The sequence below is a fragment of the Tetrao urogallus genome, assembly GCF_951394365.1.
Source record: "Tetrao urogallus genome assembly, chromosome: 12".
Lineage (NCBI taxonomy): Eukaryota > Metazoa > Chordata > Aves > Galliformes > Phasianidae > Tetrao > Tetrao urogallus.
The window spans coordinates 17,166,818-17,270,256 of record NC_136825.1 but is presented as its reverse complement, the minus strand read 5'-3'; the positions used below and the strand labels follow the sequence as shown (position 1 = coordinate 17,270,256).

The following is a 103,439-nucleotide window of genomic DNA, read 5'->3' as shown; positions in this document are numbered from 1 at the left end:
GTTTCATGATGGAAAGAAAACTTTTCCAGAGCCCCAGCCTTTGATCTGAAAGCTGAGCAGCACACTGCCTGCTTGCCAGTGGAGCTGCATACAGCGTTAGTTCTAAACAAGCCACCATTCAGAGACTGCTTCCCTATTTGGAAAAGGGGGGGGGGGGGGGGGGGGGGGGGGGCAGGTATTTTTCCCTTCCAGAGGGCTTTGCAAAGCAAACATTTCCCCGAGCTGGCCCCACCTTCCAGGGTTGAGGCTGGCATAGGCCTTGCACTGTGCCCATGCGCTCCAGGCATGGTATAGGTGGAGTGGTGAGGAGCACTGGGCTGCCCCAAGCACCCAGCCCTCACACAGTGCTCCCAGCCAGGACCAGACAGCAGCCCCTTGTTTTAAATGTCCGAGTTTCTTTATTAACCTGAGTATAACAAATATAACATGTACACAGTATAAAAATGAACACAGAGCATGACAGCGGTACGGATACGGCACAGATACATGACCAGTTCAACAAATGGTAATAACAATAATATATTAAGCATTTCATTGCTTGGAAAAAGCAAGTTTTGTTTGTAAAAATTGTATCCTGTTCCACTAAAATTATACAAAGTACATTCAATACTGAAAAGTGACTCAACAGAGTGGGACTGGGGCTCAGCCTGGCCTTTGGGTGTTACCTCAGGCGGCGGCTGTATAAAGTGGATCCAGGCGCTTCTCCAGGATGAGCTTTAAGAACTTAACAATTAAATTAAGAAGTACAAACCTGGGTGTTTCAGGGAGGGTATTCTTCATTGAACAGCATGTGGAACACGCGCTTTCAGTGGGACCAACAGACTTCGGGAACATGCAGCTGGGGCCGGGCACGGCGCTACGCGGGCTCCGAGTTGATGGGGGGCAGGTTTTGGTGCTTGAAGTACTGCACGACTTGCTGGGGCAGCTCTGCCAGCACAGCTTTGGCCAGTGTCTCCTTGGGGGCCTGCAGGCAAAAAGAAAAAGCAGCAGTGGCACAGGACCAGATTCACCTATGGTTATACTGTATGTCACTGCCTTGGGGACAGGTCCCTCTCAGGGCAGAGCGAAGCAGGTTGTCTGGGAGAGGGTAGAGCTGATGGGAGCATGATGAGTGCTCTCTCTTTTAAGCGGCTCCCAAACGTTTTGGCATTTGCTGGGGTTGCCCCTCTTTTAAGATGAGAACCACAAATAGAACGATGCGGGTCGGATCACAGAAACACAGAATCAGAATGGTTCGAGACCTCAGAGATCACCTCCTTCCAATGAGATGTCGTGTCCAGGCCGCGGGCAGGGACACCTCCCATTCTCCAGGTTTCCCCAAAATCCCACCCGTGGGCTGGGGCACATCCAGCAACGGGGCACCCACAGCTCTGGGCAGCTGTGCCAGGGCCTCACAGCCCTCACAGCAAATTATTTCTTCCTAACATCTAACCTAAACCTCCCGTTAGTTTAAAGCCATTCCCCCTTGTCCTATCTCTACATCCCCTGACAAAGAATCCCTCCCCATCCATCCTGGGATCCCTTTAGATACTGGAAGGCCACAGCGAGGTCTCCCTGGCGCCACCTCTTCTCCTGGGGATGGCACCACAGCCCCCAGGCCCCACTGCTGGGGGTCACGGACTCACGTTGCGGAACTCCCGGAAGGGCACAAACTGGACGATGTCACGCACGGCCTCCTCGCCAGTGTGGGAGCGCAGCACCCGGCTGTCCCCATCCAGGAACTCCATGGCAGCAAAGTCAGCGTTGCCCACCCCCACGATGATGATGGACATGGGCAGCTTGGACGCCTGCACCACGGCATGGCGCGTCTCATCCATGTCACTGATGACTCCATCCGTGATGATGAGGAGGATGAAGTATTGCTGCAGGGAGGGGAAGAGAGGGTCAGAGCTGCCGCAAGGGACACGTCAACTCTAGGCTCGCTGCTAGCAGACGTCAGCACACAGAGCTGAAGGACAGGGCATGGGGACAGATGGATGGACACAACACAGCACCCCAACCAGCGCCTTCATCTCCTCTCCCTCAGGGGAAAGTAATGGTTCCATTTTGGTGCATTACACATCTTGAGCGTGGTGGAGAAATGATGAAAAACAAGCACTTAGGAGCATTAAAGCCTTTTGTTCCTCTCCTCATTCTTTCCATTTCCTCTGAAAACCACCAGTGCTGACGTCCTAGAAAAGCAGGAGGAGACGCGCAGCCTGAAGCCCATTTTCTTGTTTTTCCTCCAGCCCACATCTCGTCTCTTGAAATTCTCCCCTAAGTGCTCTCTTCCCTCAAATAAATTCCGAGTGCAAACGAGGGTGGGTTTCTGGCACCGCTGTGCTGCAGCAGCAGGACCTGCTGCTGCCCTGAGCACTGCAGGACCTGGAGCACATCCCAGGAAGCATGGCACTGAAACGGGGCAAACACATGGAGCTGGGGGGAAAAAGGTGTTCCGGGGGAAGATTTATACAAGAAGGCAGTATCTGGACTCCAGAACTGGCACCAACAATCTGTTTTTGGTGTTTAAGAGAGGAGCTGTGTGCTCACACGCTGCTGGCCAGGACTGACCGTGCACCTGTAAGGGAGAAGGAGCAGAGTCTCAAAGCGGCTGAGAACAGGCAAAAATCCAGCTCATTCCACCCTTCCTGCCAAGCTTCTTCATCTGTGAGTAAACTGGTGCAGAACTGGCCTCTGAGCACGGTCAAAAAGAATGAAACAAGAAAGGCCTCTCTACTTTTGTTCCCGTTCTCTGAAATCAGTGACAGAAAAGCACTAAAAGCACGCGGGAGACAAGGAGGGAGCAGAGCTCATCCACTGCTTCTCACTGCATCTTTCAGAAGCGAAGTGAAATGGGAGGTGATGCTGGGGATCATCTGAAAAGCCCGAGGGCTCTGCAGCAGAGCAGCTGCGAGCATCCTTACCTGGCAGCATCGGCTGGATGCGCTCCAGACAAGTGATGACAATTTTAGAGCCACCTCCTTGGGAACTGAACATCAGCCTGCCTGGGAAGGATGAGCCTGGACTCCGCAGGCATCCATTGCCACCACGGGTATGTGCACCCCATCCCAGGATGGGGACAGGGACCTGGGACGGGGCTGCCTGCTCTCGTCATGCTGATCCAAGCCTCAGCCCCTGATCCATCACATTCTGTGCTCTCAAAAAAGGCAGAGCCGTCTCCAGCCTGTTCCTTTGGTGCGTATTATTTAAATCTCCCTTGATTAAACTATTAGTGCCAACAGAGGGGTGCAATTTGCATATGATTAGTGCCTCTGCTTGGCGCGCAGCATGGGGGATTCTCCCTCCCCCTCCAATACAAGGAGAGAAAATGAAGGCTGAGGAGGCACCTGGGTTTGTGACAAATCAAACCCGATTCAGGCTTTCCCCCAACAAGCAGTGTGCGTTGGACGTGAGGGCTGACAGTCCACAGCCTTCTTGGGGGAGCCAAGAAGGGGAGGGAAGGATGGACAGGAAGCAGTGGGATCCCCTTGAAATGGCAGTTGCTGGAAGTGGCTTATTTTAATAAAGAAAGCAAAGAAAAAAGGCAAATATGGGACAGTATCCTTTCATGCCTGGAGCTGGGGAGAGCAGCAGTGCACAAGCATCCCCCTCCTACCACCGTGCTGGCACCATCTCCTGCATATGAGGATGGGCAGGCCGGTGCAATGGGCTTCCATGCTAACGAGCAGCTTTCTGACATATGGATGTAAGCAGAGTGCTGGACTAATTATCTGCAACTTGAAGGACTGATGAGCGGCTGGAGCGGCCATGTGGGAACGCCGGTCCTGGCTCTGAGCCCACTGTTTGTCCAACCAGTGTGAAAAGGAGCGATAAAAACAAGATACTCAACATCATCCAAGGGGGAGAAGCAGAAAGGTCTTCTTCCAGGAGAAAGTTCACATTTGGCCACATGAGCAACATGTTGCTTTAACCAAGAGGATCTTCCTTCAGGTATCTGCTTTGTATTGAAGTGACATAAACCAAAGGTCTGAAGCCACCCTCTGAACCTCAGCGCAGCTGCTCACGTTTCCCATTCACACAATGGTGCCATTGTCACCAGCCTAGTTCCCTTATGGCCCCCACGACAGTCAGGGACGGTCAGTCCCTCACCACTCAGGAGCCCAAAGCTATTTGGAAAGCAACAGGGCTGCGCTTCTCAGGACTGTCATTCCCTTCCTGGCCAGAATCCACACGAACAGAAGTTGCCCTGGCAGACCAAAGCCCCATGGAACCCAGCAGAAGCCAATGATGGATGCTTCAGAAGAAAATGTAGAAGAGATCAAAGTTTTCCTGTATCCTGCCATGCATGTTGTGGACTCCTGATGACCTTGATGTTTTCCAGGCCAGAAGGTTGTAGCCTTATCACTTCTTGCCTGGGAGCTGCTCCACACCTGGTCAACTCTTGCTATCATCTAGGGCTGCTGGATCCTCTTTGAGATAAGGGGGGCAATGTTTCACACTCCGCTCACTCGTATAAATCCAAGGCTCACTCAAATCATGGCATTTCCCACCCCATCTCATTTCTCTCCCCAGTAATTTCTGATTTTCCACAGCTGCCGTTCTGTTGGCTGTTGAGTTTCTGCATTGTTTTTTTGACGTTCTCTCTGTGAAGCGACGACAGCCAGATGAGAGCCCACGGCTGGGCTTCACAGGCAGGGTTAGTTCTAACTCTCCTCCAAGCCCTTTCCACTCACCAGCATGGGGCAATGGAACAGCAGATGCAAGTCAGCCACAAGGGATGGGGAGATCTTCCCACAATTGTTTGCAGGCAGCTTTCATCCCCAGCTCCCCTAAATAGTCTGGTCTCGCCAGCCAGCTTTGTCTACTGAGCATGCCATGTCCCTGGGGAAGGAAGGAAGCCCAGCAGTGATGCCATAGCAGCCACGAGATGCTCAGCATCCATCGGTGATGCAACCCACCACCTGCCTGGCAGAGTGGCAAACTGCTGGAGTAGTTGCCAAACCCAAACAAGAAACTTTCTCCTATATATAGCCCAGATGGAGCCTGGCTCCGCACCGCCTCTCCCACAGCCTCATCTCTCCTGACATGAAAGCAAGGCCCCAGGTCACAGCGGCCACACCACACGGTAGTCAGAGGAAAGCAGGACTTACAGATGCAGTCTCCTGCTGGGTTGCCTGAGCCGCAAAGCGGGCCACGTGGTTGACAATGGGGGAGAAGTTGGTGGGTCCGTAGAAGCGGATGTGAGGCAGGCAGGCTGAGTATGCTTGGACAATGCCCTCCACACCTGTGGGGAAACCAGAGAAGCCCAAAATCACAACGTGCAACAGCACAAGCCAGCCACCAAATACTCCAAGCATGATCGCAGGATCATAGGTTGACTGAGGTTGGGAGGGACATTAAAAATCATCTCGTTCCAACAAGATGTCACACCCTGCCATGGGCAGGGACACCTCCTGCTAGATCCGGTTTCCTCAATGCCCCATTCAGCCTGGCCTTGAACGCCTCGTGGGATGGGGTTCCACACCTTCTCTGGGCGGCCAGCTCCAGTGCCTCACTGCCCTCTGAGTGAAACAATTCCCCATCTCATCTAAATCTCCCCACTTTTAATTTAAAACTGTTCCCCCCTCTCCAGTCCTATCACTGTCTGATCAAGTAGAGGATGATGAGCTAGTAATGCCAAGGGAGCTCAAGTTCAAAATATCTTTTTCCTCCAAACTCATCCAGATCATGAAGTTTCATCCACTTCTATGCAAATGTTCTAAAATCAGGGCTTTGCTCCTCAGCCACTTTGCAGCAGATCCTCACACCTTCTCTGGTGAGAGGCTTCACAGCACCCACAACCAAAGGCTTTCCTCTTGTTTCTGCAAAAATCTCAAAATCTGGCAAAGAGGAGGAGCAAAAAAGAAAAGCAGCTGGTCTCTGAGCTTAACAAAACACCAGACAGACATGGGGCAGTGCAGAAGCTGAAACATCCCAGAAACACCTTGAATGCTCCCAGGCTGTTTGGAAGCAATACTTTGTCCTGCAGGTCACCAGAGACTCTTCTGCTTCTGCCGTCCAACAGAGCTGCCCAGGAAGATCTTTCTGTCCTTTCCCCCCCCTCTCGTAAACCAGGAGAACAAAGAAACCCAAAAAGGCTTTCTTTATCACCGAGCTCCTGTTCTGCTAGGGTGAAGCAGAGGTCAACACAGATGGCCTTGGCAGCTCAAGGTTGCCCTCACTGTCCATGGTTAGAATAGCTCTTCAGCAATGACTGCTATTGGCTCTCGGTTGCTAAATGAACTACAGAAGTATTAAGCCTGAATTCCCCATCTGCTAAGCAGCCCTTGTGTTTCTCACTAGCAGACGGCTGGTAGGACACCCAGAACGAAGGCGTTATTTTTATGCTGTCTCAATCCAGTTGCATTTTGCCCTGGGACCTCCTACACACCCCCAGATCTTCTCTGCTTTCCACTGAGTGAACCCGTAGTAGCTGCTCTGCTTCCATGCTAAAGGCTGTCTCTGAACTGAACTTGGAAAACTCCTGCGATAAGTTACTGGAGAAGCCCAGGAGGAAAGACAGAAGACACTGAAGGCATATGAAAGCCTGGCAGGCACTCACCTGAACAGAAAGGGTTTGTGGGGTTGAAGTTAATGGCAAACTCATGAGATACCTGTGGAGAAGAGATATGAATTAGCACAGAGGCAGAGCACAGTGCTCTCCATCAGTTCAGCTGATGCAGTATCACACGAGTTCGCCCCATTGGGCCAGCAGTGCTTCCCCACCCTCTGCTGTTCTACAGCGAGGAGCAAAGATAAATGTGGTCAAGGCTGGGGATGGACTGGACTGGTTCCTCCGGCTTCCCACTCCCATCATGACATTATCACACCATCAGTGGTGACAGCAGGTTGTCCCCATGGCTTCCTGCTGGCTGCCCAGAGGGAGAACACACATCACACCAGAAGAAATGACTTCATCCTATTGCACACAATTAGCCTCATGATCTGGGTCGTGATGAAAAGCAGTACAGGAGAGGTGACGACCACAGAACCATCCCTGCAAAGCAGGTGCAAAGCCCACGAGTTTCCCTGCCGCCTCCTCCCAAGCTGAGGGAGATGCCCTCAAAAGGAGGTCCCCTGTGACACGGGTAGAGAGCCCAGCGCTCCCCTGCTTGTAGCACCAGCCACGCCAGAGAAACCAACAGCAGAAACCCTCCAAATGTACTCCTCTAGGAAGTGCCTGCAGACAGAAACCGTAAAAAAATTAAAATAAAAACTGGAGAACGGTTGCTTTGAAAGTGTAATTCAATGGCTTGGGTGCAAGAGAGGTTCAGGGCTCCCGTGCTCCAGTGTGAACCTTGCCGATGTTGGCATGGGGTGACCGCTTGCTCGGGGAAGAACCACCAGATCTGGGTGCTGAGGCATTCCTCACTCTCTGATTCAGACACAGCGAGGAGCAAACGGGCTCTGAGCAGCACCGAGGACACACAGCTCCCTCTTTCAGACTTCTGGGAGCCAAAGGCACGATATGGGATCTCAGCCCACTGGTTGCAAGGGCTCCCAAACAAAAAACTCCATGCCGTAGTTACAAAACAAGGCTGTTTTCTTCCTCTCACGAGGGTGGTGGTTCGCTGTGGTTCTCGGCCCAGGGATGGCTTCAGGACATGCGTACTCACAGCGCTGGCAGAATGAATGTCCTCTACATTGCCGTGTGAAGCCCAAGTCCTCCCGAGACTGCGAAAGCAGCACGCATCTGGTTCAGACTTTCCAATTAGAATGGGCATTGTGTCGAAAGCAGCAGAAACTATTTTTGCAAGGCACCGTGGGGTGAGAAACGACACAAACAAACAAAAGTAGGTCAGGCTAAAACTCTGGCGTGCTGCAAAGCTGATGAGCTGCCGTACAGGAGGATGGCACCGACCCGCTCAGGTGCCTCCATGCCCATAAGCACAGCCAGCAACGATCCCATTCACACCATAGGCAACTTGAGGCACACTCTGAAACGCACGACTTGTTTTTCACACACCATTTCTGGTGGAAGCCTTAATTTTGGGCAACGTGTCCTACTTCAGATTTCTGGATTTTCAGTCGTTAAAGGGCTCACTGTTTTGGGGCTGGTTTTTTTTTTTTTTAGAAGACACTCCAAATTTTGCCATGCAAGTATTTATAGAGAAGGTAAACAGAAATGCTTCCATGTTTTGCAATCGAGAAAGAGGGGGTTCTCTTTCTTTTAAGCAGCAGAGAAGCAGTTTGGAGCTGTTTTCCTCACTTTTTGCAGCACTACATGGAGCACTCCCCCTGCGTGGCTGAAATGTTTCAAAACCTCCTCTTGAGTTTGTACAGATTTTATATATATATATATATACACACACACACACACACACACACACACACATATACACACACACATATATATATATCTGCTAGAAAATCCAACAGGAATTCAACAAGGCTTCAAAATAACAAAGTTAAAAAAAAAAGGGGGGGGGAGGCAGGGAACTCATTCCCTGTTGGGTGCACCCAGAGGTACACAGAATCACTGAGGTTGGACAAGACCTCTAAGATCATCCAGTCCAACCCCAACCCATCACCACCATGCCCACTAAGCCACGTCCAAGTGCAGGACCTTTCCCAACTGGGAGCAACCCCTTCCAGCAGTCCCAGAGGGTGGGGTGTCCACACGTGCAGCCTGGCTGTGCCCTCTGGATGGGGTGGTTGTGGGTGGAAGCTCCATCTTCTCCCACCAGGAACTGCAGACGTGCCCAAGCCCCAGCCCAGGAGATGGGGTAGTTGGTGGGGCTTCAGTTTCAAGCATCACCCTCTGCAGGGCCACCTCATCCCCCAGCAACCAAAACCCATCTGCTTCCTACCGGGAAACCGCTCGAGGCTCTTTACAGAGCTGTTACATTGCAAGATGTTCTTTGACATTTCCAACGAGACTTTTGTGTGCAAAATATCTCACTCCGACTGGTTCTTTGAAAGCGTTTGGCGATGCCATGGCAACAGGAGAGCGACGAGAACAAAGCACAACATCCACGACTGAGATCTCTAACCACCTTTCCCATTTTCAGCCTCATCTGCAATGCACAACGGCCATCGGTTCACCCGCTGCCAGGACACAGGGCACCGGGCACGCAGCTCCCCACCGGCCTGCCCCAACACCGGCCTTGGGTTTCAGCACGTGGGTTCTGAAGCCACTCATCCCTGCACGCCGTGCTCCTTCCAGCCCCGCTGCTTTTTCCATTCCCATTTCTCTCCACAAACAATAAATCCCCTGGTGGTAGCTGGCAGCCGTTATTCCTCGGAAGCTGCTCACCAAGATTTTCCCACAGAATCTAGGGAAGCGACAGACCTGAAACATTTGGTGGCCAATTGGGATGAATCAGCTCCAGTGTGCGCAGGGAGAGATGGACTCCAGACAGTGGCAACAGCAGCAACTCCCACGTGAATCACAGGGATTCTGGCTGCCACAGAGAGCAGTCTGCCTCAGCATGGTGGAACCATGAGAGCCCTTGGGCTCTGCCCTGTGGTTGTGGGCAGCTGAGGGATGCGAGGCCATGTAAAAGGGGAAGCTGGATGAGCAGTGTCACCTGCTGCTGGTGGTGGCTTCTATGGCTGTGACAAGCAGTGCTGGACTGGTCCTGTGGGACTTCTGTACGTGGTTAAAATGCCCCCAGTTGTCCTCAATCTCTGGGAAGAAGTGGGGTGCAGAAGCAGGGGATGCCAAGGCACAGGCTGTAAGCAATCCCAAGGAATCCTGGAGTGTGTTGAGGAGAATTTCCTGGTCCAGACACCAGACAAACTGACCAGAGAAGTATTTCTGCATCTGACCAGATGCTTGCCAACACAGAGGAGTTTGTTAAAGAGGTAAAGACTGGAGGCACTCTGGGGCTGTAGTGACCATCAGGGGCTAAATAAGTTATGTTGTGAAAACTGGAGGAAGGGAGGTCCAGCAATGGCTCCAGGTGCAGGGAGCAATTCCTCAGCCCCACTTCTTGAAGCCTCCAGCCAGGAGCAGTGCTCATGGTGAGAACACTGGCTCCAGCAGGCTCCTCGTGCTGCTGTGTGCCGCTGATACTCCAGCACAGCCTGACACAGACTGTGGTGGCTTCAACCCCCTGAACACTCAATTCCCTGCCCTAACGTGCTGCCACAACCTGTAGGCACTGCCCACACAGCATCATCTGGAGGCTGCCCAGCTCCCATCCTCTGGCCAGATCTCACTGCAACCTAATAACTCATCCACGGCCCCATGATTGCTCCTGCCTCCCACCAGCAAGATTAATCAGCAACAATGGTATCAGTGCCAGGGAGCCTTGAGTGCCAGCCTGGCTGCCTGCACTCCATCCTCACCTCACATCTCCCTACAAACCTAGCATGCCCCATGCCCCAGCTCTGCTCCTGCACAGAAGCTCTCAGGACAGAAGTGTTTCAAGCACACAGATCGCTGCCACACGTTACCTTCCAGTCTGGTGGGAGCTGGGCACCGAATCCCAGAGCAGGAAACATTTTGTCTCTGCAAGGGAAGAAAACATGAGTGGATTTCCACGCACACAAGGGATGCCAGCATGCACTTCAGCACACCAAACTGTCGCCATCCCACCAGCTCCAGGAACGCAGCTCCCTGTCTGCTTGAGCGCCATCACACTCCACAGTGCTGATGGGGAAAGAGGAGAAACTCTGTCCCTTATGTCTCTTGTCATTGCAGTGCCCCCATCACAATGTACACCACAATTTTCTTCCACGGAGTTTCCCAAAAGCAGGGCATCATTTCCCCCTGCTCCATGGGCGGAAAATCAAGCCACAGAAAGGGGTGACATGCATCCCAGCAGCTCGTCAGGAAGCCAGGGGAATGCCTGCAAAGCAATGGGAGAGGCAGAAAGGCACAGCACTTACGAGTCATAGTCCTGGATGATCTGCCCGACAGCCCAGATTGCCGACAGGTATTCATTTGTTCCAATGGGGTTGATGTAGTGCAAAGAGGACGGGTCCCGTGGGTTCCCATTGGAGGCAGTGAAGTCGATCCCAACCTGAGGGAAGCACAGACTGCCTTCTGTTAGCAGTCACCACTACAAACCCATCCTCCCATTCTCCACTGCAGATGGACAACGGTGAGGCCCAGGCACAGCCCCATCACAACCCAAACCTCCAATTTTGGGAAGTTTGACAAATTTACCCTCCCTAAAAAAAAAAACAAACCTAAAAAAGCAAAGTAATTCACTATGATGCCCAAATTTTTTACCATCAAGAATCACAGACATGGCGTCCCAAAGAAGCAAGTCACCAGCACCAGGGTTCATGCTGAAGTCTGCTGCCCATCTGCCAAGCAAGGAGCTCCATGGACACCAAACCAGGCAGGGTTGCCTGGGCTTTTGTTGGGTTCAAGGCCTCTTCTGTCCCAAGAGACACAACCCTGAGCTGAGCTTTCCCTACAGCTACCCTACACAGTGCTTCTCCTGAGTCCAATGCAGGCCAAGTTCCTGCTTTGTCAGCAAGGCACTCGTGCTTCTCCCTCCTCCACGCTATTTAAAGACATTTGTAGGAATGCATATCCGAGATCTCGGATCCAGTTAAATGTGGTCAGATGCAGCGAGGCGATGAACCACCAGATTTGAAATGACTGGGAGGGAAGAGCGAGGAAGAGACGAGCAGACGGCGTGCCTGCATTCGCCTTGTTTGCAGAGCAAATAGGAAAAACCCAAAATAACTTTGGTGGTTAAATTGAGCTCAGGGGATTTGCAGGGGATTTTGCTCTGTATCTGTAATGAGAGAGGAAAAACTCGGCTCCTGGGCCGGGTCAAAGCCAGGGGTGGGGATGACAAGACAGCCCCTGCAGCATGGAGCAGCTGGGGATGGGAAGAGTCCCAGGGGCCACTGCCCTCCCTGGGCTCATCCCTTCAGGATGGCAGCAGAGGATCATGCGAGAAGCCCAGTAAAACCTGACCTCTTCAGCATGAGATTGATGGTCTTATAGCTCACTGCTCCAATGAAACAGAAGCAGCCAAGCCACACTTGGTCAGAGCACAATAAAGAAACTGAGGCGCCATGCAAAACATGCTGAGAGCCACGTAGGAGAGCAGAAACTGAACCAGGTGCCTTGGGAGGGGAAAATTCCAGCATTTCCCATTACCAGCAGACCTCAACGAGCGAGATTTCAGCATTCCAACTAATTTGCACAACAGCTCTGTGCTACCAATAAACTGGATGATTTTCCCTTCCTATTCACTCCCCAGCACCAAGACCTTCACGCACAGCAGCAGAATGGCACATAAAGAGCTCTTGCACTTGTTCCTGTTTCTATGGTAACTCTTCCTCCTCCTCCCCCCCCCATGTTTTCAGACAAGACAACAAAATAAAAGCTGAAATGACTGCGTGTGCCCAGCGCTCGCTGGGTGCCGCAGCAGAAAAGTTTTCAGAAATTAGAAAGCTAATGGGGGGAAAAAAAACAACACTTCTGTTCTGTGGTGGGTTCACTCAGGGCTGTAACGTCTCCTTGTAATTCCTCTTGACAAACCACTGGTGCTCCAGCTCGAGTGAGGGTGGAAATGCAAATAAAAATGCAGAAATACTGCATCGTTAACAGCCCAGAGCCTCTGAGCTGGGTTCAAAACACCCAGGCCTCTCTCAGCAATCTGGATGCCAGTTAACACAGCGACGGGCAGAGATGCTGGTAGAAATTTGTGAAGGACTCCATGAGACCCTCATCCTCAGCAGCAGCAGGTTGTACGTCTGAGCACTGCAGTACTGATGCCAGTACCAGTACCACATGGTTTAACAGCAAGATGGAGCAAGCTCCTCATTGCTGTGAAATCCCACCCTGCTAAGCCAGCAGGATGCAGCTGGCCCAAGGGCAGCCTCCTACAGCACCTCCCTTCAGCAACTTTGATCATGACATATTTATTACCACTATTGGACAAACAGCAAGCCAAAGTCCTTACAGTGAACATCAGCTGGCAGCCTCCCAGGATGTAGTCCAGGAATGAGAAATCTCTGATGATCTGAAATAAAATAGAAAGCAAAGTGTATCAGCAATCTTCGCTACTGCAGGAAAAGAAAACACCACTGAAATCACCCAGGCCTCCTATCACTGTGTTTTGGGACCTTCAGGGAGCTCCATCCATGTGGCAAAGCAAGTAGGAAGGATCAGGGGAGGTGGGGGAGTCACTGTCCCTGGGGGTGTTCAAGAACTGTGGAGAAGTGGCACTGAGGGACGTGGTCAGTGAGCATGGTGAGGGGTGGGGGTGGAGTTGGACTTGGTGACCTTAGTTGTCTCATCCAACATCAATGATTCTGTGACCACTGGGGTCTTTCAAAGCAGCATTCCAGCACTTCCTAAGCTAAACTACATGTGATGTGGCCATCCACAGCGATCCATGCACACAGCACCAGGGACACAGCCATGGCACGACAGAGAGCAAAGAGCTGCAAATCCTATTCCAAGGGGAGGAGAACCCAAAAAAAGGAAAATTGCCTTCACTTGTGCCCCATTGTATGTGCACTTGGAAACCCAAGAGCACTGGAGACAGAAGGGGTGGGAAGCTGAGTGCAATATAAAGTCCCAAAACCTACCAAAGAAACATCCCAGCATAGTGCTCACCTTGCAGGACTTGACGATGATGATCCCAGAGTTCTTGTAATTCTTTTTCTTCTTTTGCTTTTTGGGGTTAATGCACTCTAGTTCTAGCTGTAAGAGAGAAGCTGTTACCCAAAGCTAACTGCAAAACAGAACTGCTGCTGTGCCCTCCCCGCTGCTGGAATAGCAAGGACAAGCTCACTGATAGCTAGGGCAGGCCACAGCTGTTCCTCTGAAGCTCTTGGGAAATAAATGCTTTTTCTATATTCAGAAAATAATGGCTGCATTTATTTATTTATTTATTTTTAATCTAAAACCATTTGAATAAAACCTCTTATCAAAGAACAAAGTCTAAATGTGGGCTGTGGACTCATCATTCCTGCAGTCTCTGGACACCGAACAACGCTCTCCAGCTCAGACCCCCAGATCAGGTGCACCTGGGATCAGTCTGAGATCAGCTGGGCACACCTGGGCTGGAAGAGTCAGCTCTGACAAACGGGTTCCCAGATCCTACAGTGCCCCTATTTTGCCTCCAAGCAGCTCTGACGGGACCACCGTGGCCAGGGAATGCACAGCACTGCTGAGCTGCTTTCAGCCAGCCAGCAAAAGCAGACAGAGCTGCTTGCAAACAGGCTCAAAATGCAGCTCTGGAAGCATGTACCAAAAAAAAAAAAAAAAAAAGGCATATTTGGCTGAGTATTTCAGCCATCTCATGTCCCAGCATAGGTCAAATACCAGCATGTCCAAGAAGAAAGCAAAAACAAAAATAAAAATCCTCTAGGGCAGAAATCAAGCAGCTGGATTACGCTGAAGGACCCACGGTGGGAGCAGCTCCAGCTAATAGGGAATGTGGCCAGGCCCTGGGCGATTCAGCAGAGCAGGAGACCATAGCCTGGAGAGCATTTATGGCAGAAACCAACAACACGAGGATTGCAAGCAGTGCTTTTTTCCTTTGGATCTCAGAGGTGAGAATTCACGGCTAACTCCTTGCTGTAAGCACAGGAAATTTTGCTGCTGTTTTAACCCCAAAATCACATTGGTGCCAGTGGTCCTCACCAACCCTCCTGTCCAATGGGCTGGAGGCCATGAAAACAGCGAAGCCTTGAGGCAAGAGAAGCGATGCTACAGCAGCAGAGGGGACTCAAGTTCTCATCTTCTCATTCCCATCTGCAAACGTGCGGTGCCTGCTCTGCGGCAAGAGCATCCCTGCTCCTGTTTCTGTATTTACCCACATCAGCGTGGCCAGATGAAAGGAAGAGACAGGTCACGAGGAGCTGCCTCGGGGAGAAGGGATGCTGGCATGTGGTACCCAGCACTGAGACTGCTTGCTTCAGAGCCAGAGCCCCCAGCAGCTGGAGCACAGATGTGAGGGGCACGGAGTGCCTGACCTTTCTGGGTGCAGCCCTGGTCTCTGCCCAAATGCTGCTCCCCGAGGCACTAGGACTTACACAAGCAAGGCAGCAACCAAGCCACACGAGGGGAGGAAGCAAAGGGATGTCCCCAGTTGCACCCAAGTCATGTGCTCTGGCATGTCATGCACAGCAGCACGGGCATGCAGGGAACACCCCCTCCATTGCCCCCCTCCCCAGGCAACAAGGCATCTTCAAGTGTTGCTTCAGACAAATCTTAGATTTTCAGATAAGACTGCCTTCATACTTTCTAACTCAGACATCTATTTCAGCTAAAGCAATGACCTGAATCATTCGCTGTGTAGATGGGAGGAAAAAGCAGTTCTTCCTCATCTCAAAGCCTCCTCAGCACAGGCTGAAGGTCTCAGTGCAAGCACCAAAACCCACCTCCAGCCCCAAGGAGCAACGTGGCCACCACTGCCCTTGCCCCATCCTGCACAGAAAACACGTCGGCACTTACTGGAAAGGCATCTTGGGCTTCACACATCCTGGCCACTGAGGTCTGAAACTCCCCAATGAAGTCGTGCCCCCCGTCACTGTCATAGTCGTAACACATGACCTAGAATCACAGAACATCCCAAGTTGGAAGGGACCCACGAGGATCACCGAGCCCAACCCCTGGCTCCACACAGCACCACCCAAATCCTACAGCTGAGAGCAGTGTCCCAACGCTCCCTGAGCTCCAGCAGCTCAGGCCCATGCCCGCTGCCCTAGGGAGCTGTTCTGAGCCCACCATTCTCTGGTGCAGAACCTTTCCCTATAACCCTCACCTGACCCTCCCCAGACACAGCTCCTCAGACCCTGCTGCTGTCACCAGAGAGCAGAGATCCACTTCTCTGCAAGAAAGCTGTAGGCTGCCACAAGGTCTCCCCTCATCCCAAGAGGAAGCCAAAGGGCCGTCGTTACCTTGATCAGCTTCTCCACATCTCCATCACACAGTGACACTAAAGGCACAGTGAACGGCTTCCAGACGGGGTCCAACGTGTACTTGATCACCTGTGAGGTGGAAATGGAAGGATGGAGTTACAACAGGTGAAACAGGACACAGGCACAAAGGAGGGGATGTTCCCCCCTATATAAAGGTGTCCTCTGCATCCCTCACCCCAGCCATAGCTTACTGCCCCACTACTTCCATCTAAGTGGAGTGGTGGAACACCACAACCATCACAGACAGCTGAGCAGCCCTGGGTATACACAGATCTTGCCTTATCTGTGTAACAGCTGCTGCACGAGCTGGAGAAATGTAATTGATGCTTTTTAACATGCACGGAGAGAAGGCAAGCTGTATGTGCTGCAGACCTTGGACGTGCTTGCAGGGCACGTGAAGATGCTTACACAAAAGTGCCCTGCTCAAAGAGAGAGACTGATGTGAATCTCAGTCCAGGACACAAAGCTCAGAGGCGTCAAGCAGCTCAGGCAGAGTCTTTGTAGGACAGCATTCTCTAAGGAAGCACCAGCAGCAAGCCTGACAAAGCAGCCACCTGAAGAGGTGCAAAGGCCAGTGCTATGATGGGATGCTCCCTACAGCCCCTTCCTTTGCACAGACTGCACCCTTCAACATCACCTCCCTGCCCCAAGGGGCTGCACCTGCTGCAGGTATCCCAGAAGCAGACTGGCTCAAAGGTTTAAAGGAAAAGGGAAAGGAAAACATATGGAAAGTCAGCAAGGGGTGACCACTGAGCAACGTCACTCTGTGTCAAGGCAAACACAGGGATCCCTGGAGCAGAAGACCCATTGCAAAGGACCCTAGAGCTTAGCAGCCAGAGCTACAGGAGGTGCAGGGAACACATAGGGCAGAGCCAACCCTATGCCAGTCTTCTCACTGGTGTTTGTTTGCATTGCAGAACAAACCCACAGCCCCAGAACACAAGACACACAGGAAGTTTTGCCTCTCCTCTCTCCAAAGCCATCACTCCTTCTGCTGAGACCAGGAACAGCCCTACCAGGCGAGGAGCACGTCTGTCCCCATCATCGCAGGACAGAGCTGTCAAATAACCACGTGGGGCTTGCAATGGGCTTTTATATTACAGACTGACAGACTGGGAAAAACCCTGACACCGTGAGCACAGTTTAGCAGAGAATTTGTAAACACCTCCTCCAAGAGGCTGGGAGAGCAGGGAGCCCACGCAGGGAGGCACGTGTGTGGAGTGGAGCCCATATGCTGCCAGCCACCGGGCCCCACGGGTGGGCGGTGTGAGGATCCTGCTCCTGCACTGCACACAGCCAGCTGGGCTCAGCTCCTCCTAAATAACAGGCTGGAAGGAGAGCACTAACCCTGCCCTGTAGCCACCTCCCTCCTGACATGACAAACGCCAGCCTCAGGCTAACACCAGATTATATTCATGTACCCAAAGCGACAGGAATGGAGAATTTACTTTCTTTGTATCCGATCTCAAAACATGAAGCTGCTTGTCTGGCACGAGGGCAGTACTTAGGGAGGCTGCTGCAACATTTCCTCCCTCGCCCCACTACTTAAAAGAAAACCCAGTAAGATCCTCAGCCACCTCCCGGGATCCCACCCCCCTTTACCAGGGATTTATGAGATAACATCATTATGTTTAAAAGGAGCTAAGGACCGTGGTGTTGCAGTAGCTCTCACCTCTGTTCTATGGACCAGCATCCATTTTCCATCATCACCGGGTTTATAGAATTCCAAGAAGGGGTCTGACTTTCCAAACAGGTCCTGGGGAAGAACAACAGCACACAGCTTATACAAGGGTTTACAAGCTGCTCAAGATACCTCCTTCCTCCTGCTTTTCCAGTATATCAGTGCATGAGTGGTCCATGGGGAAGCTGATTCCCATGGTGCCTGTGTGGGTCCTGCAGGTCCTGTCAGTGCTCACACGGTGTCACGGCCTTCCCACACCCAGGCACGTGTCTGTGAGACTTTGCTCGTGGATCCCACCCCCCTGCACAATCTCTGGACACCAATGCTACGACAAACAGCCCCAGCTGGGAGGCAGCTGTGTTTGGGTTAGAAAAACAACCAGAGCTTCAAAGCACAAACAGAACTATGAAATGTATGAGAGTCTGGGGGGAAAAAAAAAGCCCTCCTACACACAGCAGGAAAGCATGAGGAGAGCAAATCTTGAAGGAGCAAGCTGCACGGGTGTTGACAGAGATCATACAACACCCTCCGAGACACACAGACTTCAGCCAGCATGTGTTTGCTTTCCTTAGATATCCTCCTGATAAAAGGACACAGCCGTATGGCAAACACAGCACACATCCCTGCTGGGCATCTGCACGGGGTGACTGAGGTCTTGGAGCAGCATGGGAAGGCTGATGAGAGGATCCCCAGCGCTTGCAAGAGATCTTTGCTCCCATTCAGAAAAACTGTGATAAAAACCAACCTAACTCAAAACGCTCCAAATGATTTCCTGTTTCCTGAGAACTCCAGAGGCAGGTGGCTGCCTGAACTCTGTTGGCTGGAGGATCCAGAGGACATAGTGGGGATGCTCAGGGCTGGGGGATGCTGGGAGTCCCAGTCCACGAGGCAGCAGCTGGTGTGGTGGCAGGCTCCAGCAGAAAACCCTTTACTGCTTCTATCCAAACCCTGTTTCCAAAGCCAGCTGGAAACATAAATCACTGCAAGTATTTTGGCTTGGAGAAACTGGAACCTGTTCTATTCAAAACTCACAGTCACCTCTGATGACTGCTTTCATTTTATTTTATATAATTGGCCACAAGTTAATGGCCACAATGAAGTATAGTCCACTACAGCTTGCAGGGAGCCTCTCTGATACTGTTTTCCCCCAATGTTTTTGCTATGTTTGCAGAGGAGCAGGATAAGCCATTCTTTCTGCAAGAGACTTGGTTGCAGTGCAGCGCTGTGCCTGCTTACACAGAGCCTGGGCTCAGTGCTCCAAAGCTTCGCTGCTGAATTCAAGAACCAGTAGTGCACTCCCAGCCCTGTGGATCCCAGCCCTGCCTACTCCAGCTTAACCTGCAACCTGAAGAGGTTTCATTGCCCTGATTCCACAGAAAGTGACAGAGGTGTGGGCTCAGGTGGCAGCAGGGAGCAGGGCAGGATCCCAAGCAAAGCACATAGAGCAGCTGCTCTGTGAGTCCAGCCAGCCCTGCTCCATTCAAAGCAGGGTGGGAGATGCTTCCAAGCCACAAGATTGTGCACCGTTATTTTAACATGTCAAAGCCACCACCATCTCACCCATGCAAGCCTGGCAAAAGGTAGAAACTGAGCTGCTGGGACTGGGATCACTGGGCTGAGCCTTCTCTTCTGCAAGATTCTTCTTTTTCTAACAACTCTACCAGGAGCTGATCTGACATAAGGTAAAAAGCTTCAGGCTGGTTCTGCTGCTGACATTCCCCCACTGTGAAGCCTTGCTGTTTGAAGCCATGCAGTGAGCAGTGCACAGACAAGCACGGGTTCATGATGGAGAGGAAAACCTGCCCTTGGTCTGAGAGAGGTCCCAGCGTTGGGTTGGACACTGTGGAGAGGGCTGGTCAGCAGCATGGATGCCTGTAAGAGATTCTCAGCTTGGGTGCAGTGTATCAGAGAATGGCTGGGTTGGAAGTGACTTTAAAGCCCATCCAGTTCCCACTCACAGACAGGGATGCCACCCACTAGATCTTGCTGCCCAGGGCCCCAGCCAACCTGCCTTGAATGTCTGCAGTTTCCTTTCACGTGTGCAGGGACCACTTTCATTTGTGTTCTGCTCTGAAGTGACATGACCATTCCCTGAGCACCAGCAGGACTCTGAGCACTGCTGTGGTGTTCTGTCTACAGGAATCAGCAAGGAAACCCCACCAGCTCCTGGTAACTGCAGAAGCACAGCAAGGAGCTTTCTGCTGACATCTACTGATAAACTGGAAGGAAACCCAGACAGATTATTCACAGTCCTCAGGCCAGCATAACTATGTCTACCTCACAAACTGCCTGCCTATAGCACTGCAGGCAGATGCTAAATTTCTGTATTTTGACTGTGGGTCTGAAGAACAGGAGACCAACCTATGATGACTTGTGGGAAAAATATCACCAGACTTCAGCTCTGCATAACTTAGGAGAAGGACCTGATTGAAAATCAAGTTAGAAAGGAAACTGCCTATGGAGCAAGTGATGACAACAATTAAGTTGCCAATATAACCACTGCATACATGCCTGAGGTACCAGCATCACAGTGAGGCTTGGTGAGGAACCAGATCCTTGGCTCTGGTCTTCACAACAGCCATGGCTACAAAGCCATGTAGGAACCACGAAGCATGAAGCTTGAAGGAACCACATCTATAATGAAATCTCATCCCTTGCCTTGCAAGAGGGCAGAGGCTTTTTCATGGGAAGAAAGCTGCTGCATCAGAGATTTCTTCACTGACATGCATGGGGCTGACTCAGCCACATCTCAGAAGTTGTCATCATCTCAAAGATGTTTTCCAGCTCATTTAGGAAATGCAATTACTTGGGGATTCCTCAGTAGGAGCATCCAGCTCTTTGCACCATGGAGTAGTAGACAGGATAAAAGGAAGAGCAAGGTAACAGTCATTCCCAACAGCTGGGGAAAACACTTGGATAAACCGTCTGGTTTGGACAGTGGGACTGAACAAAGCAAGGGTGCCTGGCTGCATGCTTTACCATGGTTTGAAAACCAAGGGCCATCCTACCAACAACACAAGCTCTGGAGACACTAGGAAGGAAGAAAAAAAAAATTGAAAAAAAACATTGATTGCTTAGCAACAGAACTGGTTTAAGAGGAATCGTTCTGGTTGCCTAGTAAATAAGGTCAGATTGCTCTGTTCAGAATGGCTTACGGTTACCCTGCATGTCACACCCAAAGCAAAAATCAGCATTATCTATCTCCATGAGGTTGGTGCTTCTTCCTCTGGAAAGATGGGCCCTGCTGTTTGATCTATAAACAAACACTCACTCAATTTGAAGGAGGGCTAGAGGCAACAAGCCAGGAGCACTCAGCACTTCTGAAATGCTGAATTGAGGGGTATCAAAACTGTCAGCCCAGTCAGGAGACATTTCCAGACAGCAACCGCTGAAATAATAAACCTGGCTCAGATGTTTTTAAGACATGATGGTACACAGGTCCTGCGTCAAACAGAACCCTTCCTTCTCAAAGTGCATTATGAAGAATTCCACATCCTGACAGCAGGGAGTGACACAGCCAGGACCTGACTCTGGACCTCCAGCCCCAGCCTCCTGCTTTCTACATAGAGACAACTTTATGACACTACTGTACTCACAAGCAGAGATCTCCTTAGATCCCCTAGCCTATGAAACAGAAGTTTAACATTTACATCCTCCTGACGTATCACCACTCACCTTTTTATCCAGTTTCCTGCCAGCCATACTCAGAGTAATCACCCTGTTGTCTGACAGCTCTTGGGCAGCTATCTGAAAGACAAGGGGAAGCTGTGTTCATTTCAACATGAAAAGTCAGTGAACAGAGAACCAAAACCCAGAGGGCAATCCTACAATGTGAGGATGCGCATCCTGGAGATGTGCAGCTCCTACAAAAGTCATTCTCAAGTTCCTGAAGATCTAATGTACACAGTATCCCACTATTGAAGAGTTAAACTAATTTTGCCTTTGCTAATCAACAAATGCTGTGCTGCTTCATTCTCTGGGCTCCTGGCACTCTGGTAGCTGGCATTTCCTTTCTTTTCCCCAACTCCTTTCTCACTGAGTGGTAGGAAAAGCCTGATAAGGGAAAGGAATTTGGATACCTTATTGCTCTTGACAACTCCCCAAAAGGAGGCTGTGGTGAGCTGGAGGCTGGTGGCCTCTTCTCCCAGCTGACAATTTTAGGATGAGAGATAAAGGCCTCAAACTGTGCCAAGGCAAGCTCAGGTTGGATATGAGGAAGCGATGAGCAGTGATGCAGTGGCACAGCTGCCCAGGGATGGGGGGAGTCACCGTGGACTAGATGATCTCAGAGGTCTTTTCCAACCATAATGCTTCTACGAATTCCCTGAGAAGGTCAGCAGTAAGATGGAAGCTATGAAAACAGAGCCAAAATCAGATCCAACACCACAGCCTTTCCCCCAGCCTTGGAACAACCCATGCCTATCAGGCCTGGCTACCCAGGGTCACACAGCTGCCAGCAAAGCATCCACCAGAGCTGGCCTCGTGCAGCCATTTCTGTGCATGGGCACGTCCAGGTGTCCCTGCTGTGGTTTGAGATGCAGTGACACAACCAAGGACCAAGTCAAGGGCAAGCAGCAGCTACAGAAAACATTGTTACCACAGTGTGCCACCTCATCATCCACGTCACAGACCGTAGGGCAATCCCAGCAGCACTGCTGCCTGGAGTGGGGCCACGTTCACCCACCGTCACCCATCAAGATGGCCCAAGGACGAAGAGCACTGCAGTTCCTGATGGCTGCAGCAGGCACAAGTGCAGCCCATATTACTTCAGTTTCCAAGATTTTTCTCACACGCCCTCCGAAATGGCTTTGACTGCCAAAGACCAGTGGGCTGGTTGTGTCTGGAACACCGTCTAATGAGTCTCCTGGTATTCTAAGAGAATGTTTATAACAAAAAAAAACACAAAAAACCACCACCCCACATTTATTCACTTATGTTAGCAGTCGCTTTCTGAATCACTTGCATTTCTTCTCCAGGCTCTGTCCTACCCAAGCATCTGCTCTCCACCTCCCATCTCCTGCTCTTCCCTTTCCCCTCACCGACAAACTGCCTTTCACTGGACAGCAGGGGCTTGGGTTGTTCTTCACTGGACAGGCAGCCTAATTACTGGGCCTTTCTACAGCTCAGTGAAATCAAGGGGACAATATCCTGCAGAATGAGCAATGAGGGGGGTTATTCACCCTGATGGACACGGGGGAGCATGCAGAGATGGTGAGGCAGTCACAGCCTTTGAATCTGCTCAGGCACAGCCTCTCCCACAAGGACAGCTCTCCTCACAGGGCTCTCTTCCCTGCCTACCCCAGAAGTTCAGATTTATCTAAGGACATCGCCTTCAAATAAGTGGATTGCTTCCTATGTACTTTAACAAAACCACAGCATCGCTCTTCTCCACACAGCCCTTGGTGGACACGCACGGTGGTCAAAGGGCAAGAGGAACAGGAGCTGCAGGGAAACAAATTACCTTTGCAGGCCACAGCAGACCCCACACGGAGTCCCTGCAATTTTGGGCTCTTCAGAGGCCAAGGTAGAGCTGGGCCACGCATACAAACCATGGTGACATCTCCCCATGGAAACTAACATCCCCACTGCTTTGTAAAGACCTCAAGATTCACTCCTACAGTGACGTGCTTTGGGATTTTCCACATCTTTCAAACCTCAGGACTCTCACTCAATCCCAGTACTCCAGCCAAGGCACTTCTGTTGCATTCAGCCCTTTGACATTTGCGTGCTGCAGTTAAGAAAACGGAGACCTGGATAAAGCTGAAGGGACTGTGGGTGAGGAAGGCAGGGTTTGGCTCCCAACCCCACGTTCTGGGAGCACAAAGAAGACTGTCTCGGTTGGTGCTGGCACCACAAACCCTGGGGCACAAGCTCCAGCAATGTGTCAGGCTGCCAGGACCCAACGCTGCCAGCACACAAAGCAAAGCAGCAGACATCTCCCAGCACCCTTGGTTCTGATGATGCATCAGTGACAGATCAGAAGCTTCCTCCTTTAAAGCTGGAAACCTTTGAACTCGACTGGAAACTTTACAACTCCTTCGGTTCTTCCTACTCCAGTGGCAGGTATGGGGCAGCAAGAGCCCACTTCTGGGAAAGGCACATGGCCTCAGGTGCCATGCAGGCTTCAATGCAGCTTCTCCTTTTGCCTTTAAAGATTAACTGCAGCAATTAAGAGAGAAAAGCTAACAGCATCTTCCCAGTCTCTAGAGCAAACAGCGATGGGAGATGCCCTTGCAGCAGGCAGATCTTGGTCTTTTAAAATGTTTTTAGACTCATCTGGTGCTTTTAGACCTGCCTGCAGTTTAACTCCTTGTTGGCTTTTTCTTCCATACCTTTGCTTCTCTGCTGCAAATTCAACATAAACTGGAACGCAGAAGTGAACGAAAAGGATGGGGGATGCGGCATGGGGGAAACGAGCCTAAATTTAGTCTCTTCTTTAAAAAAAAAATAAATAAAAATCACTAAATAGATCCCCAGCAGGAACACCACTGCCCGAAGGGGTCTGAAGCAGGAGCAGAGGCTGTTGCTATGAGACCTGTTGCTACGGCAGAACTCTCATCCTCTTCGTACAAACAAAACCACTGACTGTCAGCAAAGGAATCGGCCCTTTTCCCTTCGGCTGCTCCGGGGAGGTCTGAGCAGGCATCATGTACAAGATAACAAACAGCAGCACGTATTGACTTTGTTCTTCTCCAGATTTAGCATTTCTTATTTTAGTACTCAGAGACAAAAGCGCTGGCTGAAGTCACCAGACAGGGACTGGGCGGTACAACATCCTCCAAAGAGACCAAAGGTGGGCAGGAAAATGGGAGGCAAGGGAAAAAAGAGGCATCAACCCCAGCCCTGCTGGTGTTCTGCATCACCTGCAGTTTACTGTCTGCATTCACACACTCCATGGGTAAGGTAAATGAGTTACTGTACCGTTATCATCCCCTTCCCAGCTGGCTTGCCATTCCCCAGAAGGAGAGTTCTCGTTATTTTCTTGCTGGAGACAATCTGGGAAAAAAAACAACAACAAAGAAAATAAAGTCATGTGTTCAAATGCAGACTCATAAGCAACTGATCACTGCTCACGTTAGTCAAATCATATTCAGTATTCACAGTGCTAAAAGAAAGATGCCACACTGAGAGCTGGCCACGATGCTGTCAGTGCCACCAGTGCCAGCCAACAACCCTGTGAGCTTTCCCCACAGATTGCAGAGCCCCACACAGCGACCTGCTGGTACCAGCTGTGCTCTTCTCCCATTCCTACCAGCAAGCCCTTCCAAATCTACAGGCTACAGTTCCAAAGCGCAGCCCCATCCATCCTTCTGCCTCCTCCCTCGGTCCTATGTCACACAGCCAGAAAATAATAATTAGAAGAAAACCATAATGAAATGGCTTAGCTTCTAGCTCTTGCTATCCAGCTGCACCTGAATTCCTCCTATTGCTCTCCAGAAATGCTTTTCTCTCTCTCTTTGCAGTTTAAGGCAAAACCCCTTCCCACTGAGACTCCCACAGTAGTGCTGGGATCTTCAATCCAGCCATGCCCTGCAGCTCTGCCTCCAAAACACCCCGGAATCCCCAAATAACAGGGCTAGATGTCTGTGCCTTGCTGTGGCATGAGATTTCTTCATAACCTGACAAGCAACAACCACGGACACCCTGCAGTCTGCAATTTGATCCCTTTTAAGGTTTCACTTGGCCACAGGGGTCATTGCAGGCTTCCGAGTGATCCAACCATGCTTTTAAATCTCACCACAGACCTAATTAGCTGCAATAAAACAATCCAGCTAATCTGACAGGGCTCTGACGGCAACATAGAACTGGAAAGTCAGGTGCTGGGTGTGCAGTTCAGCAAAGGCAGGTTCCTGCTGCCCCAGCCTGCTCTCCTTCCCTTCCAACAGCTGCTCGTGCCTCAAAACAACCAGATGGGCTTATGGAAACATCTCACCAAACAAAAAACAGACTTCAGAAAGTCTATGGCTGAGTCCACAAGTCCTCCCCGTCCCACCCCTCTCCTCCACAGGTCCAGCAATAGCTGGGCTCCTCCAGGACCTTACACAGGATCATTAAGGTCAGAAAAGATCTCTCAGACCCCCAAGCCCAACTCCAACCCATCCCACCATGCCCACATCCCTCTGCCACATCCCCACGGCTCTGGGACACCTCCAGGGACAGTGAGTGCCCCACCTCCTCGGGCAGCTGTGCCACAGCATCACTGTTCTAAGAACGTTTTCCCTATATCCAACCATTCGTGAGGTGACTCTTCCACCCTCCTCCCTAGTGCATATTAAGGATGCCTCCCTCCAGTATGAGGCTGCAGAGCCCAATGCTCCTGCAGAGCCATGCTGAAGCTTCAGCCCTGTTTCCTCATGTCCACAAACTCTCTTTTCACAGCGTTCGTCAGGACTGTGCCCTCCATAATGAGCACAGCTGAACTGTGCCAGAGGTGGCTGCAGCCAACAACAGAACAAATACTGAATGGCTTGGCCTAAACCACTGAGCAACAGCTTGGGCTGTTTCCTGGGCTGTCTCTTAATTTCTTCAGGATCAAAATTAGGTCATTACAGAGCTCTTCTGAAAACACAGACATTAAACCTCAGTCAGTAAATGTCAGTGCTCTTCTGACAAGTTCTCAAGTTGGCAACAGCGAAGTTACTCAGCTGCCTTTGGCATATGCAGTACCAGATAGTCTGTAATAAAGTGACCACATTCATCAGCCTCCTTGGACGCCTTGGGCCAACTGTCCACACCAACCCACCTACTACAGTGCCTGCTTTCCCCAGCCCATTTGCTCGTGCCAGGTACCACAGCAGTCCTGGGCAGCTGGAGGCTGAAAAAGAATGGAAAAATCTCCCTCATTTCTTGCCTCTGAGTCAGAGCATGCTCAGAAGACAAAGAAGTTTGGAGAATTTAGCTGCCAAATCCTAACAGGGTCTGGGCTCATGAACGCAAAGACCTTCCAAAGGTTTATAAATCACATCTGTCTCAAAAGCTTTTCCATAGGAAGAGCAGAAGACACATTCCTGCACCAACATGCTACAGTAAGAGGCATGATTTACCACCCAACAGCAAGGTTATTGTGCATGTGTTTTTCAAACGCTTCGTTCTCAAACAGAAGAAAGACATCATTCTTACTACAAAAGTTTCAACAAAAAATTAAAAAAAGAGAGAGAGAGAGAGAAGTAGATCTGCAGTGCATCTTAATTGTAAACACCTGGAAGTTTCTCAAGTCCAAATCCCAACTGGTCATCATGGCTATTACTAGAACCCTTACTGACAACAGGTACCTCCAACACTTCCAGTGCAAGTGTCCAAGACAAATGGGTGCGATGCCCTCTTGCACTTCCCCAGGCTTTGGTCTCTCTGCAAGCAGCAGCAGGTGCCCACCCTACATCCAAGCTCAGATTTGGGCAAGTAACCAACAGCCCTAGCATGAAACACTTCAACCCGAAGAGATGAAGTGTGACAAGCACTCAAAGCACCAGGAATGACCCAGCAAACTTTACAGTGGGTAAGAAAAGTAGCTGGTGTGATCTGGGGTCTCTTAGCTGGAGGACGAGCTGCAGGAATCAGCATCAGAGCATCAGAGACTCACCGTGCCCAGCGTGCAGGAGAACTCGCCAAGGAAGTCATGCTCATACAGCTGAGTGCTCGACTTGTCCTGGTCAAACAGGGCAAACCTGAGCTTCTGCACTTCTTCGAAGTGGTAGTCAACAACAAACTTCTTGGAGAAGGCCGGGTTGAGGTTGTTCACAGCTGTTTCTGTCCTGTCGAGCTGCAAAGACAAAAAAGATGGGTAATCAGGCATCAATGCTTTACATCTTTGTCACTGCAACGTCTCTCCTCTGACCGCAGCTGGAGCCCTGACATCTAGAAGCCCTGTGCTGGCCAGCAGAGAGCAACAGGCACACAGCAAACACAACCCTAAATGCATGCAAGGTGGGTTGCATCTAACAGAGAGCTGTGTCTCTGAGGACAGGGATTGGAGTGGGCTCAAAGCTTACTGAAGCCACAGCCTTTGCATTGTTTCTGACACTTGCTCTCCAGGACACAGAATGCCCCTCGAGCTCATGCTTTCACACCTCCCACCTGCTGCTCTGGTCCTCTGCCAATCACACTCACACCTCTAATGCTTTCAAAGTCAACCAAAACTATTTCTTTCGGGCCACACAGCTTACAGCAGATACAAGTGAAAAAACAAAGTGTCACAACTCAGAAGAGTAATCCCCTAGCGTTTCCTTCTAGATCTCATAACAAAACATTCATGTGGTTTCTTCTTTTTTGGCCTTCCATGGAAGAAAAACTGAAATCACCAAATCACCATGGTCCATTTTTCATGGCTTTCACCCAGCACTAGCAGAAGCAAGAGGCTGGAAGGATGTACAAGGCAGGACTTCAGTGGACTCCGATATCCAAAATAGCTCTGGAATTCCCTCAGCCAGATAGAGCATCTTTATAACTTGGTACAGAGGGGGGATTACATTGAGCCCAGCGCAGGAGAGATGCGAGGTGGGGCAAAATGGGAATCTCACACCTTTGAAGTGGGTCTTCCTGCAGCCTAGAGCTTGGCCAGCTGGAGACAAGACTCATCCCAGCTCTGGCTGTTGCCTAAAAACAATGTGCTGAGCACATCCAGCTTTGCCCCAGTGTCATTTTGTTGATGAGATGCCTTTGACACGCACAGACTCGAGGCTCCAAACTGCAAAGACAGCACAAAAAACCCTCACCCTTCCATTGCTGCTGCTATACAACCTGAAGTTTGGATACACCCATATGAAGGAAAGAGAACTCCCCTCAGCTGATGTTTTTTTGGAGAGCTGGAGCTGGCAGGATCTTTTACTGCTATGTTCTGCTCTTCTCTGATGTTTCAGCAGTGGCAGAGGTTGCAGTAGCAGCCCTGGCTTGGACACACTGCAAGGCTGAGATATGTAGTTAACTATCAGACACATGGGCTTCATGTCCACATGCACCTGCTGCCATGGGAAACACTTGGCACTGCTCTCCAAGAGGACTTTCCAGAGGGAGGTAACCAGGACTCAGCACCCTGCAGAGAAGGCAGCGGGTGAAGGCTGACGGATGGTCACAGTGAGCTCCTTCAAAGCCTCCAAAACCCTCCTGCACCAGTATGGGGGAGGACACGACCATCCCATGACCAGCCTGCTGGCTCCCTAAGCCCTGGGAGCAGCAAAGGGCCACCAGCCTGCCCTGAAATGAATAAGGGGAGCCAGCACTCAGATCTTTGCAAGACACAACCCAGACCCCACAGCAGCTCGTCTGCAGCAAGCAGCTCCTGTGCTGGCACCACGGACTGCAGGACAGATGGATGCCTGCCAGAGCAGCAGAGCCAGAAATAAACACATCACAGCAGGAAGGAAAAAAAAAAAGAAGAAAAAAAAGACAGAAAAAAGCACACGGCCTCATCATCCCAGTGAAACTCATTCAGCATACGAGAGAGAATCCGGAGGGACTAAGTGGAAACGTGGTAAGTTTGTTACGTAGACACCACTGTGGTGTTTTTAAAGTTGGTCACTTAGTCTGTTTTAATTGCCAGCAGAAGACTGAAGTAAATGCTGTACTCTTAAAACAGCCACCTGCAGCGCCCTCTGGGGAGATGGGAATCAACCAAACCAACTGGAGTGGGCTGTGCACCAACGGCGGCAAGGCAGCTTCTCACAGGTCCTTCCCACTCGGCCACCACCTGCACTTCAGCACCCAAATGCCTGCTCAGAGAGATGCTCCTGGCAGACCAGGAGCAGCAGCCATCAATGAGCTCTACCTTATCTGAACAGCACAACACGCACAAATCTCCTTTCAAGCCTAGCTGATGAGACTATGCAGGCAACAGGAATGGATTTGAGCTCCTTTCATGTACCCTGAGCTAATGGGAAGCCTGGGAACGAGTCAAAGCAGGATGAAAAGTGAGCTGACATCAGGCAGCCACCTGCCCTCTGGGGTAGCAGCTGGCTGAGAAGGGGCAGCAGGCCACCTATGCTTCCTCCTGTCCCACTGTTATCCAGAATGCCTCTGCAGCAAGGCTGCAAACAAGTCTGGGATGCGATGGGGTGAAAAGCATTGCAGGTGGGGCCTCACAACAGCAGAGCAGAAGAGGACAATCCCCTCCCTCAACCTGCTGCTCATGCTTCTTCTGATGAAGCCCAAAGTATCCACTTTCTGGGCTGCAAGCACACGCTGACGGCTCATATCCCGATTTTCACCCACCAGCATCCCCAAGGCGTTCTCTGCAGGGCTATTCTTGACCTTTCCAGCATTCAGTCTGCACTGATACTGGGGATGGCCCTGACCCAGGTGCAGGACCTTGCACTTGGCCTTGTCAAATGTCCCGGGTTCAGCCCCACAGAGCGAGGGGGCTTCCTTCAACACCCTGATGGCCCAGTGTTCCATCACCTGTACACTGTGAAGCACAAGTAAATCACAAGCCTCAGCTGCTTGCTACACATGTATTTCAATCTTCATCTTGGTGCAGCTCTTTACCTTCCACCTTGCTGGTGACCGTTCTGTACGAGGGCTTTTCACACCAGGAAATAAATATGCCATTGGCTCCTGCCTCCCCTGAGCACTCAGCACAACCACGTGCCCTGCAAAATGCAAAGCTGGCTCTGCGTCCCAGCAGCAGAAAAGCACGAGGGTTTTGAAAAGGCAACCAGGGTCACTAAAGACTTGTCTTCAGAGCCTCGATCCTACACAGCAAGCACAAACCCAGGGAATTTTCTCCATTGGCAACCCCTCGTGGTAAGCAAATGCAGCTAGGGTCGTCCAGTTTCTGCCAGGAGGATTGCTGGAGATATTCAGTATTGTCTGTCACCTGGGAGATGCTCTTCCAAGGGGCAGGGAACACGTGATGGACACCACTTGGGGGCATCTAGGAGCCCCAGGTCAACAGCTGGTGGCCTCCATATCCTTCTGAGATGAGCAGTGTAGGAGATGAGGATTGTCCAGGCTCAGGAGGGGTGACTCAGAGTGGCACAAAAGCGAGGGCACAGCTGAGTCACAGCCCAGGTCCATCCTGGCTCCTACAGCATGATGTCATCAGGCAGAACACTGACATATTACCCATCTTTATGTCACTTCTGGGCCTGAGCTTTTTGTCTCTCCTTCTACCACCCCCTCCAAGGCTGATTCATGACCATTTTGGTTGTTGCTTATTATTTTTTTTTTTTTAATTCCTCTTAAGCTCAGTGAGACACAATAATTGTATTTGGGAACAAATATGACAGCTGGAAGAAGCAGCCCCACCACGCAGGCACAGATGCTGCCACCACCGTGCTACCACAACACAGGGACACAGGAAGGCTTGGGTGCTGGCTGTGCCCACAGCATGCTCCACACGTCTGCAGCTGAAAGAAGAGCAGAGCACGGAGCAATCTGCTGCTGGAGCACCTATTTTGCCAATTAGACAGCTATAAAAATAGCACAAGGGGAAAAAAGCAAAACTTGCATTGTATTAAAAGAAAAAAAAAAAAGCTTTGGAATCAAAACTACTGGACTGAGACGTTACTGACAGCAAAAGAGGAATCCCTGAAAAGCACAGTCAGGTCAAAGAGATGACACCTATCAAGACTGGGAAGCTCATCAGTTTCATCCAGGCTGCTATTAAGCAGAGTTAATTGCAGAATGTGGCAAAAGCGAGGTCTGCCCCTACACCCTGCCCGTGACACAGAGATCAGCTGCAGGAAGCCTGAGCTGATGCCCACGGATTCACCATTTCCTGGCCAGGTGCTCAAGCTGCCCCCTAAATCCAAGTATCAGGAAAAAGACACCACGTAACTCCCTGGGAACTGGGGGGATTTAATGCCTCTCAGCTGCTCGTTTTGTGCTGAGCTGATCAGCGCTGCGTCCGTCTGTCACATCCCAAGGCTGTACATATCTGTTCCCTCCGCAACGAACCAAAGAGCCCTTATGCTACCTAACTCCAACTGCACTTACAAGATGAAATCCACATGTTTTTCCACAGGCATTTTAGCTCAGTCTTTCCTTCTGCAGCCAAAAGGTATTTTCTAGGCACAGAGCAAAATGTTCTCGCACAGATAAGTCTGAATTCAAGACGCTCATTCAATCACAGACAACACTCTGCCCTACAAGGACTGCTGCAGATGGGAATGACAACTACAGTTTCTGCATGTGATGTGCTGAACACTCAATAAAGCACCACAAAAACCACCCTTGGGAGTTCCTGCTCTGCTTCACATACACCTCATTCCAAAACCAGTCTAAGAGTAGAGGAGGACTCAGGCACTCCTAACAAGCAGCCCTGGACTGACTTCCCAGACCTTCACCCAATACAGTCCTGTCCCTTAGAAAGCAACTTTTCAAGTGAAATCCAAGGAACAGCTCTACGAGAGACATGGGATCCAAGGAACAGCTTCTCTTCTCACCCCAAAACACATCTTGTTCCAAGCAGGACATCCCGATGGCTAACTGTTCCATGGGATCAGTGTTGCAGACACCCAGACCTAAAGCACTCACAGATAACTGCACACTGAGAAGCAACTTTTGGACCAGTTCACACATGGCAAGATGATTTCAGGCCCACCACACGCCTTGCCAGGATTATTTTGAGCCTAGCCTGCTGTCATTAAACCAGCATGGAATGATTGAAGAACCAGGTGCTTGTGCACAGCCTTGGGATGGTGGAGAGGTTTCCACCTCATCCAAGGGAGGTCAGCTCAACGGAGGAGCAAGGATGAGCCTTGCAGAGGAGACTCCTCCAGAAGTACACCTTCATTACTGCCTCCTCCTGGAGCATGTCTCTGCAAGCTTCACGTGGAGGTGATGAAGTACCTTTTGCAGAATCGTAAAGGTTGGGAAAGACTTGTAAGATCATCTATGGAACCCCAGCCCAGCCCCACTGTGCCCACTGACCGCATCTCTCAGTGCCACATTTCCATGGTTCTTGACCACTTCCAGGCACAGTGACTCCCCCACCTCCCTGGGCAGCTGTGCCAGTGCCTCACCACTCTTTCCAAGAAGGTTTTCCTGATATCCAACCCAAACCTCCCCTGGTACAACGTGAGGCCATCACTCTCATCCTATTGCCATTACCTGGGAGCAAAGGCCAACCCCCACCTCACCACAACCTCCCCTTCAGGGGTTGCAGAGAGCGATGAGGTCTCCCCTGAGCTGCTTTTCCTCTGAAACATCCCAGTTCCCCCATAAAACAGTGTTCCAGCCCTAAGGCTGCCAAGAAGCTCCTGTTTCAGTGTAGAAAAACCCAAACCCAGCACTTTGCTCTGCTGTACCTTCAAGAGGCTGCTGTGATGCTGCAGGGAGAAGCACACCCTGATCAAGAGACAGAGCAGTGATAACAAGACCTGCAGAACTTCAGGGGGCCTGAAAGCTCCCACAGATCCCAGTGTAAGCTCATTTGGGAATTTACAGCTTGCTGTTAAAAGCACCTTATGAAAGCCCTTATCACAGGACTCCTGTGCCAGAGTCTGGCTAAGAACTGAGCACAGAGGGAAGGAAAAGATAAAGGCACTGGAAGAAACATTAATCCAGCTTGATCCAACCATGAGTAACACAGAGGCTCTTCTCTGGTTAGGAATTAGGGTCTGTCCTCTCTTTTTATCTACCTTGAGGACCCGTTCACAAAGCAAGGCACAGAATCGCTCCTTTTTAAGGAATTCTGATCACACAACACTTCTTGCAACATCCATGGGTAGGGATGTGACACCTCCTGCCTTGACTTGGTTGGCTCCTGGGCTCTCAGGCCCACACAGAGCCCAGCCATGCCAGGACGAGCCAAGGCCACAAGCTACTCTGTCCCCAGCCTGTCTGCACTGGTGAGGTGCCCAGCCAGGAGGCCAGGTGGTTTCCAAGTGCTCTGAAAAATGAAGGAATCCACTCAAGCTTCCTTCACAAGGTGTACAAGCCATGTTCAACACCGTGATCAAAACGCAAATGTCATTCAGGACATCCGCAGAACCAAACCACGGGAGGCAGAAACCATGCAGCTTCAAGACTTACCTCCACCCATTTTCCATTGATTTCCATGAAGAGGACGCAGAAGGGGTCAGACTTGGAAGTGACATCCCTGTCCAGCAGGTTTTGGCCACAGATGGACAGCTCGACTTTGCAGACGCAGTACTGGGAGCCAATGGGCCCCGCTGGCGGTGGGGTCCTGGTGTACGCCATGGACTCCAGCAGCAGCAGCTCCAGGCAGTCTGCAGGACAGAGAGAGAGCAGAAAACCCTCAGGAGAAGCAGAAAGGTACAAGGACACACAGCCAAAAGCTCTCAAGGCAGCCACATGGGGTTCCCAAGGAGGAGCTCAGCACTGCAACCCCGGCGTGCCCTGGCTCTGCTCCACAAACAGCAGGTTTGAAAGGAAAGGTGATGTCCTCTGTACGTCCCCTAAGAGAGCAGCAGGTCCAGCTATCACAGCCATCGCCTCTGCCTATGGACAAGTTTGTTCACGGCACGTCTCACTGCTGCTCGTCTCCCTCCTCACCCTCACTGTCTTGCCTTGCTTCTGCTGCGACACGGCGAGGCAAGGCAGAATGCAAGGGATCCTGAATGAACAGCAGAGCAGAGGGAATATGGAAAGAGAAGGGAAGCAGAGAACCAGCCAATATTAGGGTGAGAGGAGGCTGAGCTCGTCTAACGAGCGTGTGCTGGAGCAAGTTCACCACACCGCAGCAGGGAAGGAGTCCCCTCCTGGATGCCCTACCTCTGTGTCATCTGACACAGAGCAGCCTTGGGTGCATCCCCACGCCTTGGGTACACAAACCCTGCAGCTGTGGGCTGGTGAGAAAGGCCTCCCAGCTGAGCAGTGAGCTGGATTCACAGGGAAAGGGATCCCTGAGAGAAGCGTGAGGCCGATGTGAGAACCGCCCTATGACCGGGTGCACAGGGCGACTTACCTGATAGGACCTGATAAGATCTCATCTGGTCTGAGAGCTTACTAGAAGCCTGCAATCAAAGCTTACCTCCACCCATTACAGAGTGTTACAGAGATAAACGTGAACTTTATACCATTATCATGCGAGAACCCCATCCATCTCCCACAGTCCCACATCCATCTCCAAGCAGTTTTGCTTTCTGATGTGCAGCCCGCTTGCAACAAACATAAAATGTCTCTAACAGAGAAGAGGGGAGAGAGGAAAGGGATGAGGGAAAGAGAGGAAGAGGCATTTTCAGACTGAGTTAAACCAATAAACTTTTATGGCTGGGGTTGCTATTGGAGAGACAGCTCTGCCCATCAGCTGGTTCAGTACCTTTCTTCAATAGCCCTCCTCGGCTCCTGGCTCATCCACATTATCTCTGAACCTCAAACATCATCTTCCAGCCCCTGATAAACCATCTGTTTGGCATGGAAATCCCAATTAATTAGCATCGGTTGTTTGTTCTGCCTGGGCACAAGTGTCAGCAGGAGCCCATGCTCTGCTGCTGGGGATGGAGCAGGGATGGAGCAGGGATGGAGCAGGGATGGAGCAGGGATGGAGCAGGGATGGAGCAGGGATGGAGCAGGGATGCCACTGCTGCAGGCTGGAGGGAAGGAGGGGAACAGGCTCAGCTGCCCCTATGTGCCCAGGGCTCTGACTTTAACCCCTCTGTATCACAACTCAATCCTCATCCAACCGAACGCCGTCGCTCCCAATTTCCAGCAAGGAGAAATGAAGCACAGGTGAGGAACCCTGCTGCTGTGTCCTCGAGGAGAAATACCTGCTGGTTCTTCAAACAGCATCAAAAAAGGCAAAAAACCCCCTCCCAGCCCAGCTGCCCACAGGCACTACCTACCTGCTCCTCTCCAAGCCCGTGCTGCCAGCTGCAGCTAAAATAAAGATTTTTCTTTATTTCAACACCCAGATCATGCAATCTGTGTCTTAAAATAGGCAGGCCTGTTCTATTTATGCTGCTGTCTGATGCTGGTGCTGCCTTCAACAAGCACACGCAGGGCAGCTGCGCTGGCACGGACGGGGTCCTGCTGGAGCAGGGAGATCCGGGCTTCGTTTTTCCATCTCTCCCCTTCCCCCAAATCTCGTCAGTGCCTCACACAAAGCAGAGGCAGCAAATGACTCACTGGAAAAAGCTTTTTCCCAGGGCTGGCTGGCACCAGAACATCTGAGTGTGTTGCACATTGCCTGCGCTCCAGCCCTGCCATTCCTCCAGGAGCTCGTAGCCTAAGCACCTGCGAGGAAGGGAAGCAGTGCCTGAAATCAGGGACTGGGACACTGATCTCTCCATCCTGCCCGTTGTGTCGAAGGGATGCCCAGTAAAAAACTCCCCAGGAAGGCAAAAAGCAGCAGAGAGATGCCACCAGCCCTTTGCCTACGATGCCAAAGATGTTTATTCCATCAAGGAGTTGCCGATGCAGGCCAGCACTGCACTGAGGATGGAGATGCCCGAAAGAGGTCTTGGCCACCTGTGTCACCCCCTCCTGCAGCACGTGTCCCTCGGTCAGGTTATGGCACACGTGCGCTGCCTTCCCCCAGGGCGTTGGGATACCCAGAGCTCAGAGCTGGCTCTCCATATCTATATTCCAGTCTCTCCTCTTTTTTTTTGTTCTCGTCTCTCTGCATTCACCGCCCTAAATGAAGTCCTCCGACTCACTTGGCACCCGCAGCCAAATATTCTCCCAACATATAATCACAGCTGCCAGCTTCGTGCTCATTGTGCTGCCATGTGGTTCCCTAACGCACGCCCAGCTCCCCGCAGAGCAGCTCTGGGCAGCATGGTGTATGTCTGTCCGGTCCCCTCATCCCCACGTCACACCTAGGAACACACCAGGCCGTCTTTCTGACATCCAATGCTGCCCACAGCAGATGCCTGATGACCAGTCCTAAGCATAGGGTAGAGAGATGTGTTCCCCAGACCCTCTGTGGGTTCATACAGTCCAGCAATCCAGCAATTCCTTCTCCTCCTCCCCCTCCTCCTCTCTTCTTTCCTTCCCCCCGCTCCCCCTCCCTTCCTCTCCTCCTCCTTTTTCCTTCATCCTCTCTTTCCTTCCCCTCTCCATCCTCCTCCCTCCCTCCTCCTATTCCTTCCTTCCTATCTCCTTCTTCCTCTTTCTTCTCCCCCTCTCTTCTCTTCTTCCTCCCTCCTCCTCCTTTTTCTCCCTCCTTCAGAGAAGCCCAGCGAGCACCACATCTCACCGGTCACATTTTCAGCACTAACAGGAAAAAAGAAAAGCGAAAGAGAAAACAAACCACCCAAACTTGGACACGGGGTCAGAGTTTACGTTACGAAAGGAAACAGATGCACAGTGTTTAGGGAAGCAGAACAATAACAGCTCCTCATTGGGATGGAGGGTGAGCACAGAGCCTGGAGTGGTACAGCGGGTTCTGATGTGACACAAACAAAAGATGGGAGCTCTCTTACTACGAGCAGCACCCTCAAATTTCAGTGATTTCCTCTCCGTGGGAAAGAAAAAATGAACATTCTTCTTTTCACAGAGAACAGAAGCCTTCTCTTTTCCCGGGGAAGAGCACGGATTCCTGCAGGACGGCACAGAAGCCATGACTCAATTTACCCAGTACAGCCTCCTACAAGGGGAGAAGCAGAGAACAGGAGAGATGGCAGCCAAGCAGGTAGTTCTGGGTTCACACAGAGGACATCTCTGAGCTCCCTTCTGTAAACAAACGTGATCATGGCCAGGATTGTTTTGCAAAGCAAAGCGTTTGCCTCGCCCAGGCATCACGGAGGACTCACCAGCCTGCACCTGGTGTCTGTAACAGCTCAATACGCGAATGTGTCATCTCCCAAATGAACCCATCCTGATGGAAATTGTCCCTACAACCCCTTGGCAGGGTCGTAGTCTGACTATTTCCATCACTTTTTTCCCCCCAAAATCCCTACAGAGAAAGGATCTTCTCTCGCTTGTTCCCTGATCCTGGAACAGCCCAGGTAGGTCTGCATGCACCACAGAGCAGAGAGGGCTGAGCTGACCCTTCAGGATATATATGTAAGGAAACAATTTCTGCTCAGAAAGAGTGGTGAGGCACTGGGATGGGTTGCCCAGGGTGCTGGGAGAGCTTAACCCAGCAGCAGCTGCCTCCAGAGGGATAACAGGGAGTAACTCACTAACCTGCACCCAAGCTTTGACAAAGCAGCCAAAGGGTTTGAGCTCGGGGCCCTGAGGAGCTTCTCCAGCCCTGAGGACAAGTGCTGCTGAGCTGCACTTCCCTGCTGAGGATGGGTGATGGCGATGGGACGGCAGCAGCTGGAGCCAGGAGAGCTGCTTTGAAGGCAGGCAGATGGGAGCAGCCAACCCCACGCGGTGCCCTCGAGCACGGCCAGACTCAGCTTCATCCACAGTCACCCCAGAACTGACCCAGGAGCCCAGCCAGGAGCTGTGGCAGACGGCATGCACAGAGCCAACACCTCCAGCTGCCTCTCTGCCACCACCACACACGGACAGCAGGAAAGGAACCGGCTCACGACGAAGGATCACATCACAACCCAAGTGCACCCTCCAACCAGCCCCACTGCCACTCACAAGCACGTTTGGCTGATACACGCCGCAACAACCATACGTTTTCACTTAAATACATTCTTCCTCTCAGGCTCAATTTAGGGAAATCTGTGATTTAGGGCAGAAAATACTGTGATGTCACTGTGAATGCTGGCGATGGCACTGAACCCTCAGCAGGCTGCATTTATTGAGAAGTGAATGCTGAAGACAAATCCCAGAGCCGGGGCTCTCGGGTGCGAGGAGACAGGAGATGCCAGCAGGAAGGACAGCAGCTGCACTGATGCCTTCCCACCCTGATAGATGTCTGAGGTAGAAACTATTTGTCCCTTCCATCCCCAGCACACTTAATGTACACCAGCTTATTGAGAGGCTTATCTAACATATTAAACCCCAAATTCTCTTTTTCTGAATTGTAACTGAATTCCTATTTCCGGCCAACACAAGGCAGAAGGGAAAAAAAAACATCACTTCAGCAATGAGAAATATCCTTAAGCATTTTCCAACGTTGCTACACACCTGCAGCCCCCGGGCCCCTCCACCCCATGCAGGGGCAGGACTTGGCAGAGAGGGGTTTCCCAGTAAGCCTCCAGCAGCAGCAGAAGGCAGGGCTGGTTCTCGGGCAGGAACCAGGGCTTCCACCACCTTATAACCAATGCGTCCCATCACGATCCCCAGCCCAAATCCATTAGGGTCACCATAAGCCAGCCGGGGCATGCACTGGGCTTGCTGAGCAGCCAGAACTTCAAAGCCTGGTGCTATAAATAAGCACTAATTAAGTTTTGTGCAATGCTTGTTCACACCGGCACGCTGACACCAAGCCACAATGATGCTGGGGACAGAAACCCAGCAGGAGGGCAGCGATGGAGGAGGCACTGCTGACACCCCTGCAGTTGGTGCTCAGCCTCATGCTGCAGAACATCTCTCAGTGCCCACCTTCTCCTAAATGATTTCCTCTCCACACGCAGCTGGCACAAAGCTTCACCCTGATGGGGTTTCGTGCAGCAGGGACGCAAAACCCCAAACACTGCTTATAATGGGAATTGAGCCTGGTGGATTCACAGCTCCTTTCCAACAGCTTTAGAAGCCACCGGAGGGAATGTAAAACTTGCTTTAAATGGTTGTGCAGAGCTGGACATGTTGTTTAGCAGCAAAACTTGCGTTCCCAGCCCTGATTTGTTCCCATTTATAACACAAGCCCCACAATGCCTGATGCTTCCTCATAAACCATCAGCTTCTGGAATCATGTCCTGGAAAACCCAGGAAATCTGCCCGGTCCCAAAGGCCCAGGAAAAGCAGCAGGCAAGCAAGCAGCTCAGCACGGAGCAGCAGAAGGAGCCCAAAACTCACCTGAGCTCCTGGGCGCCGCTCTGCACAGCACAGCGAGCAGCCGAGCCGTGGCGAAGGATGAGTCAGGAACCTCCACGGAGGTTTAAGACAAACCACAAGGACTTCTTTGCAGAGCAGGGGGAGGCATTCCGTTCCTGCTTTCAGCTGTTTGGTCGCTCGGCTCCTTTCCAACTGCCAAATTCACCTCTCCTGCTCCTCACCTCCCCAGGACCGAAAGCCAAGGCTCCCAAACAACGAGCAGCAGGGCACAGCGGCACAACCCAGGCGCTGCGCTCCCAACACGGAACCGCCGACGTTGACAAACACCCCGACATCACCCGGCCGGCCGCACCACCGCCGCTAAGCCCCGCTAAGCCCCATCCCTCATCTCAGCGCTCCCCGAGTTCCCCAGGCGCTACGCTCTCAGTGTGAGACTCCCCAAAAGCGGGAAGGCAGGCGGAAGGAGCCGGGGCGAGAGAGCTGCCCGCGCTGTGCCTCCGTCCCGTCCCGTCCCGTCCCGTCCCGTCCCGTCCCGTCCCGTCAGCACTCACCGCACGGCACGGGCCGAGCAGCTCCCGCGGGGCGCGGGCTCAGCTCCTCGCCATGGCCGCTGCCCGCCGCCTCTGGGGGGCGCGGCCCTCAGCACCGCCCCCTCCTCCGCCCCCTCAGGCGCCGCCGGCCCGGCCCGCGCGCGGGGCGCTGAGGGGAGCGGCGTGAGGCGCTGCCGTAGGCGGGAATCGTTCTCGACGCCCAGCCTGAGGCCGCCGCCTCCGGTCCACTTCAGCCCCGTGCGGCTCTCGGGACCCGACGGGTTCCCGTTGTGGGGCGGCCATAAAGATGAAACCTCGTAGTAAAGGCTGTAAAAATGCTCCAGGCTGACGGTGCGGGTGGAGGGAGGCTGCAGGGAGCCCGCAGCTTCCCTGTGGAAACTTTCCAGACACGGCGCTGGGAACGGGGGGCTGACAGCACAACGGGGCAGCCCAACACTGACAGGATCAAACCGGGACCGGTGGCGTTGCGGAATCGTTACGGTTAAAAACACCTCGCCTAAGCAGCCCGCACACGAACAGCTCCATGCCCGCTGCTGCGTCCCACCGGGCAGCCCGTCCCGGTGCCCGACCGCCCTTCGGAGAAGCTTTTCCTGACGCCCTGATCTCATCCCACGTCTCAGTTCCTTAAAACGCGAAGTGGTTTCCACACACAACGTGTCAGGCCCGGAGCAGCCAATGCAGCAGCGGGGCTCTGCTGACACCTGGCGTCCTGCGCTCCCGCTAAGCAGCCACAATCGGGGCTGACGGATGGCGGCATCGGGAATTTGGGGATGAAGCCGAAGCTGCAGGGGGTCGAGGCGCCCTCCCAGGCACTATTTAATGTCGGAAGCCCAGAGCAGCGCTGCACCGATAGCACATCTCACATCCCAACACCAGGATCTGGGGACTGCAGCTCCCAGCCTTCGTTTATTTTCTCATCTTTTTCACACATCCACCACTGCATCTGATCTCAGGACAAAGGCAGCCCCCCCCAGAGCCAAAGAACAACACTGACTCGAAAAGTAAAGCACTCATCCAAGTGGCATTCCCAATTACCCCATGTCAAGTTTTTGCCATTGAAATAAGGAGAAAAAACAGCACACGCCAGTAAGTGAGGAAAAGAAATCATCACAACACCTGAACAAAGTGAAATCTTGGAGTGCATCAGGGAGGCGGCCCAGAAGAGCACAGCTCTTATGGTGGCTGCTGCAAAACTGCTGTGCTGGGGTGTGCTGAGTGCCAACACACTGCTTCCCTTCTTCACACCCAGCAAACATCGTTATTTACGAGACGCAGCACTAAAACAACAATGAAAATGCAGGAAATATAGCTCACAGTCTGGACTGGAATGAGCTCTTACTGAGCACTCTGCCCACCCTCTGTGTTTCCCCAAGTTCTGGGAGCCCAGGGGCAGGAGGAGCCCCCTTAGCAAACCTGTGTGCTGGGAAGCTGTAGGGAAGCAGTGGCACCACAGCACTCGTGTGCCACGCTGTTCCTCCAGCAGACACTAGAAGGATTTGCATCTGCAACCTAGACCTGAAAACCCAAAATGAAGAGAAATGCCATATTTGGTGAAGTTTATCCTTAAAATCCAGTGTTTAAATCTCAGAGACTTGATTACTTTAACGAGTTACGGTCTACTAAGAAATTTCACTAACATTTTTCTTGTGGCTTTGTCAGAGTATAGCTATAGACCTGATGCTGACCCTAAAACAAGGCCGGCAGCTCCTCCAGGAGGAACAGACGTCAGCTTGTCCCCAGCCCAGGGCCCAGAGCTTCCGCCTCGCTCCCACTCCTGCCCTGCCCAAATCACAGCACTTTGCTCTTTCCAGGCAAACGCTGCTGTAAACAAAATTCCATGAGCTCACCACAAGGATTAAATATTTACAGCACAAACGCATACGGAAAACATTATAACACAAGTTAATAAATAATGAGGACGACATAGCAGCAACGCAAGCCGTCGTTCCATGCAGACAAGGGGCAGTCATGGTTGGTCTCAGCAGCATATCAAACTCAGTGCTTGGGATCTTCTCCCTTTGGTCTTCACGGGTCCAGCAGCAGCACAGCCAGGCTTTGGGATTCAGTAGTAGAGGCCTGAAGGATCCTTTCTGCTGGCCACACTGCAGCATGTCATGTGAAATCATCCCTCACTTCACCTCAAAGACACAGTGCAATTGGTCATCCAAAACCCCACCGAAATTCTGGAAAGCAGGCATATCCTCTCACACAGAGCAGTCACAGTTCTCTTACAAACTGTCCTTCAGCCTCAGTACCTTAGTTTTCTCACTGAAATGCAAGGCAGTATCAGCCTTTCCATGTAATCGCCTTGCAAATACAGATGACTGTCCAACAACCATTGCTGGACAACCATTGATCCATCATTTGTACTGCAATAACACGAAGGCTTTACCAGGAAACAGAAGCAATTCTGCAGGAGGAAGAGCCTGCTATGAAGCAAGAAACAACCTATATTGCAGTCCTTAGAGGTATCTCACAAAGAGCTATACACAATTTTCAAGCAGCTTGTTCCAGTGCGTTTGTAACTGTGTCAACAGTTTACAGTTCTGTTATAAAAAAAAAATAATTACATCCTCTCCTGGAGGATGTTCATCCTTTGATTGGAACATCCTGTAGGTGTTTGCAATCTTGATTAAGGATAATGAAGTATTCTGCTGGTTTTCTGGAAGTGTGATCAGATGCATCTCATCATCCCAAAGCTAGCTGAAGAGTTGGTACACCGAGAATGCTGCCTGCTCAGCAGCAGCTCTTCAGTCTTCTGGTTTGCATAAAAGCTCACCATAAACAAAACACACGTAAGTGCTCACATTTTGTCCAGTGCAGTGAAGGAAGACATAATTACAGTTTTAACTGGAGGAACTTTGGTTTCCTGGGTTCTTCAGGATCCCTTTTAGTGCAATTCTTGAGGTCAATGAGAAACAGAGAGCAATTTCAATCAGGTGAGGGCTGTCCTCCGCTAACAGAAGGAGAAGCACAGTCTTGGGTCTTGACTTGTCAAACTTTCAGCGAGGCCCTTGGGCACTGGATTGTCCCACAGCCTGCAACAACAGCAAACACATAAACGTAGGACTTGGCATGGTGGGCCAGGAGGCAGCACACACCCAACACAGCAGTTAACTGGAAGCAGCAGCTTTGGATTTTTATAAAAGCTGGTCCAAAAGTGAGACAGGAGCAAAGCAGAGTCATGTCTCAGCAACACAGCAGCAATTCAGCAGCTGCCTGCCTGCTAAAATGGACTCACTGATCTAGGCTGAGGGAGGTTAAGGTTTTGAAATGTCCTCAGGCCAGGACTTCTTTTTGTTCCAGGACTTTCTCTGGCCTGGCAAACCCTCAGTTTCCTTGGCTTGTGTATGGATGCCCTGCAGCATTCTAGTCCATGCAAGCCAACCTGGGGCTGCAGGCCAGCACAAGACACATCTCTTCCAGGACTGGTCACCCCAGCTTCCCCTAAGCGGGCCAACACTCAGCCTCAGCCCTCAGTGACACCCACTCACCTTACGAACTGAATTTCTGGGCACCTGACAAGTTCCTCTGCCAGCTTTGTAGCACCACAGGCACCAATGCGATTTTTCTCCAGGCTGTTTTTAAAAACGAGAAGAGTTTTAAAAAGCAAAACCAAACCAAGAGCAGAAAACAGCAGAACCATCGCTGCCTTTTTTTCTCTTGACTAAGAGCTATGCTTTTCCACAAGCACAGCAATGTTCCACAATGGACACCAGCCTCGTCTTGATGACCACAGCCCTATTTATACACAAAACATGCACTGTTGCCCACAACCTCCTTCTAGCAATAGGACTTGTAAGCTCTACTGCATATTTTCCCCGCTCAAGACAAACAAAACTCAGTTCCTGATCCCGTGAACCACAAACCATTATTTCTGTACAGCTGAGGGATGGAAGGCACACGCTATATGTTCCGAAGGGCCAGGGGGAGGGAAGCAGATGATGCTCCCTACAATGGAGTAGCGCTGCACTGTGATGCCACTGGATCAGAGCTGAGTGGGTAACATCAAACCCAGATCCAGCACAGGAGCAGCATCAGTGCTTCCCGTGGTCTCCTGTGGCCCAAGACCCACAGTTTGGCCACTACAGCCTGGGTTATGCATTTCTTGCCCTGACACAGGCTGTATGAGAAGGGTACTCATCTAGACCGCCCCAGGCACCAAAGAGAAGTGACAGACTGCAAGCAGCAGCTCACCTGAGGCCGTTAGATGACATGATTCACACTCAAGGAATATCACTTTGTCTTTCCTGACTCCAACAGGAAGCATAGGCAGGATTGTTCTTGCTTAAATACCCACAGCAAACACCTCCAGTTAAATAAGTCTGCCTCAGCACCTCTGTGCTCTGTGCCAAGCAAAGCTGGCCTTCGGCAGCAGGCTACGTAAGCATTTGGAGAGCAGCAGTCTGTCTGCTGCTCCTAGCATTCATCCCATAGGAGTACTGCAGCTGAAGGCTCAGTGCCACAAATACAAGTCTTCTGGTGCCACTCTCAGGGCTGTACTCACTCTAACACCTTCAGCTTTTCCATCCCTGGGAGGATGCTGGCCAACGCTTGGGCTCCTCCATCACCAAGGGCGTTCCAAGACAATCTAAGACAGACAAGAGATCCCAGGCTGTGAGTCAGCCAAGCCCAGCCGAGGGCGATAAGTTCTGGCTTTGACTTAATGCCTGAGATACCTGTGATCTCCATTCCCACCCGTTCCCACACTCACATTATCTCCTCCATGGCAGGGCACTGTTGGAAGCCACGAGAGAGTAATTTCGAAGCATCATCAGTGATTCCACAGAGTTTCAACCTGGAGCAGAGGAAAAAGGGGAAAAAAAATAGAGAGGGTGCAGTGTGGTGGCATTGGAGCTGGTGGGAATCTGGCCCCAGCACCATCTGCTGCAATGCTACAAAGCCACGCTCTGCCCAAGCAGTTCAACGCCCTGGTACTCACTCAATCTTCCGGAGGTGCTCAAAATGCAGCAGTCCCTCAGACAGGGCATGGATGCTTCCTTCCCCAAGGCCGTTTTCAGATAAACTGTAAGAACAGTAGGAAACTGGAGTTAAGACATTATACCAGAGTTAGGAACCGGTGGAAGGATTGCCTTCCATGAGGCCACCCTGAGCAGGGACGGAGCCTAGATGCAGCCCCATTTCAGTTGTGGGCTGAAATGCCTCCCACTTGCAGAGCAATACCAGTACATATGCTTGGCAGCAGCCCCAGTGCTCCTGCCACAACCTACCTTATCTCTTCTAACAGTCCACATGCCACCAGGGCTCTGGCCAGCTCCGTTCCTCCTGCTGGCCCGATGTTATTGTGCTGCAAGCTAGCCAAAGAAACACAAGTATTGGAGGATTCTTTTAGAACAACTTGCCAAGAAGAAAGCTGCAGCATCTTTTGAATCAATGTCTCATGCTGACTGGTGTTCCTGCTGCTGCCAGGGATACCTGGCCCTAAGGACAAGCAGCTCACTGGTTTTGCTCAGAACAAAGGAGCACAATTAGCCAGCTGTGCAAAAGCAAATGCTGCATGGCACCACTGGGAGCCCCCAGCTCTGCGCCCACGGGATCAGTTTGAGATGGTGAGGAACAGCATGAGGAACAAAAGTGGATGGGCCTCAAGCCTGCAGATTTCCTGACACCTTCCCAGTGAAAACAAGAAGCTACCCAGAGGATTGAAGCCTCTCATCACTGGGGATTGCTTCTCTAAGTTGTCTTTTGATGATACTTTAGACAGGATGGAAAACATATGGCTCTGCTAACTGAGCCCAGTGACCTCTTTTAGCTCATGGAATTCTTGCTTCACTACTGCAGTGTAGCAGGAGGAAGTCCAACATGTTGGAGCTCTAGAAAGACTCCAATATATGGCTTAAAAATGTAACACCACTGAGTTCAGCACGAAAAATGACTGCAAGGTACCTGTACAGAATAGTGAAGGGCCACAAAAGCTGTTCGTATTTATCTTTACATTACATCAGAATAGGAAGATAGACGTGGTCTGTCATTTTATGTCAGTAGGTCACAATCAATTAAAAGGGCTGCTTTGCTGAGAATACACTGTGTGGTTCATCTCTAAAATGAACACTGCAAGGGATTACACAAGAACAGCTGATGTGACACCAGTGGTGGAACGACTTCAGATAAGAAATAATGCTGTCAGTGTTTGATGCAGCAGGGTAACTGAAGAGGGTCTCTCGATCCTGAGCCCCTTAGGAGCTCGGTGCACCACTTCAGTCTATGCCTTGTTTCATTTTCAGTGCCTTCTTTTGGCCATCCAGCTAATTCCCAGGCTGACACTTACTGCAGGATCCTCAGCCTGCTCATGCGAGGCAGACAGAGGGCAAGTTTCACCGCTGTCCCATCTCCAAAAGCATTCCTTGATAATCTGGAGGGGGCAGAAATGAAATGTTACTGAATGCAGTGAACTACAGAGCCTCATTCCTCAACTGTGTGTCATCCACACAACTCTGTGACCTCCATTCCTCATGTGCATGGGACTGTGCTGAAAGGAGCTGGGGGTGGGCAGAAATAACAACGAGTCTCAAATCCCGCAGCAGAAGTAAAGGAGTGACGTAAAACCCACGACATTCACACAGAGGTGATGCCTCTGGCCATCGCCTTAATGCTATGAGGGTCAGCCAGAAAACAGAGCAAGTAACTCAGATTTGCTGTTCCTAACTTCTTAAGCACCACATGTGCTGCACAGCCCGTGTGTCTGTGACACTGGCTGTTCAACTGCAGATCCATCCCTACTGATGCAGTCTGTACAGCTCTTGGGATCCTCCAGGCCCCCACAGCTCCCGCACCCAGCACCATGCATTCCTATCCTACACAACTGTGGTTTTTTTTACCTTGCTCTCCTAAGAATCAGTACTAAAACTGATTTTGGCCTTACTGGAGTCAGAATAGACTTGGTTTCTATGCCTTGATTTTTGCCCTGCTTCTTGAAGGGCCATTGGAAACGACCAACTTACATTAGCTCCTCGAGGTGCTTGCAATTGGCAAGAGCTTCCATCAGCTTTTCTCCTCCAGCAGGACTAGGACAGTTCCCTGAGAGGCTAAAATAAGCACGAAAGACTCTCAGTGACTGAACAAGAAGCAGAACGTGTGAGTGTAAGATACCTCACTGTGGTCTGGGATAATGGGAGCTTTGGGTCTCTGCAGAAACAGCCTACATGGGGCTGCAGCAGTTTGTCCTGAGAACCAGATCTCTGGAAAATGGCCCAGGGTTTTGTCCTGCATTTTCCTCAAGCACTGAGCCACACGCACCCTGGCAGATACCAGGGTGAAGGAGCAGTTTTTCTGCTCCCAGACAGAGCCTTTTTCCTCATTTAAGTAATTTCAGGTTTTTAATTCCAGAGCTGAACTTAACAGATAGTCTGGGTGTTCTCAATCTCAGGAGGAACTGCATGGATCCACATCTCAGAGCAAGAACCTCATCTGACGACAGTATCCTTGCTCCGATGAATTCCCAATTCCACCTCTACTTCCACCAGGAAAAGAAGAGCAGTGTAGCAACTCTGGGACTACCACTGTAGGAACCCTGTGCAGGGTTCCCAAAGAAACACACTGCATAGATATGAGACTTGCATGATTCCCCACAGGCTTGTGGACACAGGACACAATCAAACCACGGATCTCCCCTGTCAAGGAACTAGCAAAGCATGGCAAGTGTCTACCGCTGCCTCTGGGGATGGCTGCATGAGGGAGGGCACAATCAGCCTCTCCGCTGGCAGAAAAATTCAATGCCAGACCCAGATGTACACAGGCAGGAGAAGGAAACACCTTCCATTGGTTTTGTACATTTTGTATGGTGTCTTCAATTACATGGAAAAGACTGGAAGGAGGCGGAACGCTGCAGGCAGGAAGGCAGCAGAGGCTCCCTGCCAGGCTTCCCCACCAACTGGCAACAACACCAAATCATTGCAAACAAAAACAAAGTGACTCACTCGATTCTCTTCAAGTTTTGCATTTCCAGCAGGACAGCAGCTATATTTATCAGGCCTAGATCTCCAATCTTGTTGTGGCCTAAACTTCAGGAAGGAGAAAAAAAGGCTTGTTGTAAAGGAAAATGCTAGGCATCACAGTACGACATCTTGTTTAACATCTCACATCTGCTGGATGATCGCTTTGACCTTGACAGCAGAATCAAAGAGCTGCTTGTCTTAACATTCTCGTGAAAGACTCATAGCTGTTAATAAGGCATTAAAAAAATTACAAACAGCAATCAAAATCACTGGGTCTTGTTAAGGGGTGGGAAATTACTTCAGCCAGAATTCCAAGGCACAGCTGGTCTTCCAAGCTGCTGTAGTAGAGAAGGGACAGGACCTGGATACAGGGAGATGGGGGGCAAAAAGTCAGAGCAAGCTTTAACTGAAGACCTTCTCAGAGGGGGGTGATGGATTTGAGGTTCTCCCAGGAGAAAAGGGGGTCTGTGGCCCCATAGATTTCAGAGAAGATGTAATTACAGAGGCTCCATTTAACCCACTGCAATGGAGTGGCATTAGACTAAACTCTCCCCTTTTCAAAATCAGGCTCTGATTTCCTTGAACTCAAGGCACCTTAAACACAGCATTTTGTAACCACCTTGCTTTTGTGTATAAGCACACTGGGACCTTAGCAAACGTCAGCACTAAGGATCACCTCTCTGCTGAGGAGAGACTGCAAGCAAGGAAAAACTTACTTGATTTCTTCCATGCAGTGCATGGTCCTCAGGGCTTCTACGAGTCTGGAGCAGCCATCGTCACCAATTCCATTATGGTTCAAGCTGGAAAGGACATGGGCAGTAAAACATTTTAGTCACGAGTTGAGGGGATGGACTAGCAGTGAGCTGAGGTCACAATACTCACATCAGCCTTTTCAGAGACGGCATTTCACAGAGTCCAAGCACAAGTTTAGGAATGGCAGCATCACCGAGCTTCATGTGGCCCAGGCTACAAGATGAAATAACACAGGAACAACTAACTGCTCATGGGCAGCCATGCGAGCACCCAGAGCAGAGGAGAGCAGTACAAGGGCAGAAGAGAAATGGAAGTGTCTCCTAGTCCCATGAATAGGTTTTAGTAAAACTGGATGCTTTTGGATGCTGATAAAATACCAAGATCCCAAACCTTGTCTCTCCCACCGATCCTTCATTAGAAGTAAGAAGGAACTGCTGCTTTTTCCCTATGTGACGCCTGTTCGTAGTACAGGAAGAAGAAAGGGTGTAGTTTGATTAAAGCTTCAAGAAAGGTGCAGCAGACACCAGCATCTGAGGTACTCACTTGAGCTCTTCAATAGCCTGGCACCTCTGCAGGCCTGTGATCAAGCAGTCAATTCCAGCTGGTGTAAAACTGCAAGAGGTCAGCCTGCAAAACAGCAAGGATCAAATAAGCACAGTTCTTAGCACGATGTAGAAGAGGAGCTTACTTCTTCACTGCCCTGTCTCATGGCTACTGGACACAGGGCTGTGAGGACTGGGCAGGTCAGATCTTCAAAACACAGAATGTGCAAGTGCCAAATAGCACATAATGCCTCCGGCCCCAGCATTTCGCTGGGGATCACAGAGATACCCTCTGCAAGCCTGCCTCTCATTTACATGCAGCTGAAGGGGGCTGTGAAAAGGATTCAGTGCTGTTTATACCAGACAACCTATGACACACAGCAGGGCAGTATAAAACAATGCACAGTGCATACAAGAGCCGAGGTCTCAATCTCAAATTGCTTCCATTTGAGAAAAAGAAAAGGGAAAAGCAAAAACCTCAAGACATGACACCTCCACAACCATCTACAATGCACACTGCAGGGTGCTGCTCAGTGCACAACCTCACACAGCTCAGCAGAGATCACAAAGCTCACGGCCATACTCCAAAGAGCATTTCAGAGAGGATCGGGGTGAGGCACAGTGTTGAACAAACTATAAAGCAAAAGGAAGAAATCCCAGCTGGAGACATACTCAAACTTCTTCATGTCTGGAAGAGGCAGCAAAATGCTGACTAGCATTTCTGTGTCATCATGGAGTTCAACATGAGACCACCTGCAAGAACAGAACAGTGGATGTGAGAAGATGATCCACTGGTGACAAAAGGTCTGCATTAAGCCACAGCTAAAGCACCTTCATTGCTGGGACACTCATGTGATGTCAAGATATTGGCACGTGATGAGGCCCCACAGCAGCTCCCAGCCACGATAGGGCTGCACAGATGAGCTGGTCAGAGGGGAGAGTGAGATGCTTTCAGAAGACACCCAGGAAGCCTCTATGGGGTCTTTTCTATTACCCATATAAAAACACTGTATTTAGGGGACTGAGAGGACAAGCACTGACCTTGCACTGGCCTCCCCCCTGCCCTCCTTGATTTCCTCCATGCAGTGCATGTTCTCAGGGCTTCCACACGCCTGGAGCAGCCAGCACTACCAATATTACTATGCTTCAAGTTGGAAAGGATATCCCCAGGAAAACGTGCTACTCAGTATGAGAGTAACACATCCCCATCCTGACCATAAAAAGAAAATCTACTCCTTTTCCCCCCGGAAAGTCTTCTGAGATGCCTAATGACTCACCTCAGCTCCTGAAGCTGGGTGCATTTGTCACGAACCCTTTGGTAGAAGCAAGCCTGTTTGATTTCTGGCTCATTCAAATTCAATCTGTGTGACAAAAAAACACCACCAGCATCAGTGTCCATCAGCAGTTCCCACTGTTGTACACAGTGTTCCCTCTGCAGCAGCTGGAGCCCCTGGAGATAGGCCTAGGAACAGGTCAGGCTTTGGAAGTGCCCTCTCTGAGCAAGCTTCCCTCTGCTGTGCCATACAGAGGTGTCCCAAAACTGAACACATGGAGCTGAGAGCCTCAAATACTTTGAAGTATTTTTCATCACAAGGTGAGCAGCAGAATAAGCTGAACAAAGAGATGCCTTCTCACCTGCTAACGACTGATCCCACCTTTTCCAGGCAGTGTGGGAGCCTTACGCCTAGCTGGAAGAGGCTTTTCTCTTTACGTATCCTGGAAGGCAGAGATCAGAGAACATCATGCATTTACTTTGCTGTCCAGAATAAAAACCAGGAGCACTGGATGGGGTAGAGATTAGCATTCATGCTAACCACCCATCTCTGAATGGATGTGCAATGTTTAAATTAGTTCCTGGGCAGCCCTTCTCTCATGGAAGATCAAGAACAGCATTTCCTTTCCCCTTATCCTTCTAAAGCAGGTGACCACAAACTTTCTAATAACTTCTATCCACCAGACATTTGGGTCTGTTCAAGTTGGCTCATGGCTTACAAATGCAATACAGTCCGAGAACAGAGAAGAAAAGAACAAGTGAAGGTGCTGGCTTCAATAGTGTTCTCTTAAGACATCCAGGCTAAAATACCTAGAAGATACTAGAAGTTGAGCTGCTACTTACGTGATCGCAGTGATGTTTCCATGGGCCTGGACAGCCAGCTCAAGAAGGCTCCTGACCCTCAACTTACACACCCAGGGCTCTTCTATGCTGCAAAGCACAATACAACAGAACTGCTTTATTCACATGCACAGATTCATCTCTGCCTCTGGCAGCTGAGTGCTCAGCACCCCATATACACGCAAAGGCTGCTCTGCTGATCAAAGTGGTGTCTGCAGAGGAAACAGGATGCCAATGAAGAACAAGCAGAGGAGGATGTAAACTTCAGCTTCTGCCTGCATATCACTGACAGCAACAACAACAACCCTGGCTCTCATGGCTCAAATGTTAACCAGCAGAACTCTGGTGAGGACACAGTGCAAACGGTGTTCACACAGAATCAAACCCTTCTTTGTAAGGCAGGTAGAAGTCTACAAATTCAGAACAGTTTCTTGCCACAGTTTTACATGATGCTTCGTAATGAATGAAGCAGATAAAGCTGGAATGCAACTTAGAGCCCTGCATGGGAATTTCTCAGGCCATCACTGCCTGTCTTACGAAGCACAGTTCACAGCTGCTTTTGATGGAAGACCTCAAGATTACCAGAGCAGCTCCACATCAATATCTGAAGCAGCACAGTGACATCATACCTGATTTTTAGAGGACCTGGAGTTTTGCTCAGTGAACGTAAAAGCCCCTCTGCAGCATCGACTGTCACGTTGTTGTTGGAGGATCTAGAAGAAAAGATGATTGTAATGAATGGCTTACAAACAAGCCCAGTGTGTCCAAGCAGACCTTCCATCAGCCGTTCACCCACATGCATTCTGTCAGACTGGTGCAGTTCTCCAGGACCAACCACAGCTTTTCCAGGTGCTCTGGCTGAAAGCTGCATTCTGTGAGCCTGAAAGGATGCAAAAGAAGAAAGGTGCCAGTTCTTTACAATCAGTTCAGGCTTTCTGACTCAGAAATCTCAGGCACAAATCTGTATTGTTTACCTCAAAATCTTTCTTGGGTCTTCTCTGCTTGTCAGCTTGATGATTAAAGTTGCCTTGGAACACAGACTGCAGAGAAAAGACACGAGTGTAGGATTTGGAGAGAAAATAACTATTTGCCCAATGGTCAGAATTCAGAATGGTCAGTACATCAGACTGCACACAGCAATGCAGCAGAGCAGTGACACAGTGACCTGGTCCAGCTCAGGATGAGAAACCAACTCAGTGCTTCAATAAGGTCTCACTAATGCTAAGACAGCACTGATAGTTAGAGAAGCAGTCCTGATCTGCCCTGCTCTCATCTGCCTCCTCCAGCCCCTGCACTCTCTGCTCCTCTGCAAAGCTTTGGGAAGAGCTCAAACAGAAAACTGAGCTGCTTAAATATAACCCTGCCAAGAGATTTGGCACCTACATTCAAAAGCAGGAATGAATGAAAGTGCCCTCAGACCAGCTTGGTTGACAGAGACTAACTGAAATCTCAACTTACTCAAGTGAATTAGGAACCACATTCTTTAGGAAGCAGATGCTGCCCCTGCACTGAGGGGGTTTATTTACAGATATAAGCATAACAAGAATTATGATGTACGTAACCTGAATATGTGTGTCTATATACAAAACTACTTGGCCCTGTGGAATAATGTTCTGCTACCTTCCTCTTTGGCAGCCATGTTTGGCCAGTAGAAATGGACACAAGCAAAAGTTCTGCATGCACATATATGTAGAGTTAGCTCAAAATGTGACCCTTGTTTTCTAAACCTGAAGATCACAAACTTTAGGATAATGAAGTGGAAAAAATGTAGGGAAGAGTCAGGAATGAGTGAGGAGACACATACCTGACCTGAACTTCAGTGGTATTTCCAGAAGTGGAAAAGGCATTTACGAGATGCAAAACTCCACGCTGAGAAATGCCATTGTGGCTGAGACTGCAAAGAAGAGAACAGAAAGGTGTTAAGATTCAGGGCTGTGCCCAAGCTCCTCAGCCAGACAGGTGAAATTCCAGTTCAAAATTCAAGCTGGCACTGAAAGCAGAGCAGGAAGAAACCCCTCTGAGACACAGCTAACTTCAAGAGGACAGTGTGCTCAGAGAGGTGACTAACTGAAGACCTGGGGGACTGAGTCAGTTTCTATCACAGTACATGTGGAGGGCTACTGAGCTGAACTCGGGCTCACCAGACCTTATCTCTCAAGGTAGGACTGGGCAAAAAGCATGACAACCAGCTTCATGAGGCACTGTGTTTGAGAACCTTTCTGCTCAGGCACTTCCTGCTCCATTTGAGGCTCAGGAGCTTCTCTGAGCCTGCAGATTCACAGCTTTTTCTTACTTGAGAGAACAGGCAACAGGCACTCGATGCAAGTGGTCCAAGAGGAACCTCAAGCCTTCATCTCCCAGCTGATTCCTGGAGAGACTGAAAGACAAAAGGACAAAGCTGTGAACCCAAACTCGAGTGGTAATGCTACTCTGAGAAGCTTCAAAGGAAAGAGGTGCAACTTCTGGATTTAGATCCCCTCTCAGCCTTTTAGATTTTCTCCTTTGTGAACTACTCTCCTACAAAACTTCCACCCGCACAAACTCCAGGGCAAGCTCAGATAAAGAGCTCTGAGTGCTGTCTCAGAGAAGAGCTCAAAGAAAGCAACAAATACCTCATAATGGCCACAGAGGAAAAACCCCAAGGTTGCTGTCCTACACAAGCTCAAGCCCTCTCAGAACATACATAAAGGAGCCATGTGATTACTTATTGATTTCTAAATCAGTTTCTAAAGTCTGAAGGAAGACACACACACACACACACACAGGGAAACCAGGGTGCTGTTGAGCTCTGCTGACCCAGCTCTTTTGGATAACTCCTGCTCAAGGTGATGGTGACAACCCAAATGCCACTTACTCCAGTTCTGCCAGCCACCCATGCTGCTCCAGGACTCTGCAGAGCTTCTCTATCTGCCTTTGGCCGATGGCACAGTCAGTCAGCCTGCATAAGGCACAGCAAGAATTAAAGCCCACCCAGCCACCGAGGCTGCTGAATTGAAATCCAAAGCCTTGTTGACAAGACAAAGCTCCCTGACTGCCAGCCCCCCAGTCTTCATGCAGTAGAATATTTGAGTATACTTGCACAAGCCTAATCAGAACAAACGACTGCCACTGTTATAAGTCAGTACCTGCAGGATGTCTTCTGGCTTTGCATGCTTGTTCTTAAGTGTAAAAAAGCATTCTGACTTGACCTAAAGCAAACAGAAAGGACAGTCCTTCAGCAGTGCTCCTCAAAGACAGCTTTGTGATCCCTTTCAAGCTGAGCTCTGGGCTCCAAGCAGCCCAAGAATCCTACCTGACTTCCACCCTTCTGATGCGCTCACAGAGATTGATCGAGTTGGCAAATAAGACAGCACAACACGGGGAAAATGTGTTGTTCCTGATACTGGAAAGGAGAGAGGAAGAAAAAAGAATGAAATCAGCTTCCAGGAAGAATGGTTGTTATACACATGGCCCCATTTTCCCACTGTCTCCTCTGAGATGCAAAAACCTGGATCCACCCTATTTAATTCAACACCGCTGAGGAAAGGTTTAATGGCTCTGACCACAGACAGCTGTTATAGATGCTGGAAATCATGCTCCAAGGGACTGTTTAAGTGAGGGTTATTGGGGACATGGGGCCCAGGGCAGGTATTTGGCCTCTGGTCTCTTCTATCTGCATTAATGCATACATTAATTAAAAAAATCATTCAGTGCTGCTTTGGCTCTCAAGTAAGACAAGTACTGGTGTGAAGTGTTCTGAGTCAGCCTGCTTTTTCTTTACCTGTCTTGTTAACTTACTATTTCTGTCTGATGTTCCTAAGAGGTGCAGTGCATTTGGCACTCTCTAAACGAATCCTTCATGGCAACACTCAAAGCAGAGACCCCAAACGTTACCTCAGTAGTGTCAGCTGGCACAGGTATGGCAGGAAGCTCAGTAATCTCTCAATGCTTTGGTCACTCAGTGCATTTCCAGACAGACTGTAAAACACAGGAAACAAGTTACAGGGAACCTGTGTAAGGATATCTGTGATACCAACATGCACGTAAAATCATTACATCCTAAAAACCTTATTTTTCCATGACACAAGATATAAAAAGTTGCTACTGATGCATCTCCTGCAGGTAGTGCTGGTATTATGCTGGGTGTTTTTAATTATTCTTTATTACTCAATTTTCATTTTCGAGCAGTATTAATCTAACTTTCCTAGTGCCCATCTCCTGCCTGCAGTGACCAGCTTTACAGGAGTTCATGGCTTACTGGCCAGCTGCTCTTTGGATATACTGTAAGCCTGAGCCTTCAGGAGCAGAGGCCGACACTTATGTCTGAGGAATACTATGAGGATGCAGAAGTGTTCTGCAACATTTACATACAGACAGGCTTAGGAGAGCCATAGGCACAGCTCCATGAAGGAGAGCTGCTAACCTCATCTCTGAATGCATACCTGTGGGCTGGAGAGACAGACAGAGTTGCTGAGTGCACAACACTTACTCGATTTCCGTCAGCTGGGCACACTGTGTCAGTATGTGGCACAGCCTGGTCACATCCTCAGGACCCACCGTGCAATCCCTGAGACTGAAGCAAACAAAGCACTCAGAAGCTCAACATTTCCCACGGCCACAGTGTGAGGATCGTATCCCTTCATATCCCAGAGCCACACTCCTTAGGACAAGGCCCTTAGCAACCCTCTTACTTCCACTACACCTATTTTGCTATCTGCAATCTAGGAATGTGAAGTCAAAATCTGTAACAACCAGAGGATTTTTACTGACTCTGAGTTGATTCAAGAGAGCCAGGCCACCAAAATACTGTATTACTTCAGGTGTCACCCCACTATAGATACATCATAGGTACTTGAATTGTCTGGACAGCACCGTGAGCTGCTCAGCACTGTCATTTCTCACAGAGCAACGTTGAGATGGGAGCCTCCTGTCTCATTCTCCAAGAAGGAAATCATAAACATCTCACTTGCAGGCTTCCATGGGATGAATGCAGTAGTCAGCCAGGCTGCACATCATTATCTATGGGTACAATCTTTCCCTGTAGAGCATGGCCAAGCAAAAGATGCACTATTTATTTTCACATACACACTTGCAGTCAAGGTCACCCCAAGTCTACACCAAGAAGGTGTATTATTCACCCATCTGCCTCTAGGATCTGACTCCAGTCACCCCACAGCACAAAGGCTGCTGGCCTAGGCTGATGCCAGCTGGCCTGATTTGTGCGAGGCTTTGTCGAATTATGCCAGCCAAGACCTTGTGACCAAGTGTTATTTTGGTGTATGGACTCCCTGGCCAGCTTTAACAGGGAAGAAGACTGAAGAGAGAGAAAGAGATTAAAGACAAACATATTCCAGAAGTGGCTCCATGTGGAAGAGATGCCATCTTTCCTTCCCAGACCCATTTCTTCACAATCAGTGGGATGCAAGTGGGGGAAAGAAATCTCTTCCCAGGAGAGCAGAGTCTGCCTGTGAAGGCAGGCTGGGCACAGGAGAGTTCCCTGTGTCCAGGGAAGGAGAAACAGCTGGAGGCACAGGTCTGGTCCACACATTACACTACAGACACGTCCCAGAGCCAACTCTCCCTACATTCTGTGTGACAAAAGGAAGCTGGGCTGCCATACCGAAAGCACTGTCCGTTTGTTACGTGCTTTGGATGCACCAGGAAACAACTTCTCCATCTGCTGATCCTTCTGAGCCTGGGGAAAGAACAGTTTCTCCCATCAGCTGTGCTGTCACTGCCCCTGTGTAACTGCAGAGCAGTGGCCTCATGTTCCAGTCTGCCTCCAAGCTCCACCCGCTCCATCGTCTGCTGTTCCCAGAACAAAGAAGGGTCTTAGAATCCCTCTCCCCAGCCTTCAGAGCACTGCATCTACGTGCCACTGTGGACCTCTGCTCTGAGCTGGCATATCCCTCATCACTGGGATACTGCTGTCTGCTCCACAGCCTCAATCAGGCCCAACAGATCACCCCGCTCCCACCACCACCGCTGCAGCTGGCAGCCAAACAACTCTTCAATGAGGGGGACACACACATCTACATTTATATGAGATCTTGTAAGGAGGAGTTTGAAAGGCTTTGAATGGATCAGTGGATGTGACTTCACCTGATTCTGTCCCCAAAGGTTAGATGAACCACCTGCATGCGTCCTAAGCTGTAACCAGAGCAGAACAGAATTAGGATGGAGTTTGAAGTCAAGAGCTTCTGTATTACTCCTGAAAACACACAGCTTGAAGTCTTATAGCAGAAAATGACAGGAAAAGTACTCTTGGTCATACCTGAGGTCCATTGTTTCAATGTGTTCCAGTGTACGTAAGGACTGAGCTAAGCAGAACACAGAGCTCAGGGAGATCTGATTGTTATTTAGCCTACAGGAAGAAGAGAAAAAACCAGCTGTGGCAAGCAAAACTACCAATTTATACTGTGCCACCCAGTAACAGACATCCTTGTCCAACATCCTCAGGTGCTTCTCTCTCACCTTTGTTCCTGTGCTTTCAAGCTTCCGAGTTCTGCAGACACAAGTGCAGAGCTGAGCTGTGCAGATGACCTAGCCCAACCCTACTGCTCAGAGCAGACTGCTCAGGACATGGCTTTGAACATCTCCAAAGATGGAGAATCCAGTCTCTCTGGGCAGCTGCGTTCAGTGCTGGACTGTGCTCAACAGAAAAGGTTTTTTTCTTAGGCTTAAATGAAATTCTTTGTGTTTTAAAATAGTGATGTGAAGCAAGAATCTGTACTGGAATAGAGATGAGGAAAGACCAGAGGGCGCAGCAGATCCACACTTGCAAAACACAAACTGTAACTTCACATGATCCTCACAGCCCTTCCTAAATATAGACTGTGCTTCCAGTACCAACGCTCCCACAAAAACCCATCCATGAGTAAAGAGAAATGTGAGCTACTCACTTGAGTGACCTTAACATTTTCAGATTCGGGAGGAACTGCAACAGCTGGGCAAGTCCTTCATCTCCCAGATAATTACTTGACAGGCTAGGATTTAAAGAAAGGCACTTAATTTTCAAAGGCAAACACAACAAACACCATTAACTCTCAGCAGCAAGAGCTCTGAAAGCAGAAGGCCTGCATTCTTCATCCTCTGCAGGTTTGCTCCCATATGGCCCCAGGGCCAAAAACACAAGGCAAGATTTTACAGCTTCTGTGCCACCTGAAGGCAGGCTAAGTGATCAAACAGCCCCTTTCTGGATGTATAAGCTGTGACCCTTGCCTTCAGAGAACACTACAACTGCATGCCTCCCTGACTAAGGATACCAGCCCACATAAAGCTGTGTGTATGCCACATTTTCTGCACAACACTGGCACAGATAAATGGCATTTTCACAATATCCCCACAAACTGCAGATAAAGAGTGTAGGAGTTACGAAGGACTCACTCCAGCTCAGAGATGCTGCCACATTCCTTCAGGACTGCACACAGCTTCTCCAGGTCGCTGGCTTGAAAACGACAGTCTGTCAACCTAAGGGAAAAAGAGAAATCAATAGTCCAGCTTCCATTGCATTTCCCCTACTAACAGCAGCAAATCCCTGCAGTGCCACAAGCTCTGTCACCACCAGTCTCCTCCAGCTGCCACGTGGAAGCTGACGCAGTAGCACACAATCACCACGCTGATGCTGTCAATGAGGAAGCACAGCCCACAGCTACTTTGAGTGCTGTAGAAGCCCACGGACACTGACCACAGAGCTTCCAGAGCTGCGAGCTAGGACTGTGAGCACAGTGAGGACTGAATGGGTCTTTACCAGCTCTCCTGCAACTCACCATTCGAACTCAGAGTTGTGGGTTTCATTCAGCTATAGGATACAGACATGGGGAATAAATGAAATACGATGGAAATCTGCAACAGTACCTTATTTTTTTGGAGGGAGCAGGTGTCTGGTTTTCTTTGTCATCCCGTTGGTCATCAGTAGGGTACAAAGGCTCTTCCCTACTAAGTGAGCACAAAACCAGACAAGGATAAAACACTCAGGCTTTGGCAATTTGGCAGATGCCCAGGGCTCATCCCCAGGTAAAGATTCCCACACCCACATCTTTTCCATAGCAGGTTTTCTTTCTTTCAGTGAGCATCCCAACACTCTGAGAGTGCAGGAGGCTGGGGACAAGAGGAATATGACAGACTTCCCATCTAAGCTACAATTTTATGGAGCATTCAGCTTTTACCTGAACATACTGTGCACAAAGAGTGTCTTAGCAAAAGGAACCTGGTCATAAGTAAATAAAGCATCCAAATGCCAAAATGTCTGAGTTTGAATTTCACCTAATGCCTTACAGAAGCTAGTGGAAAACATTCCAAATAGCTAAGAAAACCAGGGGAGAGTACTAAGTTCAGATTCAGAGGAAAGAAAGGAAGAACTGAAGAGTCTCCTCTGGTGCCAAAAGTGGACATAAGAACTAAACAAGATGTTGAGAAAGAAAAGAAAGAAAAAAACCCCACATATGTCCACGCACACCTTACCCAGGAGGAGGGGAAGCAAATTCTCCATCTTCTGTAAACCTCAGGACTGCAGTGTTATGATAAAGGCTGAGTAAAGAAGAAAATAAATCAATCAGTGGCCCATTTTGATTATTGAAACTGGTTCTTTTTTCTGAACGCTTGGTGTTGGTACAGATCTGCTCCTAACGCCTCAGTGCTATTCATCGTTTAAACTATTCCCAAAGCAAGCAAAAGATCACCTCCAGTAGCTTTAAACCCTGGCTGGATAGAACTATGCAATATCTGATAACTCAGTTTCTCCAAGCAGTTAGAAAAAATGCAGACAAAATCGCTGCACAGGAATCCTAAGGTGTCTCCAAGGGAAAATAGTGAGAGAGGAGAACTTTCAGCTCGGCTCCAGGAGATGTCACCATTGCTCATACTCCGCAGAGACTCTCTCCCCAAAACTTCCCAAGGCAGAGCACAGAAATGAGCCTAAAACTCAATCCACGCACGCCCCAAAGCATTACAGGGCACACAGTCCTGCACCTTCTCAAACTCTGGATGGTGGCTCAGATAGAATCACCCTGCAATGATGTGTCATCACAGGCAAATGTTAGTAACCATCTTTGCACACTCTCTACCTGCCCCTATCCTGAGGTGAGTTAACACAGCTCTCGGAACCCAACTCTCAGACTTTGGGATGAACTTCAGATGATTCTCCAAGACTTACATACCTGACTTCCACCTCCACCACCTTCTGACAGGAATTCACTGCCTTCAACAGACTGTAAAGGCCGTTAACAGAGAGCAGGTTGTGACTCAGACTAAGAAAGAGGAAAAGGCAAACGTGTGGTTACTGAAATCACACATGCAGTGAACACACAGGACTGTGTTGATGAAAGCAGTCATGACTGTGCTGCACGCTTGTTCCCACTGCACTGCAGAAGCGACACGGAGCAAAACACACAGGACCACTACTCCTGAGAAAGGGTTGTAATAAAATGGCACTTTGGATGCCCTCACAGCTACTTCTGAGTGCTATACTCTTACTACGTGACCAGCTTCAGCCTGAACAGCCTCTCAGGATGAACCCCATCCTTCCCCAGTAGTGCTCACAGCTGCTTCTGCAATGCTGGACTGCATGAGGTCTTTGCCTCCTGAGCCCCTCTGTAACCCAAGCTCAAGAAACAAAAGGGCAATTTGGTTTTGTATAAGGCAATACTTACTTCAGCTGCTTTGAAACTGAAATCCAGGAAAGGTTTTCCAGCAGGAAACTGCAGCCTTCATCCCCAAGCTTGTTATCTGATAAACTGAAGCATTTTTCAGTTAGTGGGGACAGTGGGGACAAACAACAAAGCCCTCAAAATCTACTTGCTTTCCCTAATTTTTTTTAATTATTTTTTTGCCTGGACAGTTCTTTCGCTTCAGAGCAATCTCCCCTATATATCCCTGCACAGAGCAACTCCAGACTAAGAGTTTTATCCCTAGAGAAGCAAGATTCATGTCTCAGTACCAGAAACATCTAACATTATAAAAAACTTAATTGGAAGGGCAAAGCAAGAAACCAACTGAGCAAGTGTTTACTGCCCCTTGGAAGGAAGGATGGAAGAAAGGACGGAAGGAAGCACTGCATAAGGAAGTTCTCCATCTCAATTTCAAGTTAGCGAGCTGGAAAATTGGAGTTTAGTTGTCACAGGAATCAAAAGCTGCTCAGCATTCAGCTCCCACTGAACCTCACCAAAAATCCCTAACTGAGATGTCAGCAGACACAGCACAGTGTGCTGGGTTCCTCCCTCGGGGTCTCACTGCCTTCTGTCTCTAACACAGCCTGCTTCCTGCCCACACTCACAGCAATGCAACAGGGAGGAAAAGTGCACTTACTCCACTTCAGAGAGGTGTGGGTAGCTCTGGAGAATGGACACAATCTCCTCTGCATGTTTTGAGGACAAGCCACAAGCCTGCAAGCTAGGAACAGAGAAGGTTAACGAGCAGTGAGGGGACAGTGGGAGCTGGCATTTCTGGAGCCTCTCTCCAGACGAAGGCACACATAGCCAGGGCTGAGAGGGATGTTTTCCAGCCTCAGCACGTGCAGACAGCGCTCTTGAGTTCTCCTGTTCTCAGAAAGCCAATGCTGTCTGCTGGAGGCATGAACCCATCAACCAAGAGGAACTTCAGAGCCTTCTCTTACCACAGCCTCAGATGTCTAGTTGGGGTCGCACATTCCTTGTTTGGTTCCCACAAATCCAAAGACCTGCAAACAAGCAAAATATTTGGCCTTCAACATGGCTTCACAAAGCATCTGAGGAATCAGGAGCTGGTTAACATTTTCTCTGAGCTTTCTGGAAAAAAAAAAACAAGCTGTGGGCTCTGCCCACCAACCCTTCCAAGCCACGCTAAATGATCTTCAAGGCCAGAAAAACTCCATCAGGAGATGGGAGCCATCAGCACAGGGGATTTCTTTCTATCTGAATCAACTCAGTTTCTGAGTTCCAAATCAAAGGCACAAGTAAGACACAGGATGCTTTGCCTCCACGTGAGACTGTGCCACTACAGGAAGCTTTGCCAGATGCAAGGCAATCAGTTCTCCTGAAGTGGTTTAGAGTGACACTGGGCTGATGGTTTAAACCAGCATAACTGAGTAAAGCAACAACAAGCTGAACACGACCAAGTGTAGTTTCTCACCTTGGAACTTTCCCAGATGTGCCCGAGAAATATATTATCACAGTGTCCTTCCTGAAAATGAGATCGAAGCCAGTGTTAGGACGCTGGTAGAAGGATGCCAATTATTCAGCAGAGGAGCTCAGTAAGGAACAAAGCTGCTCCATGGGTGCTAAAGAGTCAAAATCTGCCACGTGAGCACGTTGCCACAGACAAGCTAAAAAGCAGCCATGGGGCTGGAAGGCAGCACCACAGCTCTATGTTGACACACACAAAAGAGAAACGTGGTTAAGAAGAAATGGGTTGGGCTTTTTTTTTTTGCAAAGCCAGCCATGTGTTGGACACAGGTTCTGTAGAAACTCCATTCCAGCAAGAAAAATGAGAAAAAGCTGTACGCAGGCTGACTTCCCCTGAGTTACACCAAGGATCAACTTGGCCCATTAGACTTATGGCAAAAGCACATGAGCTAAGGCTTAAACATTTCTCTTTCATCCTAGACCTACAAAAGCAAAAATAAATCTGTTATTATGCTAGCTGGTGGAGAATTTCCTCATTGATATATTGCAGAGCTTAAAAGCAAGTTTAGATTTTGCTACTGATGAGGAAATACCACACTTGCAAATCAATTTATAGACAAAAAGATCTATTAAAAAAAATGCAAGCAGGGAATCCATAAGATGATTGATTCACGTTTTGTGTTTCAGACAGAAAACAAAAAGGAGCAAAAGTCATCTTTCATCAATTCTGATTAACCCACAAATAACTGCAAAGCAGCTCCCATTTATACAGCCATCACCCAAAGATTTTGGTAAGAGCCCTCATGCTCTGATACCTGACACGCAGCTCAGTAGCATTCTGACACACAGTGACTTCTTTGGCCAACAGGAGAACAGCACTCAAGGAAAGATTGTTCTTGCTCAGACTGTGGATGTGAGGAAGACAGTTTCAGATGCTAGGCATGGTCCTTAGCTCCCCAAATGCACACCCCCAACACACTGAAGGTTCTCCAAAACTCTCAGGAACACCCCTGAACCCACAACACCTGCATGCTTTGAGGATCTGCTCTTTAACCACACATTTATGCTGTTTCACTGCTTGTCGGACCTCGCTAAACCTTTTAACATCGTGCTTTTACAGAACCTCAGGAGCACAGACCACCTGTGAACCTCAATGTAATCATAAAATAATGCTGTCTACATGTATCAGAAACACGTGAGGGAACATGACTTACACCTGCACTGCCCTTCAAACTTCCCTGTAAGATCAGATGCCCCGCTGGGCAGCAGTGACACTTCCCAGGAGCATTATCCAGCACTCCAGGAAAGCAGAGGATCAGGTGCATTCACCATTCCTCCCCTCCCCAGCAGGAACTGCAGGCGTATTGGATTCACCTGCTCACAACCCAGTGGAATGGGGCAGTGTCCCCCTTTTAACCAAGGTGGATGGGCAGTGGCCTGGTTTTGCCTTCCCAGAGGGACAGGACAGGACAAGATGGCTAAAGGAAAGCTTGGAAGAGAGGGAGAGAGCCATCTGCTCAGGAATTTTCACCTGAACCTGACCAAGGGGAAGAGTGGTGAGGAGGGAGAAGAGAAAAACTGTCCCACATGTCCTCTAGTGGCACCTCTATTAATATCAACCCTTACCATCCATCAACCCTGCTCTGAGGCTCTCTCTTAAGCTCTCTTTGATGCTGTGCTTGGCTTCATAACAGCTAACATTTTTGATATGTTTATGTCTTTTTTACTCACTCTATTTTCTTTAGCTTTTCCATTCTGGAAAACCGCTCCATCACTGTCTTTACGTCTGGATTCTGTACCCGGTTGTCCTGCAAGCTGCACACAGATTGGGTCTCATTAGCACCCCAAACCCAAATGTACAGCTGATTGCAGTGGCACTGCCACACCACACTCACTTTATTTCCTCGAGCTGCAGGCAGTGTGACAAAGCTCGGACCACATCAGTCAGCCCCACAGCTGTGATGCTCCCACCTGTCACCCTGGAAAAGAAAGCATCAAATTGAGCAGAGGGAGGCCTGGCATCTGTGCAGCACACGGCAAACCCATCCCAGAACGTGCATGCACCACACACGTGGATGCTGCCTGACTCTGCGACCTGCAACCAACTTTCTGCTGCTCTTTAACCAGGGCAGAGCAAAACTTCTCCTGATAGGAGGTGGTGGTAGAAAACAAGAGCCACAGATGTTTGTGCTGCTCTGCATGGCTCTGTATGATCAGCCCTGAGTGAGTGAGGGATTAACCTGCGAGGCACAGCAGAGGAGGCTCAGACCTTGCAAGCAGACTTACTCTAGTTTCTTCAGGCTCCCCATTCCTCCTAAGCTCTTTGAAAGTGCAGCAGCAAAGTCATCACCAAACCTCCTACTCCGAAAGCTAGAACATAAAGAAAAGGGAAAATAATTAAATACAACAAAGAAAGTAGCCCACACAGCAGGTTAAAATGTAACAAAAAACATATGTGTTGAATTGATTTTATAACAGGGGCTGTGTCATTTTCTTTTTTGGTGGAATCTGGTTTTTAAAAAACCATTAAACTTGCACATTAACTGCATGCACTGAAAGGACAGAAAGCTTTTGTCTTTTGGTCTTTTGCCTTTTGGTACAGTGGCACCTACCAAGTCGCAAGCAGGATGACTCCAGTCCAGGTGCTGTTAGTTTGAGTGGCAAAGCAACCAACATTTTCCAGAATATAAAAGACACGAGGTCTGAAGGCAAAGTACCTCCTTTATGGGGGGGATTACATAGAAGAGACTTCTATAGAAAAATCCCAAGAGATCCTGCTTGGAAAGTCCCTCCAGCATTACAGCAAAGTACTGATAGGGAGGGCACCTTGGATTGCAGTTGTGATCTCCTGTTCACCTGCTTTATGGTGACTTCATCATCATTTTTTCATTTGCTCACCAAGATTCATTTTGCCTTTTAATGCCAAGAAGCACTTTTCATTCTCCCCTCATCTCTCAGGCTAACTACCTTGTTGCTTTCACTGCTTTAGTCCAAACAAAAAAATAAAAAACCAGCCAGAATGGATGTATCACCTTAATATCTTCCAGCCACTCATAAATACAGAGGGTGGTGAGGCACTGGAACAGGTTGCCCAAGGAGGTTGTGGATGCTCCATCCCTGGAGGCATTCAAGGCCAGGGCCTGGGCAGCCTGGTCTGGGGTTGGAACTGGATGAGCACTGTGGGCCTTTTCAACCCAGGCTGTTCTATGATTCTATGAAATACATTATTTACTAGGTTTCTCTGGTGTCAAAATTGCTGTTTTCTCACATCCTCTTTCTCTCCCCTTTACAACAGAAATGCTAGGTTTGCCCTGCCAGCCCCCAGCACACCGCACGTTTACCTCAGATGCTCCACATTCCTACAGCTGGCCAGCATCTCCAAACAGCCTGTGTCTAAGGGGCACCCTGCAAAATCCAAACGAGTCACATCCTGGCCCGAATTGATGACAAAAACCAAAGCCGACATGTCCAGAGGTGTCAGTCTGAAGTTTTTAAACTCATACTTGAAGTTCAGCAGGCTCCCAATGTGCTGGGCCACTTCAAGGCCCTGCGTTTCAAACGTGCAATGGCAGAGCTCGATGACTTTGGGCCCGGTCAGCTGAGTGGCTGCCAGTTTCTTGAGGGACTGAAGGATGACATCTTGCTTATCCTGCACCCAAGCTTCGCTTTGTTCAGCTAGCAACATGAGAAACGTTCTACACTCTTTAGATGACAAGCCTGAGAGGAAGATGTGAAAGCTCTCCATGAACTCAGTCTTTGCCTCATTCCTTAACGTCCACTTGGACTTCAGAGATAACTTCCTCTTCAGGTGGCTCTTGTCCACATTCTTGCTTATCATGAGACACAGGGCTGCGAAAAACTCCTGCAGGCTCAAGTGCACAAAGGCATAGCCGGTCTCGGGGCGAGTGCTGTTCGTCTTCACCTCAAAGACAGTCAGCAGACCGTGCAAGGAAGCAAACTCTTTCACGTGCTCTGGAATATCTCCAACGTAAAACACGAGCTTCTTAGCTTCCAGGCCTTTCAGTGCAAGATCACACAGACCCAAAATGGCCTTCTTGTTACTGTTCAGCTGAGCCTCCTCATCACCCGCATGCTCTCCCTGCTGTTTGTTTATGAAGATGAGAAGCATTTTGATATAAAACTGTGTCATGGTCTGAGGAAGTTCCACGCTCGTCTGATGTTTAAGGAGCCAATACTCCAAACAGATGCAGACGACGTAACACAGAGCAGGGATCTGGCACATGCTGAGGAGCTTGGTGTTGTTCTTCAGGTGAGCGATGGCTTGCTCTCTGAATGAATGATGACGAAAATAGTGGCTGACGTATTCCTCAACCTTCTCGTGATCAAACCCCCAAACTTCTGCCAACAAATCTACTGTGTTTATCAAGAAGTCGGGGAGTCTCTTAGGGCGACTGGTGACCAACACCGTGCAACCAGGCAGGAGGTTCCCATGACAAAGCTCTGCAAAGAGTTCAGATATGGACATACTGGAGCTACGATTCAAGCTTGCTTTAGAAGATGATGACACGTCCATGTTACCCGCAAACTCATCCAGCCCATCGAAGATGATCAGTATACGCTGGGCGTTTTCCAGGAGGTGCTGGAACACTGCATCAGAGCTGTCTTCAGGCTGAAGAAACAGGTCAAACAAAAGCTCCTTCAGAGTCAGTTTTCTTTTTAGTAAATTCAACTGCCGGAACTCAAACAGGAAAGTGAAGAGAAACTGATGCAAGACACCTTCTGCCCACTTCTGACAAATCCTGTGCATCAGCACGGTCTTGCCTGTACCTGGTTTACCAAACAAAAAAATCACCTTCGTTGCACCCGATCGGACCACGCTACCAAACAGATCTGACACCCTCACGGCTGTATCCACACATTCTTCTGGCTCGGGGGCACTGGGCACGTCCTCTCGGGGTTTATCTGCCCTCTCTTTCAGTCGGGAGGCTTTGCTCTGCCGAAGAACCAGGTTGACAAAGGCTTGGCTGAAAGCCAGCGGCTGCGCCGGCTCTTGTGCTGCTGCTCCTGCTGCTCTCCTGCTTCCGTATCTCTTGCAGACGGAGTCAACGAGAAGACGGCGATACTTTTCAGCTGAATCTGAGAAAGCAGTGAGTTGAGGGTGCAAAGTTAGCTCTGAACTGGAACACAGCAGAGACACTGCTGCTCCCGGAGAAACCCCGGCCCTGATCAGAAGCTGCTTCACACAGCTAGAGATGCACATCATCAACACACAGAAATAAAACGCTTTTTTCCCCTTTTGCACCAGTGTTACACAGCCCTCAGGCCTGCTCAGACCACTGAGCCTTTCTTGGATTTACTGTGACTTGATTTTGTCATCGCTCATCCATTCAGTTACCATTCTATTTTAGAGTGAGCTGAAACCATACACGTTTTTAATGTGTGGAGCCTTTAGAAGGTTTTAAATCATCACCATATCTCCCAATTTGGTTTAGAAAGAAAAAACCCAACAAATAAATACAAAGCAGATGAACAGCTGAATGCTTTACAAGTCTTTACATGCCATCTGCATCCCGAGCCAGGTCCCACTGCTGATACATTTCAGAACCTGTTGCGTAAGAATTTCTGCAGCCATAAAGCAGAAGTTTCCTTCAATGCAGGAAGTTGGTTTGTTTGCTGAGTACTTATGCAAGGAAGTTTTAAACATGTCCTTTCCTCAGAGGGAAACCCATCACTGCTCTGCTTCTGCATATCAACATACCCAGGCGTTGCTGTTTAGCATCCTTATCACTGATGGGGCTGCTGCTACGGCGGCGGCGCGTCAACCCTGAAAGGGAAAGGCAGACACACATCAGAACAGCAGTTGGAATGTCAGCTTACAGAGAGCTGGGCAAGGCTCTTCAGCAAAGCACCCAGGGAACTGAAAAAAGGAGCAAAATCAGGGAGAGAAAACTATTTGGAAATTCAAGCTGAGCTTACACAACGGTTTTTGCAGTTGCTGAAGTAAATGCAGACATGCATCCAACTACTGAAAGTTAAACTGATAAGTACAGATTCTATACTCGGTCTTCACCAAAAGGCCATGGAAGAGAAGTCTCCTTCTCTGGAGACATTCCAAGTATCTGGACACCTTCTTGTGTAACCTGCTTTAAGGAACCTGCCTTGGCAGGGAGGTTGGAATTGATGATCCCCAGAGGTCCCTTCCCACCCCTATGATTCTGTCACTCAGACAGTCAGCTTGGGCTGGTGCTTAAGGCCCCAACACTCTGCAGCTCCCAGGATTGCCCTTGGCGTCCAGGCTGCTTAATGCTTAATGGAGCCTCCTGAGCTCCATTGCTTTCCAGGCTTCCAGCACTTTGGTTTATTCAGTTCATACAGGTTTATAACACCAGCTGTGCCTGCTGCAGCGTAACGTGCTACTTTCTTATTCAACCTCCTTGAGTGTTTTTGAAGAAAACTTGAGCAGGTCCTTCTATCTCTCTGAGGGACACATGACCAGACACAAGAAATCAACATCTATCTGATATTGGAACATGACAGCAATGACCAAGTGTTGATCATTTCCAGCCTCCGACAGCTGGGAGATCAGAAATGGTACAACCTGCTTTGAAACTCTCTGCAGGAAACAACATGAACTGTAAAAGGCACATGCTTTGAAGGGTGATGTTTAATGCATTAAGTTTAGTAAATGATTAAAGTGTTAAGTTCAGTAAATGATTCTTTTGCTCTGTCCCTTGTTTGCTGAGCAATGCCAAAACCTCAGCCAAAAAGCAACCACTAAAAAGCATCCTAGGAAGTGACCCCACTGGCACCACAGCTGCTGGAATGTCAAAAAGGAAAAGGGAAAGGAATATATGTATATGTTCAATGTACAGTTAAAGGAATATATGTATATGTTCAATGTATAGTTAAAGGTAAGGGACAAAAGTGGATAGGTCTGCATACAGTGTAGTTGAACAAGCACTGGAGAGGTGCGTGGGGCATGGAGGAAGTGGTTCTGAGCGTATGGAAGAAGAGTGCCAAACTTGAGACAAGAGATTATGCCACATACAGAGAGCACACATCCCAGCTACCCGCTGTAGCAAAGCCCACAGCCCAGTTTCTTTGAAATATTCTCCACTCCTCCTCAGGATTCAAGTCCACCCAAAGCAGGATAAGCCCGCGTGATGGACCTGGAAGAGAGCAGGAACAGAAAACACCAATGATTAAGATGTGTTTGCTGCTCAAGGAGTGCAGTGTTAAAAGCCTGCTTGCAAACATAAAAGTTACAAGACACTGAGCAAACCTCAGCAAGGAACACAGGCAGCTCTGCAAGAAGATCCTGCTGCTGCCAGTGTTTTACCAATGGGCAATCCAGCACCCTGACAGCAATATCAAGCACCTCTAGAGGACCCAAGGTTTCCACTTTGCTCTCTGCACTGCCAGGCTGATGGCTCAGGAACTCCTCTGTGCTGCAGCCTGCAGAATGCAAGGCCTCATTTCCTACTGCTTCGTTTTCCTCCCTCACACATCTCAGAATGACACAGCAAACTGATGGCTGCTTTCAGCATGAACAGGAATCGGCAGATGACCTGGATTGATTCCTTTTGCTGCAAACACTCAAACACTCAGCAAACTGGATGTCAGAATCACATCTTCTGTGTATCCTTCTGCTGTGGGATTCCTCACACTGGGAGGGCCTGGGCTGCTCTTTCATTTCTGGAGGCTGAAAACCTGGAGACTGAGGAGGCAATTCAGATTTTAGCAGCCTCCAGTTCCTCCAGCAGCTGTAATGTGAGAGTCCAGGGACAGTGCTGAGTGGTGCCCCAAACCAACAGCATTTTCCAACGATGCCACGTCCAATGATGGCATTGCAGAGCTCCAGGGGAAGAGGAGGGATCCCTCATTTTACAGTCTGCATAGCTGGAAGTCCACAGTCCTAAGTTCATCCCTGAAAATAGTCCTAGACTTATTACCATGCATTATTTTAAGCTCAGATTCCCGCATCCTAGAATGATTTCTGTTGGACTGACTCCAGGTTAGTCTGTCTGATAATTCTTTAAAAGCCAAACCAACTTCCTCCACTTCTCAGTGAGCCAACCATAGCATAGCTGTAAAAAGTGGGGGTTTCACACAGTGGATGGGAGATTCCCTGGAAAGAGAAACTGAGTGGGTTCCTCATCAGAGCCAGGGCCAAAAAGGCTATTCTGAAATGCAGGGAAAGAAAACGAAACAGGAGATGTTTATCTGGAAAGCACCACCAGAAAAAACAAACCTGAAGTTACAATGCGTGACGATCACTTTGCCAGTGCTGTAGCCAGCATGTGGGACATTTGTAGTCTTGTCCAGCCCACAAGCAGAACACACACATTCCAAGACCATTGAGAGCATCATGGGTCTGTTTCAGCCTTACCTCTTGGCACAGAGGACTGGTCACTCGTATCTGTGTGCACTTCTTGCTTCTGAGTCGAGTTACCTAAAGGAGTTGAATGGGAAATTAGAGTTACTGCCATCATTCTGCTCTTGAAAACTGATCAGATAAAATGAAAGAGGAGGTAGCTCACAACACAGACAGCGACGTACTAACAAGGCTCTGTGTAAGGGCTGATGCAACACAGCCAGGTTTCTGGTACCCCATCTGATCTCCTCTCAGCTTGCTCAAATTAACAATTAACCTCTGCTTTCAAGGTGTGAAACAGCTGTTCAGTACGACATACGCAAAGTCAGAGCATGAGCAGCTTTGGCTAATCTAAAACCACAACGCAGCCAAAAAGAAGCTCCGTTCTTCCTGCTTCTGCACAGGAGCTGTTTCTGCGATGAAACTCAGCCCAAGCAAGGACCTCCTCTGACTCACTGCATGGCAGCACAATGCTGTGCAGTGAAGGAGGCAGCTGGAGATGCAGGAGCTCCCTGGCAGCCCCACAGTCACTAAACTTCTGAGGGAGATCCTGCTCGTACCAAGCAGGAGTCTGCATACCACCAGTTAGGTAAACTCACGTCCCAGAGGATGGCTCCCCAAACCAGATGGGAAGCCTTCACACACAAGTTCTCTTCGTTGCCATCTCCAGCTGGAAATGCAGGCCAGTGCTGTGGTATTTCTACCTTTAGCATCAGCACAAAGCAATGAAGAACAAGGCTGCAAATGCGGCCGTGCCACAGCCTCCCACAAAATCCATTCAAGATCTTTAATGCTCTGACTCTTGCCCTGTGTGCCACATAAAGCAAAGCACCACAAGCTGTGGTCCCAGTCTGGTTCACCATGCAGTCAGAAACACGTTTTCCCAAGAGTCACTTCAGCTGAGGCAATCACAGTTCATCTTCCCTAGCTAAAGACCACTTTGCTACTCTGAAGAGTGTCCTCCTCAATGCCATCTTCTGCCCTGACTGGGACAGCCCCTGCCATGCACAGGGTCAGGCTGCCCTTAAAATCACACTAGAGCAAAACCAAACCAAGTCACCTTCAAGCAGGAGCAGTGATGCTAAAAGGGTAACACTGCAGTTTAACCGGCATAAGCCAACGCTGAAACCCGAAGAAACCATTTCTTCCATGATACTCCACGTCATTAAAAGGCGAAAATCTGTTCCAGTTTTAGTCCTGAGGTGAAGGCCATATCAGTCCTAAGTGCAATTTCCTGCTGCTTGACTGATCTCTCCCTTCTGCAAAAGTAACAGCTGCTGAAGTTGGTCACTAACGGCTGCAACCGTTGACTGATGCAAGTAATGGCAAGTTATTGCAAGCAGGGTGTCAGACACAGACTGCTGAGATCTATCACTTCCTGCTATGCAGGATGCTAGCAGAGAAGTTAGGTCCCAGGTAGCAATACAATAAGGTATAAGCACAGCTGGGTTGGTACTGTAGGTCTTCATAGTGTGCACACCCCGTGTGTGCCTACACCCTGGTACACAGTGCAGTGGCTACACTCTAGAGGGGACTGCGTCAGCTACAAAGACGTTGCTTCCAAGTAAAAATGAGGGATGTGGGGAAGTGCTTTCCTTTTTCTGCAAGTACTTTAAGACTTTTCTAGTTCTTTTCCTCCTGGATCAGGAAAACCAAAGCAAGCAGTTAAAAATCCGTGGAAAAAAAGGATTGTTCTTAATTTTTTCTACACATACATCAAAACATTTCATCTCAGCTTTATTGGAGAGGGAACATGCATTTTTAATCGGTTTTAGCTTTTATAACTATTTTTTTTTTACTCTCAATTTCCATTTCTAAGCCAAATATCCAAATATTCTCCAACTCACATCAGGCCAATTGTTGTTGAAAGGGCAATCACAGCCAGCTGGTCACCAGCACCCAGCAGAAGGACAAGAAGAGAAATATATTACGTGTATTGCATTCTAATGGACTTCTCCCCTGCTCAAACACCCCATCTGCAAAAGCCCAGTCCACTGCCAGCCTGCAGAGGGGCATTCAAAACGAGGTGATGCTAGCAATGCTGTAAGCAACCCACTCGTTTTCAGATTCAGATGAGAAAGTGCCCACCAACACCAGCCGTGGTGAAAAAGCATTTCTCAAAAACATGAAGTGCTGCTGTTTGCTGGCAATAAGTATTTTTGAAATGACTGCTCTTCTTCCAGAGATTATGGTGCGAGGGGCGAACCAGAAGGAAAGGTAGCTCATTTACCAGGTGGCTTGGGCTTGCCTGCAGCTGCCTGAGCAGCATGAAGTGGACTGTCACTTCTCACTGACTGAGTACATAATTAAGGGCTTTGGCAGCATCAGTGCCTTCAGAGGGCCAAGACACCGGTTGTGTTAGGAGAGCAGTCAGAGGAAGCTGCTCCACCCCTGCTACCTACCTTCTCCTGCAGAACTCATGAGCAGTATCTCCATTTCCAGGGGCAGGTCACACTCCATGCACAGGCATTGTGCAAACTGTTTCCAGGTGGCGTGGCCGGCCTTCTCCAGCAGGTCGAGGAGCACAGAGACTTTTTCTCTGCGGTCAGCGACACCTGCCCAGCTGCTGAGGACAGCCATGGGGAGGAAGCGCTGGGAGGCAGCGAGCAGCCAGTCGGGACGGTGGCTGAGGAACTCCACTAGCTGGGGGCGGATGCTTGCTACAGCTGCTTCCAGGTTGAGATCGTCGTTCTGGAGTGTGGGCTGGGGGGATGAAAGCTGAAAGGGTAGCGATGGGCATGGAAGCGAGAGATGCTCACCCCGCAGTCCTGCTGTTGAGCAGGATTTGTTCTACCCCCCTGGTCCACCCAGCACTTCTTATCTGCCTTGTGGCAAATCCTAGCCCGGACACAAGGCGGTGCAAGGACTGCTGTGTTTGCCTGCTGCGTTGTGCTGCAATGGACGAGTGCAAACGACATGAGTCAGGCTCTCCAGATGCAGCCAGGCTCCTCTGCTGTATTGAGGCAGTGACCATCTGCCAAATATAATACCAAAGGCATCTTTTGCATGCAGCAGCTCCTCTAGGGAGGCCTGGGACTCTAAGAGTAAGATACTTCCCACCCCCAAGGGCTCACAAAGCTATTCCTGCTACTCGTTTTGTGGGGATGATCAATACATTTCTGCTTTGGTACAACACCACCAATCTCTTCCACTTCCCTCCAACAACAAAGCCATGCACGCATGTTCTCCTACCTGCATTGCTCTGTAGTCAGCCTCCTTTCAGTTGTTCTAGGTGCAATCCAGCAGTATATGCAAATACGAAGTTGCTTTTTCCTCCATATCCTGCCAAAGAAGTGGTCACCAGTGGCAGAGTTTCAGCACGCAGCAGCACCTCAACACATGGTGCATGCCTGTATGTAGCACCCTCACTCAGTGTGGATCCCTAGGAGAAACAAGAACAGAGCAGACATGAAGAGCAGAGTAGACATGAAAAGGTACAGGCAGCTACATGGGTGACAGATCTAGAAGCTCTGTCCTTGATCCTGGGCTCAGCTGTGGAGCTCTCCTTCTGCAGGAAAGATTCTGTTGTACAGTACATGGTGGCACTGCACAATAGACAACCGGTGCCATAGTTTTCACTTGAAGAGTCAAAGATCAGTGACTGCTTGATGGATTCCATCTCCATCTCTGTGGAATCATCCCTACCTGGATGATCTCCAGCTCAAACCAGATGTGACCACAAAATCTGGACATCTGAGGATCTGCCACTGATGTGATGAGAACACAGGGCTCAGCCTAGTGTGAGATACAGATGAAGAAGACAGGCTTTACAAGAATATCTCAAGAGACTCATAGCTTCCCTGGTGTCACTGCCTGACCTGCGCTGCTCATCTCACTCAACTTGACTGGTTCCAGCCACTCTGACTGCAAGGAAAGGATGAAGAAAGGGATTAATTACATTCACACACCTCCAAACACAGCAAAACCCTAGCACAAGTGAGGCAGCATTAGGAGCATGCCACTGGGCTGTCCCTAGCACCTTGCTGCCCTAGTCTAACGTCTAAAGCCAGTACTAACTACCATTGCCATTACCAACCTCACAAAAAAGTCAGAGAAACACAACCCCCCACTGATTCTCTGTCTTGTATCTGGAGTGGATGATCCCTCCAGGCCCAAGACTGCGTGTGTTTGGTGTGGGAAAACAGAACAAGTGAAAGAGCTCCAGCTTCAAGCTGCCAACATGGTTTAGCATTGGACTTTGGTTATCTATAGCTGTTCAACCGCAGTGTTTCACCACAACAAATCCTCTCCTTCTACCCTCTGCCTTCTGCATGCAAAAAGCTGGGCTTGAGGGAATGGCCCTAAACCCAGCAGCAGTGTGTCCTAGGGGGGCTGAATTATGCAGGTGAGAGCAGGACTGGGGGTAGGACAGAGGCCAGTATAGCTCAGCATAAGGACAAAAAGCTGGTAACACTGTTGAATGGAAGCATCCTCTTAGGTGAAATAGATTGGATGGAATCCTGTTGGGCTGAATAGTTCTCTCATTTGCTCCTCATACTGTTTCTCACACTATTCTTCTGGATAAAATGTCCACCATACAGCTAGGCAAAACACAACACAGTGGGTGAACAACAGGCTGACAAGTCGGGCTTTAAAGGTTATAATAAGTGGGGTTCCAGTAGCTGACACTGAGTTGGGAGGAGCTGCTGAATCCATCAAGCAGTCACTGATCTTTGACTCTTCAAGTGAAAACTATGGCACCGGTTGTCTATTTTGCAGTACCACCATGTACCGTACAACAGAATCTTTCCTGCAGAGCTACCATACCCGGGTTCCCAGCCCAGACCATACTTTCAGGAAGCGTTACACACTAAGTGAGGCAGCTCTGGGGTCCATCAAAAAGGAAATAAAATCCCACTGTACAAATCCCCCCACAGTGCCTTGGCACTCACTATACTAACAAGAACAAAAAGGTTCCTGGTGGAAATGGCAGGAAAACTGGACATAACCAGTGTTCAAATATAAGCTGCCACTCAAACCAAACTGCAGACTAAAAGGGTTTCCTGCACAGCCAACTTCAATTCCAACAGCCTAAGCAGAGTGCTACTGAATGTCATCATCTGTGTTTTCCTTTCCCCGCACAGAGCTCTGCAGACAGCAGTGCTCTGACTTCACTCCTCAGCTGGTTGAGAGCTAAATACTTAATAAGACCATACTGAAAATAATAACACTAACCAGACCTCAGCATCAGTGATGACTGAAGGCCATTCAGGCAAAGAACAGACATATGAATTAACATAAGATTCATTTCAGGGACAAAACAACACTGAAAAGTCTACTGAAAGCGAAAGCACAACGCCTGCCCAACCAACAGAAAGGATGGGAAGCAGTGAAACGCCTCTGAGCTCTATATAAAGTGCAAACAAAACAACCTGAAAGGGGAATCAAAGCTTTAGGCCTTGTTTTTCAAATGCAGAAACACAGCACAAAAACACACGCCCCCAGCTCAGCACGCTCACCTTTCCTTGCCACCACAAATATAACAGAAGGATGAAGCTCCCTTGCAAATCTGTTGTAAATCTACCTCCTTGCGTGCTCCTGGAGCGTGTGCAACTCACCCAGAAGTGAAGCAGCAGCAGCAAAAGCCGCAGGAGAAGCTACAGCACAAGGGAGCAGGGAGACAACATCTGAATTTACGACTTACTGCTTTCTGTTCGGTGCCCTCCGGGACTTTTAGAGAGCAAAAGACAATGCAAAATGAAAGTTAGAACAGCCAGGAATTCCCCCAGCGTCAACGCATCTGTGAGTAAGCAAGTCAGATGTGCCACTGCACCCAACAAAAACAACACCGGGGAGTTATCCTTTCCCGGAATCCACAGCCAGATGGTGACAGAGAAAAAGCATTTGGGGGCTGCTCCAAAGGAACGGGTTTGTGGGTAATTGGGTGGGAGGTGGATGGCTGGACTAGACGACTACAGAGGTCATTTCCAACCTTAACAATTCCATGGTTCTGAGGGCAAATTTCAACCAGAATAACCTCTTTCCTTGGTTTGGTTCAGGCTCTTGCAATAGAAATGTTATTTAGACGCAAAAAGCCTGATTACGCTGGGAGAAAGGGAAATATCGGTTTACTATTTCTGTTGTATCCACGAGAAAAAAGTGACCGTTATTTCCTTTGGAGAAGGAACGGGATTTAAGTGAGAACAGAGTGGGAATGGACGGGCTGAGGAAAGATTGCACTGTGTGTGCAGAGAGGATCCAGATTCGGCAACGCAGCACACCTGGCTGCTTCAAAGTCCACGCATTGGAAAAAAAGAAAGGTAAAACCAAAACCCAGAGCCAGCAACACCCACAAAGGGTGGATGGGGTACGGCAGCCTGGAGTGCAGATGGGGGAGCTGGGGAGGCATAGGGCAGCTGACCACCATGGGCTGCTCTCCATCCCCACACTACATGCTGTTGGTGTGTCAGTGGGGCCAGAAGGGCAGCCTGGCGGCTCAAAGGGGCCAAACACTCCTCCTGCAAAGTGGTATCCGAAAGCCCCTCGGCTCATACCTCGCTCGGTCACAGCAAGCCACAGCATCTGCCATTCGCCTTCTCCCTTCAGGCTGAAGCAACCGATGTGGGTAATTTCACAATGAGCCACCTCAATGCGGCTTCCCTCACGGGAAGGAAGTTCGGCCTCGAGAGCAAAGCTGTGCCCAGCAGCACTTCAAACCTCCATGTGGGACAGCAGGAAGTGATGGTTGGTCACCAGACCTCCATAGGGCCGTGCTGGGCTCCCACGGCCACCTCCCCACTGCTTTCTGGCCACACACAGCACCTCAGTGAGATGAGGGGATGCAAGTCACGGGGGGACTCACACACCCCAACGCACAGCCCCAAATGGGATCTCAGCCATACGCTGTGAGGGGACGCGATGGCCACCAGCCCCCAGTCACCACCAGCCCGAAGCCTTCTCCAGGTGCCAAGCGCAGCTCCTCCACCCTCAGGGCACAGAGCGCGCAGCCCCGCGCAGGAGGGATGGACAGACGGACGGATGAGGACAGTGACCCCGCGGCCTCCCGAGGCACGGGACGCCCACCCGCAGCACTCACCCCAGTGTCGGTCCGGCCCGGCTCTTCCCCATCGCGGCGCTCACGGCCGCCCCGCCGCGGCTGACCCAAAAGTGAAACCGCGGTTTCTGAGAACCGCTTTGCCGGGAAAGCACGTGGTTCGTGCCGCGCTACCCGGCTCCACGCCAGGAGCCGCGCGAGCCGCGATGCGCTGCCCTGCGGCTTTCCCGCGCACCGGAGCCCCCTCAGCGCCCGCCGCCATGTTGCGAGGGGTTGCACTGCGCGCCCCGGCGCCCCCAGCTTCAGCAGACGGAGCCGTGCAGACGGGAGGTCTCCCCTCTGCGAGCCAGAGCGGAGGTGGAATGTTGCAGCAGAGCTGCTTGCTCCAAGGCTGCCAAATCAACACTCCTCAGCTCCCACTGTGCTGTCAGGCGGCTGGTTGAGCCCAGCGCTCCTTCGGCCACGGAGCAAACTACAGTTGGCAAAGGGAGGAGGTTCCTTTTCCACTCCAGTATGGGGCAGAATGAGGAGAATGTCACCCTCTGCCTTTGCTGATGTGATCGTCGCTACGTCCTTATATTTGGCACTTTGAACAGAGTATGGAATGAACCAATACAGCAAAAGAGCTGAGCCCTTTCGGATAAACAAGGAGGAAGGAATAGGATCCTGCTGCCTGAGCAGATACTTACTCTTCCCCTCGTCATCTCCTTGGCTTCCTTATCATTTTTATTACTTCTGTCACATTTGCTCAACAGCACGAGCGCAGTTTGCCCGCAGCTCTACATGGTGCTGGGTGTACCCAGGACACAAGGTCTGTGTGCTCACAGACTGCTCTCCAAACTCACGTCTTCAGCCGTACAAGAGATGCCAAAAGATGGGCCAAGCCTCTTTCTGTTAGCTCCCACTGTTAACCCAGAGTCCGCAGCCTTCAAGAATTCAACCCTTACTTGGCAAGCTCCTTGGGATCCCCTTTAAAGATCCTGGCATAAAAGCATCAAGGGCTTCGCAAAGAAAAGTCTCAGCGGAGATGCAATTGCATGGAAATTGCAGGGCTTCTCAGGAAAACAAAACAGAACTCAGCAGAGGCTGATTCAAACCAATTTGTATTTTGTTTCACACCCAATCTGCTTGTACAAAGAGACCGGTTCTATAACGTTTTCTTGAGGAAGTTAAGCAGCAAATGATTGGGGAAGCTAAAGTCAAGCTGTACAATTAGGTATCTCTAAAAATGCAGGGGGAAAAAATACATTAGTGTTCTGTGCTATATGTTGGGATTATCGTACTTCCATTAAAGGCTTTGAGAGCCGGGTATTTCTGAACTCTGCTTACCTTTCTTGTGATGATCTCAGGGTTTTTAATCTCAAATAAATGAAGCCCTTTGCTGTTCATCAGTGAGGTTAAAGCTGGTTCGATCTCTACAGAATCAGGAAAACCACCCAGTTATGGTTATGGCCATCCTGGCTTGCTGCTCTCGTGTGCTGTGACCTTATCTTGCCCAAAGCTAACTGTGCCTTCAGCCTGGCAGAAACTCCCTTTCCCTTATCCCAGCCATTCACAAAGGTGGTTCTTTCTCCATTGCCTAGCAGAAATTCACACCAGCAGCGTGAAAAGTGTAATTCCATCCCCTCTTCCCTTGCCACTACCAAGATGGGGGAGATATCAGCGTACTTCTTCAGCAAATTGGTACAGGAGAACTGATGATAAGTGCTCTGCAGAGTACTTTGGCATTTCTCTGAAGGGAAAACTCACTTGAAATCACTTCTGGGATCCCAACAGCGGAGATCATCTTCTGCAGGAAGTTTCTTATGGGCTGGTCATTCTGAAAGCCAGACAATTCATACAGAAGGTTTGTGAGGTTGTAGTTTAGCAGCAGATGGCCTAGAGAATACTTGCTTAGGACTTACTCCACTTGGATCAGCTGTGCAGTTGAAGACTTTAAACTCTATCCTGAATGGAAGAAAAAAAGAAGCAAAACAGCAATAGGGGACGAAGAAATCTTCACTGTAGTGCTTTCAGATGGGGGCTAAATGAAGCAGTGGAATACCTAAGGAACTCCAGCACTCACCTGGAATCCAGAGGGCGCAAAATGAGTTTCTTTTCCACATAGGCAGCTTGGACAGTGACCGTGATTTCCTGCACAGAGATGCACAGAGGTAACTCTGCTTGCCTTACAGCAGGGAGCTCTTATCTGGATATTCTGGTTTGCTTTCTATAATACAGAGTTTAATGCTTTCTGGCTTCACCTCCAGATATTACCAGCGATCTGGCCAAAGGTCTTGGCAGTCAGGATATGCAAGAACTGACCTTCTCCATGTATAGAACTGTCAAGGGCTCTTCTCCCGGGGAAAGGATGCTGATCTCCACTGCTACCAACGACTTCACAACTGTCCCTTCGGGCTGGAGAGAGATCTCAGGAAGGGCGAGGCTCCACACCTTGGCCACAGAATCATTGTAGGAGTTGCCTTGGAAAATCTGGTCAAATAAGGAACAGAAGTCAGGCTTTTGTCATACCGCTTCCCAATTTCGTACCCACTTTGCATACAGTTTCATTTCCCACATCACAAGAGGCCAACAGCTCTGCTGGTTTCAAGGAATCTATGTCAACCTGGAGGATGGAGAAATCCTTGAAAAGCACAACAATCTCTCCTCCAGCCTCTGGTTTCTCCACCAGCCCGACCCAAAACTCTTAAGTTGTCCAGGGAAGGACACAAAATGCTCGGACTAAGACCAAAGTTTACCAAACGCACTGCCTTCTGTTGTGCTTCTGTGTCTTCAAATTCAAACAGTGCCTTCAGAAACAAAGCAGAAACAGGTTGTTAAAGAAATAAAGAAGAGATGCCAGATGTGGCAGAAGATGCACGCGCGGCCTGCAGCCAGAGGCACGGTTCCTCCTGAACCCACCACCCTTCTGAGAACCGCAGAAAAATCACACACCGCTTTACAACCCAGAAGTCAAGTTTTCTATCAGCTGATGTCCCTCTAAGGGATAGCACCACCTGCTAGCGTGGACTTGTTATGGATGTACCAATTTCTGACCGGGTGCACATGTAATACTGAGGAACCGGCCCTGCAAATCACCTGCAGCTTCTCCCCTCTGATGGTCAGCACCAGGCGCCCATCTAGGAAAGCCGCCGAAGCCAGGGAGTTGAGGATGTGTTCAGACAACCAGAAGTACAGCATTCGGGATTCGGACAGCAGCGATGGGGTGAAAACAGAGTCGCTGAGGACGTCAGAGTAGTTCTTGTACAGGACGAGGCCCTTGAAAGGAAAGCGACTGTGTTGGCGAGGACATGCAGCAGGGAGACAGGACAAAATGTCAGCAGCTGCATCTGCCAGCAGTGGTGGCAAGGGGAAGGGCTGCTGGACTCAGAGCAAACACCGTGGGCAGGAAACCTTTGGTTTCCGAGGAGCCTGAATTACTTTACCTTGTGGTGTGATTCTAGGTAATTTGCTTTAATTAAGGGATCTGATGCAAGGGAAATATCGAGTCCAATGGCCTCATCTCGGACAAAATTTTCTGCCAGGAGAAAGCACAAAAGCCTTACATTGAAAATACCACCAGCAGCAGAGCTTGCAGCATGCAGCACTAGGACTTGCTGCAGAAGGTGACCTGGAAGCTGTAAAAGGAACACGCATTGGGATGGGACAGGGGACTCACTCCTCTGAGTGCTAGTGCTGACCCCAACACTGCTTCTGGCTCTCGGTGGGAACCCATGCATGTTTTTGAGGGACTATTTTAATGGATGTGGTTGCTGTCCTGTTGGGACTCAAATATTAAAGCTGCACGTAAAGGAAACAAGGAGAAAACCGAGGGTACTTACCTGCAATGTCATGGACAAAACTTGCCATCACCTGGGCAAGGAGATTTATTTCTTTGCACACCTGCAAGAGGAAGGGAGCGCCCTCAGTGTCAGCACCACCTTGTTTTGTGGATTCCTTTTGCTTGCCACTGAAACGCGTGGCTATCGTCTTGCAGGCATACTTCTCTCTTGAGCACAAACTTCAAGGTGAAGGAGATGAAATTGGTGAAGAACTGCTTCAGCCAGCCCGGCCTGCAGGGATGGGAGCAGTCAGGGGCAGCCAGGGCCCCACAGCAGGAGCAGTGGCTGAGCAGGGGGGCCCTGGCTGCAGGGGAACAGACTCACTCCTTGTCTCCTTGGAGGTGCAGCACCAGCTTGTGGAAGGACAGGTAGCAGTCCGAGGCGTCGGCAGCCACCTGCTCCTCCTGGCATACTGCACAAAAGAAGGAGAAAAGTTGACAGCTGGGGACAGCTGTGCCCAGTCTGTGTGTGCAGGGCAGTGGGGAGCACCTCCAGCCCCGCATGCCATCAGATGCCCACAGCCCAGCTCGCCGTTCCCCATGGCTTGTGGCCAACAGCTGATACTTACACAGTTTTATGTTTATCTGGAGGTCAATGGAAGACTCAATTTCAAAATCAACCGAGTGAAAGAGCTGCAGGCTGCAGGGGCAGAAGAGAAGACATTCCACACCAGAGCATGCAGCTGGTCCCAGCCACAAGGCTGCGGCTGCTTGGCCCTCAGGTACTTACAACCAGGCCCCCGCGTAGCCATAAGTCAGGGTCCCTCTGAAGAAGGCTGTCACGTTTTTGATGGCTATATCAATGGCATCGTTCTCCTTGAGCTCCACCTCACTCTGCTCTATGGACAAGTCGCTGACCTGGATGCTAAAAGCAAAGAGAACCCAGCTCGTGGCCAGCCCTCAAAGCTGGGAACACAGCAACGTGCTTCGGAAGAACCCCAGCTTCATTTCAGTGCTCCTCTTCAGCAACAGCCACAGCAGGAAATCCACCTATGCTTGCACCATTGCCTTTGTCATCCCCAGATGGTGTCCCATGGGTGACACCATGAGACCTGCTTTCAGCAGTAACCACTGGGTCAAAGCTCCCTTCCCAGTGTCGTGCTGCTCCCGTGGCATGGAATTGCAGCGGAACTTACTTGGTCAGCGTGTAAGCCACCGTGCCCAGGAGCCGCATGGACCTTTCCCCTGTGATGTTTGGGAATTTGGCGTTCTTGAACGCAGCTTGAATGAGCCGTGCTGTCTCCTGGTTCACTGTCAGTAGAAGAACAAAGATACCAAAGTGCCATCTCCTGGCCGCGAGGTCAGCCTGCACCTGGGATTGCAGCCCCGCAGAGGCATTTCACCCCAGGCATTTCCATTAGGCTTAGGAAGCAGCTTCTGAGTAAACACCGAGAAAAACCCCGCCGCTCACCTGCACCATTGGGACAGATTTTGGCAAGGCTGCGCTTGTCCTCACGCTGCACAAGCTGTTGCGGTGCCTTGCTCTGAGGCTGCTTACGCATACCACTGTCAGCTACTGAGTTTCCAAAGAAAACCTTCAGAGTCTGAATTTTCTGTGCTGCGTGTTTTCCTAAAGCTATCCAGCCTGTATCAGCCTCAGTGTACTTCTTCCCTTGTACAGGACTTCTTTCCCTCCAGAAACCCCTTCTCTTACTTCAGCCCAGGATCCTTCTCTGCCCGTACCACCATCGGTGGAGCTGGGATGGGGCTGTGATCACCCTTTGCAGAAGCATTAATTCTTCCCATATGCACAGAGCCCCCCAAACCCTCACAATAAAACCCCAACCCATGCTAGCAGAGACACCCTGTCTCCCCCCTTGTGCAGACCAGCCCCAGGAGGTGATGTTGCAGCAGCAAGGAAGAAAACCCAGCACTCATTTTCTCCTGTTCTTCCACCCCAGCACATGGTAAAACTTCGTAGTGAGGAGAAAGACCAAATACCATTTTCTAGCTCCTTAAGGAAGCTGTTCCTGTTCAGCTCAGGCAGTATAAGCACCCGTGGTTCAACCTGCAGCCCCAAATAAGCCAGCAGCACTTACACAGCAACGCCGCGGGCTTGGTCATCCTGCAGACGATCCCCGTGACGCTGTATGGCACTGGCCCGAACTCACAGGCTGCTGCTGCATGGATGAGCATCAGCAAGATCCTGGCCGTCCCCAGCCTCATCCCTCCAGCCCACAGCATCCCTGGCTGGAGCAGTGCGTGCCAACAGGAGCAGCTGATTCTTGAGCGTGGAGAAGGCTGCTTTCATACCTCCGAGCAGGACGTGACCTGCTTCCTCCACTTATCAAAACTCATCACACATTTCCTAATCTTCCTATAGTTTCCTTGAGCCCTGTCTGGTCGCATGTTGTCTTCCTCCCGCAGCTGCCAAGGCCGTGGTAACTCGGGATGCACTGCACTGCAGGGGGAGGAGAATGAGGGATGCGAAATGGGAGTAGGAGAAAGTGCAAGGAGCAGCCTGGGATGTGCACTGCCTCCAGCCAGTCCATCATTTGCTTTTTGCACACACGTTCCAAGCTTTGTATTCCTACTTCTCAGCAAATCTCTTGTCTAGATCTCAAATCTAAATCTCTGTTTAGGAAAGGTTAGAAACCCAAATCCAGACCCGCTCTTTGCGCACGCTTGCCCTGCACGCCACCAACCCCTGCACCTTGGAATCATCACAGATCAAGCTGCAGGACAAAGGAAGGCTGAGTTATTTCAGCAAGACCCACGAACCACCTCCCTTAGCCATCAGTCTCACGGGTGAAGGCGAGAACTTAGGGTGCTGCGAGAGCACTGAGCATGGCACTGCTGTCCCTGACGGAGGGCTGAGCACGTCTCCTCCAGCAGCCCACGTCCGGCAGCCCCCGCCCTGAGCTTTGTTTTCTTCCTGAGTTGAGAAAGTGAACGGCCTCCAGTACCCGCAGGAGCACTGCCGGTCAGCGACCTGCATAGTAAGACTATTTGATGGAGCAAACTCGCAGCTACCAAACACTATTTTTCAGTGGTCACCACCATCAGCTGCACATTTTCAGCAGTGATGAACAGGAGCCCACATGCCACGCTTATAACAACCTGCAGCAGCAGACCCACTGTCCCATCGTGTCATCACTCACTGCCTCTTCATGCTCACATCCACTGTTTGGTCTCCATAAACGTTCAGCAAGCACTGATGAATGTCAGTGGGTGCTATTTTTTCCACATGGAGTTTACCTGATGTCACCAGGAGGATGATGGCTCCGCTCCCTGCTGTCTTTTCAGATCTGGTCCAGCACTGGGGCTGAGGTCCCCCAGCAGTCCCCATGGGGACAGGTCTCCACGGCATTCTTTAAGATGCCACCCAGGATCCACCAATGGCTGCTTGGGCTTGGACTCATTTTGCAATGGAAACTTACGCTACGCCTCTCAAAAAGGCCCTTTTTTGAGTGGAAGAAGGGCGATTCTAGGACGGTTTCTCTGTAGGAAAACAAAGATTTCTTCTCTCATTTTTAGGGCAGGGAAGCAGCAGTCCTGGTGAGGAAGCCTTGCTGGGAGCAGGAATGGTAGGAACTGTTGGACTCTATGACCTTTGAGCTCTTTTCCACCCTTAACAATTCTGTGACACCTTTGCTCCATGTGCACTTCCACATCAGATGCCATTTGGTCAGACTGCCCCTCTGCTGCACATCAACATCAGTGGGAAAGTTCAACTTCTATTGCCATACCACCAACATCCACCTCTGACATCAGGGGCCAGTATAACAAAATAGGGGGCTTCACTTTCAGAGCAGTCCTTGTGAGCGAATCACAGAGCGGCTGAGGTTGGAAGGGACCTTACAGCCCACAGGTTCCAACCCCTGCCATGGCTTGGGTGGCCCCCACCAGGTATGGGGCACCTATAGATCTAGGTAGCAGTGCCAGGGCTCACCAACCTCTGAATCATTTCTTCCTGACATCTAACCTACATCTCCTGTTAGTAAAGCTATTCCCCTTTGCCCTATCACTATCAGACCCTTTAAAAGTTGGTCTCTAAGTTGCCCTCAATAGGGGGCTAAAGACAGAATAGCTCAGCATCAGAGCCACGTTCTGCCCCAAGACTCCTCATCCATTCCCAGCCCTTTCACAGCCAGCAGGAGGGCAGGGAAGGACAGGGCACTGCCGGGCACTGACCTCCTGCAGGAAGGGAAGGGCCAGACAGTTTCCACCTACATCAACAGTGCCACAAACATCAAACATCACTGCCCTGGAGTAACCAGCCCCGAGGGCAGCACAGGGACATCAGCCTGTCACCCTGCACAAGGCCAGGCTGTGCACCGGAGCTCCTTATCCCCCCCATACTGAGTAATTGGTGGTGGTGCTTACCCTGAATTGACCCAAAACCTCGTGGCCTTCCAATGTCAAGAAGTTCAGAGCACACAGTGCACCCTGCTGTAGAGCACACACAAGTACAGATAAGTGACTGCAAATTTTATTGAATCAAAGCCCTTAACCGCATCAAAGGAAACAAATCCAACGGAGCTGCTCCAGAGTGAAAATGCATCTACATTAAATACAGGTCTCAGTCTGCTCTGATTTTATAACTGAAAGCAGTAAATTTAAGTCTTGCATAAATTCTTGATTGAAGTTGAATGCACTTAACTCTTCTCCCATTATTTGAAAGCAGAGAAGCAATCAGCCTTGAGTATGAAGGACTTGCTGGGCAGTTTGAAACCTGCAGCTCCACTGCCCCCCAGCTGCCCTTTCGCCAAGGAAATGGCACAATGCATCTTTCATAGGAAAATACTTACAAAGCAAAATTTAAAATATTGTTGAAGCAATTTAACAATAGATCTTTCTAAAAACCTGCTAATGCTTATCTAGCAATTTAAGATATTACACTCAGTGTAATTTAAATAGCATTTGAAACATTCCAACAGGAATCGCATTACACAGAAGAAGCAATTTGCTTCTCTAACATCTTTGCACACGTGCTCAGAGCCTGTGCATTTAGTGCACAAGTTTGCAATGCCAAGCCTCTACATGGGTACCCAATAAATGCTACAGAAGAAAGTTCTTTGGAATGAGGGCAACCATCTTGTGCCTGTATTGCAACAACTTAAGGCCTCTTGCAGCTTCATCAGTGAAGGCCAGAGAAATGCCACACGTTTTCACTCCTGTTTTGGGATTGGCATCTGCTCTGCTCACCGATGTTCCACAAAAGCAAATGGTGCCACGTCAGTTGCGGGTCAGCCTGGGCCCTTCTGGAAGGAGGGATGCAAAGAAGGTCTTGAAAAACAGCCACGCTGTGCTCATAAGGGATGGGTTGTTCTGTGGCAGCTCTGGCACAACTTGTCCCGCATCAGGAAGGGCCTCAGGCTCCTCTGCTCTGCCTGCATTCCCTCCCTGCTGAAAGGAAGAACATTCAGTGAGAATCACTGCAGAAAAGCATTGTGAGAATCAGGTGCTAAGCTGATTTTCACTGTCAATATAAAACCTACACAGTGCTTCTCTACTGAAGTAACCCCCAACAACCAAAGAAAGAATATACTGCTCAGGACAGACGCACGCATGGTTTATCTGGTCAGCTGTTTCCTTTACAGCCAAGGAACTCAGCAAACACTGACAACACCCCCAAGCGTCACTGGAAATGCAGGACTCAACTTGCTCACATACTCAGACCTGAGTTCAGTTACAGAACTTAGACTGCAACAGACCACTCTCCAATACCTAACAAGTAGGAGGTAACATGCAGCACTTCATACTCCACAAGAGGAAGCAGGCTGGCAATTATTCCACACAGAAGATGCTTCTCTACAATAATTCAGAATTTTCTCTACTTGGATAATTAGTAAACTACTTGTACAAACAGCAAAAACTTCATTGCATGCCCATGTTTTGGAAAACACAATACCTGTAAGTTATTGTTCTGGTCCTGGTTTACAGCAGCTTGAGGAGGAACGTTATCTGGGAAAGGCTGAGCTCGTCGTTGTCTAAAGGGGAACCAGCCAACGTGGTGCCTGAGGGAAGGCAACAAATTTGTGTTAATGCTGCTTACACGACTCCTCCCTGACACACCGGGGTAATTCAACAACATTCTATTTGGCCATTAACAACAGTGTGTCTAAGGACCTGACAAAGCCATCAGCCTTCTTTCTACAAGTCTGAATATATCGAAGTGCATTTTTAAGCTGCTGCAGTTTCAGCTCTGAGACTACTGACAGGAACTCACAGGCCTGCACCCATTATCTCACATGTGATCAAACATGAGAGGACATTCTGTCAGACACCCCAAAAACGTCACCCAAGGGCAGGCTATCTGTACTGTACTCCTAAGAGATTTATCCCAATTTTTCCCCTCTAGAGCAGCTTAAAAGCAACTCAGGACATCACTTTTTAATCTTTGTCTTCTCTCCTGAGAAGGTGACAAAAATCCACGTGCCTACATGACTCACAGAGAAGGCGCAAGGTTCTCTCCCAAGATTTCAAGCCCTTGTCTGTTGTTTCACTGAACTTTCAGAGAGCTGCTGGGGCTTTACACTAAGAGTTACTTGGTCTTCCAATTGCCTTCCAAAAAGGAAAGTCAACTACCCCAGAAGAGGGGGCAAGACCATTCCCCATCACCTACCCATTCTTCTCTGAACCCAGAGGCTGTAACAGTATTTTTGCTGAACACTGAGGTATGCCAGGGTGAGATGAGAGGTTCATCTTCTCCAGGTATACAAGCCCCATAAAGCTCTAACATCAGAAAGCTCGCCTCCCCCCAGGGTGCAGCACTTCACTGCAACATCTGACAGCACTCAATATCCCAACTATGCACTTACAGATACATCAGAACAGTGCCACCCATCACCAGGAGGAACCTGCTGACGCTGGAGTAGAAATAGACGATGTTGACAAAAACATAGAACAGCGTTGCAGAGTACAGCCAGTCCAACCAGTCTCGATGGCCACCCTCCTCCTCTTCCCCCATGAGAGGACCCCCCTGGGCGTTCATCCTTAAGTCCTGGTTGGCCACCTCGTTAGCTTGCGGAGCAGCATTCCGCTCCCCAGGTTGGTTGTGTGCAGGAAATGGGGCTGGGAGAGGAGCTGGGGGCGTCACTGGGATCTCCTGAGAGCGCCGTGGGGAGGATGGGTCAGCAGATGCAGCAGTAGAAGCCAAGCTGAAAACCAGAGAAACGTGGCTTAAATCTTTTTATGGTGAACAGACACTCAGAACTTGTCCACCTTAGAAGTTCAGAACCACAAAGTCAGAGCACATACAATTTAGGAAGGGGTTGTGCTTCACAAGGGCTCAAAACAAATTTCGGCTCTGCCTAAGACAACGCTTTCATGACTGCCAAGTCAAACCACACACCTTCACGTTAACAATACCTTCACAAAAAGTTATTCTGCTCAACCTGAAGGTGTTCTGTAAGGCTGCTTACAGTTCTTGCTTTTATCTCTGAGACCGATTTCCCACCTGTGGGCTACTTTCAGCAGTCAAAAAATATGGTAAGGAGCTAACATAAGAGCAGAAGTAAATTTCCTGCAGAAAAGCAGGGCACAGCAGTAGAGCACTGAGTCTTCTCACTACACCATAAGAAAACTAGCAGTCCTTTCTTATATTTCCTTCTATTAGCTTCTACTTTCCACTAGCAGCTTCAGAAAGACTTACTATTGCATGTAGTATTGCCTCGCATAGATCTGTTGAAGCCAGGACATCTGAAGCATGCTGTAGGTTGTGTACATAGAAAACCCTGGAGGCACAGCGTGGAAAGCATGCTGAGGTGTTTCAGTCCTGTGCAAAATTTAAACATTTGTTAAACACCAGAAAAGCCACAAGAGCCACTTACTGCAGGACATCAGATGGCTTCTGCTATTTCCTGCACTGACACAGAAATTCTTCCCTTCAGAGTATGAAAAACATCTCCTCCCAGTGCATAAAAGCAAGATTTGCTATTACAGCAAATAAACTGGAGTTCATGCATCCTTAGCACCCCCGTCCTATTCTCCATTGCACATGCCTCAGTGCACATATCAGGGCTGGCATCCAACACTGCCCAAGCAGGCCTACCCCATGAGGGCCTCCCTAATGGCCTTACCTGGAACCGGCTTCTGCTGCTGCCTGACCACCAGGAGAGCATCTCAGCCTTCCACCATCTGAGGAAGCAGCAGCTGGTTCTTGTCTAGCTTCTGTCATCAGCTCTGGCTGTGCAGCTTTAACCTAAAAGCAACCACAGCTACCTGAGGGACTGTTCAGAACACCATGCAAATCTCATGCAAACAATTACACCACACTGCACACAGTTCTTCTTTTAGAGGACCGTTTCACATCTCACTCTTTGTTCTGCACTAGGCTCCCCCAGGTGCCCCAACACTGACACTGCACCTAACCCTGTGCTACAAAGCACCTCCATCTCCATTTTAGAGCCCTTTAGTTGTACATAAAGCACCATGCATTACATGCATTTCATGTTTTCACTCCCATTCAGGTCCTACCTGGTTACAGAAGTACAACTTGAAAAAGAACTAAGGGATCTGTGCTCAAGGCAAACCAACTTATCAGCTACCGTGAGTCTGTGCTTCCACACCCCTTTGTGGCACACAGACGTAATTCAAGAGATGCTCTGGGGTGAAACAGCTGCATGGAATTCAGAGGGTGACTCACATCTGGCAACACGGGCAGAAAAGTTCAAATTGCTCAGTCCAGGCAGTACAAACACCTCTACGTACGTCAGCACATACACTCAGAAGTAAGAAAGTTTGGACAGTGGCATTTAGGACCAATAACTCATGACACCAGCCCTTCACTTCCCCTCTGCCATCTGAATCATTAAAGGGCAGGTAACACATCTTCACCTACATCTGCTCTTCCCCACACAGCCACTGAAAGAAGGAGAGCTGCCCCCACTGACCACAGCAGCCTCCATGTGGATATGACAGACCCACGTTATTAAGCATAGCAGAAAGCAGCGCTCCCTGAGGAAGCGCATTACAATCACCTTACACTTGGATATTTCAGTCAGTGCAGATTTGGATGGCACCTGTTAAGCCAGCAGTTTCTGAGCTTTATTTAACTACATTCTCACACAGTAAGCACCAACAGCATCACAGCGTTAACAGGAAACACCTGCAGCACTGGTGAGCACCTACAGCCCCAGCACTGAAAGCGGTGCCTCCACTCAGTGTAAATACCTCCGTGCTGCTCTCTGGCACATCTGTGGGAGTCTTCTGGTTGTAGACCAGGTGCAGAGCGTGCAGCTCCTCCTGCTGAGAGACACACGGACACATTAGAGAAGTTCCCCCGTGCCGGAGTGCTTCAGCACAGGACGGAGCAGCGATCCTACCCCGGGCAGGAACTCGCGCAGGAGCTGATGGTCCAGCAGCAGCTTCCCACAGTAGATCAGCTTCTGGTCCTCCTCAGCCTTGAAGAAACGGAAAGAAAGAAATCACCACCTCCTCCGAGCGAACGGAGCCGCCAAGGGACCCACGCGGAATCCCGGTCCCGCGCGGCCCCAGCTCCCAAGGTCTCGCGGTGCCGCAACCGCATCCGGGCCTTGCGTCAGCCCGCACCCCCCCCCGCTCCGCAGCCCTTACCGGCGCCCCGGGGGCACGGCGGCGCAGCTCGGCCTTCAGGCGCCGCACGCTCCAGGCGGGCGCGGCGCGGAGCCGCAGGTCAGGGTGACGCCGCGCGGGGCTGCGCACCAGCAAGGACAGCGACGCCTCCTCCGCCATAGCGCGCGTATGGCGGTGCCACCCGCCGCCACCCGTTATATAGCCGCCCTCCACGCCCCGCCCACTTCCGCCCCGTCCGACCGCAGCGCCGCGGTGGCTGCAAGCGATTGGCTGCGAAGGTAGAGGGGGGCGGACACGTGGGCCAATAGGAAGCAGCCTCGCGTGCCGCGCGGCGGGGGGCGGAGCGAGGAAGGGTCTCTCGGCGCCGCGTCACCATGGTAACCCGGTAACCCCGGGCCGGGCCGGTCGCGGTGACGTCGCGTTGCGGTGGTGTCTTCAGCCCCACATCCCGGGGCCTGGCTCCCTCAGGTCGCAGCTTCCCTGCAGGCCCGGGCACACGGCCCCGTCCCTCTGCACCGCTCTGGCTGCAGGCCGTGTGCTGGGGACCGGGCACGGAGCTGCCGTGCGGGGATTGCAGGCTGAGGGACGGGCCCCACCGCGGCACGGGGCATGGGCACGGCCCTGCGCTGAGGCCCCTCCCCGCCCTTTGCCCGCAGCTGGGCTGTTCCCGCGGCCTGAGCTGACCCCACCTGGCCAACGAGGACCACGGCCCTCAGAAGAAAGCCAGCACCGCGCCCGAGGCCGCCCTTGAGAACGTCCCCAGCTGAAGCTGTTTGCCTGCTGCTGGCTGGCTGTGGCCTGTGCTCAGGTGGGCACGGGGTGAAGCTGTGGGGTGAGTGCTGGAAGGGCCTGGGGCTGCTGAGCCTTTGGGCAGCCCTCACTGCCATCCCCAAAGTGGTGACCCTGGGTAGGGACATGGCTGCGGCCCTGGGGCTCCTCAGCTCAAGGCCCTGACTCTGTGGACACAACACAAAGCAGGAGCCAAGCCTCACACGTGTCCCGTGAGCAATGAACCCCGGTTCACCAGACACCAAGGTGAAGGGCTCTGAAAGCCCTCTGTCAATATTGCCTGCGTCAGTGCTGACCCCGCTGACAGCAGGATTATCTGTCTGACCTTAACTCAATTACCCTGTGAGCAAACCCGCCGAGTTAAACCCAGAGCTTCCCTCTGCTCCCTGTCCTTCTGCAGCAGCTCCTGGCCACGCTCTCCTGGGCAAAGCACTGAGGGCCGGAGCTGCATCAGGGAGGGTCAGACAGCGTCAGAGAACGGTTCTGCCCCACAGGGCGGTGGGCACAGAACAGCTCCCCAGGGCTGCCGGAGCTCAGGGAGCGCAGGGACGCCGCTCTCGGTCTCAGGGTCTGATTTAGGGTGGCCCCACTCGGGTCCCTCCCGGCTCGGAGCATTCCGCGATCGACGTCTCTGCGACCCCACGCTGCCCGCCGCCCGCGGGGGTCCCCCCTCCCGGCCCCGGCCCCGCCCCCGTTGCTATGGCGACGTTGTCAGCGCGCTCCCTTTCGCTCCACGGCCGCGCGCCGCGCCGCGCCGACCCCGCCCCCGAGCCCCGCCTCGACCAATGGCGCGGCGCCGCCCGGCCGGCCCGCCGGTGACGTCATGGCCGGTGAAAATCCCCCGTGGCCGCGGGAGCGGCGGCGCGGGGCGGTGCGGGCAGCATGGCCAAACACCACCGCACGCCGGCGCGATCCGCCGAGCCCGTCATCGAGGTCAAGAGCAAGGTAAGCGCTGATGCCGGTGCTGATGCCGGTGCTGATGCCGGTGCTGATGCCGGTGCTGATGCCGGTGCTGATGCCGGTGCTGATGCCGGTGCTGATGCCGGTGCTGATGGTGCCCGCCCGTCCCGGCAGCACACGTGGGGGCGGCAGCGCGCAGAGGCAGACCGGCCGTGCGGGGCCCTGCTCCGCTCCCGGTGCTGCAGCGGCACGGCTCCCAGCGCCGCGCGGTGCCGATACCGGGAGGACGGGGCCGCCGGGCCGTCAGCCCGCCCGCTCGATGCGGTGGAGAGCGCAGCGCCGGGAGCGCTCGGCAGGTGCGCGGCAGCGGCGGGGGCGGTGCGGCCCCGGCGGTGCCGGCGGGCTGGGGGCAGCCCTCGGTTGGATGTGCACAGCTGGGTTAGATGTGTGCCGCCGGGACGCGGTCACACCGGGAACGCCTCGGGCCAGATGTGCATCCCGACACCTCCCTTCTCTGCGGCGTGAGGGGGCATCCAGATGTGCACACGCATCCAGATGTGTGGGTGCATCCAGATGTGCCCTCCCTCAGCCCCCCCAGCACACCCTCACCCAGCTGTGCTCTGCCGGCCCCCAGCCCTGCGCTCACCCAGATGTGCCTCCTCCAGATGTGCCTCCGCCAGCCCCCGAGGACGCACCCTGTGTCCCCATGTGTCCCTTCCCCATCTCTGCCTGCGTGCCCTATGAATAACAGCTGGCGTCCTGCTAACCCTCCTCCAGCTCTAACCACCTTTACCTCCTCTTCCTCCTCCTCCTCCTCTGCAGTTTGATGCTGAGTTCCGTCGCTTTGCTATGAAGCGCTCCAGCGCCGGCACCTTCCAGGACTTTTACAGCCTACTGCAGAGCGTGCATCAGATCCCCCGCGTGGATGTGCTGCTGGGCTACACTGACGTGCACGGTGACCTGCTGCCCATCAACAACGATGACAACTACCACAAGGCCCTGTCCTCCGCCAACCCCCTTCTCAGGGTCATCATCCAGAAAAAAGGTCAGTGGTGGCCGGAGAAGGGCTGGGATCCATTCCTTGGGATGCGCGGGGCGAGCGGCAGTCCTCATGCTGGCCTTGTTCCTGTCGTTGTGCTGGGGGATGGTTTGGGAGGAGGTGGCACCACGGCCACCCAGCCCGTGCATTTCACCTCTTGGAAGTCGTCTTTGCAGCCGGGCTGGTGTGAGCTCCATGCAGAGCAGCTTCCTTGTGCTGGACTGTGAAATAGTTGTGATAGAGGCATCCCAAGTGCATCTGCATGGGATGGACCCTGAGCACTGCGGTGGTTCCAGCTCATGTTGTCGGCCCAAAGTCCCCAGATGTTGTGCTGCTGAGTCAGGTACCTGTGCTCCTTCAGGGGTTTCCTCCAGGGCCACTCAAGCAGCTCCAAACCATCCCCTCCTGCACCAGGGCTGCAACATAGGGCAAGAACTTGGCAGAGGGTCTGCAAGGGGCACATGGAGAGGCCAGGAGTGAGCCCTGGGTGAGTCATGGCTGATTTAGAATGGATCCAGGTCATTCCAGGGCTGGGCTGTAGTCAAACCAGTCCCCAGGTTGGTGAGGAACACAGGCAGCTGCAGAGCTTCCTTCACACACTGGGTGCAGGGGGAGCATGCACGCAGTATGTCCGGATGTGTGGGTTTTGGAGTCCTATGCCATGGGGTTGAGAAGTAAAAGCCACAACACGTTGGCTCCCCATGCCACCACTCACATGCAGAGGCAGTGGAGTCCCATTGGTGCCCAGCTGGGGACAGGCACTCAGCCCCAGGGCTGGGCTCAGGCTCACTGGAAGGCCGGGAGGGTGCCCGGTGCATCCCCAAGGCACCAAGCGGCACAATTTGGCTGCCTCTCGCCCCCCAGAGAGCAGCCATGTGCTGAAATAGCTGTGGGAAAGCCTCCACCGCCCTTCCCCAAGCTAAAAATAAGGCAGGCGGTGAGTGCAGGGAGATATTTATAACCCAGGAGCCCTGGCAGGCCAGCTCGTCCTGGGAGAAACCCCGTGTGCCCGTGGTGCCAAGGACTCCCCTGTGTCCAGAGCAGGATCTGGTGCTGGTGGGGAGCTCTTGCACTTGGCAGCCCCTCCCATGGGTGCTGCGCTGCATAGAATGCTGCCTTCCCCTTGCTGTGGCACTGGGGCCAGGCTTTCTCAGCGTCCTCCTGAGGTCACGCTGGGACTGGGTGATTTCTGTATTGGTGGCTGAACACCCGCTGGTTCTGCAGGCTGGGCACTGAGGATGCTGATAAGCCCTGTGCAGCACTGGAAGGATGCAGTGGCAAAAAGCATCCAGATCTGAGCTCCCCCATGGAGAGGGGTGGAGAGAAACCGGAGAGAGCCCTGGGGATGCTCCCTGGCCCCTAGGGGATGCATTCAAGGGAAGGACGTGGGGGAGATGGCACCCACTGAACAGCCTCAGAGCAGTTGGCTGGGGGGAATGGAGCCAGACCCTGCTGGGGGGTCTGCAGTGCCTGGAGATGGAATAAGAAGTGCTGACAGGATGCACGGGTTGGGAGGTCCGGGGCTGTGGGGACACTGGATGGGACACTGCGAGATGGGCGTCCTGCTTGTGGGCTTGTGGCAGGGCTCTGGTCCTTCTGCTCCAACAGGGATAAGGTGGGGAGCTGGTGTGTGTGTGCCCCAAACCAAGGCACAGCAGCGGCCCCCAGGCTGGCAGAGCCGGCAGCTCAAGCGTTAAGCCGCAGAGCTTGGCTTAAAGTGTGATTAAGGCTGAATCACCGCCTGGATCCCACTAATCCCAGCCGCGTGTACACTGGGTAATCCCAGGAGATGGGCCCAGAGGAGACAGGAAGAGCCGGGCCGATGTTTGGTGGGGAAGGCTGGTGAGATCGCAGCCGCTGTGCGGTGCTGAGCGCCGTCTGACCGCCGTCTGACCGCATCCCCCTTTGCTCCCCACAGCAGAATCAGACGCCAGCGTCTTCGCCTCCAACTCATTGCAGAGGAAGAAGAAGGGACTGCTGCGCCCAGCGCACTGCCGGGCCAAACCTCACCTCCTCATCGGCATGCCCCAGGACTTCCGCCAGATCTCCTCCATCATCGACGTGGACATCCTGCCCGAGACGCACCGCCGCGTGCGGCTCCACAAGCACGGCTCCGACAAGCCGCTGGGCTTCTACATCCGCGACGGCGTCAGCGTGCGCGTGGCCCCGCAGGGCGTCGAGAAAGTGCCCGGCATCTTCATCTCCCGCCTGGTGAAGGGCGGCCTGGCGGAGAGCACGGGGCTGCTGGCGGTGAGCGACGAGATCCTGGAGGTCAACGGCATCGACGTGGCCGGCAAGTCTCTGGACCAGGTGACGGACATGATGGTGGCCAACAGCCACAACCTCATCATCACCGTCAAGCCGGCCAACCAACGCAACAACGTCATCCGTAGCAGCAAAGCCTCGGGCAGCTCGGGGGTGTCCACAGACAGCACCCCAAGCCAGCAGACCCCCAGCCCGGCCTCGCAGTACCTCAGCAACTACAGCACAGCCGAGAGCGACGAGGAGGGCGACCTGGTCATCGAGAGCGACGGCGCGCCCCATTACGGCCCCGTGGGCTGCCCCAATGGGGGCCCTGCTGACGGACCCCTCCCGCCCAGCCTGTCCCCGCACAGCTCGCAGGGCTCCCTGCAGTCCCTGGGCAGCCACGACGGCAGCCCCGGCCGGGGCAGCGTGCGGGAGGACGGCACCCTGCTCACCCTATAGCCAGACTGCTTATGGGCACCGGGGCGATGGGGCCGAGTGGGGCTGCCTCTGCCCTGTCCTTGCCCTGGGGTCTGCTCCTGCCGGGCACTGCCCATCTGAGCCCCTCACCTCCTTTCTTCCACCCACGTGGGTTTTTTAATTATTTTATCAAATTGTGCATCATCAAGTAATATATTGCAATGGACAGTAAAACCTTTTCTAGAAAACACCCCGTTTGTCCATCGTTCGCGTCGCTGCAGGGGCCAGCAGTCTCCATTCAGGACAGCAAATGGGTTTGGTGCTGTGCGATGGGGCAGCTGTGTCCCTAACAGTTCTGCACACACATGGCTTTGCTGCTTTTCAAGTGGGCCCAGCAAGGCTAATTGCAGAGCTATCCAACAATACGTACTCAGGCTGCTTTGGGCACGGCGAGCCCCTGTGCCCAGGGCAAACGTGGGGTCCTGATGTAGGTGCTGCTGTGTGGTGACATCTATCTTACAGGAGAAGGAGGACCCACAGCTCTCCAGAACTGCAAGGGCTGAGCCGGGCGCAGCTCCTTGTAGCCACTGAGCCGGGCCCCAGACAGGCAGGCAGGAGAGAGATGCAGACAGCAGAGCTGGTTAGTCCGAGCTTGCTTATGGCAGGGAGTGCAACTGCAGCAGGGCTGGGACTGCAGCAGGGCTGGGGCTGCTCGCAGCGCAGTGGCAATGCCCTGAGGACAGCCCCAAGGAGGTGTGGGGCCATTTTCTGGTTGGTACCTCGCCTCCTCCAGCCCCAAGCAATGGGAGCTTCCTTGGGGCTTGGCAGCAGTGCTATCCCCCAGCAGCCTGGGGCACAGGATGAGGCTGCAATGTCTCACCACCCTGATAAGCCCCAGATCCTGCCTTGGGATGAGGGAAAGCCCGCAGCAGTGCAGCATTTGTCCCATGGTGGAGATTTTCCCAAGCAAGCTGGACAAGGCCCTGAGCTGTGGATCTGTCCCTGCTCTGGGCAGCAGATGGACCAGAACCCTCCAGTGATGCCCTTTGGGCTGAATCTTCCTTTGCTCCACAAAGGAAAGAGCTTTTCAGAGCTGCTGAAACTCCTATGGGGTATTTGATGGTATGCAGGCAGAGCTCACCTGCGCAATAGCACCTGCCCTGTCCTCTGGCCACTTCAGGCCACCCCCTGTGAGGGTCTCTCACCTCTCCTCCTGGCAGCATCACATCAGCACTGCTGCTTTCTGCTGCCCACCACCACTCCTGAGGCCCTGCTGAGTCCACCGAGACACACCAACGGAGAAAAACTACAACTTTATTGAAGTGCGTCCCACTCTACAGACAACAACAGCTCCAGACACCTCACCAGCTTCCCCTGCTTCCACCCCAGCCCTTCTCTGAGCAGGAAGCACCGGAGCTCTGTGCCTTTTTGCTGCCCTTGAGCTACCGAGCGCACGCAGCAGGACGGAGGGGACAAAGGCACCGGCTGCGTGCTTGGGATGGGTCAGCACAGAGCCCAGAGCAAAGGCCCTGTGTGCAGCGAAGCCTGCAGTGCCCTGGGGGAAAGAGAAGGACAACCAACAGCAGAGCAGCAGCACGGGGGACCTCCTGCCAGTTTTTAGAAATGGAAAAATAAGAAGCCACGAGATCTGTGCCGTCAATTCCAAGCAGACAGCTGATCTCTGTGAGAAGTCAACCAGCACGGGGACAACTGTTCTCCACACTGCACAGCAGAGTCAATTAGCTCCTCTCCCTCCCATTTCCCTGGATGTGCCCTGGGAGCAAGAGGTGCCAACTGCGTGTTGGACACAGTACTGACACCACTATGGGTGCAGGGTCCTTGATTGTCTTCCTCTCCTTCCCTTCCCTGGGATGCTCACGCAGAGCAGCACACTGCTTGCAGCCCCATGGGCTCAGGAGTCCAGCTTGATGAAGACTTTGGGCCTGGAGAAAATTTTGAGTGCCTCTTCAATCTGGGAGAGCTTCCTCTCGAGCTCTACTCGCCTCTTCTGAATGCTGAGGGTGTCTGCACGCATCGGCAGCATCACCAGGTCCTTTATCAGCTGCTCCTGGCCTGGAAAAGACAAAAAGCTGTGTGAGTGGAAGATAAATTCCCTTTTTTTTTTTCCCCTCACACTACAACCTCACTGTTCAGCTGTTCAAATGGTAGCAGCATGGGAGCAGGGACCTGGAGAGAATACCCATCCTTGGATTGAAACCGCAGCTGGAGGAGGACCAAAGCTCCAGCTCTAAGGTGCTCCTACTTTGAGCAAGGGTTGGACTAGAGACCCCCAAAGATCTCTTCCCACTAAAAATATTCATTTTAAGTACAATAGTAACCCTAATGTCAGGTCCCCTGGGCCAAGCCTGTGCCAGGTCCCACCATGCCATAGGATTGCTCTTTCTGCACACACAGCTCTAGTGCAGGGATTACTGGAACACCCCAGCATCTCTCCAAGAGGCAGGAAATCAGGAAGCAAACCCGTGCTCCTAAACTTCACTCTCCATAACCCTGGTTATTTTTGAGCTGGAATGCTCCCTTCTTTTCCTCTTACTCTGCTTCAGGCTGCCGAGCATCTCCAGCCTCTGGCCCTCAGGCATCATGGTGTGGCCAGGCGGCGTGTCAGCATCCGGCCGGCTTCGCAGCTGCTCCTCCATCTGCCTGCGCCACTGCTCCTTCCTCTCCAGCAGGCTGCAAGGCAGACAAAAGCTGGTGTCACACACCTGGCAGGAAGGTTGCCCAGGAATGGAGCCCTGCTGGTCTCCACGTCACTGCCTGAAGACCACAGAGCCCCAGGCTGGCAGCACCCACACCCCCCCTGCTCCATACGCCCTTGCTGCGTTGAGAAGCACTTGGATTTAGCCCACGTGCACGGACTGGCCACCACACTTTGTGCGTGCTCAAAGGCACCGAGCACATAGCGTCACTGTACTGCAGCAAGCAAGGGAGGAGGAGACAAAACTCTTTACCAGCCCAGTTGCGACAGCCGTGGGATTCTTGTTAAGCCAAGAAACCGGCAAGCTTTGCATTTATTCCCCAGGCCACAGTCAATTGCTCTGCTGGCACACGGCGCCCTGGCCCCTGTGGCACACGTACTACTGGGGGACGTGGCCCTTCTGCTTGGCGTTGTACTCCTCCTGCTCCCGCTGCTTCTGTCCCAGCAGCTCAGCCAGGGCCTGCAGGGACTGGGAGCGCCGCAGCGGGGCCCGCTTGGCATTGCGAGCGTTGTGCTTGATGAAGTCAATGCTATTGCCCTCCACCTGCAACTGAAAGTAGAGAACGGGAGGCAGTGAGTGCTGGGGTGGCACACACAGGCAGCTGCTCTTGTCCTCATAAGGGACAGAGTGAGCGGCTACATGTGTGAGATGCTGAGCAGGTGCACAAAGAAAGGGCAGACCATCAGGAGCCATAGGCAGACAGCACCTACAGCAACAGCTTGAGACAGCAGGCACCAACGGCCACGAAAACCTACGGCCTGCCTTGTCAAGCTGAGCCCACAAAGCATGCAAAGCAAGAGCAATGGGGGGCAGGGTGACAGAAACCCCTGGGAGCGTGCAGGCAGTGTGCCACTCACCTTGGTTTCAGCAGCCAGCGTCTGCGGAGCCTCAGTGCCTGTTCCTGCCTTCATGCTGGCAGGTCTTGGGGACAGAGGTCTGCCTGGCCTGATCCCAGGGCCGCAGCGAGAGTACGCCCGCAGGAAATTCACAGCCTCTGGGTTTGGAGGTGGAGAGCTCTCCTGGGAAAGGTGGAAACATAAAACAGAAAAACGGCTCAGCGGGGGGAATGATGGGGCAAAGAGAAACTCACCAACATCGTCTGGGGGTCAACCACGAGCTCAACCACAGGTTTACAACAGACAACAACGTGCTCCTCTGCTGTGATGTGGCTGAAGTTCTGCACACAAACCACAGGCAGCAAAGACCAAACCAGAGTGCTGACGGCAACAAACCCACAGCTGGCAACTGAACTTGGTGAAGAAGCACTAAGAGGAAGAAAAAAGATCTGCAGGAACATCCATACAGACCACAAGTGTGCGAAGCACTGACGAGGGAGTCCCTCCTTACTGAATAGCACTGCAGGCACAGAAGCAGAGCGCCATCAGATAACCCTGCAGAGACACCCACCAGGGGTGGGAGGCATCTTCGGCGGTCAGCTGCGGAGCAAGGTGATGCTGGCTGCTGCTGTCAAGGAAGCAGCTGCAATTTACACCATAGAAGACAGAGGAGAAAAACTCCATGCCAGACTTCCAAGACTAACAGAACCAACTCCACCCGTGAGCAGGAGCTCCACAGAAGATGGAGATGCTTTGAAGGGAACACATCATCTCTAGGAGAGCCTCAGCAATGGTTAAAGCAACGTGAGTCAGCTCCGGGGCCTCCGAATCCAAAGAGCACAGAAACACACCACGCAGAAACCGTGCAGAGAGAACACCCCCTTCCCACAAAACAAAAGATGATCTCAATCATCCTCTGATCCTGATGATTTGTCAAACAAGAGCGTAGGCTTGTATTCATTCCTAAGGCACAGGTGGGCTTGATCCTGCGCGTGGAAGGTCACAGATACCAGCAAGCAAGTTGGTGGTGCTTTCTGGTGCATCAGAAAGGAGGGACAAGGCCTCTGGAACTGCTCAGAAATCACCCTGCCAATCTTTGTAGCACCACCTTGTTGGCTCGGGGGCCATAGAATGGAGGGGAGCGATGCAGAGATGAGGAGGAATCTGAAGCTTCAGCTCAGCTATGAAGCAGCAAGGAGGGTGTTGCTTAAATGGTGATGCTCAAGACGTCACCCAGCTTCTTCAGTGCATTCCTCACTGTAACCACTTAGCTGCATTTTGGAAAGCCCCCAACAGAGACATTACTTAAAACACCAGGAAAGAAAAAAATATCCAGAAGAAGGAAAAGAAGGAAAAGAAAGAAGCCAAAAGCAAAGCAAAACCCGCCGGAAACCAGACACCACTCAGAACAGAAACCATCCGTGTTTCAGCTCAGTACACAGTTGGTAAAACCCACTGTGTGTCACAGGGTCCTGAGAGCTGGCACAAAGCCTGCAGCAGCCTGAAGGCCAATCTCTCCTTCTCTGCCTCAGTGCCATGCAGAAAGGGTGAGGACAGTGCTCTGTGGGGCAGAATACCACCGCCTTTTGGCACGAACCCCAGACGTGGAAAGCTGAGAAGCCAGCTGGATGCACCTCAGGACAGGGATTTTCTGAGGGCTGCTCTGCACCATGCCAAGAATTGCCCTCAGATTCCTACGACAGAAGGGTCAGGCAGGAGGCAGCAGGCAGAAGGTGTGAGATTTTCTTCTTCTGAGCTGCCAGGAGAGTCAAAGAGCCCCCTGGGTACCCACCTGCAGTCTGGCCTTCACCTTTGACTCCACGTTTTCGTATTTCTGGGATTTCCACAGAGCTTTCACAGGTTTGGGCTGGCTGCGCTCCTGGGCCCGCTCCCTCTCTTTGCATTTCTTCTGAATCTCCTTTATTCGCCTCACGTTTTCCTTCTCGTGGTCCTTGGACTCTTTCCCTGCACAGCAAGGGGAGACACAGCTTTCAGCCCTCAAACACTGCCAGCAAACGTAGGCTCCTGGATCACAACACCAGAGCTGACAGCTCCATCTCCAAAGTGGAAACAGCAAGTCCTCCCCCCTCCCGCAGACCACACAATCTGTGCATTTCCCCCCACGTTGGGAGGGCTGACCCTGTTCTGAAAGACCTCAGCTGGTTCCCCTCCCGTTTTGGCACAATGTTTGTGGCAACCTCCATGCAGGCACCAGCTTGGGGCAATGCTGGGATATAAAGCCAATAGGCGACAGGCAGCGCTCAGCTTCACCTCCCTTCTGGACCTCAGCACAGCTGTGCTTACTCTTTGCTGGCAGACCCCCACCGAGAGAGAGCCCATCGAGCTGCAGCAGGAGGCCGAGCGTCCCCTTCTGCCCCTTCTCCAGAAAGTCCCTTCCGCTGGGGCGGATGCGAGGCGCTGGCTGGGGCTGGTGGGCACCGCTCAAAGCACGGGGTGAGCTGGGAGCTGAGTCCGTGGGGCGAGAGGTAAAATCCAACTGCTGAGCATTGCCTTCCAGCCTCCCTCGAGCTACAGAGAAAGAAAGAAAGAAAAAGCAGCTTAGCGCGATCTCACCTCGCTGTTTCCTTCAAGCACAGTCTGCAAGTCATGCTGAAGGTCCCCCTCCACATCTACCTCACGTTTTCCCTTCTTTTAACCTTCAGGATCACCATCAGCACCCTGAGGACTCACCTGAGAAAGGGCGTCTGTAATAGTTTGGGAAGAGCGTAGGGTCTGGAGGAATGGGTCCAGAAATCTTGGATGGCCCTTCACACATTCTGCTGTCTCTGTCTCTGCAATGGAAACCAACCACCAGTGAGAAGTGAACTAAACACAGCTCGCTGAGCCACTGCAGAGCTACAGCTAACATGTATGTGAATGGCTGACCTTCCTATTGCAGAGCTCACACCCAGCTGCAGGGACAACCTGCAAGTAGGAAACAACCCCAATGGACCCCATGGCTGCCCAAGAGCTGTGGGTGCCCATCCCTGGAGGTGCCCCAGGCCATGGATGGGCACTGGGCAGCCTGAGCTGGGGAGCAGCCAGCCTACAGCAGGGCTTGGGGGCGGTGAGGTCCTTTCCAACCCAACCATGCTGTGCTTTCACGTAGGTGAGGCAAAGGAGCCAGCAGCACCGTCCCTACTGCAGGACTAACCAGCATTGATCCTGAAGTGTCTGCATTTTGTGATACCTGCACCTTCAGCACAGAAAATCCGACTCCTGGGTCTGCAATTCCAACACTTCAGAGACAGCCCTACGGGAAGAGCCCCTTTTAGGACCCTCAGAATGCCAGCACTGACGGGACACAGCATCTTCCATTTAATTTATAAACCAATAAACAATCAGCACAAGGCTGAGTGAGCCTGACTCATAGCAACTAATGCACTACTGTCTTCTCTGTTAAATTACCCTTGTTGACATGAGACCCATTAGCAAAAAGCTATTATTCATCTCCCAGACACAACGGCAGAGGCAATGTAAGCAGTGCTGAGCACTGCACACCGGCAGGCATGTCCAGAGGCTTGTTTGTACCCAGCCACCCTGCAAAAGCTATTTCTGAAAAGCTTCAGACTCAGATTCTCAGGCTGCAGTAAAAGAGCACTGTT

General features: G+C 51.0%; 6 protein-coding genes across 7 annotated transcripts; 1 reads left to right on the top strand and 5 right to left on the bottom strand.

Annotated features, from left to right (window-relative positions):
• Positions 1 to 856: 856 nt before the first annotated feature.
• On the bottom strand, positions 857 to 33,670 carry CPNE2 (copine 2; the record flags this gene model as incomplete). Its single annotated transcript, XM_079541379.1, has 15 exons — positions 33,479 to 33,670; positions 27,090 to 27,269; positions 24,431 to 24,505; positions 21,185 to 21,256; positions 17,501 to 17,584; positions 15,808 to 15,897; positions 15,362 to 15,460; positions 13,517 to 13,603; positions 12,858 to 12,917; positions 10,816 to 10,949; positions 10,381 to 10,435; positions 6,542 to 6,593; positions 5,091 to 5,224; positions 1,626 to 1,862; positions 857 to 964 (listed from the first exon to the last, which is right to left on the bottom strand). Exons 1-15 carry the CDS (start codon positions 33,644 to 33,646, stop codon positions 857 to 859), a joined length of 1,635 nt encoding a protein of 544 aa, XP_079397505.1. The 5' UTR covers positions 33,647 to 33,670.
• Positions 33,671 to 42,757: 9,087 nt separating this feature from the next.
• On the bottom strand, positions 42,758 to 77,833 carry NLRC5 (NLR family CARD domain containing 5; the record flags this gene model as incomplete). The annotated part of the gene is made up of 49 exons (XM_079541331.1): positions 42,758 to 42,839; positions 43,296 to 43,379; positions 44,309 to 44,392; positions 44,516 to 44,599; positions 44,744 to 44,827; positions 45,033 to 45,116; positions 46,091 to 46,174; positions 46,764 to 46,847; positions 47,739 to 47,822; positions 48,473 to 48,556; positions 48,639 to 48,722; positions 49,053 to 49,136; positions 49,724 to 49,804; positions 50,329 to 50,412; positions 50,687 to 50,767; positions 51,168 to 51,254; positions 51,794 to 51,877; positions 51,961 to 52,044; positions 52,139 to 52,204; positions 52,969 to 53,058; positions 53,458 to 53,541; positions 54,019 to 54,102; positions 54,290 to 54,352; positions 54,457 to 54,546; positions 55,038 to 55,121; positions 55,633 to 55,716; positions 56,764 to 56,838; positions 57,246 to 57,293; positions 57,418 to 57,507; positions 58,046 to 58,129; positions 58,530 to 58,613; positions 59,001 to 59,081; positions 59,607 to 59,672; positions 60,302 to 60,391; positions 60,794 to 60,877; positions 61,449 to 61,532; positions 61,756 to 61,818; positions 62,250 to 62,300; positions 63,058 to 63,147; positions 63,974 to 64,057; positions 64,138 to 64,221; positions 64,529 to 64,612; positions 65,584 to 67,339; positions 67,962 to 68,027; positions 70,593 to 70,655; positions 72,980 to 73,280; positions 74,223 to 74,312; positions 76,222 to 76,247; positions 77,746 to 77,833. The coding sequence occupies 49 exons, from the start codon at positions 77,831 to 77,833 to the stop codon at positions 42,758 to 42,760; spliced, it is 5,784 nt and encodes a 1,927-aa protein (XP_079397457.1).
• An 885-nt stretch (positions 77,834 to 78,718) lies between these two features.
• Positions 78,719 to 83,575, bottom strand: CETP (cholesteryl ester transfer protein; the record flags this gene model as incomplete). Its single annotated transcript, XM_079541689.1, has 16 exons — positions 78,719 to 78,793; positions 78,901 to 78,986; positions 79,321 to 79,390; positions 79,476 to 79,518; positions 79,637 to 79,704; positions 79,876 to 80,043; positions 80,310 to 80,360; positions 80,650 to 80,829; positions 80,997 to 81,088; positions 81,393 to 81,453; positions 81,554 to 81,623; positions 81,717 to 81,804; positions 81,961 to 82,031; positions 82,122 to 82,256; positions 82,528 to 82,642; positions 83,431 to 83,575. The coding sequence occupies 16 exons, from the start codon at positions 83,573 to 83,575 to the stop codon at positions 78,719 to 78,721; spliced, it is 1,518 nt and encodes a 505-aa protein (XP_079397815.1).
• A 2,994-nt stretch (positions 83,576 to 86,569) lies between these two features.
• On the bottom strand, positions 86,570 to 91,048 carry HERPUD1 (homocysteine inducible ER protein with ubiquitin like domain 1; the record flags this gene model as incomplete). 2 transcript variants are annotated; one of them, XM_079541525.1, is made up of 8 exons in its annotated part: positions 86,570 to 86,737; positions 87,246 to 87,351; positions 88,156 to 88,494; positions 88,989 to 89,111; positions 89,416 to 89,537; positions 90,509 to 90,583; positions 90,661 to 90,738; positions 90,911 to 91,048. In XM_079541525.1, the coding sequence occupies 8 exons, from the start codon at positions 91,046 to 91,048 to the stop codon at positions 86,570 to 86,572; spliced, it is 1,149 nt and encodes a 382-aa protein (XP_079397651.1). The 2 variants fall into 2 exon arrangements, with proteins under 2 accessions (XP_079397651.1, XP_079397652.1); XM_079541526.1 differs by having other exon boundaries at positions 86,570 to 86,740; positions 90,509 to 90,580.
• Positions 91,049 to 92,463: 1,415 nt separating this feature from the next.
• Positions 92,464 to 96,323, top strand: PARD6A (par-6 family cell polarity regulator alpha; the record flags this gene model as incomplete). The annotated part of the gene is given in 4 exon segments (XM_079541610.1): positions 92,464 to 92,544; positions 92,546 to 92,623; positions 93,401 to 93,623; positions 95,536 to 96,323. Coding segments are annotated over 4 exon segments (1,170 nt in total).
• A 1,870-nt stretch (positions 96,324 to 98,193) lies between these two features.
• ENKD1 (enkurin domain containing 1) lies at positions 98,194 to 102,610 on the bottom strand (the record flags this gene model as incomplete). The annotated part of the gene is made up of 7 exons (XM_079541694.1): positions 98,194 to 98,354; positions 98,836 to 98,972; positions 99,378 to 99,547; positions 99,856 to 100,017; positions 101,627 to 101,799; positions 102,139 to 102,363; positions 102,526 to 102,610. The coding sequence occupies 7 exons, from the start codon at positions 102,608 to 102,610 to the stop codon at positions 98,194 to 98,196; spliced, it is 1,113 nt and encodes a 370-aa protein (XP_079397820.1).
• Positions 102,611 to 103,439: the final 829 nt, after the last annotated feature.